General features: G+C 55.7%; 8 protein-coding genes across 20 annotated transcripts; 6 read left to right on the top strand and 2 right to left on the bottom strand.

The window, feature by feature from the left end:
- The first annotated feature begins 716 nt into the window (after window positions 1–716).
- Window positions 717–30,419, top strand: USP49 (ubiquitin specific peptidase 49). Of its 8 annotated transcripts, none has more exons than XM_048327769.1 (9): window positions 763–785; window positions 14,030–14,518; window positions 14,626–14,836; window positions 16,985–17,121; window positions 19,762–21,148; window positions 23,774–23,978; window positions 25,863–25,971; window positions 27,242–27,447; window positions 28,554–30,419. In XM_048327769.1, exons 5-9 carry the CDS (start codon window positions 19,790–19,792, stop codon window positions 28,742–28,744), a joined length of 2,070 nt encoding a protein of 689 aa, XP_048183726.1. In that variant the 5' UTR covers window positions 763–785; window positions 14,030–14,518; window positions 14,626–14,836; window positions 16,985–17,121; window positions 19,762–19,789; the 3' UTR covers window positions 28,745–30,419. The 8 variants fall into 8 exon arrangements, with proteins under 8 accessions (XP_048183728.1, XP_048183726.1, XP_048183727.1 ...); XM_048327775.1 differs by lacking the exon at window positions 763–785 and adding an exon at window positions 13,191–13,894 and having other exon boundaries at window positions 27,242–27,296; window positions 28,554–28,683; XM_048327768.1 differs by lacking the exon at window positions 763–785 and adding an exon at window positions 13,194–13,894 and having other exon boundaries at window positions 14,030–14,311.
- Window positions 30,420–32,629: 2,210 nt separating this feature from the next.
- On the bottom strand, window positions 32,630–34,384 carry TOMM6 (translocase of outer mitochondrial membrane 6). 2 transcript variants are annotated; one of them, XM_048327777.1, is made up of 3 exons: window positions 34,198–34,384; window positions 33,425–33,526; window positions 32,630–32,870 (listed from the first exon to the last, which is right to left on the bottom strand). In XM_048327777.1, the coding sequence occupies exons 1-2, from the start codon at window positions 34,356–34,358 to the stop codon at window positions 33,430–33,432; spliced, it is 258 nt and encodes an 85-aa protein (XP_048183734.1). In that variant the 5' UTR covers window positions 34,359–34,384; the 3' UTR covers window positions 32,630–32,870; window positions 33,425–33,429. The 2 variants fall into 2 exon arrangements, with proteins under 2 accessions (XP_048183734.1, XP_048183735.1); XM_048327778.1 differs by having other exon boundaries at window positions 32,630–32,866.
- An 86-nt stretch (window positions 34,385–34,470) lies between these two features.
- LOC125337723 (basic proline-rich protein-like) lies at window positions 34,471–43,713 on the top strand. Its single transcript, XM_048327776.1, is given in 18 exon segments — window positions 34,471–35,610; window positions 36,591–36,698; window positions 38,551–38,631; window positions 38,882–38,980; window positions 40,103–40,270; window positions 40,419–40,495; window positions 40,674–40,746; window positions 40,748–40,814; window positions 40,906–41,045; window positions 41,132–41,245; window positions 41,248–41,325; window positions 41,328–41,403; window positions 41,406–41,452; window positions 41,455–41,610; window positions 41,792–41,998; window positions 42,147–42,305; window positions 42,821–42,928; window positions 43,198–43,713. Coding segments are annotated over 18 exon segments (2,034 nt in total). The 5' UTR covers window positions 34,471–35,517; the 3' UTR covers window positions 43,381–43,713.
- Window positions 43,714–43,862: 149 nt separating this feature from the next.
- On the bottom strand, window positions 43,863–51,447 carry PRICKLE4 (prickle planar cell polarity protein 4). Of its 3 annotated transcripts, none has more exons than XM_048328343.1 (10): window positions 51,131–51,447; window positions 50,933–51,035; window positions 50,511–50,643; window positions 46,665–46,817; window positions 46,417–46,524; window positions 46,202–46,339; window positions 45,910–46,110; window positions 45,489–45,675; window positions 45,045–45,344; window positions 43,863–44,794 (listed from the first exon to the last, which is right to left on the bottom strand). In XM_048328343.1, the coding sequence occupies exons 4-10, from the start codon at window positions 46,812–46,814 to the stop codon at window positions 44,328–44,330; spliced, it is 1,551 nt and encodes a 516-aa protein (XP_048184300.1). In that variant the 5' UTR covers window positions 46,815–46,817; window positions 50,511–50,643; window positions 50,933–51,035; window positions 51,131–51,447; the 3' UTR covers window positions 43,863–44,327. The 3 variants fall into 3 exon arrangements, with proteins under 3 accessions (XP_048184300.1, XP_048184301.1, XP_048184299.1); XM_048328344.1 differs by having other exon boundaries at window positions 51,187–51,447; XM_048328342.1 differs by having other exon boundaries at window positions 50,933–51,447.
- A 1,877-nt stretch (window positions 51,448–53,324) lies between these two features.
- Window positions 53,325–63,306, top strand: FRS3 (fibroblast growth factor receptor substrate 3). 2 transcript variants are annotated; one of them, XM_048328175.1, is made up of 7 exons: window positions 53,325–53,492; window positions 55,801–55,923; window positions 56,086–56,174; window positions 57,112–57,298; window positions 59,068–59,229; window positions 59,707–59,858; window positions 60,775–61,479. In XM_048328175.1, exons 3-7 carry the CDS (start codon window positions 56,109–56,111, stop codon window positions 61,378–61,380), a joined length of 1,173 nt encoding a protein of 390 aa, XP_048184132.1. In that variant the 5' UTR covers window positions 53,325–53,492; window positions 55,801–55,923; window positions 56,086–56,108; the 3' UTR covers window positions 61,381–61,479. The 2 variants fall into 2 exon arrangements, with proteins under 2 accessions (XP_048184132.1, XP_048184131.1); XM_048328174.1 differs by having other exon boundaries at window positions 53,326–53,492; window positions 60,677–63,306.
- Window positions 63,307–68,701: 5,395 nt separating this feature from the next.
- LOC125337857 (pepsin B-like) lies at window positions 68,702–74,267 on the top strand. Its single transcript, XM_048328056.1, has 9 exons — window positions 68,702–69,340; window positions 70,118–70,271; window positions 70,609–70,726; window positions 71,367–71,485; window positions 71,819–72,018; window positions 72,162–72,284; window positions 72,412–72,556; window positions 73,169–73,267; window positions 73,901–74,267. The coding sequence occupies exons 1-9, from the start codon at window positions 69,285–69,287 to the stop codon at window positions 74,051–74,053; spliced, it is 1,167 nt and encodes a 388-aa protein (XP_048184013.1). The 5' UTR covers window positions 68,702–69,284; the 3' UTR covers window positions 74,054–74,267.
- Window positions 74,268–75,943: 1,676 nt separating this feature from the next.
- LOC125337855 (pepsin B-like) lies at window positions 75,944–80,278 on the top strand. The gene is made up of 9 exons (XM_048328053.1): window positions 75,944–76,142; window positions 76,778–76,928; window positions 77,324–77,441; window positions 77,606–77,724; window positions 78,254–78,453; window positions 78,617–78,739; window positions 78,816–78,960; window positions 79,196–79,294; window positions 79,460–80,278. Exons 1-9 carry the CDS (start codon window positions 76,087–76,089, stop codon window positions 79,610–79,612), a joined length of 1,164 nt encoding a protein of 387 aa, XP_048184010.1. The 5' UTR covers window positions 75,944–76,086; the 3' UTR covers window positions 79,613–80,278.
- An 869-nt stretch (window positions 80,279–81,147) lies between these two features.
- On the top strand, window positions 81,148–96,525 carry TFEB (transcription factor EB). Of its 2 annotated transcripts, none has more exons than XM_048328176.1 (9): window positions 81,148–81,453; window positions 91,824–92,068; window positions 92,139–92,393; window positions 92,476–92,556; window positions 93,146–93,266; window positions 93,426–93,482; window positions 93,859–93,934; window positions 94,060–94,207; window positions 94,510–96,525. In XM_048328176.1, exons 2-9 carry the CDS (start codon window positions 91,874–91,876, stop codon window positions 94,948–94,950), a joined length of 1,374 nt encoding a protein of 457 aa, XP_048184133.1. In that variant the 5' UTR covers window positions 81,148–81,453; window positions 91,824–91,873; the 3' UTR covers window positions 94,951–96,525. The 2 variants fall into 2 exon arrangements, with proteins under 2 accessions (XP_048184133.1, XP_048184134.1); XM_048328177.1 differs by lacking the exon at window positions 81,148–81,453 and adding an exon at window positions 91,215–91,426.
- The last annotated feature ends 22,628 nt before the right edge of the window (window positions 96,526–119,153 follow it).

Here is a 119,153-nt window from a genome sequence, read left to right as displayed (position 1 = left end):
GTCTTCAGAATCTCAGAGCCCCCCTTGTCTCTCCCATCACCTCAGGGACCATTTGGGGTGCCCCCCCCCCATCACCTTACGGTTTTCATCAACCTCAGAACTCCCTTCGCCCCCCCATCACCTCAGGGTGCCCCCTCATCACCTCAGGATCTCCATCTCAAGGTATGCATCACCTCAAAGCCCTCACAGCCTTCCCCTTGTGTCCCCCCATCACCTCAGGGACCCCCGTGGGGCGCGCCCCCCCCATCACCTCAGCACCTCCCATCACCTCAGGGCCCCCGTGGGGTACCTCCCACCCCACGCCACCCCCTCGGGGGGCCCCGCGCCGCCCCTTTAAGAGTCTCTTTGTCTCCGAGACACCCTTATTTACCCTCCCGTGCCTCAACCAACTTCGGCCCCGCGATTCACAAAGCCCGGTACGTCACGGGCGGGGGCGGGACTCGAACCCGCGCCGGCCCGCCCCCCCCGGCGCCCATTGAACAGCGCCCCCTGCCGGCTGCGCAGACTCCGTACGGCCCGCCAGCGCTCTGCCCGCCGCGGCGTACTCTACGCCAGCGGGGTGCGTACGCTAAGCAAACAGCGTAAGTACCTGCGGTCTTAGCCTGTGTGCCGCGCTACGCAATTGGCGTAAGCGGCGGCGATGGGGGCGGGTGTTGATGTTGAGTGACGTGCCCTGCAGCCAATGAAAGAGCGGGGCGGGGCGCGGCGGCCAATGGGCGGGGAGGGGGCGTGGCCGGCCGGGGCGTCTCGCGCTGGGTGACAGCTCGCGCGTGCTGGTGATGGCGGTAAATAAAGGGGACGGGGGGGGTGAAGGGGGGGGGGGGACACACGGGACGCGACCCCCCCTGGGGACAGAGAGGGAGAGACGGGTGGGGGGACATGGGGGGGTTGAGGAGGACGAGAGGAGGGGTCTTTGGTGCCCCCCCCTCAAAGGGACACCCCCCCCTCCGTGATGCGGTTGTGGGGCTGAGGCGGACCCCGTTACCCTCCTCCCCCCCCCCCCCGTCATCCATCACGGGGGTCGCCGCCTTTGTGTGCGGGCGGGACCCCCGCGCCGGGCTCGGCGGCTCCGCAACTTTCCCTTTGTTGAGGGAACATCCTCCCCTCTCCACATTCCCCCCCTCATCCCCGGGATCGACTCCCACCTCCCCAGACCCCCCCCTCAACCTCCCCAAGACCCCGTTCCTAAACCAACCCCAGATCCCCTTCCACCGCCTCAAATCGCCCCCTTGCCGGGACCCTCTTCCCACACGTTCCCCCCTCCCCGGGACCGTGAGGGGGTGCTGGGGGTCGTGGCTTTGGTGGGAGGGGGAGAAAACCCCTTTAAAAACTCCCTTTAAACCCCCGTGCTGAGCGTGGTGGAGCGGGGAGAGGGCACGAAAACGGGGAAAATCGATGCGGGTTTGTGTTTCTTTAGAAAAAATACAACCCCAAAAAGCCGTGGGTTTGTGTCCCCAAGAGGGGGAAAGAGCAGAGCTTGATCGGGGGTGGGCTTGGGGTTGGGTTTGCTGGCGGTGAGAGTCAGCTCCAGGCAGCAAAACTGCTTCAAAATCCCCCTTTTTTAAAGCTCCGAGGGGGTCCCCCCCTGCCACGAGGGCTCCCGGAGCCACGGGAATCACGGATCAGGCATAACCGAGCCCCTCCAAACGGGAATTCAGCGCTGGAAAAGCTGCTAATTTTAGGGAAAGCGCCCGTTAATCGCGTTACGCAGGGATCGAGCCTGATCCCTGTGTCAGAACAGCTCCAGGTACTGCCGGGGGAGGAACAGCGTGGGGAAAGCATCCCGTTATCCCGAAATATTGGAGCTGGGAGAGTGGGAAGTTGTCTTTACTTTGCGGAGTTCCTTGCTGTGCTTTTAGTCAGGGGAAGATGCCTGGAGTCGCTGGGCTCGTCTGGTGTGAAACGATGCAAAATTTGGTCCTTTCACGCGCCGCTGCCTCGGGGAAAATGCTCGGGGAAGATGCTCGTGGAGCCCAGGGAATGAGGCGGTGATTCCTCGTTCCAGGGAAAACTGATGGAGTTCGGCGGGAGTTTTTTTGGAATAGAGTCAGTCGTTCTTTATCCGGAGGGAAGGCAGAAAATAGCGGATTAAAAGGGATGGTTTGGGGGGGCTGGAAGCAAAAATAAGGTGTTGGGGAGGGGGCTGAGAGCTGAGCTGCTGCTGGAGCTGAGGAAACGTGGCTGGGATGTGGGAATGAGGATGGGAGAAAGAGCTGGAGCATGAGAGGGGATAAATGAGTGGAATTGTGAATTAAAAACTCCTTGTGGATGGGAGCCGTGTGGATTAAACTTGGATTAAATGAGTGTTGCTGTAAAGTGTTGGGAGCTGCCCCGAGAGGAATTTTCACCGAATTTTGGCTGCTCTGCCTTGGGCAGCTGCACTCGGGGGCTGCTGTGGTTTATCCAGGGTCAGAGAGGTTGGGTGATGTTTAAAAACCCAAAAAGGAGAAGGCAACAAAAGCGTTTGGGGTTTTATTTGGTGTTTTTAATTGCCTTGAGAACGGGCTGGGTGCAAATATTTGGGAATGATGTGCCAAGCGTGAGCAGCGTTTGATGTCTCCAAGCTTTCAGCAAACCATAAATGTGCATTTATTCCTCCCCGGTCGTTCTCCCGATGAATACGAGCTGACTCCGAGTAGAAAAGGGTGTTTTGAAGTTGGCAGATTTTTTCCAGTGTGGAATAATTCTGGGTCTTGTGCAAGCTGGGTTTGTTACAGAGAATTTCGCTTGTTCAGGAGCAGGGCTTGGACAATAGTCACATATGCAACGGGTTAGGGGCTAGAAAAGAGCCAGGAAGCCAAAACTGGGGATTTGTTTGGCTGTTGTGTGTCCAAGGATTGTTAGGAAGGAATCTCTTGCTCCAATTCCTGCCGAGATTCCGGCTGCATGTGGTCCAAAGCCCTGGGCTTGACAGGAGGCCCTGTGAGGATGGAGAAATTGGGGGTCAGCCTCGTGGGTTGGGAAGGGCATGGTGACAATTGGTCAGTGGGGACAGAAAAAAACAAATTCAGGTTCTGGCTCTGCTCTGGGTGTATTTTTTTGCAGAGAGTTTCTTGTGGCTGGTGCAGCTCTGCCCACATCACACGCTGCAGGTTGTTTTCCTCAGTGCTAAAACACACTCACTTGTTAATTATTATTTTTAAGCAGCCCTGTTTTGTCTCAGCACCTCCAAACACGTGACAAGAAGCACTTTCTCAGCAGCAAAAGTGGTTTATTCAGTAGAAAGGACTGAAAATGTCTTTCAGATCCTGTTTTTCTTGGCCTTTTTTCCCTTCGTTAACTGTTTTTCTACTGCAACGTCACAGGGCTTCTGCTGGGACTCATAAAGTGAAATTTAGTGTTTTCTCAGCCCTCAGAAGATGTTAATGGATTGATTTAGAACAGTTAACAAACGGAAATACTTCAAAATACTACAAAATTCTAAAAGAATAACGTAAAATTCAGCTGCTGCTGTGTTAAGTGTGGATTCTTTCCCGAGTGTTTTTAGCTTTGGGGAAGTGTGAAAGGTTTTCTGAAGTTGACCCCAGCTCTGAGGCAAAACAAAACTGAGGGGTTTGGTTTAAAATTGTTATAAATAAACAGAGAAATAGTAAATAACTTGTCTGAAAGCTTTGTCTATGGGAGCAGTGGTTGAGGTGAGGAGGAGTGGGAAGATGGGGTTGTTCCAAAGATCCCCCCTCCCCTCCAGTCCTTTCTTTTCTGCAGGAATCCTCTCCAGGGAGAATGAGAAGTTTTCTTGCTTTGTTTAACAACCTTTGTGGTTTTCAGCTTGAATATTTCATCAAGGGTTGGGTTTGGTGCTGGGGTTTTTTTTTCCCCTTTGGGGAATGAAACCTTGGGAGATGTTCCTGTCTCAGCAGCCTGTTGTTCCCAAACCCTTCACCTTTCCCAAACCCTTCACCACAGGCTCTTGTATGGAAAAATGCCCCCCTCCAATGCCAGTGAAAAGGAAGAGGATCCTCATTAGTGTGAAACCCTTAACGAGTCTTTGCTCCTGAGGGTGCTGAGCAAATCCAAATTGTTGAACAGAAATAATTTCAAAATCCCATTTAAAGCTGAGAATATCTCAGCTGTTGGTTGATGTCTCCCTGTGTGCCCACAAATGCTCTTCACTTTGGGGTTTTAGGAGAGTTTAGCTCAGAGATGGATCAGGTGAGGCTTTTGTGGCTCAGGAGCCAGGGAATTCCAGCTTCAGGAGCCAGGGAATTCCAGCACAGAGCAGCCAGAACACCCCATGAAAACAAAACAGATTAAAGGAGAGAGGAAGTAGAAATGGAAGTGAGATTCTGCCCTTTGCCAGTGTCTTTGGGATGGAATTTCTAGGTGAGCTGAAGCTGATGATTTGTGTACTTGCAGTAATTAATATCCTGGTGTACTGAGGAAAATGCAGATTAAAACCCACTGTTCTGCTGGGCGAGAAAGGAAAAAAATCCCTTTTGGCAACAGTGTTAAGAAGTGTCTGAAGTAGGCGTAAAATAACACAAAGCTGCCAAGTTTATATTTTTTCCCTAATTGTTGTTAATGAGCTTTTAGCTTTGCGAGATGATAATGAGAAGCACGTGAGCTGTTACACCTCCAGTTCGTGACAAATCAGTCGAAACCCCTCAGAAAACGGCAAATTGTTGGGACATACCTTGGGATTTTTTTGAAAGAACGCTCGCTAGGTGAGTTCCTTTAATTAGGTAATTATGCTGTAATTCACTGAGAAGTCTGGCTTTGTAAGAGCTTTACTGAGGAAGTAAAAGATATCTGAAAACCAGGAGCTTTTCGTGTTCCTCCCCACGGTGCTCGCACTTTTCTTGTCTCTCTGCTTGGCTCTGTAATTCAGCTTTCAGCTGCTTTTCCAAATGGAGACAGAGAGCTGGAATCCAGGGATCTGACAGCTCCAAGTTCCTCTGAAATGTGTCTTGTGTAACGTGTCAGTCATGACAAATGGACTATTTAAAGAAAGATTCTGACTAAGGAGGTGTTTTTTCTGCGTTTTTGGGAGTTTGCTGACTGAAAAGCCAAAGGAAAAAGCACATCCTCAGGCACGGGAATCCCCACAGAAGGCTGGAATCGCTAAATAACTTGGCTTCTATAAGGAAATAATGGTTTTGGGGGCTGATGGAGATCACAAAAACTTTCACACTCAACCCCTAACCGTGGGCACTGAAAAAAAGGAGCTGTTTTCCCCCCCCTCTGCGTGCAGCCAGGGATGGGGTTGGGTTGTTTTTTTTTTCAAAGGACCAATTTACTGGAGCAAAGCTTTAGTGCATTTCTGCCCTTTTCAGGCTTTTCAGGCAAAGCATGGAAGATCAAGCCAAGAGTTATGGGCCACAGCTGTGTCCCTGCATTGAGATGTTCTATAGGGGATCAGCTGAGCTGATTAAGGAACGGTGACCACGGCTCCCATCCCTTATTCCCTGTGAAAAGCAAATCCATCCCCTCCATGGAGGCAGCGCTGCCTTGGGACCGGATTTTCCCACTCGCTTTCAGTGGGCGGCTTTAGATTTGATGAAGAAATACTGTCCTCTAATTACATTCTGCCCCTCTCTCCCAGGCTTTGAAAAGCTTCCGAAGACAATTGGAGGGTTTGGAGTTGAAATAAAAGCGGTGTGGAAGGAGCTGGGCAGGGTGGGGTGGTGAAGTGATAAGTGGCTTTTAGCTGGAAATCCTAAAAGTGTCCTGAGGAGAGCACTCAGTGCTGCCTTGTGGGTTCTGCACTGCTGGGGCTTTGTTCCCATTTTTTTTTTTTTCCCCTGACAGGGATCGGTTTCTCTGAGCCTGACTCCATTCCAGTAAGTTCCTGACAAAACTGGGCTTTGTGCTAAATCCCAGAATAGTTTGGGTTGGGAGGGACCTTAAAGCTCAAACAGTGCCACCCCTGCCATGGGCAGGGACACCTTCCACCATCCCTGGGTGCTCCAACGTGGCCTTGGGCACTTCCAGGGATGGGGCAGCCACAACTCCCTGTGCCCGGGCTTCCCCACCCTCGAACGGAGGAATTTTCCTCTAATATCCAATCTAAACCTGCTCCCTATCAGTTTAAATCCATCCCCCCTTGTCCTGCCACTCTTTGCTCTTGTAAATCCTTTCTTTGGATGTGCTGGACCCGTTCCAGCTCTTGCCTGGTGCTGGGATTGACTTTATCCAGGAATTTCAGCTGGTTTAGAGCTGTGCCTTGTGCTGCAGGTTCAATAACAAGTGCTGTGTGTATGAAGAAAGTGATGGAGATTTGTGGCTGACTCCTACCTCGAGTATTACCTTCTTATTATATTTTTATTCATAAATTCTGCTCTGGGGTCCCCCAGACCCAGATCATTTCTTCATGCACTGAACTTCAGCAAATAAAGTTGGGCATGAAAACCTCCCCCTGCCCCACCTGAGATGTAACTCATGGAATGAGGAGTTTATGGCTTTTTTTGATTAATGGTGTTTGGGTTTATAGTCACTGTGGCTTTCTGGGTGGAGGGAGGGGTGTAAGGATTGAGTTACACAAATCCAGGGATGTATTTTTATATATATATATATGGGTATCTGTTTGGGTGTGTGCGTGTGTCTGTAGGGGTGTTGGTGGAACTGGATGTTTAAGGGGTTTTCAAGTCATTAACAGTGAGAAATTAAATCATTCAGAGGTCGTGGCTGGCTCAGAGGGCTGCTTCAAGATGAATTCACCAAAATTTGGGCTGTGTTAAATAAAAACCCCTTGATTTGGGATGAGGGAGCCGAAATCCTGGATTTCAGCATCCGTGCTCCAGCTCTCCCATCCAGTGACTTTCCATGGCAGTTACAGGTGGGTTTCTTCTTGTTATTGAGGTTCCTCTTAGTGGCTGCTTCTTCTGGTGGCAGGGACGTTTCTGGTGTCATAGTTGGAATATTTCATGTTTCATTTAAGAGCAAACCATGTTTTAATGTCTGCTGGTTGCTGTGTAGAAGTCAGGATTTGGACTTCCATGATTTTGGTGGATCCCTTCCAGCTCAGGATATTCTGTGATTTTGTGGGTTTTTTGTGTCTTCTGCAGATGGAGAAAAATAATGGGAATACCAGGTGGGAAGAGCAGGTTGATCCAGAGAGTTGTGAGGAGGACAAAGTGGGGGTTATGTCCTTTAAAACCACATAAGCACAAAAAACTTGTTTTCATTTTAAGGACAACCATTCTAGACTTAGGATGGCATTAATTATGCTGAAAAAATCTGTGTAAAACTGCTATTCTTTAAAAAACCCCCTTAAATCAGCTGTTTATTCCCTGGAGTTGTGAGAAAGAGCCCTGAGCTTGGATTTAATGATGTTTAATCATTCTTTCAAAAACACAAAGGAGGCACTAAAAGCTGTTCAGCTGAGCTATAAAGAACTAATAGCTATAACTCAGATTCAAAAGTGATTTAGTTCCAGAGGTAAATCCATAATCCGACCAGTCAGGAGTTAATCTGTCATCAGACTAAGACTAGAAACAAATCTATTTAACTAAGAATAGTTAATTCACCTGAATCAGAGCAGGGATGAAGATCCTGCTCACCAGAGTTTATTTTGAGGAAATCAAATATTCATGATAGAGGGTGGAAACAGCAAGTGGCTTTCAAAGGGGGAGGGGAAAAAAAAAAAATCTCCTTTGGAATTTGCACTGCTCTTTTCCTGCACTTCCCAGGATGGTTGGAACCTGCTGGTTTGGACAATGTGGAAATGAGTCAGTGAATAAGGGAGGAGATATCCTGTTTATCCTCAAGTTGGAAGGGTTTAGGGACGGCTTTTCGTGGCATCAAACCCAAATTCACCTCTCCCTCCTTGCTCTCCTTGTCCTGTTGTTGTTTCATCTCAGGACAAATTGAAGGGATGAACTTTAACCTCTTGGGAGGATAATTTATTAAAATAACAGATGCTGCAGAATGGGGCCTGGGTTGATCTGCAGTTCTTAAGGAAGATTAACAACCTGAGAGTTCACAAATCGGGGTCCTGCTTCCGACCTCGGCTTGTGGGGAGGACAAAGGCACCACTCAGATCCTGCCTGTAATTCAGGAGGAAAAAAAAAAAGATTTCAGCCAGAACAGGATTCTTAATATGCAAATCAGGAATAATTCCATCAGGAAATGGGGGGGGGAAAGGTAGATTTGAGCAAATGAAATTCTTCCTTTCGTAGCAGAAAATAGAGGCACAAACCTTGGGTGAGGCTGGGGCTGCAAACACAAATCTTAGTTTTATTTATGCCGCTCCAGGTCCCTGTTTGGACACTGAGGAAGAGCAGGGATTGCTGGATAGATTCGCTTTTCCCAACACAAAACAGGCCCAGCAGCTGAGCAGGGGAAGAGGATGTGTAAATCCCTTAATTCTTTGTTGGCAAGAAAACACAGAAGCCCTTGGTCGAGCCCCAGGGTCTGAGTGGAGGGCTCAGAGATTTGCTATTTCCAGAGCTGGGGACACAGCAGCACTCTCCATATGGGAATGTGGGAATTCTTAGGGATGCTGGACATAAATACCACCGAGCACCTTGGGGTTTGTTGGTCAGACAAATAAAACCCCGAAGTCCTCGCTGCGCTTGGATAAATTGGAGAAATCACCGCGATTTACTCCCTTTTATGGCATTTATAAAACCCTCAGAAAATTTTCTGCTGTTACAAAACCCCCAGAAAATTTTCTGCTGCTCTGCCTCACTCGTTTGGGGTTAAAAAAAAACCCCTAATAATTGATTGGCAAGCGAAGGAAAAGCAAATGCTGGAGAGGGCTGTTGGAACACGGCGTTATTTTTGTCTGGGGATCCCAAACACATCGGAGGCACCTTCCCTGCTCCGAGCCCAGCCTGTGGAATTGTGCCCTTCTCTTCAATGCTCTTTGCCTGTTCATTCTGGCTGGGGAGATAATAAGGCACAGCCTGCTGGGCTTGGCTGGTGCTTTATTGCCTCGGAGATGGCTCTGACACCTCGGCGTGACCGATGGCTCCCGGATCCGCTCCCGCCTCCGCCGGGATGGGTTCGTTCCTAGGCCGGCGGAGATTTCGCCAGGATGGATGTGAATTGTGTTCCGAAAAGAACAGCAGAGGACTCCCCAGAACTTAGCAAGTGTTCACTCCGTGCCGTAATCCCTCTTTGTGTCTGTCACAAAGAGATCCTGGAAGAGGCTGGGATTCCGCTGCCGAATCCCGCGGCTGCTCGTGGATCCCTGCAGCAGCGAGAGGACCCCGAGGTGCTGGAGCTGCCAAACTTCCCCTCATCCCTGTGCCACGGAGGGGTTTGGGGTTTGTTTTATTGCCATTCCCTGGGTTTTGATACAGAATTAAATCAGGTTTGGGAATTCTGAAGGTGCTCGAGGTCAGAATGTAACCGGCTCTGCCTTTGCAGTCATGGAATCAGTGAAGCTGGAAAAGACCTTTCAGGTGATCAGGTCCAAAATGATGTTGGATTTTGTTGTTGTTATTGGGAAGCTGGGTGGGATTGGAGTAGGATTTTCCCTGTGAAAAGGCTGAGTGGGTGATTTTTGGTATTTTTAATACATAATCTATGAACTGTTGCTGTGAACCTCAACTCACTGGATGTGTTGTTTTCCTGCCGATTGGTGATAAATGGGATGTGCTGAGTGGGATAATAATGGTTAAAGAGCGTGGGGAAAAGCAAAAACGCTTCCTGCAGGCTGGAAATAGTAGGGATTTGTGTGGCTGGCTATGATTAAAAGGAATGATAAGGCAGGGAAAGTGGGAATCCGAGGGCAAGGCTGCTGATCTCTGCTCCTGCTTTGTCATGTTGGGATGATTTGGTTTAACCTGTGCCTGGTTAATTATTCCATGGGCCCAGATCCCTGCCTGTGCCTCTGTCCCTGGAGCAGGATCCCTGCGCAGTGGGAAGTGTGAAGGGAAGCAAAGATGCTGGGTTTGGTGTGAATCCCGACAGTTCGGGGATGGGGGGCACGAAAAAAAGTGAATTTCCCATGGATTTGGAGTCAGTGCCACTGATTCTGTGCCATTAAAGCTCCTCCCCTACCTGCTCCAGCTGAGCTGTTCAGGAGGGATGTTTGGGTGGAAAACTTCAGGACATGGGACATCACCCTCTGCTGTTGTCGCCCCTGTAGACACAGAATCCTTTGGGAATTCCCAAGTTGTGCCAAGCTGGTTGTAAAGTGAAATTAGAACTTTCTGTCAGACAGAATCAACTCTCAGCTGGTCCTAATTCCGTTCTTCTTCCTGCTCCGGGCTGATGATTCCGATTGTGTGTGTTTGCTGTAACTGCTTCAGGCTTCTCCAGGTGGAAGAGGCAGGGAATTGCTGCGAGTTCCTTCCCTTTGGGCTGGTTCAGGAGAACTGCAGTTGTTCAGGAATTGTTTCGATGCCCAGATCTGTGTTGGGATCGTGTTTCCCAGCTTATTGACACTTCCAAAAGCCATCCCAAAAATAAAACCTGGATGCCTGTGGAAAGAAAGGGGAGAAGGGTTTTTATGTGCTGGAGTAAATAGAGAAATTAACTTCTAGAAAGCTGTGAACTAAGACATAAATAGCATTTTAATGATGCTTTTTAACATCTGGGGCCATTAAATAGTAATTCCCACATTTTCAGGGATCTGTAGGACATGGATCTTGTTTGTTGGTTTGTTTTCAGTGACCCTAAAGAACAGACAATATTTCACCTGGAAATTGGGAGTCCTAAAGCTAAAGTCAAGAGGTGCAAATTAAAAATAGAGGTACTTGAGGTTTTAATCACTTTTATTCATCTCTTAGATGAGAAACTGAGCTCGGCTCAATAAGAATATTCAAATTTCATCTTTAAAATACTTGAAACTTGAAAAACTTCCACATTTTAACTGGCGTGGCTGCATTTGCATGGCAATGCAGACACAGAGCAGCTCATCCCTTCGTGGACTGAAGGATTTAACTCCTCTTTGCCTCTCCATGATTATTTCCAAACCCTGAACCGCTGCTCCATTCCCAGGGATCTTCATCGGGAAGGAATGTTGGATAGAAGACACATGTGCAGCCCTTTGTGTGGAGCTGGAATTCCAGCTCTTGCAAGATGCCAAGTCTTTTGGTGGAGTCATAAATTTCTCTCCCAGCCAACCCCAAAGGAGTTTGGTGGCTTCTCTGACTCCTTGGAGTTCACCAGGAAGCAGAGGGAGGTGGTTTTGGGTAGTGCAGCTCCAACAATTCCCCAGGAACCGTGAGTGGGAACAGCAAAAAAAAGGCAGGACCGGGTTATTTTATCCATTCCAGACTTTAGGAGTGGGGAATATTTCATTCCCTTTTCACTGTAGGTGAGGCACATTCCAGTTTCCAGGAGGCCCCAAGTCATATTTAAAGCAGTCTTGAAGACATTAAAGCTTTTTTCTAAAGTGCTCAGAATTCCAGAGTTTTAGGGAGGTTTTCCATCCTTGCTCCTTCCCTGGGGCTCCATTCCCTGAGCACTTCATTTATCTTGAGCAGTTTGGTTGATTTGGAGGTTGGACCTGAAAAATGCTTTATTTGTATATTTGTTGTGCTCTAAAGTCAAAGATGGGCCAAAATCCAGCAACTTCAGCTTCCTGACAGGATCCAGAGAACCAAATCCTGCAGAAATCCTGTTTGTGCCCCCAAGGAATGCTGCCAGTGCAGGGAATAGGATTTTCCTGATCCGAGTGCTTTGGGTTGTTTGATTCTTTTTTTTGGGGGGGGGGTTGGTTGGGTTTTTTCAGTATTTCTTTGAAAACTGATTCCTGAGAATTCCATGTTGGAGCCTAGAAGGGATTTTGGAAACTCCCAGGAAGAGTTTAACACTTCCAGAGTTGGAATTAACTGAGAGGGGTTCATAAACCTGAACTTGCTGGCGAAGTTGGCAGGAAAATCCCATTTTCCTCAAGCTCCCTTGTGCCCAGAGCTGGAGTTTGGAACAGCTGGGTGGGCTGTGGAGTCCTCCAGTGCCTGAATCCAGCAGGAAGCTCTTCCTTGGCTCCTGTAGGATCCTGACCTCCGTCCTGGCATGGGAAGGTTGGGAATTCTCAGGATTTGGTGAGATCCAGGTGGAGGATTTGTCTTCCTCTGTGTCTTCCTCTTTTTTCCTCGTTAATTTGCCTATAATTTGGCTGTTGTGCCATCCTGGAGAGAGGGAAGGCAGCAGTTGTGGGATAGGAAGCTGACAGTTCTCAGGAAAAGAGCTCCAGAAAAATTGGAAACGTCTCCCTGGAAAAATCTCCCCGGAAAAATCTCCCTGGCCATTGTTGCTCCTCAGGGATGGAATTTGAAAGTCTGAACCCAGCAGGGCTTGAAGGAGAGGAGTAAAGGGAGAAACCCTGCTGGATTTTTGGAGAAAGAGAAGGAAAATGAGCTTTGTGCTTCTTTTCCTGGGTATTTTCCATGCTCTGGGTGAGTAATTGTGGCCCACGAGGGTCTCTAAGGAGAGGGGACGGGGGGGAATGGTGGTGATGCTCCTTCCTTGGAGCAGCAATTCCTATTTTCTAACAGAATATCTATTACATGAAGGGGTTTTCCCTTGAAAAATTGTCATTTCTGGTGTCTTTGAGAAGCAGGGAAGAATTCCAGAGGAATTTCTCCATGGAAAGGGCGGTCAGGAATTGGAAGGAGCTGCCCAGGGAGGTTTGGAATCCCCATCCCTGGAGGTATCCAAGGAATGTGAATGGGTGAGGATCAAGCACAGGTTGATGATCCTGGAGATCTTTCCAACCTCAGTGATTCTGGAATTCCAGAAACAAAGGATTTTGCTGGGGCTGCCTCCTGGGAGGGCTCCTGCCAGAACTGGAACGTGGATGGTGGAGCAGGATTTTGTTCCCCATTTTCTGTGCAGCTCGGATTACAAGTTTGTGTTACACATCTGGTTCAGGAATTGGTGCCTCACAAACAGGGAGGTTACAACAATCAGGGCAAGAACGTTCTGGAGTCGTCGTATGGAATTCTTGGAGTTGTATGGAATTCTTGGAGATCTCGCTGATATCCCCATATTTCCTTTTTTGAGTGTTTGCAGCAGGAATTGGAGAGTTCCACAGAAAAAGGGCTTCCTTGAGGTGGCAGAGTGGGAAGTGCTTGGGGTTTGCACCTGAGATTTCCAAACCTATTTCATAGGACCCCAGAATTCCAGAATGGTTTGGGGAAGGGCTCTTAAAGCTCATCCAGGACAAGGACACTTTCCACCATCCCAGGCTGCTCCAACCTGGCCTTGGACACTTCCAGGGATGAGGCAGCCACAGCTTCTCTGGGAATTCCATCCCAGCCCCTCCCCACCCTCCCAGGGAAGAATTTCTTCCCAATATCCAACCTAAACCTTCCCTCTTCCAGTTTGAAGCCATCCCCCTTGCCCTGTCACTGTGATTTGACCAAATTCTGTATATTCCTTATGTGCTTTGGATGGAAACCGAGAATATCCAAGGATTTTTTTTTTTTTTCCTCCTACAGTGCTGCAAAAAAATGATTAAAAATAAAAGGCAAATGTGTTTTATTTAATGTGGCAGCAGTTCCCAGTGCTGCCCTGCTTCACTTCTGCCATTCCCAGGAGAGGGATGCGGGAATGAGTGAAAGAATCCTTCAATCTGAGCTTCCCACCTGTCCTGGCAGATGATTTCCAGGAGTTGGACTCTTTATTTATTCTGGAATCACCTCTTGGACAAATAAAAGAAGCATCATTCCAAGGTCGAACATCCAGCACCGCTCCTGGCCCCTGGACTGGTTCTTTTGGCTTCTTGCAGATTTATTTAGAAAAAGAAAGTAGCTGCTGTCAACAGATGCCTGCAGATGGCTTTAATCAGGTTCCAAATGTGCAACAATGGCACAAAGGAGCAGAATGAACTCGTGTGGTTTCTTGTAACACTCTTTTAGGGGTCAGCAGCCAAATTGTTTCTGCTGCATTTGGTTCTGGGAGCTGTTAGAGGATCTTGCCATGAGTTTTTTCCAGGATTATGAGCCATGCAAGGAAAGAAAGTGGGGTTTGCCCCGGTGTTTAAGTGATTTACAAGGTGAGAAGTTTTCAAGTAGTCTCTAAAATGTTACTAGCTGAACTAATACCTCTATTTTCCTTTTATTCCCTGTTATTTTATTTCAGTTTTGCTCATCTTTAGTGTATTGTCCTTCTCCCTCTTTTCCTTCCCCAGCCCTTCTCTGGAAAAGATCAAAGTAGGTGAGAAAGGAGAATTTTACAGAGATTCCTTGAAATGACATCAACTTTTATGGGAAGGAAAAAAAACCAAACTGCAAACCCAAGAGTTAAACGTGATAATTGCAAAGAGCAGAGCTCTGAGTGTTTGTTTCCAAGGCTTTTAAAATCCAAGGTGCTCATTCCCCATCCTTAAATCCTGGCGTTGCTCACGGCTCATCCCATCCACCGCAGCAATTTGGGATCTCTGAAGCAGCTCCAGCCCTGTGATCTCTGCAAGGTTTGTTTTTCCCCCCCCACCTCGTGCCAGGTTCTGACTCTGATCCTGCTCTCCTTTAATCCCAGCCCTGTCATTCCCGCTGGGAGCTGCAGCTCTCTGTTCCTGGGAGGAGATGGTGGCAAATTGTTTGTGTACACGTGGGAAAGAGAAGAAAACTTCTCTCCTCAGTCATGTGCCAGCGTTTCCAGGGATTTATTTCGCTCTCTGGTGCGTGGGGGATGCAGGGCTGGACCCGCAGCTGCTCCAGCTGCCTTTGGAACATGTGAGAGCTGATTCCAATCCTTTTTTTTTTTTTTTTTTTTTTTCATGGAAAGAGTCAAAAATATGAGTCAGCAAGAGAAATCTTGAATGTGAAGAACAGCTCTGGAGCGTGGTGGGTGGAGAAGCCTCACTTTCGAGGAAAAACCTCTCATTCAAGTGGTTTGGGGTTAAAAGAAACACGATTTCTTCCCAAGTTTCAGATGTACATGGAATTAGGGCTTGGACTTGCAAGGGAATTATCTGTGGATGCCTAAAGAGAACCAGGTGAGGGATATCAAATGCAGCATCAAAGGTGCTTTTGTGCTGAGAATGACTGGATTTAGACATAACAAAGCTGCTTTGTCAGCTGACAGAGGTGTTTGGAATCTCTTTCCTTTTCCAAGCAGGAAATCTCCTGTTCCAGCACAGGAAAAGCCAAAGCAGTTGACAAAAGGCTGCTGATTGATCTCCTCCCAGCCTCCTGCATTGTCAAACAGGATTCCTTAATGCCCTGGATCTGCTCTGGGATTGATTTCCTGGGGGCCTGGTACCCAGCTGAACCCAGCAGCTCTTCCTCCTTGGAAATTGAGGATAAATTCTGTGGTTTTTGAAAATTTCGTGTGCTGAGACTTCACAGAGCCCGTGAGCAACCAGCTGTTTGATGAATCCCTGGAAAATTGTGTCTTTAAAGCCCATTTTTCGTTTCAAAAGTCCAAATCTCATGTGCTGGGGAGGCTCAAGGGTTAAATTCCTCACACTGTCGCATATGGCAGTGAGCAGAATCACAGATGTTGATGATACAACATAATTAGTATTCTTTTATGTAAATGAAGGCTGTCAATGTTACCACAGTGTCTATACTCCTGCGGGCTGGAATTTCTGCCACTTGGTCTCACCGAGGCTAAACAGGATCCTAAAAAAAAATTCCACGGCTTTTCTATCCAGACCTGAGGAGAAAAATTAAGAGGAAAGAGGAGAAAAAAAGCTCGGGGAGGGAAAAAGGTGGGAAAGGGATGTTTCCAACTTGGAAAGAAGAGACCAAATCAATCCTTTGTTTAGCTCAGGGTTTCCAGAAGTGCCTTTCCATGTCCTGGGATTTGGGAGGGAATGAGCCCAGCCCAGGGGAGATGTGGGAATTCCTGAGCTGGTTTAAGTCAACACCTCCGTGGTTCTTTGGGTGCTGAAGGGGCCACTTGAGTTTTCATGTGGAGTCCAGGAGAAAGAACTGAAGAGATTTGATTTTTTTCTCTAAGAGAGTCCATCCCTAACAGCAATATCACTGATAAAGATGGGAATTAAAGCAAATTTGCATCATTTGTGGTCACTAAAAATACATTTCCTTAGCCTGGCCAGCTCCCTGCCCACCCATGCAGGTGAGGGCTGGACCCCTGCCTCAAAGCTTTGGCAAGTGTTAAACTTTGCACCTCATAAAATGATGTTTTAACCAAATATTCTGTGTGCCAAGTCCCTGTGTCACCAACTTCATTCAGTCTCTCATGGATTATTCCAACGGATCCCTTTTTCCACTATCTTCTACCTCTGGGCAGGTTTTTTTCTCGTTTTTTCTCTCCTCTGTGGTTGTTATTTTGTTGCAGTTCACACCTGACAGCTCCTCACCGCTTCCTTTTTATTGTTTGAAAAACCACCTAGAAATGAAATTTAATTCAGCACAGCTTTTTTATTTTTTATTCCAATCTTTCCCCCTTCTCCTCCCCCTGTCTCTCACCAAGTGATCGAAGCAGCCAAAAATCCAAGTGATCACAGGAGGGGGCACGTTTTTCCTCCCTTTTTTTTCCCTTAACTCCCATTTTTTTTCCCTCTGCCATATGTTGGGTCATCCACTACAAAAGCCTCACGATGAAGAGGCTACATGTGATCAGCAGATTTTTACAGCCTACCCCCCCAAAAAACCAAAACCAAACCAAAAATGAAAGCAGAGAATGAAATTCCAGAGTTGCCTCTTGTGTGTGTGACGTGTCTGAGCATCTGAGAATCCGGATTTCTGGGGGTAATTCCACAGAATTCTGGAATAAATGAGTTCTCTCTGCACTGAGGGCTTCAGGATGCTCTGGACCAGCCCCTCCAGCGTTCCAGGGTTGGTTTCTGTGCATCACCAGGATATTCTCCCTTGTGTAGCAAGATTGATTGATTCAATTATTTTACAAACTCTTTTATAGACACTTTTCTTCATAGTCTAATTGGACAAAGGACCAGCCACCCCTTGGGGTGATTGGCTAAAATCCTAAAACATCCATTGTCAAAATATTTTTCTACCATACCGTAAACAAGACTTTTCAAGGCTGCAGGTGTTTGGTTGTTTACATTCCTTGCTACCTCTTCTGTGAGAGAGAAAAGTCTCTCACGGACTTAGAAAATAGCAAGAAAATCCTCGCTAGCAGCATTTTTGTATCTACACTCCCTCTCTCTCTTCAGGGCTTTGAAGCTGCCTTGCAGTGAGGAGTTCCCAGTAATTAAATTCTCCGAGATCCGCCGGCACTCCTTGGGAAGATGGGGCTGCTCCGCGCCCGGGACGCGGCGTCGCGGAGGAAAGGATGTGTAACCTCCACTCCGTGAGTAGCCTGTGTGGGTCTGACCTCCTCCTCTGCCATCAGAGCCTTGGAGGGACTGGAAAAAGGGATCCACAGCGCTGGGATTCACTGGGAATCTTTCATCAAACGATGCAGGACACGGAGCAAATGCTCTCTGCACCTCCTCACGCCCCAGCTTTGATTTCCTCACACTTCCAAGAATCATCGAGTAAAACCAGTTGTGTTCTCTGTGTGTGTGTGTCTTCCTGCTGATTCCTGTTTCCCAGCTGGGTTTTTTCCCCACTGGAATGTTCAGGAGGCTGTGGGAAATCAGAGGATTCGGGGGCAGGAGGTGAAGCCTGAGGATGAACGCTCCGGTTGTGACAATGACCTGATATTTTCATGGCTTCTGCCTGGAGTTGGGAACCTCAGGCTGGGTCCTGGTGACACCTTTCCACTCCCAAATTCCTTTTGGATGTATCCATGGCAAGGGGGCAGCTGAAGAGCAGATGTGTGTGTGTGGACTGAATTCATCTTTCTCTCCATGGAAGCCCTTCAGACGTGCTGGCAGCTGTGTGGGGCAGCCTTTGGAGACAAGACCGAGTTTTATTCCTTAGACCTTGTCCACTCAGGATCTTTCACTGGCGCTAAAAGCTGCTTTTAAAAAAACCTGTGCAGAAATAATGGTGTTGGTTGAGGGATTGGCACAAAAGGATGTGGTGCAGAAGGAGAGCAGTGGGCACAGCCCAGAGCTTGAGGAATGTTTGGACAACACTCTCGGGAAAATAGTGGGAATTTGGGGTGTCCTGTGCAGGGCCAGGAGTCAGATTTGATGATCCTTTTGGCCCCCTTCCTCTCAGGATATCCCATGACCCTACAACAAGATTTCAAATGTATGTCATGGCTCTCAAATCCTTTCCCTTGTGTTTTTTTGGCACCCAAGGTCAGAACAGCCACAGCTCCTGTGAGACGTGGATAGCTGCAAACACGTGGGGAATTTGGGGTGTCCCGTGCAGGGCCAGGAGTCAGATTTGATGATTCCAACTCAACACACCCCATGACCCTACAACGAAATTTCACATCCAAATCACAGCTCCAAAATCCTTTTCCTTGTGGTTTTTTGCCTCCCCAGGTCAGAGCAGCAACTCCTGCTGTGAGACATGGATAGATGTAAAAGTGGGGAATTTGGGGTGTCCTGTGCAGGGCCAGGAGCCACATGATCCTTGTGGATCCCTTCCAAGTCAGGATATGGAACACTCTGAGGCACATAGTGGGAATTTGGGGTGCCCTGTGCAGGGCCAGGAGTCAGATCTGATGATCCTTTTAGCTCCCTTTCAGTCAAGCTATCCCATGACCCTACAAAGAGATTTCAGATCCTTTTCCTTGTGTTTTTTGCCTCCCCAGGTCAGAGCAGTGACTCCTCCTGTGAGACATGGATAGATGCAAAAGTGGGGAATTTGGGGTGTCCTGTTCAGGGCCAGGAGTCCGATTTGATGATCCTTGTGGGTCCCTTTCAATCAAGATACCCCATGACCCTACAAAGAGATTACAGATCCTTTTCCTTGTGTTTTTTGCCTCCCCAGGTCGGAGCAGCGACTCCTCCTGTGAGACATGGATAGATGCAAAAGTGGGGAATTTGGGGTGTCCCATGCAGGGCCAGGAGCCAGATCTGATGATCCTTCCAAGTCAGGATATTCCATAATCATAAGAAAAGAGATTTCAAGTGCACGTCACAGCTCTAAAATCCTTTTCCTTGTGTTTGTTTGCCTCCCCAGGTCAGAGCAGCGACTCCTGCTGTGAGACATGGATAGATGCAAAAGTGGGGAATTTGGGGTGTCCTGTTCAGGGCCAGGAGTCAGATCTGATGATCCTTTTGGCCCTCTTTCAGTCAAGATACCCCATGACCCTACAAAGAGATTTCAGATCCTTTTCCTTGCGTTTTTTGCCTCCCCAGGTCGGAGCAGCGACTCCTCCTATGAGACATGGATAGATACAAAAGTGGGGAATTTGGGGTGTCCTGTTCAGGGCCAGGAGTCCGATTTGATGATCCTTGTGGGTCCCTTTCAATCAAGATACCCCATGACCCTACAAAGAGATTACAGATCCTTTTCCTTGTGTTTTTTGCCTCCCCAGGTCGGAGCAGCGACTCCTCCTGTGAGAAATGGATAGATGCAAAAGTGGGGAATTTGGGGTGTCCCATGCAGGGCCAGGAGCCAGATCTGATGATCCTTCCAAGTCAGGATATTCCATAATCATAAGAAAAGAGATTTCAAGCGCACGTCACAGCTCTAAAATCCTTTTCCTTGTGTTTGTTTGCCTCCCCAGGTCAGAGCAGCGACTCCTGCTGTGAGACATGGATAGATGCAAAAGTGGGGAATTTGGGGTGTCCTGTTCAGGGCCAGGAGTCAGATCTGATGATCCTTTTGGCCCTCTTTCAGTCAAGATACCCCATGACCCTACAAAGAGATTTCAGATCCTTTTCCTTGCGTTTTTTGCCTCCCCAGGTCGGAGCAGCGACTCCTCCTATGAGACATGGATAGATACAAATGTGGGGAGTTTGGGGTGTCCCATGCAAGGGGATGATCCTTCCAAGTCAGGATATTCCATAATCATAAGAAAAGAGATTTCAAGCGCACGTCACAGCTCTAAAATCCTTTTCCTTGTGTTTGTTTGCCTCCCCAGGTCAGAGCAGCGACTCCTGCTGTGAGACATGGATAGATGCAAACATGTGGGGCGGCTACGACTCGCCCAGGACCACTCGATCCTGAACCCGCAGAAGTGGCACTGCGTGGACTGCCACACCACCGAGTCGCTCTGGGCCTGCCTCAAGTGCTCGCACGTGGCCTGCGGCCGCTACATCGAGGAGCACGCCCTGAGGCACTTCCAGGAGACCCGGCACCCCTTGGCCATGGAAGTGCACGACCTCTACGTCTTCTGTTACCTCTGCCAGGATTACGTCCTGAACGACAACCCCGAGGGGGACCTGAAGCTGCTGAGGAGCTCCCTGTCGGCCATCAAGGGGCAGAGGAGCGGGAGGACGCTGCGCTCCATGGCGCTGGCGGAGGATGTGTGGAGGAGGAGCCCTCAGGGCCAGTCCCAGATGCTCACGGCGCTGTGGCACCGGCGCCAGGCCCTGCTGGCGAGGGCGCTGCGCACCTGGTTCCACAAGAGCTCCCGGGGGCAGCTGAAATTAAAGGAAAAAAAACAGCTGGAGGAGCTGGAGAAGAAGAAGGAAGCGGCTCGGCGGCGGCGGCAGGAGGTGAAGAGGCGGCTCCTGGAGGAGCTGGCGAACACCCCGCCGAGGAAGAGCGCCAGGCTGCTGTCCCACGTGCACAGGGAGAGCTTGATCCCAAGGAAATTCAGGGAGGTGGCCACCGCTTCCCCTACCTCAAGGCAGGTGCAGAGCAGCAGATTGAAGCAGTTCTACTCCATCCGGCGGCAGCCCCTGATGACGCCCGGGGTGACGGGGCTGAGGAACCTGGGCAACACTTGTTACATGAACTCCATCCTGCAGGTGCTCAGCCACCTCCAGAAGTTCCGAGAATGTTTCTTGACTCTTGATCTCTGTGAAACGGAAGAACTTTTAGCTAAAACTGTGAACGGGAGGGCCAGGATGCCTGGCAAACTGGCAAATGGCGCTGCTGCAAACGAGCCAGGGAAGCCTGACAAGGTGGGATCGTCTGGCACGCAGAGCTCGCCAGCTGGCTTAAACGGGGGCTCCTCCATAAGCCGGAGTTTAGAACTGATCCAGCCCAAGGAGCCGAGCTCGAAGCACATCTCCCTGTGCCACGAGCTGCACACCCTCTTCAGAGTGATGTGGTCTGGCAAGTGGGCCCTGGTGTCCCCCTTTGCCATGCTGCACTCCGTGTGGAGCCTGATCCCCGCCTTCCGCGGCTACGACCAGCAGGACGCTCAGGAATTCCTCTGCGAGCTGCTGGACAAGGTCCAGCAGGAGCTGGAGTCCGAGGGGACCAAGCGCAGGATCCTCATCCCCTTCTCGCAGAGGAAGCTCACCAAGCAGGTCCTCAAGGTGGTCAACACCATTTTCCATGGGCAGTTGCTGAGCCAGGTATGGAATTGCTTTTCCACGGGGACCGGTTGGAGCCGTTCCCACCGAGGAGCAAAGGCTCCGTGTGTTGAGGATCCCATCAAGGAGTGGCTTAGGAGCAATTCCCAAGGAAAAAAACCCCTTGGGTTGCTGTGCAGGTGCCATCATTTCCATCCTTGTCGCATTTATCACAAATTCACCCCAGTTCTGCCACTTGAGGATGAAACCTGCGCAAGTACAGAAATCCTGAGCTCCTGGTTTTAAGGTTTGAATGTGTTTTTAAGGTGCCTTTGCATTCCTTTTGCCCCTTTCTGGTGGTGTTTCTGTGCCTGGGAAGAACACGATGAGGCACCTCTGGTGCTTTAAAGGACAAGCTCTTTGTGACAATTTTTTTTTTTGCCAGCACAAAAGACACTGAATGTTCTTAACAAGAGGTTTGTGTGGGAGGTGAAAGCGCCTGTGGTGCTGTTTGGTCTCTTTTTCCTGTGCTGTTCCTTGTTGGAAATGTGTCATTCCCCACAAGGAAGAGCCCCAGAGTCCCAAAATCCCCCAGGCATTTTGAAAGTCCCAGCTCCCTTTGCTTTCCAGGAGACGTGAAACGGGAGCAGAACTGGTGGTTTGCCAGATCAGACACGAACTGTGCTCTCTGTGTGTTGTCAGGACAATTTCTGTCACCCTTCCCTGAGCCACTGAGCTCAGCATTCCTTAGGACTTGGTGCATGTTGGAGAGATTAAAAGGTGGATTTTTCCACTTAAAGCTTTTGGCTTTCAGGGAAAGGATGTCTGAAGTTGTGCTTCATGTAATTATAGAATAACCTGAGCTGGAAGGGACCCACAGGGATCAAATCCAACCCCTGGCCCTGCACAGACACCCCAAAATTCCCCCCTGGGCAGTGCCCAGCACCCTCTGGGGAAGAACCTTTCCCATTATCCAACCTAAATCCCCCTGGCACAGCTCCAGCCGTTCCCTGGCTGCTGTCACAGAGAGCAGAGCTCAGGTTCGTTTGAATCATTTCCACTCTTAATTTCTCCTGGGCTCCTCCACGTTCTGTGCTCAGTTGTGTCTCTCAGCCCTTGGCTGGTGCGTTGTGCTTGGGTCAGACCCTGTTGTGGTGCGAAGATACAAATCAGTGGAATTTATCTGCTGCTGAAATCCGCTATAAATAACTCCTGAGCTGTTTATTGTGCTCCTGGAACCCTGGTGTGCAAGTGCTGCGTTGAGTTTCAAACCCCCTTTAATGCACTGAGCTCCTTTCCTGTCTGCTGGCTCCTCTTGTGGTCAGTGTTTGCCTCAGAGTTTAACTGGAGAGGCTGGAGGAGCCCTGAGGGAGCTGGGAAGGGCCTGGAGAAATCCTGAGGGAGCTGGGAAGGGTCTGAGGAAACCCTGAGGGAGCTGGGAAGGGCCTGGAGAAATCCTGAGGGAGCTGGGAAGGGGCTGAGGAAACCCTGAGGGAGCTGGGAAGGGCCTGGAGAAATCCTGAGGGAGCTGGGAAGGGTCTGAGGAAACCCTGAGGGAGCTGGGAAGGGCCTGGAGAAATCCTCAGGGAGCTGGGAAGGGGCTGAGGAAACCCTGAGGGAGCTGGGAAGGGCCTGGAGAAATCCTCAGGGAGCTGGGAAGGATCTGAGGAAACCCTGAGGGAGCTGGGAAGGGCCTGGAGAAATCCTCAGGGAGCTGGGAAGGGGCTGAGGAAACCCTGAGGGAGCTGGGAAGGGCCTGGAGAAATCCTCAGGGAGCTGGGAAGGGGCTGAGGAAACCCTGAGGGAGCTGGGAAGGGCCTGGAGAAATCCTCAGGGAGCTGGGAAGGGTCTGAGGAAACCCTGAGGGAGCTGGGAAAGGCCTGGAGAAATCCTGAGGGATTTGGGGGGCTCAGCCTGGAGCAAAGGAGGCTCAGGAGGGGCCTTGTCATTCCACAGCTCCCTGGCAGGAGGGGGCAGCCGGGGGGGATTTGGGATTTTATCGCAGGGAACAGGGACAGGAGGAGAGGGAACGGCCTCAGGCTGGGCCAGGGGAGGCTCAGGTTGGAATTTCAGCAGGAATTTCCTCATGGAAAGGGTTGGAAAGGGCTGCCCAGGGAGGTTTGGAGTGCCCATCCCTGGAGGTGCTACCTGGACGTGGCACTGAGTGCTCAGGGTGGGGATCAGGCACGGGTTGATGACCCTGGAGGGCTTTTCCAACCTCAGTAATTCCATGAAAACTTTTCCTGCTGCTATTTACGATGCACTGGGGTGACATAAGAAAACCAGCACACCTAAAATTGATCCTTTCGGGCTCCTTCCATGAATAATTTTTACATAGCAGACAAATCATTAAAGGAATTGGACACTGAATATTCAGGGAAAGAAAAGAGACTGTGGAAGGAAGGTTGGATGAAAAACACTGACTTTTTGTAGCAGAAACCAGATCCCAGGTGCCTTTGCCCATCTGTGAGCTGGTGTTTCTTCTGTTTGTCTGAGGAAGGAAATAAATCCCATAACAGTGAAAGATTTTTCTTTGAAAAAACGAGAAAGGAATTGAAATCATTTCAGACTGGACATAAAAAGTATTTCCAGATCTTTGCCTGTGGAGCTGCTCTGCTTTTTTTTTTTGAGCCCCACCTCCCTCTGTCCCAGCTCCATCAGCTGCGTGTCCCTGTCCTCCCCCCGCAGGTCACCTGCAGGACGTGCAACTACAAATCCAACACCGTGGAGCCCTTCTGGGACCTTTCCCTGGAATTCCCGGAGCGCTACCACTCCCTGGAGAAGGGGCTTGTCCCAGTGCAGCAGGCTGAGTGCATGCTGACCGAGATGCTGGCCAAATTCACCGAGACCGAGGCCCTGGAGGGGAGGATCTACGCCTGTGACCAGTGCAACAGTGAGTGGGCTGGGACTGTGCCCTGCCAGGGAGCACCTCCTGCGTGCCTGGAGACACGGATTGGGGCCTGCAAGGGTGGGGAAATCTCCTTTTCCTGCCTGCTGCTGCTGGTTGGGTTCCTCCTGTTCGTGGCTTCGGCTCCTTTGGGCTCCGGTTGGGTTCTGATGTGGCATTTTTTGGCTCTGATGGGCCATTTTTTGGCTGTGCTGTGTCATTTTTTGATCTGAAATGTCATTTTTTGGCTGTGCCGTGACATTTTTCGATCTGAAATGTCACTTTTTGGCTCTGCCATATCATTTTTCAGTCTGAAATGTCATTTTTTGCCCCTGCCTTGTCATTTTTGCCTCTGCTGGGCCATTTTTTGCCCCTGCCATGTCATTTTTCCATCTGCCACATTCTCTCACCTCTGCCACCCAGCAGCACAATTCCCCACAGGTTTAACCCGAGCATGTTCAGAGTTGCTCTCCCTTGTGTTGGAGAGGACTTCAAAAATTCTGGGGGTGAGAATTTTTTGGATTTCAAGGCAAAAGAAGGAACTTTGCTCATCTCTGCGTGGCAGGAAAGCTTTTCTCACACATCACCTCTGTGCTGCCTGTTCTTCAGTGAATCCCTGAGCCAGAAATCAGAGTTCCCAAGGTGCCAGGTGGGAGTTTGAACTCTCCATGGGCATTTTCTCTGGAAGCACAGAGCTGGGAATACCCTGGGAATGTGTTACCATCACCTGGGAGGTGTTTGCTGTGCTCAGCCAGAAGGTGATTCCTCCTTTCCTGCAGCAGCTCGGAGTGAAAAGTCCTTTTATCCCTGAAAATCCCTTTATATCCTCACACAGGATTGAAATTCCTTGGAATTGGAATACTTCCCCATGCAGGTTTTTATGGCAAATGTTGATTCCCTCAGGAGGAAAATGCCCATGGTTTGAGTGGCAACCGAGCAGCTGGAGCAGCAAATATTTGCAGGGATCTGTTCTCCATCAAATGGCAAATCTGTTACCAAACATCTTCCCAGAGTGTTGGGAAATAATCCCTGACTAGATGTGCTTGGAACAGAGCCAGATATGCCTGGAATCAATCCTGATCCACAAATTGTGCGAGTTCAGCTTCATCTTAACTCGGTTTGCTTTGATTTCTTTGGGAGGGGGAAAAAAAAAAAGAAATGAATTTTAATGGCTACTTCAGAATTAAATGGCTTTTAAGGGATTGTGAATGGCTGAGGAATTCTAAATGGCTGAGGGAGCGTTTTCCAGCTGGAAAAAGTCAGGGGAAAGGCCCCAAGTGCCAGGAGCAGTTGGGGCACTGCGTGGCAGACCTGCTGCAGGAGCAGCCCCCATCTGCTCTGAGCTGGGGCTGCACTGAGGGGCACAAATCCAATTAACAGCTACAGTCCTGACTGGGAGCTCTGGCAGCCACCTGTCTTTCCTGGGAAGAGGAGGGAGGAATTCTCCCTCTTTTCCAGCTTTGCTGTTGCATTTTGTGCCTTCTTTTAATCCTCTCGAGCTGCTGGAACCTGCTACTAAAAGCTTCTGTGAGAAGCTCAAAGCAGCAGAGAGAATAAAATACCGAATATTTGTGTGCTGGAATTCACCTGCTGGAACTGCTGCAGCCCAGGATTATCTTTGGCCTGAGCTCTGGCTCAATATTCCTGGTGTTTTTCCAGCAGGAGCAGCTCACAGGTGACAAATGTTTGTGTGCTGAGGAGAAAGGGAGAGTTTTGATCCCCCAGAAGTTCCTGCTCTCTGGAGGGATTCAGAAATGGTTATTCCTGTGGCCATCCCCGTGCTGGAATAAAAGAGTTCACCCTGTGCTGGTTTTTGTCTTTGGGGAATGAATTGGATCCTAATAATCTTTGCCTTGGGGGTTTTGGGGTTGGTTGGTTTTTTTTTGGCAGGCAAACGGCGAAAGTCTTCTCCTAAACCTCTTGTTCTGAGCGAAGCTAAAAAGCAGTTGCTGATCTACAGACTACCTCAGGTCCTCCGGCTGCACCTTAAACGCTTCAGGTGAGCCACTGGGCCCTGATTTTTGGGGAAAAAGTGACCAAAAGTGGGCCTTTAACTTCCCTCAATTCCTGCCAAAGGCAGCTGTGTAACTTCTGAGCCATCAGCTTTGTGAACCCCCCTCATGCTGCCTGTTTGCAGGGTGTTTTCTGCCACAATTTAAGATTTTGTGCATATTAATCCTTAATTTCCTTGAGTTTTACTCGAGTTTTCAGGTGGCTTGGGAGGAGAAGTCAATAAGTTGAGTGAAAGATTTGTTGAAGGTGGGAGACCGAGGGTTAAATGCCAATATTGGGTGTTTACCTGCTGAATAAAAAGCAGAAAAAGCTCAAAATATTAAAACAAGTTTGTAAAGTGGTTAGGCTGGAAAGCAGAAAAAGCTCAAAATATTAAAACAAGTTTCTAAAGTGGTTAGGCTGGATATGGGGGGGTTTTATTGGTAGAAATGAGCATTTTAAAGGTGGTCACAGGAGAAATCTGGCTCTACAGTATCCCGACTAGAACAAAAATTAGCAATGGCAGAAGGAGACCTCACCTAAAATAAAAATCACCAATAGCAGGAGACCCCACCTCAAATAAAAATCATCAATAGCAGGAGACCCCACCTCAAATAAAAATCATTGATAGCAGGAGAAGACCCCACCTCAAATAAAAATCATCAATAGCAGGAGACCCCACCTCAAATAAAAATCATCAGTAGCAGGAGACCCCACCTCAAATAAAAGTCATCAATAGCAGGAGACCCCACCTCAAATAAAAGTCATCAATAGCAGGAGATCCCACCTCAAATAAAAATCATCAATAGCAGGAGACCCCACCTCAAATAAAAGTCATCAATAGCAGGAGATCCCACCTCAAATAAAAATCATCAATAGCAGGAGACCTCACCTCAAATAAAAATCATCAATAGCAGGAGAAGACCCCACCTCAAATAAAAATCATCAATAGCAGGAGACCCCACCTCAAATAAAAATCATTGATAGCAGGAGACCCCACCTCAAATAAAAGTCATCAGTGACAGAAGGAGACCTGACCTAAACCAAGAATCATCAATGGCACAGGGAGATCCCATCTAAACCAAAAAAAATTATCAGGAGATCCCACCTAAAACAAAACCCCTCAAAATCAGGAGACCCCATGTACAACCAGCACCCCAAACAGCAGCAGGAGCTCTGTGTGAGGGGTGGCTGCAGGGGATTTTGGGCTGAAAACCCAGGATTTAGTGCCACCCAGGGCCCCGAGCAGATGCCGAGCGTGCTCTTTGTGTTCGCAGGTGGTCTGAGCGCAATCACCGCGAGAAGATCGGGGTCCATGTCCTCTTTGAGCAGGTATTAAACATGGAACCTTACTGCTGCAGGGACTCTCTGTCCTCCCTTGCCACAGAGACCTTTGTCTATGACCTCTCGGCTGTGGTGATGCATCACGGGAAGGGGTTTGGCTCAGGACACTACACAGCCTATTGCTACAACACGGAGGGAGGTGCGTGTGCTGGGGACGGGGAAATCCCAACCCACTCCTCTTCCCTCCCTCAGGATTCCTTGTGATGCCTTGAGAGGCCACCTAAAAACAGAGACTAGACAAGAATAAGGGAATAAAGGTAGGTATTCATTTGAAAGGCCTTCAAAGGTACCCCGTGGGGAGCCTGAGGCTACTGCCGAGATGGACCCCGAGATGGACCCCAAGGTGGACCCCGAGGTGGACCCCGAGATGGACTCCAGGTCACGAGTTCTTCACCCTTTTATAGGTCACCCTTTTATAGGTTTGGTTCATTTGCATAGCAGCATCAATTCTCCAATTAACGCTTCACTTAATGAGGTCATTTCCCCAAGCTTGCCCCCACTTTAGAGGCTTTTGGTTTGTATTTTTTGGGCCTAGGATGGTCTGGGTGTCCTGGGAGAGGGGGCCCGGAGAGGCTTTGTTATGTGTGCCCAGCAGTGAACAGGCTGCAGGAAACTCCTGGAAAAATATCAAAGTTCAAACCTAAGGCATCACTTGGAATCCCCTCCCTGCCCTTGCGTAGTTTTGTCTCCACCCTCCCCCCCTCAGTGTATTGCTGTTTTTTAATATTTTTTGTCGTTTCTGGTTTTTTTCTTTGGGTGTGGGTGGGGGTTGTTGGGGAGCCTTTTCCTGCTGGCTGGGAACAGCATGAATGCTCCATTCTGCCAGGCAGAGGCACTCCGTGGAGCTGCTCCAGGATCCTTGGGATGAGGAGATGAACAGAAAGTGTTTTGAGGCTGGACAGGAACTATTCATGAATAACATCCGCAGGGGGCTGGCTGTGAGATCCCAGCAGCTGGATCGGGATTGACTCTGCCTCCTGGCTGCACGAGCAGGGACAAATTGCCTGGCCCCAGGGAATTTTTTTTGTCTGCCTAATTGAGCTTTTTGGGGCTGATTAAATGAAGATTTGCTATTTCTAAAGCACCAGAAAAAAAAAAAAAAAATATATATATATTAAAAACATTTTCCAGGTTAGAGGAAAAGCCAGAGGTGCCTTTTCTCCTGTGGATGTTTCCTGTGAGCAGTTCCAAAATCCAAAGGGATCCTGCCTCAGCTAAGAGCCTCTTTTTCCTTTTGTTTCCCAGGTTTTTGGGTGCACTGCAATGACTCCAAACTGAATGTATGTAGCGTGGAGGAGGTGTGCAAGACCCAGGCCTACATCCTCTTCTACACTCAGAGAACAGTGCAGGACAAAGCAGAAATCTCAGAAAAACAACTCCAAGCTCAGGTGCCACCCAAAACCAGTGACAAGGACAGAAGACTGACATTCCCATGATGGGGAGGGGGGGACACTCCCAGCTTCTTTTGGGAACCATTGGTGTTCATCTACCCCCTGTTGGTGGGGAAAACCCACTGGCTGCAGGAATGGGCTCAGAGCAGGATGTTTGTCTGGGAAAGCCTCTGGAGCTGGTTCTGGTTGTTGGCAGAATCTTGGCTTTCAAGTGTCTTGTTGGCTCCCCCCCCCAAAAAAAAAACCACCAACGAAATTAGGAAGTTTCATGCTTTTCATTCATCCCCTGTCAAAGAGGAATGAGCACAAGCAGGAAACAGGAGAACCCACCTGCCTCCAACACCCTTCAATCCCTAAAAATCCCGATCCAACTCCAAGAGGAGCAGGTACAGTACCCTCCCCTCGAGTGGCCAGCCTTGCCAGGTGAATCCCAGTCCCTGGGAAGGAGCTGGCTGCTCCCAGAGCTCTTCCTGCTGGAGAAAGGTTTCAATTCTCCTCAATCCTTCCCTCTGCTGCCCCCCTGACACCGATTTCTGTGCCCTGGGAGAAGCTTTGCCAGCAGCTCTGTGTGTCAGTGGCGCTGGGGCTGTGCCACACTCCGGGGTTTCTTCCTGTGGGCTGAACTCAGCTGGCAGCTGAATTCCCTCCAAATGGGATTTTAATGCAGTTCTGCTCTGGAGAAAATGTGTTTTAACACCCCAAAAATGTGTTTTAACACACAAAAATGTGTTTTAACACACACACAAAAAAAAAAAAAAACCCCAGGAATGTCCTTGTGTGCCATCTCTGTGTGGCAGCCAAACCAAAGCCTGTGCCCAGGTTTCTGCTGGCATCACCAGGATTGGGAAGAGTTTGGGAAAGCTGTGGGAGCAGAAGTTGGAATTGGGGAGGCAAATTCCTGCTTTTTGTACAAACGTGGTTGGTTTTCCTCAGGGGAACGGGGTGGTGGGAATGGCACAGTGAGGGGGGGGTTCTGTCACTGCTTTTGGGGTGAAAAAGCAGTGAAAAATGTCACTTAATTGTGGTGGTCACAAGGGTGGTGCCCAGATCCTTTGAGGTCTCTATTCCTGCAGGGCCACCCAAGGGGGAAGGAATGTAGTGAAATCCCAAATAATTCCACGTGGAGTTGCAGAGGCTACAAAAAAACCCCCAACAACAACAACAAAACAAAAAAAACAAAGTTTGTCTCTGAAATCAGCCTGATTTTGGAATTCTGTGGGAATCACAGAGCCTTAGTGGACTATCCAGAGTCACTTCTCAGCCTACAGTTGCACCTCAGGTGTGGTTTTTGTAGTTTTGGGGCTTGGCTGTTCACATTTCACATTTTAATCTGAATATTAGACCTGATGTCTGTTCATCTGGGTTATTTTTTTAAGTGGTTACAGGTGAAATAACCTAAAATAGGAGGGTTTTTAAAAAAAAAGGAAAAAAATGAAAAAAATAAAAAGTTCCATTTCCAGGCAGGGAAGTTCTCAAAGTTTTTCTCCTCCTCCCTTTTTTTCCTCCCTTTGTCCTGTCAGATAAACACAAGCTGCCAACCTTGGTTGTTGTGGGGGAAAGGCTCCCAAATCCCACTCTTTTCTGGGATTTTGAACCTCCTGTCCCTGGGCAAAGTCACATGAGGTCTCCTGTCCCCCTAAAAATTCCCATTTCCCATATTCCCACCAAGATGCTGCCTTCTGAGCCTAAAAGAAATGTCTTTTTTAACAATTAAATATCATTTTGGGGTCATATTCTCCTATTTTTTCGTTTGCAACAGTGCTGATAAAAAAGGTTTGGTTTTGGTTCCCTAAATGCAGCAGGATGTGGAAGGATTCCTTACGAATGTCTCGGAATTTACTGCCTCAAAGGTGAATTAAATTTGGATTTTTAGGGGTTTTTTTACAACATCCAAGCCTTGCCTGGCCTGGAAATCTGTCAGATCAAGGAGGAAAAATTCCAGTGGGGTTTTTTAGGATGGGAATCATTTCTGTCCCAACCCTGATGTTAATTCCTGGTTTAGAAATGGGGGAAAAAAACCCCAAAAATCAATTCATAATCCTGGGCACCCCCAAAAATCAATTAATAATCACTAACTGCACATGGAGTGAATGTGTTTGCAGGATTCCCTGTGAGCCTGGCAGCTTCCTGAGCAGCACTTCCATGGATTTTTGGTGTCTGTCACCCCAACACTGCTCCATTTATTGCAGCTGGATCCTGGGGCATCCTAAAACCCTCTCAATTCCTGAATTTAAATCATCAAAATCTGCATGAATTCCACATGCAGTTAATGATTCTTGATTGATTTCTGGGGGTGCCTTTAGGCTGCTCCCAAACTCGAGCCCCAGCTTTCCATCCGGGGAGGGAACGAGGATGAATTCCCAGTAAAACCTTTCCTTACAAAGCTGCTTTTCCATGCAGGATGGGCAGGATTCTGCTGCCTGTGGAGAACTCAGTGAGGCAGAGCTAAAGCTGATCTGCAGCACTTAAAAAAAGAAAAAAAAAAGTTAATCCCAGCCTAAATTCCAGGCTCCTGGCAGGGAGATGTTGGGCAGGAGAGGAGTTTTCCCTCATTGTGGAATCCCCTGGCAAACAGGAAGGATGTGATTCCTTGGGATAGAAGAGCCAGGCCTGGAGTTTGGGGTGGATTCCACAAACTCCCATTTTTCTGGAGTTTTTTCAGCCGTTCTAAATCAGATTTCTCTGCGTTTTTCAGTGGTTTTAAGTCAGAACAGCCTCAGATTTCTGCTCCAAGTTCACTCCTGATGTCACTGAGGGTGCCAGGCCTGAGTATCCTCCTCAAGGACATTCCCAGGTGGCAGCAAGTGACAAGAGAATCCAATTAATTAATTAACGGCTACAAATGAAGGGCCTTGAGGAGCGGGGGTGAGGGCACTTGGCTTGTTCAGATGGAGAGGAGGAGGAGGAGGAGGAGAACTCACTGGGCTCCTCCTGAGGGATGATCCTTGTGGGTCCCTTCCAGCTCGGGATATTCCATCATTCCTGGCTATTCCTGGCTCTGTCCAGCTGGCTCCTCACCAGCTTTTCTTGCAGCCAGGTTTGTTCCCAACACCTCCAAATCACCTCCTGGATCCATGGCATGGCCTGGCCCCAGCCTGACCCACGGCTGGGGGGGGATTAGTGGGAGCAAATTAAAACTGAGATTAACTCTAAAGGGCCTGAAACGTCCTAATTAACCCCCTTTTCCCGCAGAAACTGTGTCTGCATAACTGCCATTATCCCGACTTCAAAGGCAATTTCAGTTTCCTTACAGGAGGTTCCAACACCAGCTTTGAAAACAGCATTTTTAAGGATTTTTATGGGGAGTAGAGTGAGGGTTTTTTGTGAGGGAGGGGGGCACACGAGCGGCAGTTCTGTCCCCCAAGCTGAGGGGCAGCTGCTTCAGGAGAATGTCCCAAACTCAAACTCCTGTGAAAATGTCCAAAGAATGTGAAGCCATTCTGAATCCCACTGCCAGAGCTCGGGGCTGGGAGCTGCTCCTGCTCCTCCACAGCACCTTGGAGGAGCTGGGGTGTAACCTGTGAGTAAATCACAGCCACAACTCCCCCCTGGGGCTCCCGCTGTCCCCCAGAGCTGCCCTGTGACAGCTCAGCCCGGGGCACTCAATGCTATGCAACACCCAAAGGCTTCTCCTCCCACCACAGCCATCATTCCTTCACCTATCCCAGCTTTACACAGACATTTCCCAGGAAAACTCCATGGTTGGAGTTTCCCCCGGGCTCATCCCAGTCTGGATTTTCCCTGGCAGCAGCAGCTGATGGGTCCCAGGGGCTGGGCTTGTCCCTCTGGCTCTCGGGTGTGAAATATAAATCATGTTTTTATGATTTTTTTTGTAAATCTTTACTCTTTTTACACCTTGTTTTTGTAAGCTGAAGTTTCTTATTAAAAAAAAAAAAAAAAACAACAACAAAAACCAGAATTCCCAGCGGGTCCTGTTGTTATTCCATAAACTTTAATAAACATCTGGGGGCGGGGGGTACAGGAGGAAATTCTGTGCACGTCCTCGAGGAAACAATTCCCGAAGGAACAAGTGGGAAACCGATTCTCCCTCTCAGCATTCAACCTTCTGTCCTTGTCACTGCTCCAGGCCGGACAGGCGGGATCAGAGCAGCCCCACGGCTCCGGTCCTGGCGGGAGGGCGAGCTCTGCTCCCGGCAGCTCCGGCTCCTTCCTGGGACAGGGATTCAACACCATCAGGGGAGGTGGTTCTGCCACGGGGCAGCTTCAAAACCCTCTGTAAAGAGGGGTTTCTGTGGGGTTTGGGGCCCCTGGGGTGGGCTCAGCCCTGATTTGTGTCACCTGGGGCGGGTCAGGATGAGTTTGGGGGGGTTTGTTCAGCCTCGAGGCCTCAGGGGGCTGCAGCTCCTCCTGAGGGGATATTCCATAATTTGGAGTCCCTCCGAACTCTGGTGAGCAGGGACAGCACCCAGGGAACGGCTGGAGCTGTGCCAGGGGGATTTAGGTCGGATAATGGGAAAGGTTCTTCCCCCAGAGGGTGCTGGGCACTGCCCAGGCTCCCCGGGGAATGGGCACGGCCCCGAGGCTGCCAGAGCTCCAGGAGTGTTGGGACAGCGCTGCCAGGGATGCCCAGGGGGGGATTTTGGGGTGTCTGTGCAGGGCCAGGGGTTGGATTTGATCCCTGTGGGTCCCTTCCAACTTGGGACATTCCACAATCCCACCCCATGGAGCCTCCCAGCCCCTCAGTGCCCTCACGCCAGGACTGACCGCTGCTATGGGACGGGCTGTGGGGCCATCAGGTCGATGTCCGTCAGGTTCCGGGCGACCCAGACCCCGGCGGCGAACAGCCCCAGGTTCACCAGCAGGTTCCTGCAATCATAAAATCCCAAAATCATTGAGGTTGGAAAAGACCTTGGGGAAGTTCATCCGAGTCCAAGCTGTGCCTGATCTCCACCTTGTCCCCAGCCCAGAGCCCTCAGTGCCACGTCCAGGTGGCACCTCCAGGGATGGGCACTCCAAACCTCCCTGGGCAGCCCCTGCCAAGGCCTGGCCGCCCTTTCCATGAGGAAATTCCTGCTGAAATTCCAACCTGAGCCTCCCCTGGCCCAGCCTGAGGCCGTTCCCTCTCCTCCTGTCCCTGTTCCCTGCGAGCAGATCCCAAATCCCCCCCGGCTGCCCCCTCCTGCCAGGGAGCTGTGGAATGACAAGGCCCCTCCTGAGCCTCCTTTTCTCCAGGCTGAACCCCCCCAAGTCCCTCAGGATTTCTCCAGCCCCTTCCCAGCTCCGCTCCCTTCCCTGGACTCCTCCAGCCCCTCCGTGTCCCCCCTGAAGTGCAGAGCCCAGAACTGGACACGGGGATTGCGGCCCCTCACAGCGCCCAGCACTGACGGACAGCCCCTGCCCTGCTCCTGCCGGACACGCTGCTCCTGCCACCGGCCGGGGACAGACACCGGGCTCCCGATCCCGATCCCAACTCCGACCCCTATTCCAGTGCCCGCCTCGATCCCGACCGTCATCTCGGCCCCGTTCCCGGTCCCGACCTGCGGAAGTCGTTGCGGTCGGTGGCGAAGCGGAACGCGCTCCGCAGCCATGCGCGGATGCCCCGCGGCGGGGCCGCCACGGCTCCCGCTGTTCCTGTTCCTGCTGCTCCTGTTCCTGCTGCTCCTCCTGCTCCTCCTCCCGCCGCCGCCGCCGCCGCCATTACTGCCGCCTGCCCGCGCCGCGCGATGACGGAGGCGGCGACCTGTGACGTCACATGCGACGCGTGACGTCGTCGCCGGCGCGCGCCGTGCCACGTGCGGGCGGGCACCGGGAGCGGGATCGGGAGCGGGATGGGAACCGGGAGCGGGATGGGAACCGGGACTGGGATGGGAACCTGGACCTGGATCGGATCGGGATGGGAACCGGGACCGGGATGGGAACCTGGACCTGGATCTGGGCCGGGATCGGATCGGGATCGGGATGGGAACCTGGACCTGGATCGGATCGGGATGGGAACCTGGACCGGAACCGGATCGGGATCGGGATGGGAACCTGGACCTGGATCGAATCGGGAGCGGGATGGGAACCTCGACCTGGACTAGGAACGGGGTTGGGACCGGGACCGGGACCGGGACCTGTACCCGGAGGTCTCGGTGGAGCCCCAAACCCAGGAGTTGCACACTGGGGTGCTCCGCGTGTCCCACCATGCCGCGGGGTCTTTAAGGATTCCTTAAGGATCCTGTGTGGGATGAAGACTGTGGTTATAGTGAGGTTTATTCTTATTATTATATAAAGCTTTTGCAATCAAACGAACTTATTCTTGCACAGGATTTCTGGAATTCACAGTGTTTCTGTTACTCCCATTTCCCTGCTCCGTGGGAGCTGGTTATCCTCTTCTTTGGGGACACGCCAAGCCAGGCTTGGGTAAGACCTGGATCCATGGGGACATTCGGCCACACTGTCCCTCCATCCGGGCTGCAGCCGGATTCCCTCCCCACACGCCAGCGAGCTAATTGATCCACCCAGCCAGCAAATTGATTTATGGCAATTAGGGACTCTCATTAAGGGACCAGCTGGAGAGCCGGGCGTTACCTGCCCGGCGGGAGCAGCCGTGGGAAGCCGCCAGCGCACCACATGGTGTTAGGGTTTTGGGAGGGTTTTACTTCACTTCGGGCTTGGGGTTTTCCCGTTCACCCCCTTCCGTTGTTGACATTTGGGATCAGCGAGTTCACCCCGAGGCTCCCTTTTCTCCCGCCTCCTTCGCTGACATTTGGGATCTGAGCTCAACCGGAACCTCCCTTTTTCTCCCTTATCTCCTCCTCCCACGTTCCTGCAAGGTCACGCACTGTCCTCACCTCCATGTGGATGCAGGAATTCGCATGGCCGGGCGGACCAGTTCAGACCAGTTCGTTATCAGAGCGTCCCAGCCAAACCCCCAACTGCTGCCGCGGATGTTCCCGGGCCAGGGGAAGGTGATAAATCCACCGGGGGCAGGGCGGGATGGCGCTGCCTTGAACCAACACATCGGCCCCGGGAGCGCCCTTCCCAGTGGGAAATGCAGGGGGATAGGGGAGAGGAGAGGCTGGAGGCGCCTGGCTGGCCCGGGAGGTGAGGAATTGGGCGGGCAGCGGGTTTGGGAGACCCTCTGAGCCGCACGCTGGGAGGTGACAGCCACCGGCAGCTCCGGGAGCTCCTCGGCCCCCGCCCGTCCCCGCTGCGTGGCAGCGCCGGCAAAGGTGGGTGCGATGGAGCCCTGTCCTGCCAGGGCTTTCCAAACCCTCTCACCCTTCTCTGTCCCCCCCCTCCACCCCGCTCCAGCCCCGGGAATGAGGGTCCTGCTCCCCCAAATATCCCGGCACAAGTTTGGGAGCATCCCGGGGACCATGTGGTTGATCCATGTGGATGCTGGCAGGAGCTGGGGCGTTCGTGCCCTGGGGGTGCAGGGTCCCCCCTTTCAGAGGGCGCTGATGGGGTGCAGTTCGTGGATCCGAGATTCCCGGAGGAATCCGGCTGTCCCCGGGGGATCAGGGAAGCGGAACGTCCCGGGGTCTGTGCGCTCCCGTTGTTTTCAGGAGCGGAATCGGTGCCGGGAGAGGGATGGGAAGAGGAAGGAAAAGTCCCGGGGGGGAGGGACGGGAGAGTTCCGGGAGAGCTCCGGGTGAGCTCCTCAGGAGGGGATCGGCTCCCGCCGGAGACTGGTATGGAATGAGATCCGGCTGCGGGGCGGCAGGATTGGGGTGCAGGGAAGGATTGGGGTGCAGGATTGGGGTGAAGGGAAGGATTTGGATTCAGGGATGAAGGATTGGGGTGAAGGGAAGGATTGGGGTGCAGGGATGAAGGACTGGGGTGCAGGATTGGGGTGAAGGGAAGGATTTGGATTCAGGGATGAAGGACTGGGGTGCAGGGGTGTAGGATTGGGGCGCAGTTGCAAAGTTACAGGTTTGGGGTGCAGGATTGGGATGCAGAGGTGCAGGATTGGGATTCAGGGGTGCAGGGCTCTCCGTCGCACCCCCCTCCGTGCTCCAGCGCTGCTTTCCAGGACCTGAGGCTGACACCCCAGGTAAAGCCGCAATTTAGGGACAAAAGTGGGGATTTCAGGCTGGCGGGGGGGGGGGGGGGGGGGGGGGGCCTCATCCAAGCCCCCGTGCCCCGACACCGGGATCCTCTGGGGACATCACGGGGTGACCCGCGGGGCTGGCGATTGTGCGGAACGAGCTCACGTAATAAAATTTACCTGGGCACAAAGTCGGCGGAGCAGAGCTTTGTTACAGCGCTGGCTCTGTGACCGCAGTTAACTCGCGCCGGCTGAGGATACCAGGTCGCCTTTTATACCTTTGTTCTTGCAGCAGCGCGTTCCGTGTGTGTATTATGGCTTCGCCAAAGGGGAGGGGATATGAAAATGCTTTCGGGGGGATTATTTACATAGATCCGCCTTGGTTTCCGTCCGCCGGCTCCTGCGCAGTGTCCTCTGGTGGTCGTCTTTGGTGGTCAGATGAAGGCTCGCAGTCTTCCTCGGGGTTGAACTTTTTACCTCTTCCTTGCGGGCGTGCGCAGATCTGTTTTGCGGGTCTCGGCCGCTTTCACAACCTTCTTGTGGTCTCGTAATTCCTCTGTGTTCTCAGAGTCCTTCTGTTTTGGGGTTTTCGATTCCCTGTGCTCGTACAAAACTGGTCTCAGCTGGGTCTGGTCTTACTGTTCTCTTTTTACACAATTCACTTTAACTTACACTGTCAGCATTTATCATTTACCTCTAAAAGTTCCCCTTCGCACAACCTGCCCGATTGTGTCACAGCAAAGCTGGCGGCACCAAAACCCTTTCTGTTTATTTCTCTGTTTTTCAAAGGACTGCAGGATTGGGGTGCAGAGGTGCAGGATTGGGGTGCAGAGGTGCAGGGCTCTCCGTCGCACCCCCCTCCGTGCTCCAGCGCTGCTTTGCAGGACCTGAGGCTGACACCCCAGGTAAAGCCGCAATTTAGGGACAAAAGTGGGGATTTCAGGCTGTCAAGGGGGCTCATCCAAGCCCCCGTGCCCCGACACCGGGCTTCTCTGGGGACATCACGGGGTGACCCGCGGGGCTGGCGGTGACACGTGGCAGGGACAAGCGGAGCCTCGGGCAGGCCCAGGGGGTGCCGAGGCATTGCCGGTCCCGTGTCACCCCCAGGACACAGGGAGCGGGTCCATGTGTCCCCAGCTCCGCCGTGTCCTCGCTGGTGGTGATGCCGGTGGCTCTGGAGGTGTCGCAGCGCTCCGGGCGCGGGGCTGGCAGTGTTATATGTTCCGATAAGTTCTTAAGTTCTTCAGTCAAATAATCACAATTTGATTATTTTAGATGGAAAATTTATTAATAATTAAGCAAGTAGAATGTGAGCAAAAGCAGCGCTGGGTGACAGGGGAGTCTCCGCTCCACCAACTGCCACGCTAATACTTCAAACCATTGTCCTTTTATACTCTCATATTTCCGCTTTCTTGTCTCTTCTGCTTGTAACTTATGGTCCCTCTGTGCATGTACATCTTGTTGCTAGGGGGTCTTTTCTGCCTTCTGGTGGTCGTTGAGGCTGAAGTAAGAAGTCTTCCTCTTTTGTCCTTTCCATGACCCCTATCTTTTCCTTCCATATTTGGTATAATATCTCTTTACTTACATAACTTACAAGCGGAAGCGATACATATTTGGCAAATACATATTTCACTAACTGTGAAGGCATATCGTTGGCAATTCATACGGTTCTGGATATATGGGCGTAGTTCTGCAAGCGTACTCTCCTTCAACCACAGGGGAGGACTCATCTACCTCCATAGTTTAATAAACATTTGCAGCTTTTAACAGCAGCACCACGGGTGGCACCTGGCTGGCAGCGTCCCCAGGCCGGCAGTGACGTCCTGTGGGATGTGCTGACCCAACCTCTCCCTTCCAGCGGATCCCGGGCCGGCAGCCAGGACGGCCCTCGGGCAGGATGTTCCCCCCGCCGGGCTGCAGGAGGGGCTTCCCCAGGGAGGTACGTGCGCTTGGGGCTCTGCTGGGGCTGCCGGGGCGGGGTGGGAGCGCAGGAGCGTTCCTGGGGCCAGGGTGGACGCCCGCTGCTCCATCCCTGGGGATGCTGGGGAGCCAGGAGAACATCGCTGCAGTTTGGGGAGGAATCAGGAATCATCTGGGCCTTCAGAGGAGAGAGGAGGGTGGTTGGGTGGGCTCCTGCCTCGCTGAGGCGAGGGTGGAGCGGGGGGCTCATGGCTCTGATCTCTCCACAGCCCGGCCCGTGGTGGGATGGGCCAGGGCTGTGCTCCCCTCCTGGCCCTGAGGACGCCTGGGATGAGCCACCCTGGGAGCACCGGCGCTGGCGGTGCCCGGTAAGGGACAGGGCTGGGGGGAGATGTCACAGGGATGTGTCACAGGGATGTGTCACAGGGATGTGTCACAGGGATGTGTCACAGGCGCTGCGGGAGCTTCCGAGTTTGTCAGGGAGACCCTCCCGGGGAGCTGCCAAGGGAAGGGACCCCTTGGCTCTCTAAACTCCTTCCTCAAAAAGAGGCTGGATGTGTCTGGATCCAGTTGTGGACCCCCAGGCTCCCGAAACTCCCGAGAGGAGTCTGGACACATCTGGATCCAGTTGTGGACCCCCAGGCTCCCGAAACTCCCGAGAGGAGTCTGGACACATCTGGATCCAGCTGTGGAGCTGGCCAGCAGTTTGTGTCTAAAGGATTCCACAGCTTCGCCCCCCAGGATTAAGAATGGCAAAACAAATGTATTTACATTGGTAAAATAAATAATTTATTTCGATGGATGGTGTCTAAAGGACCTCAGTCAGTTACCTGATTAATAGCCAGGGCGCTGTTAATTAAACCGATAGTTTCAAAGTTAAATTAGCAATTGTGAAGTGGAGGTTGGTGCTACTCACCCAGACCCACACAAAACTCTTCGGCTCGGCCTCGAGGAGCGGCCTTGAAGGGCTCCAGAAAGGAATCCATGCTCGCTCCTAGGAGGGCCGTGCTGGAATCCCGCTGTTCTGAAGTGGGATTGAGCTTTTATAGCGCGGACTGAGGGATGTTGGGCATTTTGGGAGCCATTTGTACTTAAATCAGTGATTGCTGCCCTCTGGTTCCTCCCAGGAAACATCTGCCCCCCACATCCCTGCCGGTGCCAGCTGCTCTCAGGGTTTCACATCCCTCTGGGGTTTCGTTTTGGGATATTTGAGTCAGGCTGCTCTCAGTGTTCTCCAGCACCGCTGGCAGCCTCATCCCCCCTCCACTGCTGCCAATTTTCACCGTTAGGTGAAATCTGAGCTGTTTCACCCGAACTGCATCCTGCAGCAAGGAGGGACTCACCTGCCCAGCCAGGGCAGCCCAAAGCAGGGGCTCCCCCAGAGCAGGAGAGGCAGAAAGAGCTGAGGGTCGCAGTGGGGAGGGGGAATAGCAAGAAAACCACAACATCCCAGTGGGTTTTGTCCTTACCAGTGGCTGTTCCCATTGCAGCCCCGTCGCAGGGCCCCTGGACCCATCCCTGGCCCTGGTGACGGCCCTTGGAACGAGGAGGAGGAGGAGGACACGGGGTGGGCACCCCACGACTGTCCCCCGCCACCCCCTTGGGATGACAGAGACTTCCAAGGACCTGAGGACGGCTTTGGAGAGGGCTGGCACCCGGTGAGGGGCAGATGGGCTGGGGGGGTGGTGGCAGCCACAGGACCGAGTGGGTAAAATGGACAAGGACAGCGTGTGGGGACCCTCTGTGCTGTGCAGCCACAGCTCCCCCTGTCCCATTCCCTGCCTAAACCCACCCCCTTCCCCGCAGGAGCTGCCCCCAGAGCCCTGGCCTGAATTCCCCGAGGAGGAGCAGCCCCCACCCTGGCCCCCCGCCGGCCCTCCACGGTGGGTGCCGGGCTCGGGGGGCTCGGGGGCTCTGTGTGCCTGTGGGGTGGCACTCGGGGCCACCAGGGCTGGGCACAGCCACGGGTGACGCGGTGAAAGCTGTCCCCACCTCGGCTGGGATTGCACAGAGACCCCTCCCATCCTAAACCCCCCCCACCCTGGGGCTGTGCTCCTGCAGGATCCGAGGAGCTTTCCGGGGACACCGCCCGCCCTGGAGCTGCCCCCGCCGGGGTGGGAGACGCGGCCGCCGCCCCCCGCAGGAGCCACCACCGGCAGCTGACCCTGGTTCCCCGGGTGTGGTGTCCCCGGCCCCCCCGAGGTCTGTGCTGACCCCGTGGCCGCTCCCCGGTGCTCTGCAGCCTCTCCTGGGGCAGGGTGAGGAGTCTGTCCCGCTGTTTCTCACCCTGCAGAGTACAAGCCGCACTCCAAGGCCTCTCCTGCCCTCTCCAAGAGGAGCAAGCCGGCGGCCGGGAAGGAGCTGCAGCCCCCAGATCCTCCCCAGCCCCTTTTACCCCTCCGAGGTGCTGCAGAGAGGCCGGAACAGACACAGGTTGTGGGGTTTTACCCGTCCCCTCCCCATCCCACGCCAGGAGTGTGCTCACCCTGAGCCTCGCACGGTGTCGTGGTTTCCTGCAGGATGTGCCAGTGGAAGGTCTGCCTCCTGGGAATGTCCTGGAGCCCCCCAGTCCGGCTGGGAGCCCTCCAGAGAGCCCAGCTGCCGATGCCCGTGCTGTGACCCCGGTAGGAGATCCCCTCCTGCTGCCAGGGATGCTCCCACGCCTGGAGCTGCCCGGCTCAGGGGTCTCTTTGGCCGCTGTAACATCTCCCTGCTCTCTCTCCTCCAGCCCTCTCCCTCTCCACCTCGCTGTCTCTTTGCCAGGCATGGGATTTTTCCAGGTTCTTCTCCGTGATTTCCTTTGGGTTTTAGCGCCCTGTCCGTCCCATGCCCATCTCTTCTCCCGGGACAGATGTGTCCTCATGCCATTGCCTGTCCCCAGGTTGAGCTGGAAGCCGGGCAGACCCCTGTGGGCAGCCAGCATCAGGATCCCTGTGCTTTGGGAACAGATCCAGCCCCTCCGGGGGAGAGCTCTGCCGGGATCCAGGAGCACCTTGAGGTATGGGATCACTGGGGAGTGGCACGGGGTCAGCTCCAGGCTCCCCAAATGCTCCCACCAGCTGCACACAGCTTCCCCTATGGATGTTTTCCATTCCCACCCTAAAGCAGAGCCTGGAGGGAGGCACAGCCCCCTTCCCAGACCCTTTGTCCCCTCTGTGGACTCGGTAACGTTTCCCCAGGTAGAGCCGTGCACTCCAGCTGTCCCCAAGGCTGGCGCTGGGGATGGGTCACATCCCCAGAGCCCAGCAGCCCCTCCGGACCCTGCCAAGAGGGAACTCCTGGAATCCAGCTCCTCTGGAGAGGCAGAGGCTGAGCTCAGCCCACATTGCTGGGAACAGCAGCCGGCCGGAGCTGGGGAAGCCGAGGCAGCAGCTGCCGAGGGTGGGGTGAGTTTGGGGTGTGGGGCAGCTCCACGCCGTGTCCCCACCCTGTGTGAGAGCCCCTCGAGGCCACTGCTGCCGGTGGGGCCGTGCTGGCAGCGCTGTCCCTGCCCAGCCACCGCCCTCCTCCCCCAGCCACTCTCTCCCCCAACAGCCTCTGCAGAGCCTTCAGCCACCTGAAAACCCTCAGGTCCCTCCAGGAGCTGCAGCAGAACCCGAGGCACAGCCCAGCCGGGCTTCTCCTGCTGCCTGCACCACACCAGAGACCTCCCCAGGGCCCCAGGACCCGCCCGGGTGCGGCGAGGCAAAGCCGGTACGGGGTCCGGGTGCCCCCCAAGCACCTCGGGGTCCCCACGCGGGGCCGGTGTCCTGGGCTTGGGACACTGCTGTAGCCAGAGGGGGATCCCTGCAGGATCCGGGGCTGGGGTTAAAGGGCAGCTTTGTCTGGAGGCAGAGCCCGTGTCGGCCCCGCTGCCGGCCGAGCCGGAGATGCCGATAAACGGGAGACGGCTGGGAAAGAAGCCAGGGAAGTAACCGGAGGCTTGGGAGCGCGCTGGAGCGTGAACGACCCTGGGACTGGAGCTCTGAGGAAGCCGAGGAGAGCCCTCCAGAGCAGCTTAATTACTGCCTAACGAGGGAGAGAAATGCTGGGCTGAGAAATTGGGGCAGAGGGGGAGTGGGGGCAGCTTTGGCACCTGAGGGAGGGGTGACAAACCCGTGGCTCCTTCCACGGAGTGGCCAGTCCTGGGCTAGTGACCAGCACTGACAGCCCCAGTTTGGCTCAGTCCCTTTCCCCTCTGACCCTTCCTCGCCTTTTCCACCTCCCAGGCTGTGTCTGGCCGGCACCAGCTGTGCTCCACGCTCCCCACACCATTCCCAGCCGGCATCGATTTCCGCTCCGCCGCCGTCCTCGCCAGGAAGGCAGAGATCGAGCTGGTGAGTCCTGGCAGGCCCTGGATGAGCACCTGGGGGTCTGGGACTGGCTGCAGGGTGGGGGGACTCACCTGAGGACCTTTGGGAGCGATGGTGGGTGGTGGGGGGTGTGAATTTGGCATTTTGGGGGGCACTGATGGTTGCAGGGGAAGGTGCTGTGGGCAGTAAGGGGTTTGCAGGGGCTCAGGTGCTCTTTGGGGGCTCTGTGGACTAAAACCAGGGGTTGTTTGGTGCTGCTTTTGGGGTGCTGACCCCGTGCCCCTCCCCTGCAGTCGTACCAGCAGTTCAGCCTGACCATCGCCGTGGTGGCCACGATGCTGCTGCAGAAGGAGCCCTCGATGGAGGCGGCGCTGGGGCTGGCGCTCAGGGCCAACCTCCGCCAGCGCCGCATCCACCACCTGCAGGAGCTGGAGGATTTCATCGACAGCTACGACTCGGCCACCGCCAGCCTCTGATGGCAGCCACCCCCTCCTGCCAGCTGGGTGGGGGGCGATGGGGGCTGTGACAGCGCTTTGGGGTGCTCGGGAGGGTGCTGAGCCTGCGGGACAAGGTGGGATGGACACATTGGCAGCCCCACCCTCCTGGAGAAGGAGGGCGAGCAGGATGTGTTTGGTTTTAGCCCTGCCCAAACCCCTGTAGGCAGCCAAAGTTTTACTGGTTTTACTGGAGGGTGATGGCAGGGAGGGCAACAGTCCCTCTCCTCCATTCCTGATTCTTGGGGATGTGTCCCCAAACCCCAGCGAGTGTTTTTGGGTTTAAATCTAGAAATAAATCGTGTTCTTTTTGCAGCCCTTGCTCTGTTCCCGCTCTCCTGGGGCTGCTGAGGGGGGGTCCCGCGGTGACCCCCGGCTGTGGCAGAGGGCAGAGGTCACTCCCAGGGACACGGTCAGCGTCCCAAGGGGCTGGGAAGGAACAGGGCAGGCTCAGGAGACCCTTCTGCGTTCAGATTTCAGCCAAACTTTATTGGAGCTTCATCATCGTTAGAGCTGCGCCCCTGGTCCCCTCCGGGACACGGTGCCACCAGGGATGGAGAGCAGGTGGCAGTGGGGCACGGAGCAGTCCAGGGAAGGATCCCACGTGCTCCCCAGCCGTGGGGTGATGCAGGCAGCTGCCCTTGTCTGGAGCTGCGGCCGCTCTCCCCGGAGCTGCCGCCTTGTCTGCGGTGCTGGAGGCCCTGCTCGGCTGCCGGCCCCGCTCCCTTCCTGCTTTACCTGTTCCTAATTGCGGGAGAGGCCGGCAGGAATTGCAGGCTCTGCTCTGCCAGCAGCCGCCGGGGGGGAAGGATCCCAGCAGCTTCTCCCACCAGCCTTGGGCCGCGTCCAGGACGCGCTTGGAACGCGTTGAGGCCGTGGCAGGACCTGGCAGGACGGCAGTGCCACTCGGGGACCCCTGGACCCCGCGGTTAGGACACGCTGCAGTGCTTGGCCGTCCTGCCCCTGCCCCTCCCCGGGGGCTCCCTGCCCAGGGAATTCATCCCGGGCTTGGGGATGGGCTTCCCGAAAAAGAAGCCCTCCTCCTCCGAGTCTGAGTCCGAAGATGAGGAGCAGGTGGGGCACCAGGAGTCGTCCTCCTCCGTGCCGTCCTCTGGCCGGGGGCTGTGTCGGGGAGGGGATGTGCCCGCTTGGAAGTGTGGGTTTGCATTGCCTGCGGCTGTTCGGGGGTCAGGGCCCCCCAAAAGCAGGTGGCCCAAGGCTCCAGGCTCGTTGGGCCCCTCTGGGCTGGGCTGGGGGGCCGAGGGGTGGCCAGCTGGGGGTCCCAGCGTCCCCATGTGCTCCTTGGCAGCATCACTGCTTCGCTCCTTTGCGGCTGCTCCGAGATCCTCCGGGCTCCTGAACGCGGGGTGCACGGGGGCCTGATCCGAAAACGCCTCTGGAAGAGGGAAAGTGGGCCTAAGTGAGGACGGAGAAGGCTCAGCCAGCCTTCCCATAGCAGGGGTTGTCTTGGGACACAACAGGGCGGCACCGACCCACCCCCAGCTCCTCCCGTGGGTGGAGGGCTGGGGGTTTATCCCCACTTCCCACGGTGTGACATTCCCAGTAAAGTCCCCAGCAGCTGGGCAGAGCCTGGATTTGCTCCCACTCCCGTCCCACCCCCATCTACCAGCCCACCACGATCCTACCGGCCCCTTCCCCCCGCTGCCTGCAGCCCCCCGCTGCCGAGGTCCTGCCGGCCGGGCCGGCTCTGGAGAGCGGCGTGGAGTCGGGGGATGGAGCGGAGGCGAAAGCCGAGTCGGAGGAGTCGGAAGAGGCGGTGGAAGAGGCATCCTGGCCCCGGCTGCAGGTGTCGGAGCAGAAGAGGCGGCCGCGGCGGCAGGCGAGGGGCTGTCCCCGCAGCGGCTTTCGGCACAGGCTGCAGCAGAAGCAGGCGGCTCGGGCGTGCCAGTGCAGCCCCTGGTGTGTGACCTCCTCGCTGTCAACACCTGGGGGGCAACCACAGCTGAGGGGAGTGCCCAAATCCATCCTCCCGTGTGCCCAAATCCATCCTCCGTGCCGAGCCGCGGGGCTCCGGCTCCGCAGCCTTCCCAGCCGGGGGCAGGGGAGCCGGGTGGGGGTCGCGGCCGTACCGATGGGATCCCCGCAGGCCTGGCACGGCTCGGCAAAGAGGCTCTCGAAGCAGCCCCGGCAGCAGGGCCGGCCGCTCCTCATCACGTAGCGCTGCCCGCGCAGGGGCTCGTCGCATTCCAGGCAGCAGAAGTGCTCCAGGTGCCAGCGCCGGCCCTCGGCCTCGATGCACTCCTCCATGAAGATCAGCTGGAGCGGGAAAACAACCCACATCCTCTCAGCACCCCGCTGGAAAACCCGCGGCCCAGCCGTGCTTTGCTGTGCTGAGGAGGAGCCCCCGGCCCGTGGGGCTCTCTGCAAGGTCCAGGAAGGAATATTCCTGCAGCCCATCAGCGGTTCTGATGGATTTGGAGCCCCCAGCCAGGCTTGGGGGCATTTAACAGCCAAAGGGGGGGTCAAAGGCTCCCCCTGCCCGGCACCCACCTGGTCGCAGGAGGCACAGCGGGGTCGGAAGAGCTCGGCGTGGTGCCGGCCGCAGTAGATCCTCCCATCCTGCTGGAAGTAGATGAGATCCACCAGCTGCTGCTGGCAGAAGTGGCAGGAGAAGCAGGACGGGTGCCAGAACTGGTCTCCCAGGCGAGAAGCTGAAACCCCCGGGTCCCCTTTGTTCAGCCTCCGACCGCACTGCAAGGCAGAGGGACACCAGGTTTGGGGCCGGGCTGGCTTTTGGGGCCGGCTCCCTGCCAGGGAATGGGTGCTGGAGGGGACACCTCACCTTCCTGCAGGGACAGCCATGGCAGGGACCCGGCACGGGACACGCCAGCCCCTGGCCCAGGGCCTCCTGTCTGCGGCGGGCGCTGAAGGCTCGGAGCTGCCGCCGCTCCTCCTCGGCGAGGTCGGGGCAGTACCGCTCCTGCGGGGGCACGGGGGTCAGGGCGGGCACGGGGTGAGCCCGGGGAGGGGGCAGCACCCGAAAAAGAGGGGTCTTACATCGCAGTCCTGAGGAGGCAGCTGCTGCAGGAGGGCTCTGGCGCGGAGCCGGGTCCTGTCAGAGGGAGAGCCTGGCTGCGGCGAGCGGGGCCCGAAGCACGGCGGGGCCTTGGGAGAAACGGGCGGAATTTTAGGGGGGTTAAAGTGTGTTTAGCTTGCAGTCGCTGAAATGCGTGTTTAACCCCGGGAAAGGGGGTGCTCTGCTGTAGGAACCACCCGGGGCTGGGGGAGAGCTGGGTGCTGCCCACCTCGGGGGGCGCGGGGTCTGCGGAGGGCTCCAGGTACTCTTCCAGGGCACAGCCGGAGTCGCTGTCGGACGAGGCCGGGGGGAGGCCGGTGGTGGTGCCGCAGGGGGAAGGCTCGTCCCGCTGGGGCCATGCAGGGCTCTGCAGGGACATGAGCTGGGAACAGAGAGCCAGAGCTGGTCAGACACGAGGTAGGGAGCAGGGACCCATCCCAGGACACGTGTCCTGTCTCCACGTGGCAGCCGGACACGCAGCCCCTCGTCCCAGGAAGGGACCCTGGTGCAGATCCAGCTGGGATGATGCTCCACACCACCATGACCTCAAGACCTTTAAGGCTGAACTGCTGCAGGAGTCCAAGGGATTTTTGGGGGGCTCCTTTCCCTTTGGGGATTACAGCAAACCCACACCACGGATTTGGGCACTCGGGGCTTTGTCTGTCAGGCGGGAGGGGATGGGAATGGGGTGAAGTCAGGCAGGGAACACTCCCAAGCGGGAGCTTTCCCCCAGCTGCCACCAGCCCTTTGCTGGCACGGCTAATCCCGGGTCTAGTGGCCCATCCCTGAGTGGGAACAGACGGAGGTTGAGCCCAGCTCAGTGGAAAATAATTCCTTCTCCTCAGGCTGCCATTGTTCTGCCCCAGGGCTGTTCCTGCCCGGCTGTCCAAGCCCACACCCGCACGCCTGGCTCGGGGTTACGCAGTGGAAACCCATCGGCTGCCATCCCCTCCTCCCCACGCGGGCGCTTTCCACCGCGCTTCCTTCCTGCCCTGGCTTTCCAAAACAAAGGCGAGATGCTGATGTGGTGGCTCCTGGGGTTCCCTGGATGCCAGCCTGGAGCCTGACGCCCTCAGCCTGTGCTTCCTGCCCTGGCGTGGGGAGTGAGGGTGGGATGGAGCTGAACCCCTTCTCCCAGGGGGAAAATCACGGGCCTGTGACCAAACGCCCGCAGGGATTCACCCTGTGAATCTCTGCATCCGTCCATCATGGATGGATCAGCTGCTCTGGAAAGTGTTTCATGCAGAAAATAGTCTCAAGGTTGAGGGGTGAGAACCCCCAGACTACGAAATTTTGGTTGTCCTACACCTCTGCCACCATGAGGACCCGTCCCCTGCTCCGTGCTGGGATGGTGCTGCTGTGTCCCCCCTCCCAGGGACATCCCAGTGTCCCCAGTGCTCCCACCGAACACTTCCAACATGCCCAGCTCAGCCCCTGCTCCCCGTGTGCCCCTTCCCGAGCAGCATCTCGGGCTGCTGGGATGTGGCACCCAAAGGGGGCAGCTCTGGGGCCGGGAGCAGGTGGGATCAACCGGGGCAGCTCAGGTTTCCCTGCCCCGCTGCCGGGTCAATGATTAACGCTGCAGATCGGCTAATCAGCGAGATAAAACAAAAGGGCTGCTGGCTTTTTCCTGGGCTTTGGGCTCTGGCACCCCGCGGCAGCCCGGGGGGGATGCCGGGCTGGCTGCAGGGTGCTGTTCAAAGCTGTGCTCTGGGATGCGCATGAAATAATCTGGCTTGACTGTGAATTTGCCGGCCAAAAAGAGCCCTGGCCTTGCTGGCTTGGTGAGGAAGCATAGCTGGGGCAGGAAAGAGCCTCGGCTCTACAGGAGGAGCAGGGCGGTGTGAGAGCCTGGGGATGCTGAGTGGGGACCCTCACGGGCTTGGTGCCGAGCCCCAGCTCTGGTGCTGCCTGGTTTGGGAAAGGTGTCCCTGTTTCTTCCTCCCGGTGGGAGCTGGGTGGCACTCCCGGCCTGCGCTTGGCTCATTAAGCCTCCAAACTGCATTTGTGTAATCTCTTGGGGCTTTGCTGTTAATTAGACCCCTCCGATGCTCTGGGGGCTCAGCGGGGCTGGCAGTGCCGGCCTGGCCCCAGCCCCGTGTGGCACAGGGACCCCATCCAAAGGCCACCAGCGCAGTGGGGTGACGCTGGAGGAGAGAGGCTTGGGCAGGGCTCCTGGCTGCTGTGAACGCGCAGGGATGTGCCAGAGAGCCCAGCCCAGCCCAGTTTGATGCGATTACGCTGGCTGGCAGCCGTCTGGGCTGTAAACAAGTCCCTGTAATTAGCCCCAGACGGTGACAGAGGTACGCGCCTCCCATGCTAAAGAGCCGGGCAGCCCCAACAGGTCTGGCTCCTCTGCTCCCCGTCCCTGTCCCCTCTTCCTTCCTGCCCTCCCTCGCTGCCTCCAGGCGCTCCTGCTGTTGCCCTTCCCTGCCGGCCTGCCAAGGGATGCAGGGATGCTCCCGGCCTGCCTCAAACCCTGGGATCGGGCGCCGGGGGGGAGGTGGCACCATGGTGGCACTTTAGGGAGCTGCTTCTCCCTGCCAGCAAGTCCCCAAGAAGGGACATGTGACAGACCAGTCGGGCAGGCTGGGTGGCACTGGCTGTCATTTGCCTTGCCTGTAAATCCTCTCGTCCTGCCTGTGGGAGCTCCTCCGGATGCGTTCACCCAACTCCTCTTGCTCTCCAAAGGATCGGAAGCCGCCACAGCTCCCTGGCTGCAAGAGGCTGAGATTCCTGGGAATACTAATCTGCTTTGGCTCCCCGGGAGCAGCCCCTGTGTCCAGCTGGCTGCGGGAGCCTGTGTGGGCTCCCAGCCCTCTGCTGCCAAGGTCACACATTAACTTGGAGCGCAGCCACCCCAGCCCGCTCGGAATTCAGCACAGGCTCCCTGTTCCCAGCGCGGCCGGGGAGCTGCATCCCTGCCACAGCTTCGCTTTTGCAGAGTCCCCAGGAAACACAACATCTCCAAAAAGCCCCTCAGCAGCACCGGCAGCTCCCAGAGGCACAGCTCCACGCTGGCCTCACCCACGGGATAACCTGTTTTTGCTTGAGCTCCCGTCAACACAGCTGCTGTGCTGGAGGAGCAGGGAATAAAGGTACAGAGCAATAAAGATACAGAGCAATAAAGATGCATCTTTTGGGGCGAGATAAGCTGAGGTCTGGCAAGGAGAGCTGGAGCAGCGAGTCCTGCCCGACCTGGAGCCGGTCTCACCGAGGAGCCCACGGTGCCTTTTGGACCTGGGGTGGCACCAGGTGGAGCAGTCCTTGGTGCCGCTGGCTGGGCACAGCAGTGTCGCGGCCCTCGCTTTAAAAAAAGGCCTTTGCAGCCCCCCAAAATGATGGGGGAGGGCGTCAGCACCCTGCTCCGCCACGCAGCACCGTGCCACCAGCGGGGACCGTGGCCTGTTTGCTCACCGGGGGATGTGCCAGTGCTGCAAAAGGCTTTTCCTGCTGTGTTTTCCCCCCCATCCCGCAGGCACGGCCGGGAGCAGTAACCCATTAACCCACCCTGGCTCGCCCATTCGTACATCGGCAGGGACGGACCGAGACCCCCGCCCCTCCCTCCTCTCCCCGTGACCGCCGGGATGAAGACCCTCCACCGCACCCCACCCCTCGCTGTGGCCACCAGATTTCAGCCCGGCACGTCTGAAGGGGCCCAGCTCCATCCCCAAGCCCGAACCATCCCATTCCCGGCCAGTCCCAGGTGGGGAGGGATGGTGGGACCAGCCCCCCTTCCCGGAGCCCCCCGTCCTGCCGGGCAGCGCTGCCCGCGCACCTGCGGGCTGGCAGAGCCTGGCACGATGGAACGGGCGGCACCTCCTGCTCTCAGGGGACATTTCCCGACAACAAAGACCGCGGGGGCAGCGATATTACCTCCCCCCCCCAAAAAAAAAAATCTCCAAACAGCCCAAATCCCCCTGCTCTCCCTCGCTCCCGTCCCCTTCCCCTCGCAGCAACTCCCGACGCGGGACCCTCCCGCTGCCCCTTCCTCTAAATCTCCCTCTCCCCCAGCTCCATCTCCACACTGGAGCGGGGAGAGCCGAGCCCGGGTGTCCCTTCCAGCCGCACGTACCTGTCCTTTCCCGGCGCTCCGGGCCCCGCGCTCCGCCGCTGCGGGCTCGGCCGCCCGCTCCAGCCCCGCGCCGGCCGCCGCCGTCCCGCCCTGCTCCGGAGGACGCGAGGGAATGGAGCCTGGGCTGGGAAAACTTTGCAAAGCGAAAGGAAAACATCCAAGCTCAGTCAGGGAAACGCTTTTTTTTTTTTTTTTTTCTTTTTTTTTTTTTTTTTTTCCCTTCCTCTCTCTCTTTTTTTTTCCCCCTGCCTGCCCAGGCACTGGCTCCGCGGCAGCCGGGGTCCTAATTACAGGCTTTTTAGCCTAAACCTCGGGAGCCAGCCAATGGCTGGAATTCCAGGGCAGGCAGGGAGGGGAAGGGGGGGGGGGTACATTAACCCTACAGGGGAAAGAGCTCCCGATGACATCTGGCTCGCTCCTACCTCTCATTTTCCGAGCGCCCGCGCCCTTCCCTCCATCTGCGGCTCGGTTCACCCCAGGTTGCCGTTTGATGACTTCTATGATCCCGCGCGGTGATTTATTTCCCTGCCGAGATCAGAAAGAGTTGAAGCTTCATGAAAGAGGGGGAAGTGTCATTACACCCCAATTTAGAGGTGGAGAAACTTTGGCTGGGCTCTCACAAAGGAGTTAGCCAGCGGCAAGTCAGGATGTCCTAGTTTCCACAAGCCCTGAACACCTGACGAGGCTCCTCCAAGCCATTCCAGACCGGCTCCGGCTGCAGCAATTCCACCCGGGCAGGAGTCAGGGTAAAATTTATCAGAGCCTGATGCGAGGCACAGCGTCCTTGCTGTGTTTCTGTGGGTTTCTCACGATGCCGTAAGATTTTCCTGCCTGCTGATGGGACTTTGGGGATGAGCAGGGACACAGCATCCCCCAAAAAACCCTCACGGCTGCGGGGACCAGGCTGGATCTCTGCCACCTGCGTGGTCCCGGGAGCTTCGGCTCATTTTGGGAGCCCCGAGGGGTGCAGATGTCTCGTGTAGGTTCTGGGAACAGGGTCAGGACTGCAGCCAAAATCCACAGGGGTGGTAATTTGGCAGAGGAGGTGGCCAGGCTCCATGACAAGCCCGTGGCACCACTGGGCGAGGCTGTGCAGGGCGGTGTTGGGGCACAGGTTATTGTGCTGCTTTATGGAAGTGGTTGCCCCATCCCTGGAAGTGTCCAAGGCCAGGTTGGATGGGGCTTGGAGTAACCTGGGATAGTGGAAGGTGTCCCTGCCCGTGGCACGAAGGGGATTTTTTAAGGTCGCTTCCAACCCAAACCATTCGAGGATTCTCTGCAAAATCCCCGGGGCAGGGGGAGAAGCAGGAGGAAAAGGAGGAGGGCTGAGCACCTCCACATGCTGCCGCTTTCCCTCCCTGCGCAGGGGTCCCACCGGGGCTGTCCAGCCGGGGCTGTCACCCCCCAGGCTCCCTTTGAGGTCTCCGATGTCCCCGGGCTGTGAATCCGCTGTTTGGCTTCGCTGGGAGGTTGGTCCCTGCGGCTTTATCTTGGCTCGTTTGCTGCTCTGGACTTCGTCCCCGCGGGTGGTGGCAGGGCCCCCCTTCCTCCCCTGCTCCCCCCACGCTCCCCCATCCCTGCACAGGGCGGAAGGATTCATGGGCAAAGTCCTCCTGGGGAGACACGCCGGGCACGGGGACAGACGGGTCACTCGGGGCTTTCCCGAGGTGGCACCAGCCACTGCTCCATGGCAACACCCCGGAGCAGCGCGGTGGCACCGGCGCGTGGCCGCAGTGTCCCCACGGAGGGCAGGGACACAGCTCGGGGGCTCCGCGTGGGAATGTCGGGATGAGGAGCCGGCGGCTCCAAACGCAGGGCTGATGTCCGGCAGCTCCACGCCGGAACGGTGGGTGCGATTGGAATTTTAAAACCTGCAACTGTGGAATCTGCAGCTCGGGTTCACTCTCCTCGGGGACTCCCTGTGTCCTGGGTGTGCCCTGGACCCTCCCCATGTGTTCCCGGCCGGGCAGCTGTGCCCCATCCCGGCCCAGATGGGCATTCTGGGTTCAGGCAGGGTCCTGCACAGCCGGACCACGAGCATTCAGGAGCCCTGCGAGGAGGTCTGGGGGTGCAGCGGGACCCCAGCAGTACCCCGGCATTGCCCGCACTGGTTTAGTGCTCCGGGACTGGTGGGACTGGGCCGGGGACGCTGTGAGTGCTTCAGCCTCCCCGAGCCCCCTCCTTCCCCAACGCTCCTCTAGAGTCTCCCTCTACTCCAGACCCCCCCAAATCCCCCTCCCCTGACCGAGAGCATCCTTCCATCCCAGACCCCCCCAAATCCCCCTCCCCTGACCGAGAGCATCCTTCCATCCCAGACCCCCCCAAATCCCCCTGCACTGACCCCTCAGCCCCTCTCCTTCCCCAGACCCCTACCCGATCCCCCTCCATCGATCCCCCTCGAGCATCCCCCGAACCCAGACCCCTCAAATCCTCTTCCAGCGTCCCCCCAGCCCCTCTCCTTCCTCAGACCCCCGCCCAATCCTCCCCCACTGATCCTCCACGACCATCCCCCAACCCAAACCCCCAAATCCCCCTTCGCTGACCCACCCCAGCGTCCTCTCCTGCCTCAGACCCCCAAACCCTCTCACTGACCCCCCAAAACCCTCCCGTTCATCGCCCCCTTCCCCGGCCCCGCCCCTCCCGGCCCCGCCCCCCGAGGCCCCGCCCCTCCCGGCCCCGCCCCCCGAGGCCCCGCCCCCCGAGGCCCCGCCGCGCCCCCCTGGCGCCCCCTGGCGGCCCCGCGGCGCTCTCGCGGTGTCGCTGCTCCGGCGGGCCCGGCCCGGCCCCGATCGCTCCGGGCCCGACCGGGGACCCCCGGACCCGCCGGGCCGGGCAGGGGCAGGGCCGGGCCGGGGGCCCCGACACGCTCCAGGCCCCGGGAAGGGCCGGGTTGGGGGCCCCAGCACGCTCCGGGCTCCGGGAAGGGCCGGGCCGGGGGCCCCGGGCCGCAGCTCCCGGACGGCCGAGCCGGGAGCGCCTCAGGTACCGAGCCGCGCCTGGAACGGGGCCGCGGCATCGCCCCCTGTCCCCTCCCCTCGTGCCCCCCCCTCCCCGGGCTCCCCCGGCCGCCCTTCGCAGCCAATTCCCCGGTAATCCCCCGGGACTCGCCCCTTCCTCAGGCCCCTCGGTCCCACGGGCTCTGCAGGCCCGTCCTCCTCCCTCCATCCCCTTCCTCATCCCTTCATCCCCTTCCATGTCCCTGCAGCCCCATCCTCCTCCTCCCTGCAGCCCCTTCCGCCTTCCTTTTCCTCGTTCCTGCAGCCCCTTCCTCATCCCTGCAGCCCCTTCCCCATCCCTGCAGCCCCTTCCTCATCCCTCCGTCCCTTTCCTCCTCCAGCCCCTTCCTCATCTCTCCAGCCCCTTCTCCTGGCCCCTCCTGCCCCCAGAGCTGCCTCCCTGCTCCCTCCCTCCTTCCCTCGCAGGCTGGGGGATGTGTTGGGTCTGTCCCTGGAGGGGTTGATGTGGGACCAGGTGCTTTTCCACACGAGGTTTCCGTGTGTCCCTGTGCAGGGGGTGTCGGGGTGCCCCGATCCTTTGGGATTAGGGGGATCCTCTTCTCCAGCTCTGGGTTTAAGAGAAGGGCTGGCAGGAGGGTGAAGGCACGAGGGGCTTCTGCAGGCTGGGGGTTTGGGAGGAGGGAACAACCTGGCTGGGAATTTGGGAGAGGTGAGCCTGGTCCAAGCAGGGCTGGGGAGGATTTAGGTTGGGATGCTGGGAGTCTGGATGGGGCTGGTGGTCTTAGGAGGGACCCACTCCTGCTGTGGGGTGTTTGGGGTGTTTTTAGTGACTGGCTGAGCTCTGAACTGGCGCACAGGTGTTGGGAAGGTGTTGGAAGTGCAGAGCAGGAGACTCGGGAGTTTCTGTGTGAAAGGGATGCTGCTGAAATATTCACCAGCGAGGAGCAGTGGGAAGCGCCGAGGGAGTGTTCAGGCAGCTCGTGGTGGTTTTTTAGTTCATTTGTTCAGTCCTCACTGTAAAAACTGTCCTTGATCAGCCACAGCACTTGAGGCTGACCCCTCGTAGGTGGGGGTGGAGGGAGAGAGGAGTAAAGAAAGAGGGGGCAAAGGCAGAATGTTTTCTCCAGCTGTTGTTCCTGAGGGATTTGGGGGGTCCTGAGGAGGGAGCGGGAGGGCACAACCACAGGACACAGCCCCCAGTGCCCGGATCAGACCGAGCAGGATCTGTTGCTAAATTATTGCCCAAAGCCTGTGAGGGGAAGGAATCCGTGCTGAGCCGAGAGAGCAGGCAGGCTGGCTGGGGCGGGTGTGGGGCGGCACAGGGAGGGTGTGGTGCTGCTGTAGGGCTGGCAGGTGTGTGCGGGAGGGCAGCTGGCACCGGCTTCCTTTGTTCCTGAGAAGCGTTCTGGGCAATTGGCAGGGCTAGGGCAAGGTGGGGAATTCTCCAAGGGCCAGAGTGAAGGCACGGGGGTGCAGTGGGAGGTGATTTAGGAGCTGTTTTGATGTAAAAATGGAATGGGACCCCTTGGCAACTCAGGGGTGGCTCTTCCCCCTCTCTCCAGGCTGGAAGGGGGCCCAGGGCAGTTCTGCCACTCCATGATCCATGGTTTGATTTGGAGAGGGGGGAGGCAGACTCTGGCATGGCAGAGGGAAAAGCTCCCAATGGAAAGAGGCTCCCAATGGAAAGAGGTTCCCAATTTGCCGGGCTGGGATCATCCTGGTGGCTCGGATGGAGAGATCCTGAGCTGCTCTCAGGGCACACCTGGCATCATCCCCTGTTTCCTGCCCGGGGCTGGATCTGGAGTCCTTTAAGTTTCCATCAGGGACAGCAGAATTTCACATTTCTCACTACAAGTGCAAAACCCAGGAATATTTCTCACTCCTACCTGATCCTTGCACTGACTGGGTCAGATATCAGAGTTTTAGTGTTTTGTGGCCTTTTTTGTTTCTCCTGCTCCAAAGCAGAGCAGCTGCTGGTTCTCTGACCCTGAAGGACCTTCCCTGCAGTGAAGGCACCTCCTCATTCCTCAGCAGCAGCTGCCTCACCACCCCTGGCTGCTCAGTTTTATTTTATTCACTCCTCTGTAGGATCCTAAGGATCCTTTTAGGATCCCAAAGCCAGGAAGTAAAACACCTCTTCTTTAATTTTCGTTTTAGCTGTGTGTTTCTCATTGTCGTGCAGAGTTTTCTGTGTTGATATAAATGTGGTTCATTAAACACGAAATGCACCCACCTTCCTTGGGATGTTTGAAGGGAAGTTCAGTCGCTCTCCCACCCCCTGCTTTTTAATTTTCTCTGCTTTTATCATTGTTTAATTGTCTTCTCCTTGCCAGGTGGAAGATGGGAGTGTTTCCCTCGTGTTTTAGGTGAAACCTGCTTGCCATGAAGTCCTGAGGGAGATAGAGGGACTGCAGCGGGAATTCCTTCTCCAAAACAAACCCAACAACTGCCTGATGGTAAGAAACCTGTTGGTTTTAATTAGTGTTACATCAATCAAGGAGCAGAGTGAAGAGTTGGAGCTCCAAACCCCCTGGGATGGATGGGGGAGGGATACTGGGAGAGGGCAGGAGAGTTGGACTGGGAATGTGATTGTGGCCCGGTTTGTGTCCTGTCCCCAGGGATTGCCTCTCTGCCTGGCGTCATGGGGAGCTGCTGCAGCTGTCTGTGCACAGACAGCATCCCAGACAACCACCCCACCAAATTTAAGGTAAATTTTTACCCCTTCAACCCCATCAGAGGGTGTGGGACAGCTCTGACTGCACGAGGGGAGAGCAAACCTCTGCCCCTGCACACAAGCATCCCTCGAGAGGATTTGCAAATTCATCACTTCTGCTTTGGGCTTTTTTTTTTCCCCCCTTTCCTTAAAAAACTCCTGCTGCAAATGTGTTTGTATTTGCTGCTGAATTGTCTCTGCTTGGGAAATGCGAGGAAATGGGGGACTGGAGAGAAAAACCTTTTATTGCTCAGGGCTGTGTTCCAGAGCCTGGGCTCAGACACAGCAGCTGAGCTGCCAAGCTCGCAGGCTCCAGGGCTGACAGCTCGGCGCCTCTGCCAGCCATGAATCCCTGCTCTCAGCTGGGAAAAAGGCAGCAGGAAATGGAGGGGAATCCATGGAATTGCAGTGCTCCGTGGGTGGGCTGGTGTGGGTAGCAGTGAGGGGCACCTGGAGGGCCCTGTCCAGCTCTGGAGCCTCACGGCAAGGGAGACATCGAGGGGCTGGAGCGTGTCCAGGGAAGGAATGGAGCTGGAGCACCTGGAGAAGGGTCTGGAGAACTCCTGAGGGAGCTGGGAAGGGGCTCAGCCTGGAGCAAAGGAGGCTCAGGGGGGACCTTGTGGCTCTGCACAAGTCCCTGACAGGAGGGGGGCAGCCGGGGGCGGTCTGACGAGGAATCAGCCTGAAGGGACAGGATGAGGAATCAGCCTCAAGCTGCACCAGGGGAGGTTTAGGCTGGAAATCAGGAGGAATTTCTGCATGGAAAGCATGGTCAGGCCTTGGAACTGCCCAGGGAGCTTTGGAGTCCCCACCCCTGGCGGTGCCCACCTGGCGATGGATCGAAGCGGGCATTTTGACCTCGCTGATCCCGGAGCTCTTTTCCCACCTCAACCAATCCGTGGCTCTCATTTCCCCGCTGGGTCCCCTGCAGGTGACCAACGTGGACGATGAGGGGCACGAGCTGGGCTCGGGGGTGATGGAGCTGACGCAGAGGGAGCTCATCCTGCACACGCACAAGCGCGACGCCGTCAGGTGGCCCTACCTGTGCCTGCGCCGCTACGGCTTCGACTCCAACCTCTTCTCCTTCGAGAGCGGCCGCCGCTGCCACACCGGGCAGGGTCAGTCCCTGGGGGGGCTCCCTGGGGGTGGCAACGCTGAGATTTCTCTCCCCAAAGGCAGCTGCTCCTCGTGTCTTCCCGAATTCCTGGCGCTCAGGGTGTCCGCAGCCTCTTCCCCCCGGAGTGTTGGTGCACGTGTGGGGGGGTGCTGTGGATTAAAAGGGTTAAACTGGGTGTAAATCTGGTGGCCTTGCCTTGCTGGTGCTCGTGGGGATGCTGGTGGAGCATTTTTGGGGTTGTTACTCTGTGCTCTGGGGCAGGAGGGGTGGCTGGGCGTCCCTCAGGAGCTAAAAGGCGCTTGCAAGGCTTGAGGCTTTGTTAAGCATCGTTCAGCTCACGATAAAGCAGCACCTGCACCTTTTTCCGGGTCCTTTTTGGGATTTTTTATTCCACAGAGTAACAATTGGTTGAGTTGTGTTTTCCTCAGTGCTTTTCCCCTAAATTGATCAGTGCTGGTTCTGCTCAGAGCTCTGATTTTGGGCCTGGCAGCACTTTGTGACAGAGGAAAAAGAGTTCCACGTTTCCCTGCTGTTCTGAGCATGCAGAGGGAAGTGAGTCACCCAGGAGCACTGGGAATAGTCTGGGAATAGAGGAATTACAGTTTGACAATGGGGCCTGTTGGTTCCTTTACCAGTCTGTCTCTCTTGCTTTTAAAAAGAGCTGAATATTTTCTTGGCGTCTGCATCCCCTTGGGAGGAAAAAAAAAGTTGTTTCCTCATTCTGTTAATGTGTTTGTAAACTCCAGAAGGACTCCTGTGAGTGCCCAGGGTCTGTGTGGAAGCTGCAGTGGCATCTGCTGCTGTTTAATATTGATTTCAGTGGGGTTTTCCTCTCCTGTCAGGGAATTTGTCCTTTGGTTTCTGCTTTGCCTTTTGCAGGGTCGAGGATCAGTGATGAAAATTGAATGCAGTGATAAAAATTCTGCCTCTCTGTGTGGTTTGGTTCTGTTCAGGCAGAGCTCTCCCATCCTGCAGAAATTTTACCAGAAACACTTCAAGCAGAAATGAGAGGGATGATGGGTTTTGTTGCATTTTCTCCCTTCCTTGTAGGATTTTATGCTGCTTATTAATTTTACCTGGAAGCCTCCTTGCTGATGCTGCTCCCCACCTGAGTCAAGGCAATCCAGCTATTTTTTTTTTGGCCAGAACGTGGAAAACGTGGTTCTTTGGGAGCAGCCCTTGTTGCCAGGCTGTTCCTGTTGCCATGGCTTTGGTGTGTGCGTGTGCCAGCCTGGGATTGGTTCCTGGGCTGGGCTGCTCCTTTGGGGAGAGACTCTTCAATCCCAGAGATTTTTCAAAACGCGACGTTCCCGTCCCTCCCTCCCGTGCACGGGGCCCAGTCCAGCTTTGAGGAGTCACTGCCTGGATTTTCCCCTGGGAAGGGATGGACTGGGTGCCAGGGGAGTTCAGATGGAAGAGGTGATCAGTTCCCCTGGCCCTCCACACCCGTGTGGTGTGAGGTACCACAGCTCTGAGGGGGTTTGAAGCCAGGCTGGATGGAGCTCTGAGCAACCTGGGCTTGGGGAAGGTTGGCAGTGGAACTGGATGATCTTTAAGGTCTCTTCCCACCCGAACCATTCTGTATTCCATGATTTCTGCTGGTATTTCCTGAATAATCCACAGGGTTTTGGTTGGTTTTCTGTGGCTGTGGCTTGGTTGTGTTAAACAACAGCAGAAGAAATCAGAATTCATTTAGAAGTGGGAATAACACATCTTTTTAAAGCAGGATCACTTCCTTGCTTCTCTGACCCTCCTCTCTGGCCCTGGCAGGGATTTTTGCCTTCAAATGCTCCCGAGCAGAAGAAATCTTCAACCTGCTGCAGGAGCTGATGCAGTGCAACAGCATCAACGTGGTGGAAGAGCCCGTGGTGATCACCAGGAACAGCCACCCCTCGGACCGGGAGCCGGCCCGGAGCCCCCAGCCACCCACCAGTAAGAGCCCATCAGTGTGTGGGGACAGGAGAGGGGACACAGGGCTGGGGGTCATGTCTGCAGTGCTCCCATGGAGCTGCCCGTGGAGCTGTCCCATGTGTGCTCCTGTGCTAAAGGCCCCCGCTCGTTTCCCGTGGGGAATTTGGTTTCCGAGGAAACGACGACACGAGAAGCCCTTCAAAGAGTCAGAGCTGTCACCCCTCAGCTGGATTTTGCTGGGCCACCACGTCCAAGTGGCCTCTCCTGAGTAGCTCTTGGGAGGGTCAGGCAGTTTCTGCAGGAAGCCACATGTGGATGGCTCAGTTCCTGTCTCCATGAGGAATTCCATAGATTTAAAGGAAGGCTTTTCCCTTGTGTCTCCTGGACAGGCTGGTTTTACCTTCCAGGGTGTCTAGAAGTGCCCAGGTCATTCTGAAAGTGTAAAAATAATTCTATTTTGTACCAATTTAATGCTTCTCTGCCCTGATTCTCTCACAGCTCTGGGCTACACTGGACTTCCCAATGGATTTCACAGCTTCCCTGGAGAATCCCTGTCCTACTCTGCAGCCCGGCACCCCTCAGTGAGCAGCCTGAGACATTCCTCTGTGGGGGAAGACTCAACTCACCCCCTCCTGGGCCCTGAGGAGCAGGTAAACCCACCCTCAACTCTGCTCTGTGCAATTCTGGGTTTCCTTCCCTCAGAGCTCAGGGGATCCTCACACCTTGCCACTCTTTTTATTCTCTTCACTTCATTTTGCTCCTGGAGGCTCCTGCTCTCTGACACTTCACTAGAAATGATGCCCTGTCACAAAAATCTGACTTGTGTCCTCAACCCACTGGTATTTGGGTGGCAGCCACCTGTCAGCTGTCACACAACCCCTCAATTCAGACCCTTTTTATTTTTAGTTTTGAGGTTCAGCTCTTTGCTCTCCATTGTAGAATTTTAAGATTTTTCCTACAAAACCCAGGGAAGCCTGGGCAGGTGTGAGGGTTGTGGGATCACTTGAGGAGGTAGTTTGTGAGTGGCCATGTGCATCAAGCATGACACAGAATCCCAGAATCACTGAGGTTGGAAAAGACCTTGGAAAAGATTAAATCCAACCTGTGCCCGATGCCCACCTGTCACCCAGCCCAGAGCACTGAGTGCCACATCCAGGTGACACCTCCAAACCTCCCTGGGCAGCCCCTTCCAAAGCCTGACCACCCTTTCCATGAGGAAATTCCTGCAGATGCCCAACCATGTGGACACACAGTGCGGATCTGCAGCTGGGCTCTTTTTGTCTCTCTCCCAGCCCACAAAACCTAAACCAACTTCTACATTTTACCTCCCAAAACCTTCCCGACTTCCAAAATCCCTTTTTCTCCCGTTCCACCAGATGAATTCCCCTCTCCTGGTGGTTTCTCAGCTGCTTTGCTCTGGTCTCTGCTCTCTCCTCCTGTCACTGTCCCTCTGCTTCTCTCCTTGCAGTCCCACACCTACGTCAACACGGCCACCGGGGAGCCGGAGCCGAGGGGCCGGCACTGTATGCACTCCTTGCCTGAAGCCCACCCTCCTTTCCCCCCTAGGAACCACAGCTGCTCCCTGGAAGACCGAAACCCCCAGGTCTTCCTGCAGCCTGCAGGGGAGGTGAAATTCGTGCTGGCTCCCACCTCCGGCTACCGCCGGCTGTGCCGGCATCCCCGGGAATGCCGGGCGCACCTCTGCCCTCCCAACAACAACAACAACGAGTGTCAGGAGGGGTGTCCATCCCCTCAGTGCATCTACGAGAACCTCAACGGGCTGGTGGCCCCCAGCACCTCATCCCTGTGCCGGGCCGGCCGCTCCAAAGTGTCCCGGGAGGACGGGAGCTGCTCCCATCGCCGCTCGGCGCTGCTGCACTACGAGAACCTGCCGGCGCTGCCGCCGGTGTGGGAGCTCCAACCGGCCCGGCACAGGGACGAGGACGCTGGCACGGCAGCCACGCCATCCCCCAATGGCTTCTCCGAGGCTGGCGAGGAGGAGCCCCTGCAGAATTCCCTGAGCTCGGAGAGCGCGGCCCTGCAGCCTCGCCGCTCCTTCCTGCCCAGAGCCCGGCGCAGCCGCCTGCCCAACGTCTTCAGCTTCGACTTCCCCCGGCCCTGCCCGGAGCCTCCACGGCAGCTCAACTACATCCAGGTGGAGCTGGAGCCTGAGCCCTGCAAGGGACAGCAGGACCCCCGGGTGCCACCCCCTGCCAGCCCCGGTGGCCGCCACACCGACTCGTACGCCGTGATTGACCTCAAAAAGACGGCGGCCATGTCCAGCCTGCAGCGGGCACTGCCCAGGGACGATGGCACCTCGAGGAAAACGCGGCACAACAGCACTGACCTGCCCCTGTGAGGGGCCCCAAGTGCCAGCCCCGTGTCGTGGCTTTGGTCCCTGCCCCTCGCTGTGCCCTGCCCCGTGTGGCTCCCATTCGCCATTGTTCGCCCATTCCCTGGGGGGGCTGCTGCTGTTGAGGTTCGTCTGTCCCTCCGTCCTCCCCTCTCTGTGTCGCTCGTTTTTCAAGCCTTGTGGGATGTTTGGTGACTCTGAGGGTTGAACTCCGGGCGGGAGGTGCCAGCAGTGACGTGGCACCGCCTGGGGTGGGGCAGAGCTGAGCCAGAGCTGGGCAGTGCCATGGGCGAGTGCTCCCAAAACCGAGCGGCTTTAGGAGCTCCGTGCCAATCGAGCCTGTTTCCTGTGGATGTCACACCTCCAGGAGAGCTCCAGGAGGCCACTCCAGAGCTGGGGTTTGCCTTGTGGTTCCAGAGGTCCCTGGAGACGACGGAGCTCACGCCGCCGTGGCCTTTCCACCCTCAGCTCACTGTTCCCTGTGTTCCTGAAGCTTTTTATCCTTCTGTCCCTGTCTCAGATTCAATTTAAATTGGGCAGCTGCAATTCAGCGAGGAGGACACAGAGCCATGGGCACTCACTGTGATCACAGAAACCTGATTGCCTAAATCCTTAAAATTCCCTTCCCTGCTTTAGGAGAGGAGGGAAAGGCCACAACCATGAAGGAGGTTGGAAGTTTGGTCTAGAAAACTTCACTTGTGCCATACCCTGCTTTGTTTTTTTGGAGGGTTCTTTTCGGCAGCTGCTGAGAAGTGTTGTGGATTTATTTATTTGTTTACTTATTTATTTATGAACTGCTCCTTCGCATCCCAGTTTGTTGCCAAACTGGTGCCAGTCCGCAGCGTGTGCTCGCTGGGGCTCGCTCCTGCTTGGGGGACAGGTCCCAAAAGATCTCGGTGGCTTTGCTCAGCCACCAACTGGGGGGAAAACACTGTGGAAAAGAGCAGCTGGGAATCAGGAATTTATGAACTCGGGCCTGACTGTCACGGGGTGGGTGGGAAATGGAATGGGAGACGTGGGAGTGGGAGTGGAGCCGCCGGGCAGCCGAGCTTGGAGTGGCATCAAAGTCGTTGCCTACACCCACACGCCTGGCTGGGGTTGGGAGCAGCCTCTGTTCGGTGTTGGGAGTGAATGTGCAGATTGTTCCCTCAACTACGGACCTGGAAGGGCTAAAATTTCGGGTAAATTTGTGGCCTTTTGCTGTGGATTTTTGTCTCGATGCCGGGGCTGCGCTGAGCTGCCCCGGGATGTCCCCCCGCCCCTCCCCGCGGGACACGCGGCGGCGGCTCGGCCCTTCCCTGGATTTCTGTGTGCCTGTTCCGATGGAGAGCAGCGCTCTGGGTGCTCTGGAGCCTCACCTCCTGCTGGCTGTGTCCGTGTTCCTCCCGGGACAGGAGCTGGATCCGTGCCCAGCGAGGGTCCTGCTGCCTGCAGAGACGTTGCCAAGCCTCACGTCCCCCTCGTCCTTTGGTGTTTCCCGGTGTTGACGTCCATGGAAGAGGAAAGAACCCCATCCCTCAGCTCCAAGCTGCTTCTGAGAGCCAGGAGCTTGATTCCCAGGGTTTGGAAGTTCAGCCTTTTTTTTCTTTTTTGGTTTTTGGTGCTGTCATGTCCTATTGAGCCGTGACCCTGTCGGGAGCGAGGCCACGTGTCCCAAGTCTGAGTGGTGCCATGTTTGTGTCGCAGAACGTGGAGTTCTTAGCTTGCTGTTGCACTATAAATTCCAGGTGTGCCACATGCTTCAATCCACTGGTTTTTCTTTCCATTTTGGAAGTCCTCGTGCTCGTCTTCCATTCTTTCGTCCGCCCCGTCCCTTGTGTCACCCGTAACGGAAAGGAAACCCAAGTAATATATTTTTATATGTATAACAAATGACTTTATTTGAAGGAAAAAGACAACCCTCCCCCCCCCCCCCCCCAAGTAATGTATCCCCCCTAAATCCAGCTTTCATTTAGGGAAGTGAGAGAAGAAATTGTTTATATCTATATCTATATATAAATATAAATATATAAAAGTTAACTGCATTAAGCTTTAAATAAAGTATTTAAATAAAGAGTTTCTAAGCTGTCGGTGTCACCCTCTGGGACAGCACAGCTCCCTTCTGGAGCCTCTGTAGGAACCTGCTGGAGCTGAGAAATACAAAATTCCTTTTCCCTTTTTCCCCAGAAAGGGCAAAGAGGATGAAATGTTTTCCGTTTCCATGGAGGAGGAGGTGAGGGCCCTTTCCCACCCCCTTTCCAGGTGGGTTAAATTCCAGGGAATGTGCTGGGCTGGGCTCTTTGTGCTCAGGGCTGGGGCTGTCCTTGGGTGCTGCCCGGTGCCACCAGCGTGGCCACGTGTCCCTGAGGGTGGGATGGAAAGGTCTGTGAGCTCCTGGGAGCAGGGAATTCCCTCTGGTGTTCCTTAAAAAGTCTGGCAATCCCATTTCGGTGGCTCCACGAGAGCTTTGTGTTGGGAAATCCATCTTGGATCACCTGAACTGCTGATTTTACGTCCTCCAGGTGATCTGGGCTGTCCCAGCCGCGCCTCCCTTCCCTCCTTGGCGAATCCAGTGTTCCCAAAGGATGCTGGAAGCGGCAGTGACAGGGACACAGCACATCCTTATCCTGGTTATCCTGCGGGATGCTGCTCCTTTTCTAAGAAGGAGAAGAATTCCCTGGACCTTGAAGATGAGGAAGGACCGAGCTGATGGCAGCTGCCCATTCCAGCGTGGAGCATCCTGTGCTCCGTGTCCCCTCGTGTCCCCTCTCCCCTGCTGGCTCAGCAGGCTGAGCTCCAGCGCCATCCCAAACTCCCCGGGAAGCTTTGGCAATGGAAAGCCGGTCTCAGCTCATTGTTTGCGGTGGGTTGTTCCACGTTCGAGCCATTAAATGGGAATTGTAGTGCCGGCAGCCAGGATGGAACTCGGGGATTTCAGGGTGCGCGTCGTGTTCACATCCCAGTGATTTCCCCCTCTTTTTTGCTCTTCTGGAAAACTTCCCCAGACCTGTGCCCGCACTAAGCCACGAGGACTCTTTGAGAATTCCGCAATATCCGTTTTTGCGGGAGGAGTGGAAGCGCAGGGAAGCAGCGGAGCCGTGTCCGGCGCTGGCTCCGCGGTTCCCGGAGCCCCGGGAGCTCCGGTGACACATTTGGGATTCTCCGGCGCAGTGTCGCAGCTTCCTCTAGTGGCCGTGGGAGAAACCAGAGGAGGATCCGGGTTTGGGTTGGGAAGTGAGGAGGGAATCCGAGTCCGTGCTCTCTCATCCCTTCGGTTCTGGGATTTGGGTCTTTTCGGAGTTTTTGCCTGTGGTTGTTTTATTTGGGTTGGGAATGTTTCCCCAATCTGTTTTGTCCTTAGGGAACCTTGTCAAGGTGGATTTTATGGATTTTCCTTTGGGTCTGACACCGCTCTGCTGGGCTTGGATGGGAAACTGGATGGGATACCCGGTGATCCCTCCAGCCATGGAATATCCTCCCAGTTTTCAGCAGAATCCTCCCCCTTGGTGGATGCATCCATAAATCTGCATTTGGGTTTCAGGGATCCATCCTGGCCTCTGTGCATCCAGCTGGTACAGATGGGTGGGAAAAACCATCCAAAACCTGCTCTGGAGTTTGTCCCCGGAGCTGAGGGGACGCTCGGAGCTCTCCTCCTCTCTGCCCCAAGCTCAGGTGGTTCAGCTTGGTGTTCTGGTAACTGGAAAATTGGGAAAGGAGCTGCTTCAGTGGAATGTTTGCTGAGACTTCGGTTCTCAAAAAGGGTTTAGGCAGCAAAATGAGGTGGATTTGGGTGGTGGCTGAGCCCTGGGGGTGGGAGCTGGGCTGGAGGTTCCAGTGCTTGCCTGGGGACTGGGTCTGTGTGGCCCCATTGGGGGCTGACCTGTCCTCGCTGGGCTCCTTCCTCCACTTGGAATTGTAATTTAGGGATGCTTTGTGAGCAGCCATGGGCTGAGCAGAGGGAATATCACAGCCTTGACCTTTCTAAGTGGTTCTTGTTTGAGTCTGAGTTAATCCATCAGATTTCTTCCCCAGGTATTTCCCCCCTGCTGAATTCCCAAACAGATCTCCCCCTCTTCCCTTTCCCAAGAACCCATTGGTAGGAACAGAGCTTCTCCCAGTGTTCCAGTGTCTTACCATGGGAGGGTTTTTTCTCTTTTAACCCATTTTAGGTGTTTTTCCCTCAGGGAAGGAGGTGGGAATCCCTGTGAGCTGTGCCTGCCTTACAGGGAGGGGAAAGGAGAGGTGCTGAGGGTTGAAGGATCAATATTTCTGCAGAGAAAACTCGAATGTGTTTGTTGTTTCTGAGGAATTGTTGTTTTTATTACCTAAATTGTGCTGTTTACTGGCAGGAAAACCAAACCAGGGGTGGCACTCCAGCTCCCTGTTCTCTCATTGTCTCTCTGTGTGATGCTGCTCAGCCTGCTCAGGTGGAGGATCATTAATGAATGATGGTTAACGAACCCATTTCCTAATTCCAGCCTCTGGGAGGGCTGCCCTCTGTGTTTCTGGGAATTTTTGTCTTTCCCCCAAACTCGGCTGGTCTGGAAATGCTGCTCAGAGGCAGCAGAACAGGTTTGGGTTGCTGTTACTGGGGGTGAGTTCATTAGTGAGAACCCTGGGAGCTTTGAAGTTGGCAATTACAGGCCAGGGGATGGAAAAGGCTGATTGTAAAGATGGGATCTAATCTGTTTTCCTTCCCTAAGTGAGCGGGATTTTTCCAGCTGAAAGGCCCTGATGCTTCAGTGTCACCTCAAACCCCTCCCGTGCCATTCCTGTCCTTGTCACCGGTGCTGGTGCCTTGGCCACTGAATTTCTGATGTGGCAGAGGAGCAAAGGTGCTGTGGGGATTCGGCTGCCCTGAGCCGGGGGTTGCTGTGCAGTTGTTCCTTTGGGTTATTCCCACGGAAATCCAGCCAGTCCCTCTCTGAGGAACAGCTCTGTGCCCTGAGGATGGCTCCTGGTTCGCCTTGAAGTGTGAAACTGTGCAGAATAAATGGAATGGGATGTCCTGGCTGGTGGCACGTTTACAGGACAATTCCATGTGCTGCTTCCCCTCTGTCAGTGTGAAGCCATTTCCTTTGTCCTGTCTCTCCATGCCCTTATCCAAAATCCCTCTCCACCTCCCTTTGAGCCCCTGTAGGTCCTCAGCATCAAGAAGTCACTGATCCTCTCCTGGTTTGGGAATTTAAATGCCTGACGTGGAGCCCAACCTTTTTATTTACAGCTGATTTACCCATCTTTCCCTCACAGAGAAAGAGGAGTCTTTCTTTTGATGTGATGGACGCTGTTCCTGTGTACTGTGGCCTCTGTTTTGGAAATAAAACACTAAAAGCAGCTCGTGCAGCACCGAGGGGAGGATCGGAGAGCTTGTGTGGGTTCATAAACACAGCTGCTCCGGGGGCAGAGAACCATGGAATCCCAGACTGGTTTGGGTTGGAAGGAACTTAAAAACCACCCAGTTCCACCCCTGGCGTGGCAGGGACACCTTCCACTATCCCAGGTTGCTCCAAGCCCCAATGTCCAACCTGGCCTTGGACACTTCCAGGGGTGGGACAGCCACAGCTTCTCTGGGAATTCCATCCCAGCTCCTCCTCACCCTCACAGGGAAGAATTCCTTCCCGATATCAAACCTAAATTTCCTCTCTTTCAGCCTGAACCCATTCCCCTTTTCCCTCACTCCAGTTCCTCATGAACAGCTCCTCTCCAGCTCCTTGTAGCCTCTCCAGGTCCTGGAAGGGGCTGTGAGGTCTCCACAGAACCTCCTCTTCTCCAGGTTCCACAGGCTCCTCTGGAGCGCTGGGCTCACCCCCTGCAGCATCCCGGGAAAGGCAGTGGGGTCACAGATGGGATTCCCTGGGTTGGAGCTGGGCCACCAAACCAGCTCAGAAGAGAAACTGAAAGCAAAGCAGAGGGAATGCCCGGAGGCCTGTCCTGAGGGAAATCCCGGGAGCAGCGCGGGTGCGCGATCCCCGCTCGGCGCGGTGACTCCGGCTCTCTGCGAATCCAGAATTCCTGCTGGACTAATTCCCTCAGAGCTGCCCCACTTTGGGTCAAAAAGGGCCAGAAAGTGCTTTTTGAATGTGTGTGAGTGCCGCAGAGGGCACCTGCTCCCCGTGCCCCGTGGGGCCGTGCCGGGAGCGGGCGATGCTCTGCTGGCATTCCCATAACCGCGCCCCGCTTCCCGCCAGGATCCGCTTCTTTACCCGATCCCAGTGCCCCGATCTTTCCGCCAATCCTGCTGGCAAGCACGATAACCGCCGTGTGACGCTCTCAATATCCAGAGGAGGCCACGCACGCTGCCCGGTGCTCCCGAGGGAATGGAATCCGTGCGGAGCGCTGGTGCGGGATGAGCGGCGAGAGCGGTGCCGGGTGATGGAGAAGGTGTTGGGTGATGGATTCGGGATGCAAGCAGGGCTGGAGGAGCTCTGAAAAATACCTGGGCTCTAACTAACAGGATAACGGCCCGTTTGCCAGAAAATATTTAGGTTATCACCAAAAAAGCTTTGGTTTGTTGGCCAGAAAATATTTAGGTCGCCAGCAAACCCATTCTGGTGCATTTCCTACAGAATATTCGGGTTATAACTCAAAATGTTCTGGTTGGTTTGGGTGCTTGTTGGCCATTTGGGAAGTGTGGGTTTGTGGATCCTTTGTTTTCACGGGGGGAAAAAAGCAAACAAGGAATTTTCTGACTTTCTGGGCTGGTGTGAGGATGTAGAGAGTGGGTTAAACCCCAAGGGTGGGTTGCACCTTCCTGGCGGTTACAGCACCTGCCTTTGGATATGGGATGGGGAGGGAATCGTGTGCTCCACAAAATAAACAAATGAATGGAAAAATGGGTGGTTTCTGCCCAAATGGGGAAAGCAGGAGCAGGTAGGACATGGAAACGAGCTCATCTCCTGGAGTGAAGGTCTGGGATGCTGATGAAGAGGAGAAGGCAGGACAGCACTGAGGACCACCTTGGAGGAAACCAGAGAAGGAACCTGGGGACGGTCCTGGAGGAAACCAGAGAAGGAAGCTGGGGACCCCCTTGGAGCAAACCAGAGAAGGAAGCTGGGGACGGTCCTGGAGGAAACCAGAGAAGGAAGCTGGGGACAGTCCTGGAGCAAACCAGAGAAGGAAGCTGGGGACCATCTGGAGCAAACCAGAGAAGGAACCTGGGGACGGTCCTGGAGGAAACCAGAGAAGGAAGCTGGGGACAGTCCTGGAGCAAACCAGAGAAGGAAGCTGGGGACCATCTGGAGCAAACCAGAGAAGGAAGCTGACGGGCTCCATCTCCTCGCCGCGTGTCCCGGGAAAGCCTCTCCGCCGGCCGCCTCCATCCCCGCTCTCTGCAGCGGCGGAAGGAGGGCAGACAAAAGCGTTTCCCTCCCTCGCCAAGAGCCGCGAGTCCCTTTGTCCCGGGGCAAGGCTTGCGCGGGTTTTGGCGAGCGCAGCCACGGCCCAGCGCGGTGACGACGTCGGGTCCCTCGTCCCCGATAAGCGCTGACCCCTTATCGGATCGCTCCCCTTTGATCTCGCCCCCGAGGCCGTGCGCAGCTCTGCCCTCGGGACGCCGATTCCGCAGGATCCTCGTGGCCCGAGGCACAAAGAAGCCCTTGAGGCCGGGGCTGCGAGAGGTGCTAATGGAAAGCGGAGGTCAGCAGATAAGGGCCGGCGCTGCCTCCCGGGATAAAAGCGGGAGCCCGGGCAGCCCTGCCCGGCTGCCGCCGCCTCCCGAGGGGTGACCGTGGAGCTGCTCGGCACCATGAAGTGGCTCCTGGTGGTCCTGGCGTGTCTGCAGCTGGCGGAGGGGGCGGTGAGGTGGGTGAGCTGTGCGGGAGGAGCGGGGAGAGGGCGGGGAACGGAGCTCGAGGATGCTGAGCCGTGGGGAGAGCGGCGGGCGGCACCTCCACGGCGTGGGCACAGCCCGGGGCAGCTCCTGGGGACATGGAGAGATCCTGGGACATGGAGAGCAGCTCCTCGAGACACGGGAGCAGCTCCTGGGGACATGGAGAGATCCTGGAGACACGGGAGCAGCTCCTGGGGACATGGGGAGCAGCTCTTGGGACCTGGGGAGCAGCTCGGGGGACATGGAGAGCTCCTGGGACATGGGGAGTGGCTCCTGGGACATGGGGAGTAGCTTCTGGGGACACGGGGAGCAGCTCCTGGGACATGGAGAGGAACTCCTGGAGACACGGGGAGCAGCTCCTGGGACACGGGGAGCAGCTCCTGGGACACGGGGAGCAGCTCCTGGGGACACGGAGAGCAGCTCCTGGGACATGGAGAGCTCCTGGGACCTGGAGAGGAACTCCTGGAGACACGGGAGCAGCTCCTGGGACATGGGAGCAGCTCCTGGGGACCTGGAGGGCTCCATGGACCTGGAGGGCTCCTGAGGACCTGGAGGGCAGCTCCTGGGATATGGAGAGCAGCTCCTGGGGCCGTGGAGAGCTCCTGGGACCTGGAGAGCAGCTCCTGGGATCTGGGGCATGGAGAGCTCCTGCCATGGCTCAAAGGAGCCCAGAGAACTGAGCCTTTGAAAATGCCCAAATCTTCTTAATTTCTGCTCTGCTCATTTGGGTTTTCTCTCCCTCTGTGCAGGATCAGCCTGAAGAAAGGCCAGTCCATCCGGGACAAGATGAGGGCAGCGGGGGTGCTGGCTGATTTCCTGAAGCACATTAAATATGATCCCGTGAAGAAATACCAGCCCAGCCAGGGCTCTGTGGTCAGCGAGCCCATAACCAACCACCTGGACGTGAGTGCCCCACGCTCCCCGTCACTGCCTGTCCTCCCTCCTTCCTGGCTCCTTCCAGAGCAATCTGGACACTCCTGAGCCTCCAGGAAATGAGAAATTCCTCTTTTTCCCCCCCCACTCTTTTAAGCTTCTGTTTGGAACTTTAAGGAAGGTCTCCCCCAGCCACAAAGAGCGAGGCTTTTCTGTAGACAACAAACCTACAGTAATTATTTAATATTTCGTTTTTTGGGGGGAGAAAATGCAGGATGAGAGCTCGGTGTGCTCCTGTGTGGTTGGGTCTGAGAGTGAGCCTGGCACTGGGATGCCAGGCTCAAAAAACATTCCCTGTTTTTTGCAGTCCTCCTACTTCGGAGAGATCAGCATCGGGGAACCCCCCCAGAAGTTTTTGGTGCTCTTCGACACCGGCTCCTCCAACCTGTGGGTGCCCTCCACGGACTGCAAGAGTCCTGCCTGCTGTGAGTACCCCCAGATGCTGTGAGCAGACCTACTACTGCTCCTAGGAGTAATTAGTGCTAATTAGTACCAGCTATTATCCCAGCACTGCAGGGCTTGATGCGTTTCAGAGCATCCCAGACTGACCAAGCCAAGATGGGTTTAGGTGCCAGTGGGTGCCTTTTCTTTGTCCCTGTTCTTCCTCTGTTGGGGACATCACGATGCCAGACCACAAATGACCCCGGGATGCTGATCTGGGATAGCTGGTGCCTTCTTTGGGAAGCACAGAGCCCTCTGCCTTCTTCAGGGATGGCCAAATCCCCACGGCCATCCCAGGAATCTCAGGCTGCTCCCTGGTTATCTGTAGCCAGGCAGAGGGAAGAGGAAAACCGGGAATTGCGGAGCTGATGTCCCGCTGCCAGCAGAGCTCATCCCTCACGGTGGAAGAGTGATGGGGATTTCACCGTGAGGGCTTTGCTCTTGTGGTTGTGATCCCTGGAGAGGGATCCAGGCAAAACTGGGCTGCAAACCCCAAAACCTGAGAGAGAACCACGGGGTAGAGGAGCAGCCTGTCCCTGGGGATGATCCCAGCGGAGCAGCCGGCAGTGAAATCCCACTGCAGCACATGCCCAGGGCTTTTCCCTTCTTCTCTCTCTCCCCCAGTCAACCACGCCAAGTTCAAGCCCCGGCACTCCGCCACCTTCACCCCCAGTGGCCAGTCCTGCACCGTGTCCTACGGCAGCGGCTCCGTCACCATCGTGCTGGGCTACGACACGCTCAGGGTGAGCGCTCCCCGTGCCATCCCTGCCCTCCCGCTGCTGTGTCCTGGCTGGGTGTGCCCATGGAATGAGCCCGGGAGCAGCCTAAGGGCCGATCTCATGTCCTATGTAGCCAAGGCTTGGACAAACCCTGGGCAGAACCGATACGAAGCGTTTATTGCCACCCTCAGCCACACAGCTGGGCTTTGGCTGGGTTTTAACCCAGTTCCTGGGGGTTTTTCCCGATTTTCCCCACTGCCTGGTGCTGTTGGCACCAGCTGGGACCCTGCAGTGCTTTCGGAGCAGCAGCCACCCCTCGGGTTTGCCCGGCTGACCCCGGATCCCCTTCCCCTGCAGATCCAGAGCATCACCATCACCAGCCAGGAGTTCGGGCTCAGCCAGGACGAGCCGACCCAGCCTTTCTACTTCGCGGATTTCGATGGGATCCTGGGAATGGCGTACCCCTCGCTGGCAGTGGGAGGGATGGCCACGGCTCTGGAGGGGATGCTGGAGCAGAACCAGCTCGCCGAGCCCGTCTTCAGCTTTTACTTCTCACGGTAAAAACCTTTCAGGGCGCTCTGCACACCCTGGTGTGCCCTGCCTGTCCCCAGGAGGGTTCCTTAGGGATTTATCCCTCTCTAGCCCACGTTTATCACACGGATTTCCCCATCCCTGCTGCCGTGACTCTGCTTTTTTGCAGCCAGCCCACCTACGAGTACGGGGGAGAGCTCATCCTCGGGGGCATCGACCCTCGGCTCTTCCAGGGGAACATCACGTGGGCGCCGGTGACACAGGAGCTCTACTGGCAGGTGGCACTTGAGAAGTGAGTGGTGTTTGTACCTCTGGCCATCACCCCCCTGGCTCAGCTGCAGCTTTGCAGAGCTCGAGGTGTCTGATTTAGGGGCCAGTGGGTGCCCAAAGCCACGTCCTTGTCCCCGTTCTCCTCCCAGCTTTGCCATCGAGCAGTCAGTGAGCGGCTGGTGCAGCCAGGGCTGCCAGGCCATCGTGGACACGGGGACATTCCTGGTGACGGTGCCCCAGGAGTACATAGAGAGCATCCTGGAGACCCTGGGAGCCCAGGAGACCAGCTTTGGGGTGAGTGCACGGGGATTTTGGGGGGTGTGGAGCACTGGGGAGCCTTGCGTGGGAATCAGAGCCCTGGGCTCAACCGGGTCCCACAAAACTCATGTGGCAGCTGCAGAACAAGTGACAGTGAGGATGAGGGGACTGAGAAAGGTGGGGGTGTTCAGCCTGGGGAAGAGAAATTTGTGTGGAGACCTCACAGCCCCTTCCAGGATCTGAGGGGGCTACAGGGAAGCCAGAGGGAGACTTGGGACAAGGGCCTGGAGTGACAAGGGGGATCCTTGGACAAGGGGGAATGGGTTCAGACGGAAGGAGAGGAAACTGAGGTTTGATATAGGGAGGGAATTCTTCCCTGTGATGGAATTCCCAGAGAAGCTGTGGCTGCCCCCGGATCCCTGGAAGTGTCCAAGGCCAGGTTGGACGGGGCTTGGAGCAACCTGGGATAGTGGAAGGTGTCCCTGCCATGGCAGGGGTGGGATGGGATGAGCTTGAATTCCCTTCCAACCCAAACCATTCCATGATTCCACGGCGTGGCACCGCCAGGGGATGGAGTGTTTGTCACCCTGGCACACGATGGCCTCCGTCCTCTCCGTGCTGTCACCTCCTCTGTCCCTGTCCCCGCAGTATGCAGTGGACTGCAACGGGACCCAGGACATGCCCCCCATCACCTTCGTCATCGGCGGCGCTCAGCTCCCGCTCTCCCCCTCCGCCTACGTCCTGAACGTGCGTATGGGATCCACCCTGACAACACCCTGGGGGATCCACCCTGGGAATTCCCTGGGGGCTCCATCCTGCTGAATTCCCCCGTGGGATCCATCCTGACAATTCCCCGTGGGCTCCACCCTGAGAATTCCCCGTGGGCTCCACCCTGCTGAATTCCCTGGGGGCTCCACCCTGACAATTCCCTGGGGGCTCCATCCTGACAATTCCCTGGGGGCTCCATCCTGAGAATTCCCTGGGGGCTCCATCCTGCTGAATTCCCTGTGGGCTCCACCCTGAGAATTCCCTGTGAGCTCCATCCTGCTGAATTCCCTGGGGGCTCCACCCTGAGAATTCCCTGTGGGCTCCATCCCACTGAATTCCCTGTGGGCTCCACCCCGACAATTCCCCATGGGCTCCATCCTGCTGAATTCCCTGAGGGCTCCACCCTGACAATTCCCCATGGGCTCCATCCTGCTGAATTCCCCGTGGGCTCCACCCTGACAATTCCCTGTGGGCTCCATCCTGACAATTCCCTGGGGGCTCCATCCTGCTGAATTCCCGAGGCACCGGGAGGAACCTGGAGCTCCCTGCCGGCAGTGATGCTCTCCCTGTGCCCGTTCGAGGCTCTGGCCCCCCGTTCTTCCCCTCCTACAGAGCAAAGGCTACTGCACCCTGGGCATCGAGGTCACCTACCTGCCCTCCCTGGACGGGCAGCCCCTCTGGATCCTGGGAGACATTTTCCTCAAGGAATATTACACCATCTTCGACCTGGCCAACAACCGCGTGGGCTTCGCCCTGTCAGCCTAGAGGGACGAGGCAGCAAATTCCAGCCCCTCTCCTGGCCCGGCACAGCTCTGCCAACACAGCTGGAGTGCCACAGCGTTCCCAGGGACATTTCCATGCCCACATGAGCCCCCATCCCTTGGGATTTCTGTGTCAGTGTGTCCTCACCGCCTCCTGTAACAAATAAACCGCAACATCCCAAACGGTCTCTGAGCTCCTGGGTTTGTTGGGAGCAGCCTGAGGGGTTCCGTGGCTCATAATCCCTTCCTCCAGCAAGGTAAGTGCTGGGATAAGCTCCAGGCCCTGGGATAAAGCCCCAGGGATGGGCAGCGCCCACCTGCAACCCTCGGGAAACCTCAGCGGGGAAGCCCCGGACCTTCCTTGCAGCTGGAAAAGGTTTGACAGAGCCCTGTGGTTTCTCTGAGGCTGTGAGGTGAGTCACGACACTCGAATGACCCCTCAACCCTGGAGCGGGGCCGTTCAGCCTGGGAAAACTGCGCTGGAATATCAGGAATTGGCCGAAGGGGATGGGGAACACCCTGGGCGGGGGAAGGTTGGGTGACCCCGCTCTTTCCCGGCAGCCAGGGTCGTTTCTTTGAAGTTCTTTGTCACCGGGGCTCGTTCTCAGGTGCGTTCACAGCTCTGTCGCTTCCCGGGGGAAGGACACGAAGCGCTCCAAGCTTGGTGTCGAAATATTGACACAGGCTGAGGGCGCTGAGACACAGATTGGGTGGGCGCGGGCAGCAGGGAAGGGCATTTCTCCTCCTCATCCTCCTCCTCCTCCTCCTCCTCCTCCTCCTCCTCCTCCTCCTCCTCCTCCTCCTCCTCCTCCTCCTCCTCCTCCTCCTCCTCCTCCTCATCCTCATCCTCATCCTCATCCTCCTCATCCTCCTCATCCTCCTCCTCATCCTCCTCATCCTCCTCATCCTCATCCTCCTCCTCCTCATCCTCCTCCTCATCCTCCTCCTCATCATCCTCCTCATCCTCCTCATCCTCCTCCTCATCATCCTCCTCATCATCCTCATCCTCCTCATCCTCCTCATCATCCTCCTCATCTCCTCATCCTCCTCATCATCCTCATCATCCTCATCCTCCTCATCATCCTCATCCTCCTCATCCTCCTCCTCCTCCTCATCCTCCTCCTCCTCCTCCTCATCCTCATCCTCCTCCTCATCCTCCTCATCCTCCTCCTCCTCCTCCTCCTCCTCCTCCTCCTCCTCCTCCTCCTCATCCTCATCCTCCTCATCCTCCTCATCCTCCTCATCCTCCTCATCCTCCTCATCCTCCTCCTCATCCTCCTCCTCCTCCTCATCCTCATCCTCCTCCTCCTCCTCCTCCTCCTCCTCCTCCTCCTCCTCCTCCTCATCCTCATCCTCATCCTCCTCATCCTCATCCTCATCCTCATCCTCATCCTCATCCTCATCCTCATCCCTCTGGAATGGGAACTTTCTGCTGGAAACGGGCTGGCGGTGGCAGGAGGCCACAGGCAGAGGCTGACCACGGCCCGGCCGATCTTTGCTCTCCCCTTTGCTCCCTGCAGGATCTGTCCAGGCCAAGGCAGGGAAACTTGGGGGGGGGGGGGGGGGGGGGGGGGGGTTGTGGAGGAGGGGGGAGGGAACTTCCCGAGCTTCTGAAGATTCCGAGCATCATTCCATCCCCAAAAACTTGGACGGAAGCAGCCAGCAGGGCTGCGGGCACCCCAAACACGGCTCATTCCCAGAACGCCAGCAGCAGGAATTCCCATTTGCTAGGAAGGGTGTGTGGTTTTGCCTTTGTTTTCCGGAAAGCTGGAGCTGGGCTGAAGGCGGGATAAAAAGCCTTGAACTCGGCGATAACGACCGCGTTTTGTTTTTTATCAGATGTCCCGTATTTGGTCTCGGTATCGGCGGCGCTGCCCCGAGAGCCGGGTCAGGAGGGAATTCAGGGTGGATGTGGTGACGAAGAGAAGGGTGGGAGCAGACACCGGGGGAAGGAGGAAGCAGCTGGGCACGGCTCTGCCCCTTCCCACCTTGTCCCCGTCCCGGAGCGGCCACTGAGCCACCGCCACCACCGGGGACATGTGGGGGCTGGCGCTGGCCCTGCTGTGCCTCCCGCTCGGGGAGGGGATGCTCAGGTGGGTCTGGGGCAGGGTGGGGTGAGGGGTCTGGGGGTGAGGGGTCTGGGGGCAAGATTGGGGTGAGGATGAGGGGTCTGGGGGTGAGGGTGAGAGTCTGGGAGTGAGGGGCCTGGGGGCAAGATTGGGGTGAGGATGAGGGGTCTGGGGGTGAGGATGAGGGATCTGGGACAGGATGGGGGTGAGGATGAGGGGTCTGGGGGTGAGGATGAGGGGTCTGGGGGTGAGGATGAGGGATCTGGGACAGGATGGGGGTGAGGATGAGGGGTCTGGGGGTGAGGATGAGGGGTCTGGGACAGGATGGGGGTGAGGATGAGGGGTCTGGGGGTGAGGATGAGGGATCTGGGACAGGATGGGGGTGAGGATGAGGGGTCTGGGGGTGAGGATGAGGGATCTGGGACAGGATGGGGGTGAGGATGAGGCATCTGGGGGTGAGGATGAGGGGTCTGGGGGTGAGGATGAGGGGTCTGGGGGTGAGGATGAGGGGTCTGGGATGGGATGGGGGCGGGGATGAGGGGTCTGGGACTGAGGATGAGGGGTCTGGGATGGGATGGGGGCGAGGATGAGGGGTGTGGCGAGGAGAGGGGCTCTCCCCCGGCACAGGGGGTGCACAGCTGGATCTCTGCACCCCGCAGGATCCCCCTGAGGAGGGGCAGGTCCGTGCAGGAGGTGATGAGAGAGAAGGGGCTGCCCGAGGGGTTCCTGAACAACCTGCGAGGGGACCCGGGGAGGAAATACCAGCTCAGAGGGGCCGTGGCTTACGAACCTCTGCTGAACCACCTGGATGTGAGTGCTGAAGCTTTGCCTTCCCCTCTGAGCCGCCTCGGCTTTTTGGGGAGCCCTTCTTGGCTTTGCTGGCTGCTGTGGGGGCTCAGCTCCCTCCCACTCCCCAGTTCAGGGCCTTGGGAAAGGTTTTTTTGGGCGTTTAGGCTGGCCCTGAGGGCTGGGTGGTGCTGGGAGGGCAGGAGGCATCGACTGGAGTTGGGACAGGGAAATCCCTTCTCCGAAAAAGCAGAGCTCATGGTTCCAGGGCAGATCCACCATTCCTGCTCCGTGTCCAGGGCAAATCATTGTCCCTCCCTGTGCTCTGGTGCCCTCCAGGACCACGAGCAGCAGTTTGGGGTTCAGAAACCTCCTTCAAAAAGGCAGGAACAGAAACCCACCCAGGTTCTTGTTCACAGACCTTCTACTTCGGGGAGATCGGCATCGGGACCCCTCCCCAGAATTTCTTGGTGATCTTTGACACCGGCTCTGCCAACCTGTGGGTGCCCTCCACCTACTGCCAGAGCCCAGCCTGCGGTGAGCACCCCTGGGGGGACCCCCGTGGGAGCTGTGACAGAGAAACCAGCGCCACCCGAGGGGGTTTGGGGCCACCAAAGCGGTTTTATGGCCCTTCCCCTGTGAAGCCTGTCTCTGCGGGGACAGGGCTGTCACCTGGGGGCTGTCACCTTCTGTCCCTGCAGGGGACCACGCCAGGTTCAACCACAGCCTGTCCTCCACCTTCCTGGGCACTGATGTGAGCTACACCCTGAGCTACGGGTTTGGGGACGTGGCCGTGGTGCTGGGGTGTGACACTGTGACAGTAAGTGACCCCTGAGGGGCTGGTGCACGGACACTTCAGGGAAAAACCAGTGCAGTTGGGTTAAAAGCTCAGTTTAAAACTCAGGGAGTACCTTAAAAGTACCTTTTTATTCTGGGGATTGGTTCCTGATTAGTTTAAGGTGTGTCAGCATGAATTCACTCCGACACTGGGATCTGCAAACAAACTCATTCCCAGTCCTCTGGGCTTTCCAGCCCCGATCTGGGATAAGGGAGGGATATCTTTGGCCGCAAGGATTTGCTTTGTGTACATCTGAGCTTTGTCCTTCCGGGGTGATAAGGAATGTTCTGTGCGAGACTTGCACGCACTGAAAATGGGATTTTAAACCGATTTAAGAGGCAAAACGGGGTTTGTGGGTATTTTGCTGGAATAAAAAGGGTGAGGGGACAAAACTGGGAGTCAGGCTGCTCCCGACCCCATGGGTGACGGGGAAGAGCTCAGCCTCTCCCAGTGCAGATTTAATCTTGCGACCAAACCCCGACATCTCCCAGCATCTTCCCTCTCCCTCCAGATCCAGAACATCATCCTCAGGAACCAGGAGTTCGGCCTGAGCCTGGACGAGCCCAGCAGACCCTTCTACTACCTGGGCTTTGACGGGATTTTGGGCATGGCTTACCCCGGTGTTGCCATCAGCGGCTTCCCCACCTTCCTGCAGAACTTGCTGCAGCAGGACCAGCTCAGCAAACCCCTCTTCAGCTTCTACTTCTCCCAGTGAGACCCTCAGGCAGCAGCTCCTTTTTCCACAGGCATGGCCTGGATCCATCCTTCCTTCCATCCACACCTTCTCCCCACACCCCTCTGTGCTCCACCGCTTTCTACAGAGCACAAATTCAGATTTTGGTCTGATTTAGGGGCTGATTTTGTGTCTTTCCAGCAACCCGACATATAATTACGGTGGGGAAGTCATCCTGGGAGGGGTTGACCTCCAGCTGTTCTCCGGGGAGGTTTTATGGGCTCCCGTGGTCCAGGAATTGTACTGGAAGATCGGCATTGAGGGGTAAGAGCTGCGCCACGGCTCGCAGCGGGTTTGGGGTGGGAAACTTCTCCCAACCCTTTTCCTGCTGCTTCCCCAGGTTCTCCATCGGGCTGTCGGTCACTGGTTGGTGCAGCCGAGGCTGTCACGGGATTGTGGACACTGGGACGTTCCTGCTGACCATCCCAGGGCAGTTCCTGCCAGCCCTGCTGCAGGCTCTGGGCGCAGAGCAGAGCGATTACGGGGTAGGTGGGCAGGATGGGGATGGTGCTGAGCTGTGAAGTGTCCCAGAATCCCCAAAGGAGCAAAATATCCCACCTGGAGCACCTCTGCTGTGGGGTAAAAATGGAATAATTCGGTAAATGCGGGTCTGGCACTGTCAGAGCTGTGCTGACCCTTCGGGAGCGTGGCTGTGGTGACCACTGGACAATGGCCAGTGCCAGTCCTGGGTGTCCTGACCCCTTTCTGCCTCTCCTGCAGTTCCTGGTTGACTGCAGCTCTGTCCCAGAAATGCCCACCCTCTACTTTGCCATCGGTGGAGCCTGGTTACCGCTGCCTCCCGCTGCCTACGTCCTACAGGTAGGTGGGATTTCCTCATCCCAGTGGGAATTTCCAGTTCTGCCCAGGAGAAAATCAGAGTTTCTTCCCAACACCGCATTTCACGGAGATTCCTCTGCCTGCCTGTGGCCGTGGGGAGCGAATTGGCTCGGGAACTGTGCTGGAATTGGCTCTTTTTCCCCCCAGAATGACAGCATTTGCACCGTGGGGGTGGAGAGCACCTACGTGTCCTCTGCCAGCGGCCAGCCCCTCTGGATCCTCGGGAATCTCTTCCTCCGGCAGTATTATTCCATCTTCGACACGGCCAACAACAGAGTGGGCTTTGCCATGGCAGCTTAGGGGCGCTGAGCATCATCCACGGGGGATTTTATCCCTTGGAACACCTTCTCCTCCTGGGATCCGGGCGTGCTGATGAGTTGTGGATAAAGGACTGGGAACCCAACTCGCGCTCGAGGCTTCCAGGCACTGGCTGAGCTTCTGGATTGCGGCAATGACAAATTTGGGGGCTTTTATTTTTATTTTTAATGGGAGCCAGATCCCTGCTGGAGCTTGCTGGGAAACCAGGATGAGTGGGAGAATTTCAGGCTGCGCTCAGGTTGAGGATTCCAGGGCTGAGCCCTGGCTGGAGGCTTCGGGAACCAGTTTGGAGCTGGATGTGTGGAACGAGGAGCTGCTGAACAGCTCCAGGGTCCTTGGGGTTTTTTTTTCCAAGGGGGACTTGCCCATGTGTGTTTGCAAATAAATCAGGGATGAAATCGGGGATTAAAGTGTCGTGCAAAGACGCTCCAGCTGAGGAAAACACCCTGGGTTTGTTCTCCAGGGCTAAAACTCATGGCTGCAGCCTCCAAGGAGGGCGGGGAGGAGGGATTTGAGGTGCCCGAGGCTTGGGATGTGTGGATGCTCCCAAGAGGAGCTGCTGGATGTGGTGTCAGATGGATTGGGACAGTGCAGGGTGCCCAGGGATGACCAGAGGCTGTTCAGTGGAGGTAATGCTCAGGAGATGCAGGACATTGCCCGTGGCACGTGACCACCCCAAAAACCTGCTGTTTCCAGCCAAATCTGCCAGCGGGATGATCCTGGCCACCAAAACCCCATCCTGTGGCCACAGGCAGGAGGTGGCAGGGTCACCTGGGGACTCGAGGTGCCATGGAGTGCCCTGTCTGCAGCTGGCCAGGGTCCCCACCGCCCCCTCCTGCTGCAGCCGCCTGTTCCCCATTCATCTCATCCCAAATCTCCTGGCACAGCTTCCCTGGCACCCCCCGGACCCCGAGGGTCCCATAGGGAGGGGGCAAAGCCCCCCGTGCCTCGAGCAGCTCCTTGCAGGTCACTGCTCGCGCTCCACGGCCACAACCAGCTGCACAATCCTGGTGCAAGGAGCGGGAAAACCCTGGAGCGAGGAGCTGCGTGATCCCCGTGTGTTCCTGGTGCAAGGGATGCACGACCCCGGCCCGAAGGGATGCGGGATCCTGGTGCAAGGAGCTCCATGGTCCCCGTGTGTTCCTGATGAAAAGGGATGCAGGATCCTGGTTCACGGGACTGCACAACCCGATCACAGCGCTGCCTTCACCTCCCACCCCATCCCTCCTCTCCTGACCCGTTTTTGGGGTGGAAACCCGCACTTTCGGGGAGAAGAAAAAGCATTTTTGGGGAGGAACCCCCCTCATTTCAAGGAAGGAAAGCACCAAGCCCAAACTCCCGCGGTGGCCCGGGCGGGGACTACAAGTCCCGGCAGGCGCGGACTGCAGCTCCCGGCGTGCCCGGGGCCGGCGGAGCGGAGCGAGGGCAGCGGAACGGGCCGCGCCGGGCCGGGCGGGCGCTGCTGCTGCCCTCCCTCGGCACGGGGCCGAGCCGGGCCGAGCCGGGCCGAACCGGGCCGGACTGCGCCGAGCCGAGCCGAGCAGCCCGACCGAACCGCGCCTAGCGCCGCCGAACCGGCCCGAGCGCCGCCGAACCGAGCCGAGAAGACGAACTGAGCCGGGGCGAGCAGAGCCGAGTGGAGCCGAACTGAGCCGAGGAGCCCAACCGAGCGCAGCCGAACCGGCGCGAGCGGGGCCGAACTGAACTGAACGGAGCCGAGGAGCCGAACCGAGCCGGGCCGAGAGCAGCCGAGCGAGGCCGAGCAGACCCGAGCGCAGCCGAGCGGAGCCGAACCACTTCGTTTCCTTCGCCGCTCCCCACGGGTGAGTGCAGGGGCAAGGGGTCCCGGGGGTCCCCGGGGAGGGGGGGGCTCAGCAGCCGTGCAGCTCGGAGCCCACCTTGTGGGGGTGGTATGGGGGTGTTGGGGTGCTCTCCCCCCCTCCTGCGCCATCCCGGGCCGCTTTGAACTCGTAGTTGCTCTTTTCCCCCTTATTTTGCTGTAAATAATAACCCCCCACCCCCCGCTCCCCGTGCCTCTCCTCGCCCCCGGCAGCGGCCCCCGGGAAGCTCCAGCCCGGCTGCTCCTGGCACTGCGGGGGTTTTGGGGGTCTCCGGCAGCTCATCCCGGTGCCCCCTCCCAAAACCCGGCGGTCCTGGGGGCTGCGAGACCCCCGGCAGCCCAAGGGGACCTGCCCTGGTCGCCTTTCCCATCGGGAACCCCCCCGAACCCGGTGCTCCGCGCGTGGGGAAACTGAGGCACGGATGCTGCAGGACAGCCGGGGTGCGCTCGGGGGGTCCCGGGCACCCCCCGGTTTGGGGAACACAAAGTGGGACCCCTTTTGGGGTCTGAAAGGATGGGAAAAGTTGGGCTACCTCGTGTCACAGGGCTTTTGGGGGGTCACCAAGAGGACACACAGTGTGTCCCCTCCCTCCCGGGGAATTTAGGGAGGCATAGAGGGGGCTGCCCCAAGCCTCCAGAGGCCGATTAATTATATTCATGAATTAATTGCGAGGCAGGAAAGGATTACGTAGCCCCCAGAGCTTCGGGGAGTCAGATGATGGGGGAAATTTCCTTAAAAAAAAAAAAACCAAAAAAACGAAAAAAAAAAAAAAAAATAGAAACACGAAGAGAATCTGGTGGTTATTGTGCTCCTCTAAGATAAATAAATAAGCCGGTGCAAGTCCGGGGGAAAGCAGGGCCCGCTTCCAGGAATCCCGGCGCTCCTGCGCGTTCCCGGCCCTTGGGGCACGGGGGGAGTTGGTGTTTTTTATATAACAGAGTCCGGCAGGCAGCGAAGGGACGGATTGGGGGGGTTATTTTTTCTTTCCACCCCCCCCTTCCTCTGTACTTCCCTGCCATGTTTGCTTGGCTTCATGCACGGCTGCTCCGGCCGGAGCTGGGAGTGGGGCTGGTTTCTCCCAGCCTGAGCTCGCTCACCTGCTGCTGGAAGGATCCAGCGCGGAAAACCGTGCTGGGGAGCGGTGGGAATTTGGGGATCGGGGTGGCCGGAGTTGGGAACACACCCAGATTTGGGTGGGGATGGTGGCCGTGGGTCAGGCCAGCATGTGGTGACCCGTGGAGGGGAGCCCGGTGTTTTCCCAGGGATGCTGGGTTCGCTTCCTGAGGGATTCTGGGTTTGCTTCCCGAGGGATGCTGGCCCTGCGTGTTTTCCGAGGGATGCCGGCCTGGCCTGCCCGCCCTTATCAGTCGGAAACTGCGCCGGGGTGGAGCTGGCTGCAGCGGGGCCATCCAGCATCCGGGTGTTTGGGATGGAGCTGTGATTCCAGCCAGGCCTTTTATTGCTTTTTCCACGCTCCATGGCTCCCAGTTCGCGGCACGTGTGTGTTCCTGGTCCCCCCTGCCCTGCCCTGCCCTGCCCTGCCCTGCCCTGCCCACGGTTCCCTGTTTGCCTGGAAGTGCTGTGGGGAACGGGAAGAGCCCCTTGGGATAATGTGATGGATCATCGGAGCAGGGGGCACATTCCCAGGGCCGAGGGTGGAGTGGCCCGAGCAGCACAACAAACAGGGAAATGGGGCTGGGGAGGCCATGCTGGGGGTGTTCCCCTCAAAAACATCCACCGTGCTGAGGGTGAAAACATCCTCTGGCTCGCCATGGATCCTCCTGTGTCACAGTGGGGAGCTGGGGGTCTGATGTGATGGGATCTCATCCCTGGATTGCTGTTTCTCCCTCCTTTCCTGGGATGCAGACAGGAGGGACGGAGCTGCCACATCCCTGTCCCCTCTGTGCTCCACCCCTGGGGACAGCTGGAGTTTTTGGGGTGGTTTTAGAGGGCACCTCAAGCTGGACTCGCCCCAAGGGAGCTTCTTTTGTAACTGCCCTGTGTGGGGTTATCCCGTATCCCGGACAAAGAGGAAGTGGACAGGGGGAAGCAGCGGCATCCTGGGCGTGGGGCTGCGGCCTGGCAGTGCCACCACACGTCCCTGTGGCAGCATCGTGGCAACCGTGCTGGTGGTGGCTGTTCCGTGACAACTTCCCAGACCCCCTGTTTGCTCTGGGAGGTTCCCAGGGATCCCAGGAGGATCCCAAGGAGCCAGCGCTGGGTGTTTGACTCCCCCATAAAAGAGCAGAGAGTGCTCGGAGGTGCCAGGTGTGCTGTCACCGCCCTGCGGTGGCCTTCCCGTGGTGCCACCACCTCCATGAGCTTTGCCAAACTGCGTGATCCCGGTGTGGATGCAGCCGGGATCACACCGGTGATTCCCAGGACGAGCCGTGGTCGTTGTCACCGGCGCTGTGACACTTGGAAGGGTGGAAGAGGGGGTGATCTCTTCCTGACCACACAGGGATTGTGTGCTCAGGGATTTTTTTCCTCTCGCTGGCATGCCCAGTAAAAGCCCCGATGGCTCTTCCCTAATCCATTCCGAGTTCGTGTCCCTCCTCCTGGCACCTGGCTTTTGGTTGGAGCCGGTTTTCCGAGCGGATTTGCCTGCACGGGGTCCCCTGACATGGTCAGCCCAGGAATCCGGGAGGCCCTGGCTCCTGCTCCTCGCCTTCCAGGAAGGCTGAGAAAACCGGGAATGGGGGATGCTCCATCTCTGGAGACCCAGGGGAGGTTTTGGGGGGTGTTTTGGGGAGGTCAATCCTGCAGAGCCGGAGCAGGAGCTTTGGGATGGGCACCGTGGGATGATTTGCAGCGGGCGTTGCGTGCGATCACCTGGGAAGGGCTCAGGGTGTCCCGGTGCCACATCTCCGGTGCCCACAGGTTGTGCCACCTTATCTTTAAAGCCTCTTCTAATGAATCGCCCCCGGGGTTTTGTCACCTTTCCTCCGAGTGCGTTCAGCTCCAAACAAACTCCCCACGCCCCGCGCTGAGCCTCTGTCCCCTCCTTTGCTTAAATGGGTGCAAATTCCGGATAAACCTGAAACTCCCAGCAGTGTGGGGACGGCCAGGGGAGTTCTTGGAGCCTCGGGGACAAGCGAGGGCAGCAGCGCTGGCTCCTGCCCAGGCGGAGTCCTCGGGATTTTGGGGGAGCCACACGGGGTGGGGATTTTTTGGAGGAGATGAGGAGGGGGCTGCAGCCACCTTGGCACACACGGGGAGCGTTTTCCTGCTCCTAGGGGAGGAGGGAGTAGGTGCCAGCGGGTCTGGCTGAGTATTTCGGGTCCTGGGCCAAGCGAAGGAGAAATCCCAGCCTGGTGGGAAAAACCTCTGGGCTCCTCCACGGGTCCAACCGGCGCAACGTGCCCGGGAGAGGCGGCAGCGCCCGTGGCCAGGACCAGCCCCGGTGGCGCCGGCACCGTGCCAGGCCCGGGGCTGGGTTGGCAGCGGGGGCTCCCGAGAGAGCAGTTTGACCTTCACGGAGCAGGAAAGTGCCGGGCTGAGCCTGGCAGAAAGGAGGGGACGGCACAAATCTCTCCCGAGCGGGTAAGCGGCGCTGGCCGGGCACGAGAGGTGCTGCCGGGGGGGGAGATGGCGAGCGCTGGGCTGCTTTGGGAGCCCATGGGCTGTCCCCACTTTCTTTATTCCTGGGGCTGCCGGCCCTGGGATGGTTGCACGGGCTCTGCCTCCACCGAGCCTCCGGGCCGGGCGCTGGGGGCTGGACGCGGCGTATTTATAAATATTACCTCCTTCCAGCAGCATGGAGCTCGCAGGGAGGGAGGGAGGAGGGATGGAGGCGGCGCTGGGAGTGCCTCTGGCACTGGCAGGGGGGCACGGGGTGGCCGCTGTCACCTTGCACCTGGTGCTGGTGGCAGGTGGCACCGCGAGCTTGGGGCGCGCGGAGCTCCTGCGCTGGTTTTGCCGAGCATCCCCACTTTTTGGGATGGTTTCTAGCACATTGGAGTGTGTGGCGGTGCTGTCGCAGCTCCGTGGATCCCAGCTGGGGGCCGGGATGTGCTGTCCCGCCGGTTCCCCTGGGTGCTGGTGTACGCGGTTATTTAAAAAAGCCGACACCCAAGCCTCCCGCAAGTGACCCCGAGCCGGGCTTTTCCTTCGGGGCTGCGCTCCCGGCTCTCTCCTTTCCCGAAGGGAGCGAGCGGGATGTGGAGCAGGACCTGGAGCCTGCCCGTCCCCTCCAAGGTCACCGCGGTCCCCTCCTGTGTCCCCGCGATAGGGCGCTGATTAATCACCGCGCCCGGGCTGGCGGCTCAGCCCATCCTCCTGCCCGTTCGCACTTTTATTTTTAATTGCTGCCGCCGGGGGAGGGGGGGGAGGCCGCGCAGGGGGCAGGAGCTGTGAATTCCCAGCGCGGTCAGTCGGACAGTGATGTTTCAATCAGGCCTCTGCAGCTCCTGCTCAGCTTTAGAGGGTCCAGCCCCTCTGTTTTGGGGTCCCGGGGGTCTCCGTGCCTCTCCCTGCACCCAAACTCTGGCCTGGAGTTGCCAACCTCCAGCTGTGAGCGTGATCTGTAGCCATCCCTCAGCTGGGTGGGTTTTTTGGGGTGGAAGAGAGAACTTTTGGGGTGGAGAGACACCGGAGCAAGGCTGTGTGTGTATCATTAACCCCATAATGGTTCTCCTGGCCGTGCCTTGGCACCCCCAGAACCAGGGGGCTTTTTCTGCACCCCATTTACTCAGCGACGCCGTGACAAAGGACACGCAGCCCTGCGTGGCACCGGGGACCGATGCTTCTCCCTCCACCGATTCCCTGACCCCTTCTGGGCGGGCCAGGCTTACCTGGGTGTTTTGGGCGAGCCCCGGTAATGTTTTTCCCGTGCCGGATCCCTCGGCCTTTTCCAGGCGCGGTGTTTAACTCGGGGCAGGGAAAACATTTGGCCTCTGACCCAGCGCCTGTTAACAACGTCCCGCTCCACGTTGCTGAGATGCCGGGGCTAAAAACAGTCCCGGTGACTCAGGCTCTCGCTGCTGCTGTCAACTGACCCCGGCGTGGCTCTGCCAAGCCCCTCCTTTGCCTGCTCCTTCTCCCTTTCAGGGCCGCGTGCTCTGAGCGCAGGGAAGGAGCCTCTGGATGGGGCTGGGATGGTTCCCAGCCATCCCAGGAGCTCAGTCCCGTCCAGCTGCCCCATACGGCTCCTGGGTGGGTGGTGGGGAGGGCACTGCTGCTCGCTGGGGTTGGAAATGGGGTTCTCCTCCTGTTTTCCTCATTGCAGAGGCTGGATGGGATCTCTGGAGTGTCCGGTCTGACCTCATGGTCAGCGTTGGTGTTGGATGAGGGTTTCTGAGGATGGCCCTACTGCCTGATGTCCCTGTTTGTGGGGAGGAGCCCTTTCCTGAGACCCCTGTCCCGCAGCTCCTTCCTGGGGCTGCCCACCCCAAATCCTTCCTGAGACCTCCATCCTGCAGCTCCTTCCTGGGGCTGCCCACCCCAAATCCTTCCTGAGACCCTTGTCTCACAGCTCCTTCCTGGCGCTGCTCACCCCAAGTCCTTCCTGAGACCCCCATCCACAGCTCCTCCTGGTGCTGCCCACCCCGAATCCTTCCTGAGACCCCCATCCCGCAGCTCCTTCCTGGCGCTGCTCACCCCAAGTCCTTCCTGAGACCCCCATCCTGCAGCTCCTTCCTGGCGCTGCCCACCCCAAATTCTTCCTGAGACCCCCATCCTGCAGCTCCTTCCTGGCGCTGTTCGCCCCAAATCCTTCCTGAGACCCCCATCCACAGCTCCCTCCTGGGGCTGCCCACCCTGAATCCTTCCTGAAACCCCCATCCTGCAGCTCCTTCCTGAGGCTGCCACCCCAAATCCTTCCTGAAACCCCCATCCCACAGCTCCCTCCTGGGGCTGCCCACCCCAAATCCTCTCCTGAGACCCCCATCCTACAGCTCCTTCCTGGCGCTGCCCACCCCAAATCCTTCCTGAGACCCCCATCCTGCAGCTCCTTCCTGGCGCTGCCCACCCTAAATCCTTCCTGAGACCCCCATCCTGCAGCAGCTCCTTCCTGGCGCTGCCCACCCCAAATCCTTCCCGGGGAGATGAAGGATTCTCGCTGAGCCCTGGCACTGCGGGTGCCCTGTCACGGCATCAGTCACCCCCGTGGTGGCCTTGCCAAGTCTGGGTGAGTGCCCCAGGGGTGGCCACGAGGCTGGGCCCAGCTGGGCAGGGACAGGTGGGTCCAGCTGTGTTCTGGCCTGGATCTCCCTCTCCGTGGAGGGAGCAGAGGATCAGAGCAGATCCTCTGGTGCAGAGCAGCCTTGGGGTGTGCCCAGCAGCGTGTCCTTCTTGTGGCACTGCCATCCTGCTGGGGACCCGCTGGGAGTGCTGGAGGGACTGCCCCGTGCTGCTGGGCTGTGTAATTAATCACAGAATGCTTGGGGACCTTAAAGCTCCGCACGTTCCATGGGCAGGGACGCCTTCCACTGTCCCAGGCTGCTCCAGCCTGGCTTTGGACACTTCCAGGGGATCCAGGGGCAGCCACAGCTGCTCTGGGCACCCTGTGCCAGGGCCTGCCCACCCTCACAGACAGCAATTCCTTCCCAATCTCCCATCCATCCCTGCCCTGTGTGCTGGTGCTCCAGGCCCTCTCCATCTTTCTTGTCATCTTCCCTAAACTTCGTCTTTTCCAGCCTCTTTTCCACCTGTAATCCAGGTGCTTACTCTGCACCCACTCTGGGCACACGGGGGGTGAGGGATCCCTGCGTGCCACATCCCCTGGAGTGACAAGGGACAGCTTTTGCCCGCCCTTGGGACAGACCCAGCCCTGGCTCCTGTGCCCCGGTGGCAGTGGCTGCATCAATTTTTCCACGCTTTTTCTCAGCCCTGTTGCTCACTCCTGTGACAAAAACAAGCAGGTTTGGAGGGGGTTTTTTTTGCAACTTCCCTCCCTCCCCGCTCCCCACGTGGCCACTGAAAATGAGGAACACGGGGCTGGCCCGGAGCACGGAGGAGCTGTGACCTGCTGGCCCTGGCACCTGCAGGGTCCCCCAGCCCCTCTGTTCTGCACCCAGGTAACCCCTGCCTCACTGTCCCCCTGTCCCCACACAGCGGGGTCACAGCAGAGCCCGTCCCCACACGTGGGGTGGCTTTGTGGGGTGGCAGCTGGGTGACATCGGGTGCTCCTGGAGCAAACCCTGGGCTCGGGGCTGTCTGGACCCAGCTGTGCCTGCCCGGGCTGGGGTCCCCTGTGCTCCCTCCCTGCCACCCCCGTGTCCGTCCCCACCCCCCGGCGTTTGAAAACGAGAAACGAGGAAGGAAGGAAGGAAGGGAAGGCTGGGCCGGCCCGTGGCGAGCAGCGAAGCTGTTTTCACTTCTTTCTTCTCCTTTTCCTTTCCACTGCCCCTCAGCTGCCAGCCCAGAGCGGGGTTTGGGTGGGTGGATGGTGCCTGCCCTGTCCCCCCTCCTTCCCCCGGGGGTCCCCGCTCCCTCCTGGAGCTGCTGATTGATTTTTTGCTGATTGATTTTTCCGCTCATAAACGGCCACGATCGACCGGCAAATAAAACACGGGAGGGAGCGGGGCTGGGCAGCGCTGCCTGGCGCCGTGAGTTTGGGGGGTTCTCAGCCCGGCAGGGCATCGCTCCCCCTGCTCAGAGGGGTGGCAGAAGGAGGCGTGTGGCACTCGCAGGGGGTGCTGTGGCCGTGCCAGGCGGGCAGGACGGTGCCACCTCCCCTGGGAGGGTAACGCGATCCCCCGGGCTAAATCTGGAAAACGCCTGCCGGCAGCTTGGATTTCTCACCCACACCTGAGCCTGGGCACGCTGCTGTGGCTTCTCCAGGTGTTGTGTCCCTTCAGGTGGCCCTGGGGGCCCCCTGCCAGCTCGGGCAGTGGGTCTGTCACCAGCCCGGCCCCCGGCGTTGCGGGGCAGCACCCCATGTCCCTCCAGCACCCCATGTCCCTCCAGCACCCGATGTCCCTCCAGCACCCGATGTCCCTCCAGCACGTCCCAGCGATTGCTGAGCAGCCGCCCCCATGCCACCACCGGCTGTCACTGTCACCGCAGGGCTGAGGGTCAGCTCGGGGCTGTGCGAAGTCCTGAGGGGGCTGAGGGAGGGTTGGGGCAGCTCTGAGGATCCTCCAGCTGGAGCCACCCCCGAGTGCCATCCCGGGACGCTGGGTTCTTGCTGAAATAACACCCCCAGAGAGAGAGCAAGGAAGGGCCAGAAATAACCGTGGTGCTGAGTAGCGGCAGAGATATTTGGGAGGGAGATGCATTCCCTGGCTCTGGCCCCGCTGTGGGGTTGGGGGGTGCTGATGGAGCATGGCTGGAGCCTGGACAGCCCCGTGTCCTGCGTTTCTCCAGACAGGAAAAGTGGATTTGGGGTGTGGAGAGGGGCTGGGATCATCCAGCTTTTCCCTCCCTTTCAGCCACCCTTCAGCCCCTCCATCCCCTTCCCAGCTGCTCCATCTCCCACCCTGGGCCTCCCGCCACTGCTGGGCCTCCCTGTGCACCAGGATGAGCCTCGCCAGGGTCCCCTTCCAGTAGGGACCAGTTTGGGGCTCCCACTGGTGCTGGGATCCGGCTCAGTGGGAGAACCTCTGGGTGCCCTCACAGGAATAACAGGATGGAGCTGCCATTCCATTGCTCTTCTGGAGATGGACCAGGGGAGGCTGGGATGTGTCCCCAGGGTGGGACGTGGGCCCCGGGTCCCCATCCTGTCCCGCTGCCGCCCTCCTGCTGGGGCTGACTCAGAGCGAAAGCAGAAGCTGCTCAGCGTTTTGGGGGGTGGGGGGGAAGCCAAGCAGAACCAAAGGGGTTATTTTAAACCTGACCTAATTTCCCCCCTCTCCTCACCAAGCCCAGCTCTCGCCACCCTTCCCCATCTTCCTCCTCATCTTCTGCAGCTCTTCTTGGGGAGCTTTTGGCTCTCCCACTCCTGGTTTCTATAAGGGGAGATCCTGCAGCCAGGCTGGGTGGTGGCACCGGGGCCAGCAGGGCTCAGTGGGTGCTGTGTTGTGGGCGGCTGTGCCTCGGCACCCTTCCCGTGACATCCTCGAGCTCCCACGAGTGCCAGCCCTTCCTGAGAAAAGCCTCTCGCCCTTCCCTTCGTGTTTGGGGTTGTACATCCCCCGTGGGCATCAGCTCTGGGTTTCCCCCTTAGTTCAGCCTTGTTCCATCCTCTGTGGGCTCTCACCGGGGTCTTTTCCAGGGTTCTGCTGTTTCTCATCCCGGCACCACCCCCCGTGCCCTCCTCTCGGGCTGTTTGCACATCCCCCTTAACGAAGCTCCGGTGGATCGCTGGCCCAGGCTCCGGTCTCCCATCCCCCTTTGGACAGGCCACCATGGCTAATTAATTCCCTTCCCCTCGCCGCTCAATAGCTGCTCTTGAGCTGTGTAATCGCGTTGCCGTCCGTGCTGCCTTGATTTAATTTCCCCTCCGGGTAGCGCATGGCACCGGCTCTGCGTGGCCGCCACCCGTCTCTGATCCCACCTCGCATTTAAACAGCAAAACCTGTCTGGTTTTCCCCTCCTGCCTCTTCCCCTCGCAGCTTTTCCTTTGCCTCCCGTGCTCCGCTTCCCTGCGATGCCGCGCTCCAGACCCGCATCCCTTAAGGCACCTCCCGCATCCCGGCCCCGCGTGGGAAAGCGGCCCCGTGGAAAGCCCTGGCGGCGGTGGCTGGGGCGGCTCCCCGTGCCCCGGCATCCTCCGCCCTCCGCGGGCCGCCGTCCCCTTTGTCCGGGGGAACAAGGGCCGGTCTGTGCCGGCCGGGGGCCGCTGCGGTCCCCCCCGTCCCCGCGCTCGCGTGCCGGCCCCGCACAGAGCCCGCCTTGTTCGCCCCGCGCCGGAGCCGGGCTCGGGCACGGCCGGGCTGGGGGTTAAAGCTGTCCCCGGCTCCTGGCACCCGCCGGCCTTTTCTTCCTGCTCTTCCCTCTCTTTCTCTTTCCCTTTCGCTGCCGGGCTCGCTGTGGGGTTCTGCCGTCGCTGCGGTGTTTGGGAAGTGGCTCCGGGTTGAGTGTACGGCGCGGGGTCCTGGCTGCTCCATCGCGGTTCCCGGCTCGTCCTTCCTGCCAGGCCCTAATTTCCCTCACTCTCCTTGTCAATCTCAGCTCCGGCCACCCTTCCTCATCCTCATTCTCAGCTGTCGCCCTTCTCGGGAGCTTCCCTGGGGTGCTTTTGACTTTCCCATCCCTGTTTTCTGTAAGGAGGCAGCTGGTGGGGGCTCCTACAGCCAGGCTGGGTGCTGGGACCTGGTCCTCCTGCTCTGGGACAGCAGCGCCAGCGCTGGGATGATCCTCCTGGATCAGTCACCATCCAGCGTGGGCGCTCTGGGATTTCTCCTCCTTCCTCGTGCCTCAGTTTCCCCGCTGGGCAAGGCTGTCGGTGACGTGCCGTGTCCTCCTCGCAGGGTGCCCTCGGTGCCAGGCGGGCTCGTGGCTCCCGGCCCGGTGTCTCACCATGGCGTCGCGCATCGGGCTGCGGATGGAGCTGATGAAGCAGCAGGCGCAGCAGGAAGCGGAGCGGGAGCGGGTGCAGCAGCAGATGATGATGAACTACATGCAGCAGCAGCGCATGCCCGTGGCCTCCAGCCCCGCCATCAACACCCCCGTCCACTTCCAGTCCCCTCCGCCCGTGCCCGGAGAGGTCCTCAAGGTACCGTGGTGTCTCCCCTGCCGGGGTGTGAGACAACCCGCGGGGTCCCTGATGGGTTTTGTCCCTGCAGGTCCAGTCCTACCTGGAGAACCCCACCACCTACCACCTGCAGAAGTCTCGGGACAAGAAGGTCCAGGCTTATCTCTCCGAAACCTATGGGAACAAGTTCGCTGCCCACGTCAGCCCTGCCAGCCACTCTCCCAAGCCACCCCCGGCCGCGTCCCCCGGCGTCCGGCCCGGCCACGTCCTGTCCTCCTCAGCGGGCAACAGCGCTCCCAACAGCCCCATGGCCATGCTCAACATCGGCTCCAACCCGGAGCGGGAGGTGAGGGGGTGTCACCGGGCTGCTGGGGACACACCAGGTGCTGGGAAGGGCAGAGGAGCCCAATTGTCCTTTTCCCTTTCAGTTTGATGAGGTCATCGATGACATCATGCGCCTGGATGATGTTTTGGGCTACGTGAACCCCGAAGTCCACATGCCCAACACGGTGAGTGAGGGTGACAGGAAGGGACCGGACCTGGGGGGTCCCACAGCCCTGTCCGTGCAGGGATGGAGGTGGCACAGAGGGGACCTTCTGCCACACCCCCGCATCCCCTTGGTGGCACCCAAGCCAATCCTGTCCCTGGAGGCAGCAACACCCACAAGAATCAATCCTCCAGCGTTTTTCCCCCTTGAGGACAACTGGGAACCCTTTTAAAAAGCTGGAGAGGCGGGAGAGAGGCACAGGGAGGGACCAGGGGTGGGGAGATGGCAGAGCCGGCAGAGGTTTCCCAGGCAGGAGCTCCCCCAGAGCAGCACCGTGTCCCGGGTCAGATCCATGTGGCAGCTTGGGCCTCCCAGTGGGATTCATCCTGCCCAGCCCTTCTCAGATGTGATTCATCTGCCCTATTTTAGATGTTGGCCATGGGAGGGGATCAGCTGTGCCCTTTGAAGTCCTGTTTTCTTTGATGAAAGCTGCTTTAAGGAGCTGGGAAGACAATTCCACCTGCCCAGGCTGTGCACTCCCATCCCAGCTGGGCTGGATCCCGGTCCCCAGCCCTGCCTGCAGCTGACCCAGCTGTCCCTCTGCTTTCCAGCTGCCCATGTCCAGCAGTCACATGAATGTCTACAGTGGGGACCCCCAGGTGACGGCGTCGCTCGTTGGTGTCACCAGCAGCTCCTGTCCCGCCGACCTCACCCAGAAGAGAGAACTCACAGGTGTGTCCCGGCCCCAGAGCGGGCGGGGTGACAGCAAGTGACAAAACTGGGGCTGCTCTGTCCCCACGGGGGTATGGGGACTCCAGTGCCAGCCCGGGATGCTCGTGGGGTGAGGTGCAGCCTCGTCCCCTCGCGGTGACATCGTGGGGTCTCTTGCAGATGCCGAGAGCCGAGCCCTGGCCAAAGAGCGCCAGAAGAAAGACAATCACAACCTGAGTGAGTTCAGCTCTGCCTTCGCCTCTCCTGACCCCACAGCCATTTTCCCATCACTCTTCATCCTCGTTCCTGCTTTCTCTGAGCTGCGTCCCCCTTCCCATCCCAGCTGACCCTCAGGAAAGACCCCCTGAGCCCCTCCTTCCTGGCAAAGTGGGGTACAGGAGCCACCTCGCTGTCCTCCTGGGGGGAGCTCAGACCTGCTGGGCCAGGGGTGGAGCAGGGGTGGCTCCTGAGGTTCCTCATCCTGAGCTCCCCAGTTCCTCAGGGTCTGGCTGGGGCACGACAGTGGGATGTGGGACATGAGGGACACGTGTGACACGCAGCCTCCCCTGCTCCTGCTGCCCCCTCACTTCCACCCCTCTCCTCTCACCCGCAGTCGAGAGGCGGCGAAGGTTCAACATCAACGACCGCATCAAGGAGCTGGGAATGCTGATCCCCAAGGCCAACGACCTGTACGTATCCCTGGCTCCTGCTGGGCTGGGATCACTGGGATCACTGGGGGCTTTTTGGTGGAGCAGGGGTGAGGGGCCATGCTGCTGGCATCCAGGTCCATCTCTTTTCCCATCCCGGGTGACAGGGACGTGCGCTGGAACAAAGGGACAATCCTGAAGGCTTCCGTGGACTACATCAAGAGGATGCAGAAGGACCTGCAGAGGTCCCGGGACCTGGAGAATCACTCGCGGCGCCTGGAGATGACCAACAAGCAGCTGCTGCTCCGCATCCAGGTGAGCTTCCCTGGGCTCTGCCCTCCCTCTGCTCCACCCCAGCCCCACCAGCCCCTCACTCCTGTCCCACCGAAGGCATGGCCAGGGGGGTCTCCTGCCTTTTTTGGCTGGGAAGCGACCAGGAGCAAAGTCTTGAGGCAAACCTGGTGTCGGAGCCTGCTGAGCTTTGCATGGATCACCGTGCATCTTCCATGGGCTGCTTCCCTGGGAGCTTCTCAGTCCCTGCCGCCTCCATAAATGTCCCCGTGCCCTGTCCCCGAGTGTGACACCCCCACCAAAGCCCCGCTGTGTCCCCTTGGCAGGAGCTGGAGATGCAGGCACGCGTCCACGGGCTGCCCACCTCCTCGCCCTCGGGCGTCAACGTGGCCGAGCTGGCTCAGCAGGTGGTCAAGCAAGAAGCCAGCGGGGACGAGGGCACCCTGGAGCCACTGCTGGCACCCCCAGACCCCGAATCGCAGCCGCAGCCGGCGCTGCCCGCGCCGCCGCAGTCTCCCTATCACCAGCTGGACTTTACCCACAGCCTGAGCTTCGATGACGGCTCCCAGGGCTTCCCGGACAGCCTGGAGCCCGGCCACAGCGCTTCCTTCCCATCCCTATCCAAGAAGGAGCTGGACTTGATGCTGATGCAGGACACGATGCTGCCCCTGGCCTCTGACCCCTTGTTCTCGGCCATGTCCCCGGAGGCCTCCAAGGCCAGCAGTCGCCGGAGCAGCTTCAGCATGGAGGACGCGGACATGCTGTGATGGGGAGCTGCTGGGGCGAGGGCTGCAGCGCCAGCTTTGGGTGGGCAAGTCCCAGGACACTCCCAGCAGCAGGAGCCCGTCCTGCCATGCACTTGAATCTTCCCAGGAGTAATTTCTCTATGCAACGGGGGCTCGGGTTGGGCCCGCCGGGTGCTGCCATGTCTTTCGCAGCTTCTTTTTGCCAGGAGCGGGAATGGACCTTCCTGGCTTTGCTGTGGCGTTGGCCTGACTGCGAGATTCCACAGCCCGGCAGCGAGATCTCGGCTGCTTCGCCTTTCAGCAGAACCCTCCTGGCCTCACCCCCTTCCCCTGGGGTGGTGCCTCGGAGCCTCGAGCCCCCGGGAGCAGAGGGACGATGCTGCGAGCTTTGTGTCTGGTTTGGCGTCTTGCTCTGGGATCCTTCATCCCCACGGAGTCATCCCCAGCCTCTGGATGCTTCCCAGTCCATCCAGTTCCTCCTTCCTGGGAGCACCCGCTGCTCCAGGGTTGCAGAAGGGTGACAAGGCGTTAATTGGTGCACGTTCGTTAATATGGCACCGGGGGTGCTGTCTGCAGGTGGGTGTTGAAGGCACCCACAACACCTGGGTTTGGGGGGGGTTTGATGCTCCACCAACCCCCTGCTGCCACCCCCACCTTGTGGGGCAGCACCCACCACCCCAAAACCTCTGGGCAAAGGTGCCAGGTGACCCTGAGCCTCCTCGAAGTGTCCCTGCAGTGTCCCTGTCCCGTGGCACCGAGCCCCGGCTCCTTCCTGGAAGGATAAAAGGGTTTTTACACTTGGCTTTTTGGGGATACTTCTTGAGAGTCCTGCCCCGTGTGGGCGTGCAGGTCCGGGCTCTGACCAGGGGATGGTTTGTGCCAGCTGCCAAACCTGACCTGCTTGGAATTCGGGGCTTGTTTCTCTTCCCAGTGTCACCAGCTCGTTCCCCAGCCAGGACTGGTCTGTACTGGGGAGCTGCTTTGGGTCTCTGCCTCATGTCCCGACTCCTCCATCCCAGCTGGAGGCTGGGGGCGAGCTGGGAAGGGCAGGGAAGGGCTGTTCCCAGGGAAAACACTCCATGGATTCATTGAGGGAGAGGAGGGGAGCTGGGGAGAGGAGACCCCTTGGCCATCGTCCCCCCCCTGGCCTGGGGGTGCCCGTGTGGGGCTGGGGGTGCCCGTGTGGGGCTGGGGGTCACTGGGCGCCCCCTGTCCTGGACCTGGATGACCTGGAGGGGACAAAGATGCCCCGTGGTGGCTGGATTTGGGGTTGGAAGTGGGGGACAGCCCTAGAGAGGGGTCTGTGGGACGTGAGGGTGCGGGGAAGTGAGGAAGGTGGGGAGGAAGAGGGAGGAGGAGTGGCCCTGGAGCAGGGCAGGGAGCGGGAAGGGACCCGAGGGGACACTGGGTGAGCAGAGAGGGGCTCTGGGCTCTGAGCTGGAGGGGCTGGGGGTGTTCACAGGAGGCCTTGGCACCCTTTGTGTGCTGCCATCAGTGCCTGGAAAGAGAATTGTCCCTGCCAGGGTCAGCCCTGGCCGAGCTGGGGACCTGTGGGTGTGGGAGAGCCACGGCTCTGTGCCCTCCAGAAGGGGCAGGCACACGAAATCCCACAGGAAATTGAGATTATTGTGGCTTTAGGATGCCCTTGGGCACCTGTGGGCAAGGCCTGGCCACTGCTCAGCACGAGATGTCTCCCCTGGCTGTGAGTAAACAGTTGTGGATTATAATTACTATTTTTTTTAAATCTTTTTGGGAGTTTTGTTTGTTTTTCTTTTTTTTGTTGTTTTTTTTTGGGTGTTTTTTGTTTTGTTTTGTTTTTTTGTTTTTTTTAATGCACTGTGCTCTGATTAAAAAATTTTACTACTGTTTTATAAATAAATGTATAAAAAGAATGAACTGGGATGGAAGAAGAATCATTAAAAATATATTTATTTACAACATCCTGGAGCGTGGCAGCTTCTTCTTTGTCCTGGGTGGAGGACTGGATCTGCATCACCTCAGGGTGCTGCAAAACCCCTCTGGGGGCTGGTCCAGGCAGGTTTTGGGGACTCTCCTGCCCATTGCAAGAGGAAAAATCTACTTATAAAGTATCCTGCTGAGCCTGTGCCTGGCAAAACTCATCCCACACCTCGTCTGCAGCCCCTCAGCCACGTGCCAGGTTCCCACTCCCCTCGGTGCTGGTGTTAAACACACCCAGGAGGGGAAAGCAAGCAAGAAAATCCACCTTAAAACAGACTTCCCATGCTGGAAAAATCACAGGGGCTAATCTTGGAAACTTTATTAAAAGGAGAAGGAGGGGGGAAAAAAGAGCGAGAAGAGGCCGAAGGTGGTGGTGGTGGAGGGGGGGGGGAGAGAAGGAGCGAGTGGTTCCAGACACTTCAGAGGGGGAAAAAAAATGACAAAAAAAAAAAAAAATCCCTGATTTGATTTATCAGGGGAGTGTGAACACTAAATAGAGAACAACGCCTGAAGTGTGAATTATTTCCTATATTAACACAGAGAAAAACTGATAGCCTTTTCATGTCAGGAGAATAGCGTGCAGGGAGGGAGGGGAGCCCACGACATTGTTCCAGCTCGGGGTTTGCTCACTCTTTATCAGGCTGAGATCAAAATTTATTCCCAGGATGAGGCCTGCGGCCCGGCTGAGGCCCTAGAGATTTTTAAGGGCCTAATTAAGAAAACAGGATGAAAATGGCGAAATAAGAGGGCAATTTACTTCTTGCAGAATAGGGAGATCAAATCAACTTATGAGCAATTAATGTGCACAAGGAGAGAATAAAGGGATGCCGGGATATGGAAGAGGGGCCTCATTTTAATGACATGCTCTGGTGTTGGCATAGAGGATTACTCTGAAGGTCAGATGGAGATTGAAACGACCTTGCAGATTCTTAACCCTCCTTCCAATTAACAGAACCAACTCAGAAATGCAAAAGACCCCGGCTCGGAGCACTGTCATCGCTTTATGCGCCGGAGGGAGAGGGGAGGGCGGGGGGAAAAATAAAATTATAAAGGAGAGAGAGGACGAAAGGGGGTTTCCTTGGCTTCCACAGCGGCCGTGGAGACGGGAGAGGAGGCTCTTAATTACAGTCTGGGAGCCACCCACGGAAAAAAAACGGTGTCAAGGCTGCGAGTGGGAGAGAAAAGGGAGGGAGCGCTGGCTGGGGGTGATGGGTTAGTGCCGGGCTCTGCCTGCGGGGACGGACTGGGACGGACTGGGACGGACTGGGATGGAGGGACAGAGCCGCGGGATGGGCACAGCACGAGAGCCACCGCAGCGGGAGGGTCCCGGCCGCTGTCCCAGCGCCGGTGCCACGCCGCCCGTGGTGCTTTTCCCAGCGCTGGGGCTGATCCCATGGGAAGAGGAAGGATGGGGACATCGCGAGCGGGTGGACGGGACCCCGGCGGGGGACACGGGGCCGGGCGCGGTGGCCGCGGGCTCCGGGAGGGTCGGGACGGGAGCGGCGAGGCTGCAGCGGGGCTGAGCAGCCACAAGAGAGAGCCCGAAGGTTGCGGAGGAGCCGGGGCTGGGCGGGAGGAGCGGCCCGAGCCCCGCCGGCTCCCGGGAACGGGAACGGGAGCGGGGAGCTCCCCCGGGGCTCTGCGGTGCTCCGGGTCCTGGACACGGCGATCTGGGCTCTCAGCCCCCAAATCCATCCATCCGTCCGTCCGTCCGTCCGTCCATCCGCAGCCCCGCTCAGGTGGGACCCCACCCGCAGAGCTGCCTCCAGCTTTGGGTCCGACAGCACAAGGATGTGGAGCTGCTGGAGCAAATCCGGAGGAGGCACCAAGGATGCTCCGAGGGCTGGAGCTCCTCTGGAGCCAGGCTGGGAGAGCTGGGGGTGCTCACCTGGAGAAGAAAAGGACACAGGGAGAGCTCAGAGCCCCTGGCAGGGCCTAAAGGGGCTCCAGGAGAGCTGGAGAGGGACTGGGGACAAGGGATGGAGGGACGGGACACAGGGAATGGCTTCCCAGTGCCAGAGGGCAGGGATGGATGGGAGATTGGGAAGGAATTGCTGTCTGTGAGGGTGGGCAGGCCCTGGCACAGGGTGCCCAGAGCAGCTGTGGCTGCCCCTGGATCCCCTGGAAGTGTCCAAGGCCAGGCTGGACAGGGCTTGGAGCAGCCTGGGATACTGGAAGGTGTCCCTGCACCGGCCTTTGGATGTGTCTCCAACCCCCTCACAAGTGCTCGTGGCAAGTTGTTTCTCCAGCCCCCTCACAAATCCTCATTTCGAGTTGTTTCTCAAAATCCCGGAGAGTTTTCTGCAGAAAGTTTTCTTGGGGAGAGAAAAATAATCTTTAATGTAACAGAGGATGGGCTTGATCCCGAAGGAAGAAGGAATGAGCACGAGCCAAGTGGATTCACTCCCTCAGCACCTCCGGAGGTGCTGGGCCAAGCCCTGGGTATCTGAGCAGGAGAGCAGCAGCAAGAGGAGTGGGAAAATCAAGGGGTTTCACCCCAAATCCTGGGCTCCCTGAACTCATCCCCACATGGCCCTGTGGCACCCCTGGCACGGGTCAGCCCAGCCCTGTGATCTGGAAGCCGTTCCCTGCCTCAGGCTGAGTTTTCCCTCTCCCCCCGTCTCCCTCCATTTCCTTGCTGGCTCTGTCCGAGCCCCCTCTGCGATCTGAGCGCTTCAGCTGCTCCTGCTGCTCCTTCCCCACCTGAAGCCCAAACCCTCGGCCCCGCCGCCGTCTCTCCCAGGGTTGTTGTGGCAACGCTTGGGATGAGGTCAGGAGGAAGGGGTGGCTTTTTCAGGTGGGGGAGCAGCCACGCAGCTGCCTCGGCTCCCAGAAACCAGAGCAGCTCCTTGCGAGGAAACCTTTGTAATAAAGAGGGAGAGGCTGGAAAACCTCTGATGCCTGTCCAGAAATTGATTCCAAAGAGAAGGGGCTAGGTGGGTCCCTGGGTGAGTCTCTGGCTGGGAAGGGTCTCTCCCTGGATGTGTTTGGCCTGCTGCTTTTCCATCGGCAGCTTTTTAAGGCTCTGCGATTGGGGAGCCCTTTGGATTGCCTGGGGAGCCCTCGCTCCTGGTTTAATTGAGGATTTCTGGAAGTGGCTGTGTGCTCTAAACCACAGAACTGGGGGATGAAGGATGGTGGAGTTGGGAAGAGGGCAATGGATGTGCTGGAAAAAATCCCTGGGAGTGGGAAATGAGGCGCAGGTGGACAGTTCCTGCCTCAGTTTCCTCACTGTCCAGGTGAGGATGCCGAGGGTGACGCAGGGATGTGACCTGGCCCTTTCCTGGGGTGCAGCCCCTTTCCCATGGGATGCAAATATCCCCCAGGGAGCAAAACCTGGGAAAAAAAATCCCTCGTGGCTGGCTGTGCATGTCAGAGCCAGCTCAGATGGTTTTTGGGGTGCTGGGAGAGGCTCAGTTCTGCCTCCCCTGTAGATCTGCAGGAATTTTCACCCCCAAGCCACCTCTGGAGCCAAACGGCCCCACTCCACCGGCCCTGGCAGGGCTGGGATGTCTGCCAGGGCAGCTTTGGCCCCACAGACTCCCAGCCCATCTGGATTTTCCGTGCCTGCCGCTGGATTTACAGCCCTGGGTGCTGGAGCAGCTCCTGGCTGCTCGTTTGAGCGCAGCTGTGCCGGGATCAGAGCACAGAGCTCCGTCCCTGCCACCAGGAGAGGGGACAGCGGGCAGCAGGAGCGGCCGGAGCAGCAGCAGAACCCCAGGGCACAGCGGGGCAGCTTTGGGGAGCTGGGCACCCACGGAGAGCCAGGCTGAGGGGAGCAGTGCCTCGATTGTCCTGGTGTTTGGAAATCCCGTTGGGAATTCACTTCTCTCCTGCCCGTCGTGCCACAGGGACACCCCAAAGAGGTTGTGATGGACATGCAGAGACCCCTTCTCCCAGCAGGCTGCACCCCGAAGCCTGGCACTGTGCTGGGAGCCACCCTGCATCCCCATCCCGGGATTTTCCTCCTTGGGAATGCGGGATTCCTCCTCCCGAGCCCCTTCAGGGCCCTGCTGTGCGTTTGTCCATCTCCCACGCCACCGCGGAGTTCTTTTCCCCTTCTCTTTCCCCCCACGCTCCGGAGCTGGTTTAATCAGCTCCGAGTTTTCATTTCATGCCTTTCTCTCACTCCTTTTTTTGAGGGGGCAGTGAAATTTATACAATATTTAAGCAGCATAGTGGAGTCCTGGAAGATATTATTAATGTAAAAGGGACAGGCTGGAAATGCACTTGAACCTGGTTACAATTAGAGGGTGATTTTTCTAAAGGTCAATGAATTCAGATAATATCCACAGGGGGGAAAAGAAATTTAATACCTTTTTAGTGAATTAATTAATTATAATATTATATCAGCTTGGGGTTCTTTTCCAGAATGATTAAGGGAACGATCTGTCTTCGGAGAGGCTGGGGGAAGTCAGCGAGCGAAGGAGAGACTGACAGAGGGAAGGGAGAGAGGGGGAGACTTTAATGGGAGAATAATGGAGCCTTTTCTTCCCTTTAAAAACTCACTGCACTTCCAGGCCACATGATCCCTGCCTGCCGGGCCCAGACCCTTCCCTTCCAGCCTCTCCAAAGCCTTCTGGAGGGATTATTCCGAGTTTTCACCTTTCCAAAGCAGCTCCGGATGCTTCAGCATCCCCGAGGCCGGACGTGGTGCGGGGGTGGGCGGAACCTCTGCGGCAACTCCATCCCTGCTGCCACCAGGGCTGGCAGAGGGGGTCGTGGCCGGCTGGGAGGACACAGAGTCCCCAGGAGCCACCAAAAGCCGTGGCCTTGGCTTTGCTCCAGCCTGGGGAGAGCCTTGAGGCCCCAGCCCTCAGCGGTGTTGGTTTATCTGCAGCCCAAGCCGAGGCTGGAATTTACACTCTCTGCTAATCCAGCCAGCCCCAGAAATTAATTACGGCCTCGTACATTAAAAATTAACATAACCTTTCTGGATATATGTTCTTATGGCACGGGAGTGGGCCAGAGTCCCTCAGCTGCCTGTAATTGGAGCTGCTTTGCTTCTAATTCCTTCCCCCCCGCCCTGTTTTTTAGAGACGTGGACATTTGAACTCATTAATCACGACCCTGGTAGCTGGTAAAGTTTAAGAGGTTTGTAATTGCCTCTGCTGCTGGCAGAGTTTGCAGGGAAGGGGGAGATCGGGGGGAGCTCCTCTCTCCTTCCTTGGGGTGTGCTGGGATGGGCTGGGCCCCCCAAAACCCACCAGGGAGGTTCTCAGGGCTTGGCTGGAGGAGAGATGGGCAGGAAAAGGCTTTTGCAGGAGTTGCTCTGCCGTTCCAGGAGCTGCTTTTGTGCTAAAATAAAATCAGCTTTTTTTATTCCTGGTGGGAATTACAGCACATCCCCACCTCTCTGCTGAGCTCCCGGCTGCAGAGATCCCAGTCCAGCAACGGGGACAGATCCAAAGCTGGATGTCCTGGTGGTGCCCCAGTGCTCTGGGGCTCCCAGTGCTGCTCTCACTGAGGAGTGGGAACATCCAGGGCAGTGTGATGGGATAAATTTCTCAATAAACCAAGAAATTCCTCAATAAAACAAGAAATTTCTTCATAAACACAAAAATTGAGTTGATGGATTTTATCAGTGGTGATTCCCAGTTCAGGCAGGACCCAGCACGCAGAGTGGGGCTGGGAACTGGGAGCCCAGTGGGTGTAACTGGTGCTGCTGGGCCACGAGCTGGAATTCCTGGGACTGGGATTGCCAGGGATGGTTTGTGCCTCCCATTGGTGGGCTCAAAACCAAAATGTGTCATGGGCACGGAGAGCATCTTCCTGCAGGGGTTTGCTCTCTGCTGCTGCAGCATCATCACAGCCCTGGGCTTCTGATGCACTTCCTTGATCTTCCCAAAAAATCCAGCCCTGGGTGATGCTGCTGGGTCATGGAATCATCGGATTGCTTGGGTTTGAAGAGACCTCATCCCATCCCACCCCCTCCCATGGGCAGGGACACCTCCCGCTATCCCAGGTTGTTCCAAGCCCCGTCCAGCCTGGCCTTGGGCACTGCCAGGGATGGGGCAGCCTCCCGAGGAAGGGGGTTTAGAAGGGCCGGGTTGTGGTGCTGTGCTGGTGGCTCCAAACTCGGCACTGCCCCTGTTCTCCCGCTGCTCCCTGGAGGTGTTCATCCCTCAGCGTTCATCCCTCAGCCTTCATCCCTCAGCGTTCATCCCTCCTCCTCCTCCACTGCTTCCAAGAGGATGGAGAACTTCCCAGGCCCTTGGGCACATCTCCTCTTCCCTCCTTCCCCATCTCTCCTTAAAACCCCACCATCTTTTATCAAACCAACCCTTTCATTCCTCTTTCCTCCCCCTCCAACCCCACCACCTCCCTCCCTCCTTCCCTCCCTCCCTCCCTCCCACCACCTCCACCTCCCTCAGCCAGCCAGCGGCTGCCGGGAGAGCGCCAGCTCCGCTCCCATTGTGCTATCTTTGGGTCCTAAATTAAAATTTATGACATCTTGAAATGAGCAGTGAGGGTAATTTTGCTTCTGAGCGAAGATGCTAATGAGTCCCCTTAATGGCGTGAATAAGGAGTTGACGGGTCGTGTGTCACTTTGCGCAGCCCGTGCTGGTGGTGTAATGGCCGCAGTAAGTGTCTGTAATTATACCCTGTCTCGCTGTATTTTGGCAGCCGTTGTGGGAGAGCAGCGGCTCAGCCGCGGCCAAGGCAGGGGGGGAGGGAGAAGGGAAAACGGGGAAAAAAAATCCCAGCTCCTCCTGGGCGCCCTCTGTGCTCCCCGGACTCCTCTTCCCCCTCCTGTGCAGCTCCAGAGCGGGGCCTTTGCTGGGTTCCCGGTGTGATGGTTGTGGCTGCTTAGGCTGAGCTGCTCCATCCAAGGCAGGGAGGGAAAAGGTAAAGGGGGAAAAAAAATCCCAGCCCCTCCTGGGTGTCCTCTGTGCTCCCCGGACTCCCTGTGCCCTCCTGTGCAATTCCAGAGTGGTGGCTTTGCTGGATTTGGCTCCAGTGGGATGGCTGATGGCTGAGCTTCTCCATGCAAGGCAGGGGATGGAGAGAAGGGAAAGGGGATAAAAAATCCCAGCCTCTCCTGGGCATCCTCTGTGCTCCCTGGAGTCTCCGTCCCCTCCTGTGTGACTCCAGAGCGGTGCCTTTGCCAGGCTCAGTTTCAGCAGGATGGTTGTGGCTGTTTGGGATGAGCTGCACCATGCAAGGAGTGAATGTGCCCCTCCTGGGTGTCCTCTGTGTTCCCTGGACTCCCTGTGCCCTCCTGAGCAGTGGCTTGGCAGGGTTTGGCTCCAGTGGGATGGCTGATGGCTGAGGATGAGCTGCTCCATGCAAGGCAGGGTGGAAAAAGGGAAAAGGGGAAAAAATCCCAGCCCCTCCTGGGCATCCCCTGTGCTCCCCAGACTCCTTGCCCCCCTCCCATGTGAGTCCAGAGCAGAGTGGCTTTGCCAGATTTGGCTCCAGTGGGATGGCTGATGGCTGAGGCTGAGCTGCTCCATGCAAGGCAGGGGATGGAGAGAAGGGAAAGGGGATAAAAAATCCCAGCCCCTCCTGGGTGTCCTCTGTGCTCCCCGGGCTCCTCATCCCCTCCCGTGTGACTCCAGAGCGCTGCCTTTGCCGGATTTGGTTCCAGTGGGACGGCTGGGGCTGTTTAGGATGAGCTGCTCCATCCCTCATCTCCTTTCTCCCCTCTAAAGCCAGCTGGTGACCCCACAGGTCCCCCTCTGCCACGCACCACTCGGCACCACATCCCGAGCAAGAACTGCTGAGAAATGAACAACTCGAGCATGGGCTGGGAAGTTCCTGGCCTCGTGGAGGTTTGGGAATGAGGTAGTCCATGGAACGTGGTCCGTGGTCCTGGGGCAGATAAAAACCTTCAGAAAAGCAGTTTGTAAGCAGGACCTCGCTTGGGATGTGGTGCCGAGTCCCAACTGCACTCTCAGGGAGCTTGGCTGCAAAATGATCCCAAAAAACGGCAGCTCCCAAGCAGCTCCTCGTGTTGGGATGGGAAAGTCTGCCCCTTTGTCCTTATCCCCAGGAAGCAGCTCTGTGCCAGGCCAAGGGACCAGCCTGGAGCCCGGTGGAGCACCCTGGGGTGATGCAGCATCCCTGGGGGATGGAGCACCCTGGGGGATGGAGCATCCCTGGGGGATGGAGCTTCCCAAACTTCCCTGAGGCCAGAGACCTCCCAGTCCATGCGTGAGTTGTCCATTTCTTGTCAGTTTTTGCTCGGGAAGGGGTGGGATGGTTGGTGAAAGTGCTGAAGATGTTTGTGGGGATTTTGGATGCCTATAAGGGCAGGGCTCCAGCTTGGATATTCTCTGGGACTTCTTGGGGCAACAACCTGGTCCCAACCCAAGCCAAGAACCCGAATAAAATGAATTTATACCCCAAATATGTGGCGAAGAGCTCCCTGAGTGAGCCAGGCAGGTTTTCCGACACTGGCTTTGCAGGAATGTGTTCCTGGATTTACACCTGGATCACTTCCTGGGGCAAGGACAGGCGGCAAGAACACAACAGCAGCTCCTGGAGCCACCATGGAATGACTCCCAGGGAATGTGGAGCTCGGGAAGCCGTGTCCCAGCCCGGCCTCTCCCATGGCACATCCAAGCTCTCTTCCTGCGAACAGCCCCACGCCTTCCAGCTGAAAAATCCCAACCTTTGGCTCTGCTCCGTCGTCTCTGGGCTCGCAGGGGATGATTTACAAACTGCCGAGGTTCCCGCGGCGCCTCTGTGGAGGTGAGTTTGTGTTTATGTGTCTCGTAAAGCCTCCAGAGCCCTCCACGTATTTCTTCCTTTCCTCCTCCTGCCTCCTCCACACCATTCCCGACGTGAGGAATTCCTGGGTGATCCCGAGGAGCACGGGCAGGGCCAGGCAGAGACTGGGAGAGGCTTTTCCCAGCACTGCTGTGGGTGTTGGGGTGGATGTTATTCCCGTCCTCCTTCCACGCCTCCTCCTTGCTCTGCCTTTGGTTCTCAAGGATTTTTGGGGACTTTTGTTGTCCCACCTTTGTGCCTGGAGCTTGGAGGAGCAGCAGCTTTGGGCACAGCCCCGTGGAGCTCCCCTGAGGTGTCCTTGTGGGGACGGGCAGTGTGGTCCAGCTGCTCCCCTCTTTCCCAGACTGATTTGCTGTTGTCACCTTTGGAAGCAGCAGGAATGATTTTAAGAACAACAGCGCCTGGATGTCCAAAACATTCCTGTTGTGGGCATTACATCTTGGCTTTGGGAAGCGAGGAATCTCCCTGGGCATGGGCTTGGATTGCCCAGAGCTGCTGAGAGGTGCAGAAATCCCTGCCAGCCTCACGCTCCAAGCACCGGGCTCCCGCAGGTGCTGCTTGCACAGGTAAGGGATGCTCCACACCCACCTGGCGCATCCCTGCGGATACCAACGCCCCCACCCCGTCCCCAGCTGCCTGCAGAACCAACCCAGGTGTCTGTGCCACGCCACACGTGGCAGGGTTTTAAGGGACAATATCAATAAAGTCGGGATCGCTGTTCCCAGGCTCCGGAGCAGGGCTGGCAGCGGGCGCTCCCCGGGATCGTGACCATTGAAATATTGAAGTACTCGCATACAAACGGCGCTTTCAAGTATTTTTGACAAGGGTACTAATTAAATCTTAATTGACGCTGCACTAATTAGCTTCTTAATTACATGGAACCACGTAATTAGCAGCACACTCTGTGCTAATTGTTAATTAGGAAAACCAGGCTTCCCCCTATGCCCCCCCCCCATCCCTCCCATCCCTCCCCTCCTGTTGTCGCTTTTAACTGAAGAGGCTCTGGTGGGAGGAAGAGGAAGAGGATGAGGATGAGGAAGAGGAAGAGGATGAGGATGAGGATGAGGATGAGGATGAGGATGAGGATGAAGATGAAGGGTGGGGTTGTGCTGTGCTGCCAGCACATGGCACAGGATGGTGTGGGGCTCCAGGTGGGATTTGGGATGGGGATGGGGGCAGGCACACCTGTGGGGGGAGTGGGAGCACTCCTTGGGGTTGCTGACGAAGGAAAATCCTCCTCTGGAGTCATCCCCGTTCCAACTCCTTCAGGATGAGCCCAAAACCTCCTCAGGCTTTCATTTGGCCGCTTCCTTGCGGGGGTGAGGGTCAGTCCCACCCCAAACTGGGCACACTGGGGTGACTGGGTGCTCTCACCTGCCTGGGCACCCTGGCTTTGCTGCTGGGGTGGATTCCACCCCTCTGTGGGCACCGCGGGATTCCAGGATTGTGGATCAGCCTGGCTCTGTGGCAGCATTAGCCTGGCACCGTGTTTAACCTCCAAACCTGGATTTTGGGAGAAGAATCACCCAGCTCCAGCTGTGCCACTGCCATGAGGGACCAGAGATGCTCCATCCCAGTCCCTGCTTCCCAAAACCTTCTGTTCCCACTGGGAATGGCAGCCATGGGGTGATGCTGTTTGTCCACCTCCTCCACGTCTCCCACCCCAAAATCTGCTCCAGCATCCCCCTCCCCACCCCAGCCAGCCCACGCTGCCCATCCTTGCAACATGCAAACCCCAAAGCTGGAGTTTTCCAGGTTTCTCCCTCTACTCTTTCTTCTTTAAGTATTTTTTATTATTTTTTAATTGCGCCGTTTTCCAGGAAATTGAAAAAAAAAACCCAGTGGCCCAACACCTGCTGCTGAGCCGGTCTTTCCCGAGAGCCTGGAGGAGCGGGATGTGCAGCTGGGATTGCAGCCCTGTGTTTATGGGGAAAGAGGTGGAGGGGGAAAGGAAATATCTGTATTTTCAGCAGGGGAAAAAGAGGAGGAAAAGAAAAGGGGGGAGAAGAAAAAAAAATTTAAAAAAAAAGAAAAGAGGTGAGAAAATTGTGCTCATTTGACAAATCTTTCTAATTAGGGGCCAATTATGTCCTCAGATTCCTAATTGGGATTCCGGCAGGTTTTCAGGCTTGTAGGGTAATTACAGGCTCGTAATTCTATTAAGATGGAAATTTGGGAGAAATACCTTATCATAACATTTGGATTTTGCCATCTGTGTTGACGGGCTGCAGCTCGGGTGGGAAGGGGGTGCTTCACTCCCGTGCTGAGCCTGATCGTGATCCTGATCCTCATCCTGATCCTGATCCTGATCCTGATCCCCATCTCAATCCTCAAATGGTGCTGTTGGTAGGATGGGAAAAGGGGATGGGGGATCTGAGCCTGGTCTTGGTCCCAGGTTTGTTGTGTCCTCAGCGTGCCAGGAGAGTGGATTTCGGTGGAAATTCCCAGGATTCTGCAGGGTTGGATGTCCCCAGGGCCATCCCTGCCCCATCAATCCCAACTCCAATCCCAATCCCGGCGGTGTTTCCAACCAGGAGTATCCATCACCAGCCTGGAGGAGGAAGCAGCTCCCTCAGCTTCCTCGGATTTCTCTGTCACCCGCCTGTGCTGGCGCTTGTCCCAGCCCTGGGATGTGTTGGGACACTCCTGTCCCTGTCCCCCCCACAATTTGAGGTTCCCCAAATCCCTAATGCTCGTTTGGATTTGGATTTCGATTTTCCCCCTCTCGGCTAATGAAACCAGCTGCGGGTAATTATTTGAATCTGCATTCCTGGGTGGGAACGCAGCTTCTCCTTCTGGATCTGCGAATTTAGAATAAAAACGAAAATGGGAAAGAATAAGAAAATAAAAAAATAAATCATGATAATAAAAAAAAAAAAGCAAACCCCTCCTCTCCAGGAGAGTCTGGCTGCTTTTGATCTTTTGTGTGAGGCCTCTTATCGGGACCAGAGTGGGTTTAGACGCTGGAAGATGCGGGAATAACACTCCACGGAGATAAGCTGCAGCCCCGGCTCGCCTTTGTGTGGCACGTTTGATAGGACTGGGGCGATGTTTACTGGGAGGCTCTGGGAGAGGAGGAGTCCCCAGCACAGCTGAGAAGCAAAATAATTGCTTTTCGCAGGGTAATTAAAGGCTGGGGGGCTCAGCCCCGGGATGGGGTGGGAGCAAAGGGTTGGTTTGCTGGGAAACCCTTTGGATTTTTGGGATGTGGCGGATGGGACTTGTCACTGCCACGGCCACCAGGACCCCTCGTGGGGACACAGGAAATCCCGGGATGCTCATCCAGAGGTGTCAGATACTCCACCCTTGGATTATTTCATTGGGATGAGCATGGAAATGGCAGCGCTGGGTTAAAGGAATGTCCCTGGGGCGCTTTTGGGGTCCCAAACTTCAGCTTTGGGGTGGATCAGGATCCATCCGGAGCATCCCAGAGGCTCGGGAGCATCATTTGGAGGCTCGGGAGGAGCCCCGGATGGGGAAAACTGCTGGGAAAACCCTGCTGGATTTCTCCATCTAAAGGAGTTCCCCAACTCTTACAGGTGCCAGGAGGAACTTCCCAACTTTTCCAGCGCCCAGCCACCCCTGGGCTGCCGAGCAAGGACATTTCTCCTTCCCAGGACCCATCCCTGGGGTCGCCCAGGAGCAGCCCCCACCTCCTGCATCCCCGGAATCGCTTTCCTATTAATCTGACTTTTTATTATTATTATTATTGTTATTATTATTAAACATCTCTCTTCTCCCAAATCATCTCGGAGCCGCGGCGAGGTCCCCGGTAATAGCTCCATAAATTTCCGCCATAAAAAGTAATGGAGGGAGACAAATGAGATAATTAGGAATAAATCTTGGCGAGGTCTCTATTCATCAACATCCCCCAGAACCGGCCAATATTCCAAATCATTAGCAAAGCCCGTAATTAACAAAGAGCCGAGGCTTCCAGCGTTAATAAAGCTCGCTCAACTCGAGATTATCAGGTAGCAGCTGACGAATCAGCCCTGCTAATATTACGGCCTTTGTTAGGGATCTTCTTTCTTTTTTTTAAAGCTAAAAACCCCGTGTCGTGGGTTTTGGTTTTTTTTTTTTTTTTTGTTCTCCCCTCTCTTCTGCTAAATTTTAATTAGATTTTTGCATCTGTAGAGGCCGAGGGAGGGGACAAAGGGACAAGGTTTTTTTCTTCGATGTTCAGGGATGGTGGCCAAAGAAGAACCTGATGGATTTTTGGGTTTTTTTAAATTTTTTCCCCCATTTTTCTTACTACTTTCGTTCGTTCCTCCACACTGCGGGGAGTCCTCGAGGCTGGGACCAATGAACAGCCAACTTTTATTTATTCTCTCCCTAAAAGCCTCAGGATTTCTGGAATATTTGTGTGGACGGAAGGTGCCAGCTCAGCTCGGTGAAGCTGCCACTCCCAGCACCTCGTTTGGGCTAAAAGCAGAAGGAATTCGCCAAAAATCGAGCGCAGCGATTATTTTCCTGCCATGGATTAGGAATTCCGGCGGGTTTTTGGAGGTTTATAAGGAGTTTTTCTGTCCCCTGCCCACCTGAACAACGTGGGCACCACAAGCGCAGCCCCCCACGTCCTCCATCCTCCCCGGCTGGCACTGAGTGTCCAGAGAATTAAATTTTCACTTAAAAAATTACAAATTAATCACTTAAAAATAAGGCTGAAAAGGTTTTGCAGCTGCAGAAGAGCTGCAAGGCTGCTCAGCCCCCCTGAAACCCCAGGGAAGCGCAGTTTGGGGTCTCACTGCCCCCGTTTCAGCCTCTGCCATCTCTTCAAACTCTCTTAAAATCATTCATTTGGGGTTTTTTAGGCTAAAAACTGCTTCAGATCGAGCAGGGTAAAATCTTTGCTTGTGCTGTGGGTATCCCCAGAGGAGGTGCAGCCGCTGAGAATTTTGGAATAAAATCCTGACCCTCGTGTCTTGATTTTTCTTGATTTTTCCTTGATTTTTTCCTCGATTTTCCTTGATTTTTTCCTTGACTTTTCTTGATTTTTTCCTTGATTTTCCTTGATTTTTTCCTTAACTTTTCTTGATTTTTCCTAGATTTTCCTTGATTTTTCCTTGTTTTTTTCCTTGACTTTTCTTGATTTTTTCCTTGATTTTTCCTTGATTTTTTCCTTGATTTTTTCCTTGACTTTTCTTGATTTTTTCCTTGATTTTCCTTGATTTTTTCCTTAACTTTTCTTGATTTTTCCTAGATTTTCCTTGATTTTTCCTTGATTTTTTCCTTGATTTTTCCTTGATTTTTTCCTTGATTTTTTCCTTGACTTTTCTTGATTTTTTCCTTGATTTTTTCCTTGTTTTTCCTTGATTTTTCCTTGATCTTTTCCTTGATTTTTCCTTGATTTTTTCCTTGATTTTTTCCTTGATTTTTTCCTTGACTTTCCTTGATTTTTTCCTTGATATTTTCCTTGATTTTTTCCTTGACTTTTCTTGATTTTTTTCCTTGACTTTTCTTGATTTTTTCCTTGATTTTCCTTGATTTTTTCCCTTGATTTTTTTTTTTTAAATTTTTTTATTTTTTCCTTGATTCTTTCCTTGGATTTTTCCGAGCATCCCTCGGGCAACTGGGCCCAGTCCGAGCGCGCTGGTGGGGACTGGGCGAACTGGTGGTGGGTGGCTTCACTAGAGGGCAGCATCCTGCCTGGAATAAAGCTGCCCGGAATCCCAGGAATTTGGGATGAGCCAGGTGAGAGCATCCCAAGGACTTCGCACCTGGAAGGGTGAAGGTGTCGGAGGCAGCGGGGCTGCGCTCCGGGAATGCCGCGGCTGGGATCCATGGATTCATGGACAAGCCCTGGTTTGGGATTTGGGAGAGATTTGGGGAATGGCTCCTCCGGGAATGCCGCGGCTGGGATCCATGGATTCATGGACAAGCCCTGGTTTGGGATTTGGGAGAGATTTGGGGAATGGCTCCTCCGGGAGCCGCTTGTTCCCAAAATCTGGAAGGGTTTTGGGAGTGACTCCGCTGCTCGGCCCGGCACGGGGAGGAGGTTGAGCACGAGCAGGAAGGGTTGGGAAGCTCCAAGCGGGATAAAAGGGGCTGGAGCAGCGCAGCCGGGATAAAAGTGGGGCTGCACGGTGGGAATTCCCGGGAATTCCTTCCCAAATCCTCAGGCAAACCCCAAATCAGGGAGCAGCAAGGTGGGAAAAGGCAGCGCAGGCAGGGACAGGGGGGATTGGTGGGATTGGGGGGATGAGGCTCTTTAGAGAGCCCGAAATTCAAAATCCTTCCTTGGGAATGGGCCCAGGCACAAATCAGAGGGGTTGGGCTGGGAATGGGCCGGGAGCGCCCCAGCAAATCCCAAAGCGCAGCTCCGGGATTGCCCGGCCTGGAATGGGGCAGGAGGCCCAGCCTGGCACGGAAATTCCATGGAAATTTCCGGGCATTCCAGTGCCGAGGGAAAACCCGCACATCAACAGGGAAAGGGATCCCACAGGGGATGGAGGGAACCAGGGACTGCCGAGGGCCAGGGAGGGGAAACAGGGAGCTGGGCGAAAGAAATAAAAATAAAAATAAAAGTAAAAATAGAAATAAAAATAAAAATAAGAATAAGAATAAAAATAAAAATAGGAATAAAACCAGGAATAAAAATAAAAATAAAAATAAAAATAAAAATAAAAATAAAAATAGAAAATAAAAATAAGAATAAGAATAAAAATAAAAATAAATAGAAAATAAAAATAAAAATAAAAAAAATAAAAATAGAAAATAAATAAAATGTATAAGTATATTTTTTATATAAATATATAAATATATAAATATATAAAGACATAAATATATAAAGACATAAATATATAAAGATATAAAGACATAAATATACAAATATATAAACAGAAAAACAGAAAAATAGAAAAAATATTAAAACCTCAAACAATATCGATATAAATAATGTAGAAATTAATAGATAATTATATATAAATATATAGAGTTTATCGTATATATCACATATATAATACATATTAGATATAAAACGTATATCACATACATATAATATCTATTTTATATGTGATATATATTATATAAAATAGATATTATATATATAAAAATATATATACACATATACATATATATACATACATATACATATATATATGTAATATATAATACTTATCATATATAGCATAGATAAAGTGGCACTGGGGCGAGAATAAAATAAAATTAAAATAAAATAAAAAGATAAAAATAAAATAAAATAAAATATATAAAATAAAATAAATATAAATATAATAAAATAAAAAAAATAAAATAAATATAAATAAAATAAAATAAAATAAAAATAAAATAAACCAAAATAAAATAAAATAAAATAAAATCAATTTGTGCAAAATGTCACGCAATGATTAAATTCATCAAATCATCAAGGTTGGAAAAGACCTTCAGGATCATCAAGTTCAACCATACATAAATACGGGTAAATGTATAGATATAATTGTATATATCGATGTATCGATCCATCTCTAGATTTATTTATCTACATATTTATAGATATAAAAAACTTCCTATTTTTATATATTGCCACCGGGACATTGCATAGAATACACAGAATATACAGACAAACTTGGACAGAAGATGGGGATTCGCACAAATCTCGGTGTACAAATCTCTACCCAGTGCAGGAACGCAGGAAACGGCGCTGGGGCGGGTGAGGAATGGATTCATTTGTGGCAAATATCTTAGAATTTGGCCAATCGTTAAAGGTGGAAAAGAGCTGGAAAATCATCAATTGCAACCCTATATCTACATGTGAATATAGAATTTTCTATACTCACCCAGTGGCATTTTTTATATATATATACATTTATTTTTATTATTATTTTTAATTTTTATTATTATTTTTTATTTTTATTTTTATTTTTATTTTTGTTTTTATTTATATTTTTTATTTTTTATTTTTATTTTTATCTTTATTTTTATCTTTATTTTTGTTTCTATTTTTGTTTTTGTTTTTATTTTTTTTTTATTTTTTATTTATATTTGTATTTATATGTATATGTATATGTATATATGTATATACATATTTTATACATATATATATATACATACACATCTATATAAATACGTAAATACATAAATATATAAATATATACATATATAAATATATAAATATATAAATACGTAAATACATAAATATATAAATATAAAAATATATATAAATATATACATATATACATATATACATATATAAATATGTAAATATATAAATACATAAATACATAAATATATAAATATATAATATATAAAAATATATACATATATACATATATAAATATATACATATATAAATATATCAATATATATAAATAGATACATATATAAATATATATATATAAAATACCACTGGGTGAGTGTAGAAAAATCTGTATTTGTGCAAAAAAAAAAAAAAAGTATAAATAAATAAATACATATATATGCAGAATAATAAATGCAGAAAAATATATGTACGTCTCCCGATATATGCAGGTATGTGGGTATATACACACGTGTCTGTCTGTGCACATTTTTATATCTTTTATATTTTTATAGATATGATTAGACTTTTAAAAAGAAATTCTATATTATATATTGCGGATTATATTTGATGTAACTTTTAGAAGATACCTTTTAATCTAAGGTTTGTTTTGCTGGAATGTATTTTCTATCCTATATTTGCTAGAATACGTTTTATGGAATATATTTCCTAGAATATATTTCCTAGAGTATGTTTTCTATACTACATTTCACAGAAAATATTTACCGTCATATTTCGATTTAATATTTTTATTTAACGTTTGAATACCGCCTTTTAAGATCACCTTTTTAAAACGAACCCCCATCTTTTTAGCAGAATATCTCCTTCCTCACCCCATCACTCACTGAACCCGCGGGGGGTTAAAGGCAGAGCCGACCTTCCCTCCCCCCAAAATATTCCCCGTAATGGCTTTCAAATGTTGGCACCCCCGGCTCCCAGATATTCCCGAATTCCAGCCCCGCTCCAGTTTCCGAAAGAAAACAACCGCGGCAGGAAATCGCTCTTTGGGTTTGGGAGGCACCTCTTCCTGAGGAGCTGCCTGGAAAAGGCTCCGGAAAAGCTGGGAAAGGCTCTGGAAAAGCTGGAAAGGGTCTTGAAAGCTGGAAAAGGCTTTGGAAAAGCTGGAAAAGAGTCTGAGAAGCTGGAAAAGGCTCTGAGAAGCTGGAAAAGGCTCTGGAAAGCTGGGAAAGGCTTTGCAAAGCTGGGAAAGGCTCCGGAAAAGCTGGGAAAGGCTCTGAAAAGCTGGGAAATGTTTTGGAAAAGCTGGGAAAGGCTCCGGAAAAGCTGGGAAAGGCTCTGGAAAAGCTGGAAAGGGTCTTGAAAGCTGGAAAAGGCTTTGGAAAAGCTGGAAAAGGCTCTGAAAAGCTGGAAAAGCTCTGAAAAGCTGGGAAAGGCTCTGGAAAAGCTGGGAAAAGCTCTGGAAAGCTGGGAAAGGCTCTGGAGAAGCTGGAAAAGGCTCTGGAAAAGCTGGAAAGGGTCTTGAAAGCTGGAAAAGGCTTTGGAAAAGCTGGAAAAGGCTCTGAAAAGCTGGAAAAGCTCTGAAAAGCTGGGAAAGGCTCTGGAAAAGCTGGAAAGGGTCTTGAAAGCTGGAAAAGGCTCTGAAAAGCTGGAAAAGCTCTGAAAAGCTGGGAAAGGCTCTGGAAAAGCTGGGAAAAGCTCTGGAAAAGCTGGAAAAGGCACTGCCAGCCCCTGGCGTGGCCGTCAGTGGGGACAGGGGGATGCTCCAAAGCCACCCCACTGCTGCTGGAGGATTTTCCAGCAGGGAAAAAGGACGTGCTGGAGCTCGGGGGTTCGGATCGACCCCCAGGATAAAATCAGGGGGGTGTTAAGTTGTAAAAATGGCTCAATAAACTGAGAAATTCCTTAATAAACGGAGAAATTCCTTAATGAATCAAGAAATTCCTTAATAAACACAAAAATGGGGTTGATGGATTTTCTCAGTGGTGATTCCCGGCTCAGGCGGGACCCAGCACCCAGAGCGGGGCTTGGAACTGGGAGCCCAGTGGGCGTTACTGGTGCTGCTGGGCCACAACCTGGAATTCCCAAGCCGGGAATTCCCTGGGCAGCCGGACCACACACCGAGCCCTCCGCCAACCCCTCTGGAGTTCCCGTTTCTCCCTCTGGTTTTCCTGACCTCTGGAAAACTCATCCATTGCCCACCTGGTCCCTGCTGCCACCAGCTTGGCTGGTGCCGAGCTCCAGGATATTCCTGGACGATGGGAATCCCCGCCGGAGCAGGATGGGATCCGTGCGTTTCAACCTCCCTTTGGCATGAAATCCCTGGATTTTTGTGCTCAGGAATATTTATTTACACCCCCGCGGCTCCGTGGCTCCAGCACATCCCGATTTTCCTCCTTGTGCCCCTTGGCATTGCCAACCCTTCTCCAGCCTGAGGGTGAGCGGCTCCCTGGGCTTCTCCCAGGCACCAGGAGAGGGTTAATGGGATAATTCCTGAATTTTCCTCCTCCAGCTTGGTAGCAACGCCGAACGTGGGGATCTCTGCTCTCCTTTGGGTTGCAGTCTCCGGGCTCGGCGCCTTTGGGCAGCCGAACCCTCTGGAATCTGCCAGCTCCAGCTGAGCTCAGACAGCTCCGGCACCCCCTCCCCTCGGGATTTGGGAATTTTGGGGGGTCTCTGCTGGTGGGACACTCCAGAGCCCTCCCACCCTGCTCCCCTCAGCCAAATCCTGCCAAGCTCCCGGCACGCGGAGCCAAGGGACAGCACCCCTGTGTTGGGGACACGTCCTAAAGTGTCCCCCGAAAGTGACGGCAAACAGGGACAAAAACCCTTCCCTGACCCTTTCCTGACCCTTTCCTGCCCTTTCTTTGCCCCTTTCCTGCTCCTTCCGTGCCCCTTTCCTGCCCCTTCCCTGCCCCTTCCCTGCCCTTTTCCTGCCCCTTCTCTGCCCTTTTCCTGCCCCTTCCCTGCCCCTTTCCTTCCCTTTCCCTGCCCCTTTCCCTGCCACTTCCTTGCCCCTTCTCTGCCCCTTTCCTGCCCCTTCCCTGCCCCTTCCCTGCCCTTTTCCTGCCCCTTCCCTGCTCTTTTCCTGCCCCTTCCCTGCCCCTTTCCTTCCCTTTCCCTGCCCCTTTCCTGCCCCTTTCCTTCCCCTTCCCTGCCCCTTTCCTGCCCCTTTCCTTCCCCTTCCCTGCCCCTTTCCTTCCCCTTCCCTGCCCCTTCCCTGCTCTTTTCCTGCCCCTTCCCTGCCCCTTTCCTTCCCCTTCCCTGCCCCTTCCCTGCCCCTTTCCGGCCCTCCCTGGGTGTTTTCCCTTCCTTGGCAGTGCCGTCCCTCCTTGTGCAGGAGGCTGAGAGGTGCCAGATGGCCCCAAGCCACCTCTGGCAGGGCCACTGTCACCACACCTCGGTGCCAGCCCCGTAGGACGCACGGGACCCAGAGCGGGGGCTGGTGCCAGCACAGGCACTGGGTTTTTCATTCAGCGGATGCTCACGCTTCTGGCAGGTTCGGGATTAAAGGAATCAGCTCCAGCCAGACACTGTGGGACACCAGGGAGTGGGAAAAAGTGATGCTGCCGGGCCTCTGGCCTCAAGCTGGGTTTTGGGGAAGGGTGAAAGCGAGGAGAGGAGCTGGTGGACCTGAAATGTTAATTCCTTCCAGCTTTTGTCAGTCTGGCAGGTTCTCAAAGGAAGTTTAATAGACTGCAGTCGTCTCCCCTCGGCCTCGGCCCCGTCCCCCATCCCGGCAGAACCTGAGATTACATGAGCAGCTCTGCCTTCCAAAGATTTGGGTTTATTTTAAGTTTTTTTTGCCCTTCTGGCTCTGGAAGTGTTTTCTTTTATGTGCGAGTGTGTGTGCGCACGCACGTGTGCGAGGCCTTGCTCCCGTCTTCCAGCTGAACCTGCCCCTGGGGTTGCAGGGAATTGCGAGGGAGTTTTGGGGTGGCACAGAGCAGGAGTGGGGGTTGTGCTGGAATGAGGAGGAGGAGGAGGAGGAGGAAAATGCTCCGTGGGCCTCCTTGCTGGAGCGCTCCCCAGTCCGCCGTGTGAACTGGGAGGAAACAGGATGGAGAAAGTATTTGGAGTGGAAAATAAAAACCCTCTCCCGCTTTATTGATCGTGATCGAGGACAGAAATAGCCCGGGCTGCTGACAGCCCTCCCCCACCACAGGAGCAGCCAAATGTGGGGCTTATCCCGAGCTGCTCCATCCATGGAAAAACGGGGTGTCCGGAGAGCTCAGGGCAGTGGGGTGAGCCAGCTCTGGATCCGAGGGGTTCCACAGCTGCCTGCAGAGATTCCAAGCCTCCCGCTGTCCGTCTTGCTCTGCTCTGGCTGCACCCACGGCAGGCTCAGCACGGGAGCAGCCCCTGGAACCCATCAGCAAATTAGAAAACTCCCATCATTAAGACCTCCAATGTCCCAGGAATTCTCAGTCACCAGCAGGGATTGTAGGAAAAGGAAACCCCCACGGCCAGCTGGGATCAGGCACTGCCCACCCCGGAGAGCACTGGGGGCACCGTGCACCAAAACCCCAGCAATGCTAATTTAGGAGTTTTAATGGATTTTAGCTAATTTCACCAAATTATTTCACTTAAAACATCAAACTCAGGGCCAGCCTGGCTGGGGAAGGCGGCCAGGGAAGCCCAGGGTGCCCAGGAAAGCCCAGCAGGGTCAACATCTGTGGGGGCATGATGCTCCAACTCTGAGAAAACCATAAAAACCAAGTGCTGGCAGGAGAGTAATTAGTTAAAACCGAGCACATCTGTTGTTAATTAATTCCCAGGCAGGAGGGTTTAACTCTTGCCTTGCCCAGTATTTTGCAACCTGGACGGCCAGCGCCAACTTGCATCCAGAGGAAGGATTTAACTTGGGGTTTCAAGCCTTTCCAGGGACTTGAGTTGCTCTGGTTCGTCATTCCCCACCCTGATCCATCAATCCCACATCCCAGAGCCACCCCTGGGATTTTCAGGCACGCCTGGGGTGTGAGCAGAGCAGCCAGCACTGCTCAGGGCAATGGATGTGCCTCAAGTTTGGGGTCAGGGCTGCAATAAATCCCTCTTTGCCCCTTCCAGCCCTGAGGAACCGGTGCTGAGGGTGGGAACCACTCGGTGAGGGTGGGATTGCGGAGGGTAGAGGTTTGGGTGGCCCTGTGCTGGTTATTGCTCTTTTATTTGCATTTTTCCAGAGGCAGCTGTCACTAAAGTCCACCCACAGGCGTGAACATCACATCCGTCGAGGAGAACACGTGAGGATCCCATCCCTGCTCCCCACCTCCTGCTCTGGATGGGGACCTGCTCCCTCGGGGTGAGAATTAAAAGGGCTGGAGGACTGAGGAGGAGCGAGAGAGGGGGCTTGGGGTGTGTGTGACCCCCACCCCACACCGGACTCACCCACGCAGGGCCCAGCCAGCCCGCAGGGTCCTCCCGCACTGGGCGAATCTGTTCCCCATTAAGCAGCTCCGGCTGGTGGGAGCAGCCCTGCCAGCTCCAGCCTCCCTAATTAGCAGCAGCAGCGAGGCCAGCCTGGGGAAGGCCAGCGCCTCCGGGCCTCCGTGCCAAGGAT

This window comes from Corvus hawaiiensis, chromosome 24 (assembly GCF_020740725.1).
Source record: "Corvus hawaiiensis isolate bCorHaw1 chromosome 24, bCorHaw1.pri.cur, whole genome shotgun sequence".
In the NCBI taxonomy this organism is placed as follows: Eukaryota; Metazoa; Chordata; class Aves; order Passeriformes; family Corvidae; genus Corvus; species Corvus hawaiiensis.
The sequence above is the reverse complement of the archived record's forward strand: the minus strand, read 5'-3'. Positions and strand labels throughout refer to the sequence as shown.

Bases quoted from the DNA above. Each gene is read 5' to 3' on its own strand.
- USP49 (XM_048327771.1), top strand. From the start codon at position 19,790: ATGGATAGATGCAAACATGTGGGGCGGCTACGACTCGCCCAGGACCAC. The intron at 21,149-23,773 runs GTATGGAATTGC...CTCCCCCCGCAG, and splicing joins ATGGGCAGTTGCTGAGCCAG to GTCACCTGCAGGACGTGCAA. The intron at 27,448-28,553 runs GTGCGTGTGCTG...TTTGTTTCCCAG, and splicing joins TTGCTACAACACGGAGGGAG to GTTTTTGGGTGCACTGCAAT.
- TOMM6 (XM_048327777.1), bottom strand. From the start codon at position 34,358: ATGGCGGCGGCGGCGGCGGCGGGAGGAGGAGCAGGAGGAGCAGCAGGA. The intron at 33,527-34,197 runs GTCGGGACCGGG...TTATGATTGCAG, and splicing joins GACCGCAACGACTTCCGCAG to GAACCTGCTGGTGAACCTGG.
- PRICKLE4 (XM_048328342.1), bottom strand. From the start codon at position 46,814: ATGTCCCTGCAGAGCCCTGCATGGCCCCAGCGGGACGAGCCTTCCCCC. The intron at 46,525-46,664 runs GTGGGCAGCACC...GTTTCTCCCAAG, and splicing joins CAGACCCCGCGCCCCCCGAG to GCCCCGCCGTGCTTCGGGCC. The intron at 46,111-46,201 runs GTGAGGTGTCCC...TCTGCCTTGCAG, and splicing joins ATGGCTGTCCCTGCAGGAAG to TGCGGTCGGAGGCTGAACAA.
- FRS3 (XM_048328174.1), top strand. From the start codon at position 56,109: ATGGGGAGCTGCTGCAGCTGTCTGTGCACAGACAGCATCCCAGACAAC. The intron at 59,230-59,706 runs GTAAGAGCCCAT...ATTCTCTCACAG, and splicing joins GAGCCCCCAGCCACCCACCA to CTCTGGGCTACACTGGACTT. The intron at 59,859-60,676 runs GTAAACCCACCC...CTCTCCTTGCAG, and splicing joins TCCTGGGCCCTGAGGAGCAG to TCCCACACCTACGTCAACAC.
- LOC125337857 (XM_048328056.1), top strand. From the start codon at position 69,285: ATGAAGTGGCTCCTGGTGGTCCTGGCGTGTCTGCAGCTGGCGGAGGGG. The intron at 70,727-71,366 runs GTGAGTACCCCC...TCTCTCCCCCAG, and splicing joins CTGCAAGAGTCCTGCCTGCT to TCAACCACGCCAAGTTCAAG. The intron at 72,285-72,411 runs GTGAGTGGTGTT...TTCTCCTCCCAG, and splicing joins TGGCAGGTGGCACTTGAGAA to CTTTGCCATCGAGCAGTCAG.
- LOC125337855 (XM_048328053.1), top strand. From the start codon at position 76,087: ATGTGGGGGCTGGCGCTGGCCCTGCTGTGCCTCCCGCTCGGGGAGGGG. The intron at 78,454-78,616 runs GTGAGACCCTCA...GTGTCTTTCCAG, and splicing joins TTCAGCTTCTACTTCTCCCA to CAACCCGACATATAATTACG. The intron at 78,961-79,195 runs GTAGGTGGGCAG...CCTCTCCTGCAG, and splicing joins CAGAGCAGAGCGATTACGGG to TTCCTGGTTGACTGCAGCTC.
- TFEB (XM_048328176.1), top strand. From the start codon at position 91,874: ATGGCGTCGCGCATCGGGCTGCGGATGGAGCTGATGAAGCAGCAGGCG. The intron at 92,069-92,138 runs GTACCGTGGTGT...TTGTCCCTGCAG, and splicing joins TGCCCGGAGAGGTCCTCAAG to GTCCAGTCCTACCTGGAGAA. The intron at 94,208-94,509 runs GTGAGCTTCCCT...TCCCCTTGGCAG, and splicing joins AGCTGCTGCTCCGCATCCAG to GAGCTGGAGATGCAGGCACG.